The sequence below is a fragment of the Capricornis sumatraensis genome, chromosome 14 (assembly GCF_032405125.1).
Source record: "Capricornis sumatraensis isolate serow.1 chromosome 14, serow.2, whole genome shotgun sequence".
Classification (NCBI taxonomy): Eukaryota; Metazoa; Chordata; class Mammalia; order Artiodactyla; family Bovidae; genus Capricornis; species Capricornis sumatraensis.
In genome coordinates this window covers 33,928,356-34,058,266 of record NC_091082.1, presented here as the reverse complement: position 1 = coordinate 34,058,266, position 129,911 = coordinate 33,928,356, and the positions used below count along the sequence as shown (strand labels likewise).

At 43.7% G+C, this 129,911-nt stretch overlaps 1 protein-coding gene across 1 annotated transcript; it reads right to left on the bottom strand.

The window, feature by feature from the left end:
• Positions 1-65,977: 65,977 nt before the first annotated feature.
• Positions 65,978-125,187, bottom strand: DISP1 (dispatched RND transporter family member 1). The gene is made up of 7 exons (XM_068986453.1): positions 124,679-125,187; positions 88,871-88,900; positions 81,160-81,283; positions 80,203-80,330; positions 79,743-79,840; positions 77,332-77,429; positions 65,978-69,589 (listed from the first exon to the last, which is right to left on the bottom strand). The coding sequence occupies exons 1-7, from the start codon at positions 125,185-125,187 to the stop codon at positions 65,978-65,980; spliced, it is 4,599 nt and encodes a 1,532-aa protein (XP_068842554.1).
• Positions 125,188-129,911: the final 4,724 nt, after the last annotated feature.

The following is a 129,911-nucleotide window of genomic DNA, read 5'->3' as shown; positions in this document are numbered from 1 at the left end:
AATCAGAATCACTTTGCTGTATATATAAAACTTTATGAATCAACTATAGTTCAATTAAAAAACACACACAAAATCCCATAAAAGGAACCCTGGCTTTGGTTATATAGAGGTCACTAGTCAGAAAACCACAAGACAGTTTTTAGGGGATGACTAGTGAGAGAGTATAGATTGTTCTAGTAAACAGCTTGGCTGTGAAAGGCAGAAGATAGAGTATTTAGGAGGGAGATGTCCTGAAGAGAAGGTTTTTGTTCGGTTTTAAGATGAAGCACCTTCAGGGTGTAGACATGCTCATGGAAAGACGACCTAGTAGGGAGGGGAGAGCTGAGGACCCAGGAGAAATTAGAGGCCTGTGGTTTGGGGTAGGGAAGAAAATGGGCAATGACAGGGTTGGGGGAGGGTGGGAGGAGGTAGAAAATGAGAGTGGAGGAGGGGAGGAGGGCTGAGACCAGGCCAACTCATAAACCTCTATGCAAGGATCTATGGCTGTACTTATGGACAAGGCCGTAAAGATACATTTGAACTTGGAAGAAACAGAAGTCAGATACAAAAAGGATTAAAGCTCGCAATCTTCCCCAAGCTGACTCCTTCCCTGTATCAGTAAAAAGCATTTAAGCTGTTTTGCATTTAGGCTTCTAACCCATCCCTTTTAGCACACAGCACAATGTATTCACGGCTGAACTGACTCCTTGATTTATGTATCCTTGAGAAACTTTCTTCAGCTGTATTTTCAAAGACTATAAAGTGCGCCAGTGTGCGTCATTTCATCTTGTTGAAAGTTTCAGCTGGGAAAGTGAAGCCACGCAGATTTGTAATGGAAAGAAATGCTCACTTCTCACAGAAATCTGAATGTGGAGGGGGACTGATCGTGGATCTGGTCTGTGTTTTGTATATGTTTGTCAGACAGCAGCAACATTGACATCACAGCAAACACTGACAAATTCTTTCTCCCCACAGCTCCCTCCTCGTTAATTACAGTTAACTTTCATGGAAAAATTTTTCCTTGAAGTCTTCCACATTCTGAGTCAGTCTCAGAGTAAATCGTTTTGGGGGAAAAAGTGAGCTAAAATTGCTTCAGCTGTTTTTGACTGATGGGATGTTGGAAAACATACACTTTCTTCTTTAAGAGAGGGAAGAAAAAGCACTGACCTATTTTTACCCTCGCGTAACTCCCTAACAGTGGAGCAGTAAACTCCATGCTTGGCAAGGCCGGGGATGACATCTTTGAAGAGGCAAACCCAGCTGGCTCAAAGGAAAAGGGCCACAGACATCACAAAAGTTTCAAACCCTGCCTCCGAGCCTACAGAGAAAACATTTCCTATCCAGAATTTCAGCAAACCTCATTATAGGAGCCCCACTAAAAAACTTCAGGGATGTTGCCAACTGCCATTTCTTTTCATGAAAAACAAACTTGAAAAAAAAAAAAAGAAGAAGAAGAAAGAGCAGAAAGCAAAGCAACATTTATCACCCAGCATCACCCTGGGCAAGGGACACACTTCAAAGACCTGAGCTCCTGCGGACACCTCGGCTGACTCGGGAGACAATGGCAAGAGTTTTTCTGGACTGATGTGGGTATTTGAAGGTGCCAACAGTAAACCCCAGGGGATGGTAGGCTGACTATTGAGCTCATGAAACAAGCAAGGAGGCCAGCAGATGGGCCTCCCCAAAGTGTGCCTAAAAATTCAAATACAGTTGATCTCCTATTTAAAAAATGGTTTGGCTACATCCAAGGACAAACTGTGATGACAACACACCAACAAGGAAAGGTCAGACTTGACCTGGTCAGTCTATAAAGGATGGCCTAGTCCTCCCCAGTCAGGGACTGGAGAAGCTTTCTATCCCCTTCTGTGTAAGGCTGGGATGACCTAAACCCCAAGGAGACAGAGGGCCAGGAAGCACATGGAACGTGGAGTCTGGGATCGGAGGATCCAAGTTCAAAGCTCAGCTCTATGTGACTTGAACTCTCCAAGACTCAGTTTTTCTTTGCTGTTGTGAGGTCCTGCACATGTTCAATAAACAGCTGAATGTAGGCATAACGGGAACAGAGGCCCCAGCACCACACATTCTGCCAACACTATTTACTAAAAATTCCCTGCTCTTCAGGGAGCCCCAACTCCTGTGAGCCTCAGTGTTCTCATCTGTGAAATGGAAATTGCAATGATGATAATGATACCTGCTTCATCTAAAGTACACTCCCTAGGGGACTTCCCTGATGGTCTGGTGGCTAAGACTCTGCACTCCCAGCGCAGGGGACGGACTCAGGTTCTATCCCTGGCCAAGGAACTAGATCCTACATGCCGCAACTAAGAGTTCTCATGCCACAACCAAGACCCAGTGCAGACAAATTAAAAAATAAATAAAGTAAGCAAATTCATTTTACCAACAAAGGTCCATATAGTCAAAGCTATGGTTTTTCCAGTAATCATATAAGGATGTGAGAGTTGGACCATAAAGAAGGCTGAGAGCCAAAGAATGGATGCTTTTGAACTGTGGTGCTGGAGAAGACTCTTGAGAGGCCCTTGGACTGCAAGGAGATCAAACCAGTCCATCCTAAAGGAAATAAACCTGAATACTCGTTGGAAGGACTGACGCTGAAGCTCCAATACTTTGGCCACTGGATGTAAAGAGCTGACTCATTGGAAAAGACCCTGATGCTGGGAAAGATTGACGGCAGCTGAGGATATGTTGGTTGGATGGCATCCCGGACTCAGTGGACATGAACTTGATCAAACTCAGGAGATGGTAGAAACAGGGAGGCCTGGTGCGCTGCATGCATGGGGTAGAAAAGAGTCGAACATGACTCAGAGAGTGAACGATAACAAACGATGGGGATGAGCTGAGAGCTGACTCCATCTCCCGGAAGGCCCATAGCCGGGCTCCCCTATCCCATCACCCCACCCCCACCCCCGCCTCCTGGTTAGAACAGGGGTTCCTGGAGCCCTGGGGGCCTCCAAGGCCAGAGCCCTCAGCATCAGCACGGGCAGCAGTCCCTGTCACTGACTCTTGGCCCCCTGGGAGAGCCCGTACACCAGCAACCAGGGGCTCTCTGGACCTGATCTGCTGGAACAGCCTCAAAGAGCCCCCTCCCCCTCTTCCTCCCTTGTGCTGTCCTCTGGCTCTGCCCCCCTCGCGCATCCTTCCCCGCAGGACGCGACCGTGGCCCCGCTCCACCTCCGGATGTGCACTGTCCCGGGGTCTAGACAGCCCATATGTCCTCCCGCGGCCGGACTCAAAGCCTGCGTCAGCGGGCCTGGCAGCAGTGAACCTGCTGTTCCAATCCATCTCGAACACTTTGTCCCTGAAACCATTACCATTCCTTTCAGACAGAATTTATTAAGTGGAAAGAGATTCCCGGAGACTATCAGGCAAATTCCATTGCTTCGGCCCCTGCAGCAAACGGCCCCTCGAAGCCTGGTTTAGATCTGCCTGGGGTGCCAAATGCTTCCCCGACTCCTTTGCCTGAGGCTGGGCCTGAGATCAAAGGGAGCAGCAGCCACAGGCCCTCTTAAACACAGGGCCCTTCTAGTAACTTCTAAACCCTGGGGGCGAGGGGTTGGCCAACATTTGGGAGAGGGGAAAATCTGAAGAGGACCTTGTGCAGGGCTGCTCTCAGACTGAGGGGGTACAAAGTGAGCATCACTCTTCCCATCAACATTCTAGGCACCAACAAACACCAGCGTCTAAGGAGCTATAGATATGCGTGCATCCAGCACTGCGTTAATGCTAGTATAAAGGGGCATGATGTGGCTCGGCCTTCCAGAGGTCTGCGGTTCACAGAAGCGTGCTTTGAGACCTACAATGTGCAGGGCATGTATTAAGCACCCTCGGGTGGGGCTAAGGGAGAAACAGAGCTGACTCATGGTTGCAGCCAGGTTGCTGGCCATTCTGGACATGTGTACAAGAAGAACGCGGGGAGAGGGGAGTAAGGCTAACTGCCGGTGGCTGGCGGTGGTGAAAATGGTGTGGATGGTCTGCTTACTGTAATGTGGGTATTTTCGCTGGAACAAAAGCAGCTCACCTATGCAGGGAAGAGGGTTGTAAGCTGGTCCTCAGAGGATGAGTAAGGTTTAGATTTACTGGCGCTCTTCCTGGGCCCCTCAGCAGTGCTTGCCCTTGCTCTTGAGCCAACCTGGGTATCCTCACACTGCATCCCCAACACAGACCTAGCTCCAATCTAGGGATAAAGAAGGAAACCCTTGCTGAAGTTTTTCCAAAGGAGATGGAAGAGAAATTGATCTAATATCCCCAAACAACAAAACCTTCCCCCAAACCACTTCTTTCCACTCATCTCTGATCTTTGGTGGAGTTTCTGTTCCTACATGAGTTGCTTTATCCACTCCTTACATCCCCACAACTCTCCTCCTTGCTGCTCTCTGAACCATATTCCATTTCAGAATTTCCATTCAGAAATCCATTCCCTTCAGCTTTCAGATGGCCTTTAGTGGGAGGAAGAGCCCAGCAAATGCCAGATCTGCGCAATAGATTTTTATGGACTAAACGGCGTCCTCTGCCAAATTCCTAATGCCCCCGTTTCTCAGACTATGACCTCATTGGGAGAGAAGCTCTTTAGAAAGGCAGTCAAGTTAAAACAAAGTCATTAGGGTAGGCCCTCATCCAGTATCTTTATAAAAAGGGAAAATTTAGAGACGGGCAGGAATACAGGAAGAATGCCAGGTGAAGAGACACAGGGAGAACACAAACCAAGGAGAGAGGCCTGCAGCACATCCTCCCTGCCCCAGTCCTCAAAAGGAGTCAACCCTGCTGACACCTCGCTCTTGGCTTTCCAGCCTCTAGCACCAGCCATGAGATGACACATTCCTGTTGTTTAAGCCCCGCCCCCCATTTCTGTGCTGTGTTACAGCAGTCCTGGCAAGCTGACATCATCACACCCCCCATCTCCAACCCCCCCCCCACACACACAACCCCACCCCATCCCAGCCCTGGGGGCTCCTCCTGGCTGTGTTCTGCTACAGCAGAGAGGAGCATGGCAGGCATCCACCCCAGCAAGGGGACCCAGCAAAAGCCATTGCATGGGGACTGAGCATCCAGCGAGGCCAGCAGCCTGGCTCTGGGGAAGGAGCATCAGATAACAGGGTGGCCAGGCCAGGCTGAAGAAAAGGAGGCCAGGCTGTGGAATTTAGTCATGAAATTTACCACAGTATTCATTCCCTCTTGTACCACAGTGTTGGCAGGCAGCAGAGTCTGGGTTCCCCAGAGCCTCAGCTCTCTTGGACCTGAGTTTAAGTCTGGACATTTTCACAGCAGGTATGCTGTCTCCATCATCATCACTTTGCCAGCAAAGCTCTGTTTAGTCAAGGCTTTCGTCTCTCCAGTAGTCACGCACAGTTGTGAGAGCTAGACCAGAATGAGCGCTGAGGAATTGATGCTTTCAAACTGCAGTGATGGAGAAGACTCTTGAGAGTCCCTTGGACAACAAGGAGATCAAACCAGTCAATCTTAAAAGAAATCAACCCTGAATACACTCATTGGAAGGGCTGATGCTGAAGCTCCAATACTTTGGTCACCTGATGTGAAGAGCCAACTCATTGGAAAGGACCCTGATGCTGGGAAAGACTGAAGGCAGAGAGAAGAGGGTGACAGAGGATGAGATGGTCAGATGGCATCACTGATGCAATGGACATGAACTTGGGAAAGCTCCGGGAGATGGTGAGGGACCGGGAGGCCTGGCGTGCTGCAGTCCATTGGGGTTTCTTAGAGTCAGACACAACTTGGTAACTGAACAGCAATGCTGCCTCCGTGCCCCCTGGGGTCACTCTGTCCGCCTCAGGCCCGCAGCCCTAGCTCCCCTTCTGAGACTTTCAGCTCCATGCTTATCTTGGCTTTATTTGGTGGGCCCTCCTCCCTTCAGATCGTCGTGGGTCCTCAGCGGGGTCCCTTGAGCCCCTCTGCGGAGGCCTGATGTCCTCTCCACACGGCGGGTGGACCACACACTGCAGGTTGGGAGGAGCGCGGGGCTGGGGGTCAGGAGACGGCCTTTCTGAAGTTCAGCCTCCTTATCTGTAAAACGATCCTCTAAGGCTGTTGTAAAGAATTGTCACCTCTCAATAGAACAGGTACTCTGACAAAACGTGGGGCAGGGAGGCTGGGAAATGGGGTCTTCTGGTTACTCCAAGATCCCGCAGCAACGCCATCTGAGGGTTTCAGGGCTAAGTTTTTTCCTGTTTACTGATGTGACCAGAAAGCAGATCTCCAAGGTCTCCCAAGGGCCTGGGAAGTCTCCCCTGGGGTCAGGGCCAGAGAGAGGACTCCCTGATCGCCCACCGCAAATGGTCCCTCTGGCTCTTCCTCCGGTAGCCATTCTCCTCATCGCCCCCAGGTGGCGCTGCAGGACCACAGCCCTGAGCCGTCCTCAGCCCAAGCCTCCCCCAGAGTCCTTTCTTGGGAAGAAGACACCAAGAGGCTGAATCTTAAACTCAAGGCCTGGCTTTCGCTCCAAAGTCTTCTAGAGCCTTCCAAACCAGTTGACTCAAAGGCATCTAGCAAGTCCCTGCCACCTGACGTCACAAGAGGCAAAGTGCTGAGAGCCTGGCTGGGGGAATTCACACAGGCCAGCCCCAGGGTGGGCCCCCCTGTCCTGCCATCTGTCCCCCTGCCCAGGGGACCGCCTTCCCCTTAGACTCGCTCTCCTCCAGAAACCAGGGCCACACCACATCCCAGACATTCGCTTCAGGGAGAAAAACCTCTGTGAGCAATAAGCTCACAAAAACAAAGACAAACAAACTCCAAACAGTCTTCACAGAAAGAGCCTTCTGACTGGGAAAAGGGCTCACCTCCTCCACCTACATTCCTTCTGGAATTCCTCCACACTCAAGGGGGACTCACACACTTCCCCCCTCCACACACACACACATCACATACACACACCACACACACCACACACACCACACATCACATACACACACCACACCACACACATACCACACCACACACATACCACACACACGCACCACACACATTACACATGTACACACGCCACACCGTGCACACACACCACACCACACACACCACACACATTACACATCACATACACACCACACACACACACACACACCCCATACATCACACACACACACCACACATCACATATCACATACACACACCACACCACACACACACCACACCACACACACACCACACACACACACCACATCACATACACCACATTACATACACACACCACACCACACACATACCACACACACACACCACATATCACACACACACACCACATACACACACACCACACATCACATACACACACCACACACACACACCACACTCATTACACATCACATACACACACCACACCACACATCACATACACACAGTACACCATACCACACATATACATATATCTCACACTACATACATATACACACCACACCACACACACACACCACGCCACACACACACACCACACACATTACACATCATGTACACACTCCACACACACACACACCCCACACACGTCACACACACACCCCACACACATCACACACAAACACCACACATCACATACACACATCACATATCACATACACACACCACACCACACACACACCACACACACACACCACATCACATACACACACCACACACACACACCACACACATTACACATCACATACACACACCACACACACACCACACACACACACCACACACACACACCACACACACACACACACCACACACACACACACTCATTACACATCACGTACACACACCACACCACACATCACATACACACAGTACACCATACCACACATATACATATATCTCACACTACATACATATACACACCACACCACACACACACACCACGCCACACACACACACCACACACATTACACATCATGTACACACTCCACACACACACACACCCCACACACGTCACACACACACCCCACACACATCACACACAAACACCACACATCACATACACACATCACATATCACATACACACACCACACCACACACACACCACACACACACACCACACATCACATACACACACCACACACACACACCACACACATTACACATCACATACACACACCACACACACACCACACACACACACCACACACACACACACACCACACACACACACCACACACACACACACTCATTACACATCACGTACACACACCACACCACACATCACATACACACAGTACACCATACCACACATATACATATATCTCACACTACATACATATACACACCACACCACACACACACCACACACACACACCACATCACATACACACACCACACCACACACATACCACACACACACACCACATATCACACACACACACCACATACACACACACCACACATCACATACACACACCACACACACACACCACACTCATTACACATCACATACACACACCACACCACACATCACATACACACAGTACACCATACCACACATATACATATATCTCACACTACATACATATACACACCACACCACACACACACACCACGCCACACACACACACCACACACATTACACATCATGTACACACTCCACACACACACACACCCCCCACACACGTCACACACACACACACACCACACATCACATACACACATCACATATCACATACACACACCACACCACACACACCACACACACACACCACATCACATACACACACCACACATACCACACACACCACACATCACATACACACACCACACCACACACATACCACACCACACACATACCACACACACGCACCACACACATTACACATGTACACACGCCACACCGTGCACACACACCACACCACACGCACCACACACATTACACATCACATACACACCACACACACACACACACACCCCATACATCACACACACACACCACACACACACACCACATCACATACACACACCACACCACACACATACCACACACACCACACCACACACATACCACACACACACACCACATATCACACACACACACCACATACACACACACCACACACACACACCACACTCATTACACATCACATACACACACCACACCACACATCACATACACACAGTACACCATACCACACATATACATATATCTCACACTACATACATATACACACCACACCACACACACACACCACGCCACACACACACACCACACACATTACACATCATGTACACACTCCACACACACACACACACCCCACACACGTCACACACACACACACACACCACACATCACATACACACATCACATATCACATACACACACCACACCACACACACCACACACACACACCACATCACATACACACACCACGCATCACATACACACACCACACACACACACCACACACATTACACATCACATACACACACCACACACACACCACACACACACACACCACACACACACACACTCATTACACATCACGTACACACACCACACCACACATCACATACACACAGTACACCATACCACACATATACACATATCTCACACTACATGCATATACACACCACACCACACACACACACCACGCCACACACACACACCACACCACACACATCACATACACACACCACACACCACACACAGCACACATCACATACACATACCACACCACACACATACCACACACACACACCACACACATTACACATCACATACACACACCACACATATATACACACCACACACTACATACATATACACACCACACAAACACACACACACACATATAGGCAGAAGGCGCCTCATGGGGAATGGAGCTTCAAGTCCCCTTCAGCCGCATCTCAGCCTAAAGGCCAAACAAAGAGAGGTGTTTAGGCTCTGCACAAGGTCACTCCTTGAGGCTCAGGTTCTGTTCAGGCATCTTGAAATAGAAATACTCAAAGCTACTTGAACTCACCTGAGCAGCTGGTCGTTAACTTGGTGTCTGGGTAGGGAGAGTTCAGCCTGCCAGCCTGTGTTTCAACAGGCTGGGGACTATTCCCCCAAAAGAGGATTGCCGGGACTTGCAAAATGATAACTGCCACCTAGTAGGGTCTGGACGGCTAATACGAACGGTGGTTAAAAGTATAAGGAATCTTGAGAGTTGCACCTCCTTTAGTCTAGGATTTATTCTAGTCTTTCTGGCAGGGTCGACCCAGCCTCTGCTTGAATACTTCTGGGGACAGGAGGCTCCCTCCTTTATAAATCAGCCTGCTCTCTCATTGAGAGGTCACGCTTCATTCTCTGATTGATGCAAAATCTGCTCTCTGGAATTTTGACCAGCTGGTCCAAATTCCACCTCGGAAGCTCCACAGAAGGGTCTTCTCTTCCCATGAGGCGGGATGACCCAGAACTTGGTCACCGATCACTATCTGCTGAGGAGCGGGGGGAGCTGTGTGAGGAAGCAAGAGGCGACCACGGCCGCTGGATCGAGGCCACTGGCCACACTCACTCCTGGGAATCATCCAGGGCCAGCGGCTGGGGTGGAGGGTAGAGCTTTAAGGAATCTCAGATTCTGGGGGTTAAAAGGATCCAAAAACTGGCAGAGGAGAGGTTCATGGCCCTCGGGGCTGCACCCTCCCACATGGAAGGGCAGAGGCATTGAACTTCCTGAGTCCTGGTGACCCTCATGCCGAGTGTAGACAGTTTCCAAAGAGGGCTTCCGGCCTCTGCTCCCCCGCCTGTCCACACGGGCATCCACTGTCAAGAGGTGGAGGTTGCTCCCTGCCCCGACTCTGGACTGGTTCTGTGACCTGCCTTGACCAGTAGAAGGCAGTGGAAGTGACTGGCCAGTTCTAGAGCCAGCCTTCAGAAGACCTTCTGGCTTCCACCGTCTCCCCAGGGAGTCCAGTCACCCCGCTATAGAGCAGCTCAGATGGGTCCACTCCGTGATGAGACCCCCATGGGGCAGAAGCTTCCACCCCCTTCTCTCTGGCCCCTCTGCAGTCATGCCCCGTCCTAGTTCAGCCCAGCCTGCAGCCCTCCTCCTGCTAGGGCCTCTCCGTCCTCTGTGGCTGCTCCACAGCCCTTCTGCCTGCCGGTGCCCCTCAGCCTGCCAATGCCCTTCTCAGGCCTCCCACCTTCCTTCCTGGCCTCCCCACCCCGGCCTCCCGGGGCCCAGGCCCTGGTGGGGACACAGTGCTGGTGCCTGAGCAAGGAGATGTCCGGGCAAGGTCACGGCTCTGATGGAGGGAACCCCAGGTTTCTTTCCTGAAAGCCTCACAGGTATCCATCCTGTTCGCTCTCTGTCCCTCACAGCTTTACCGCAGGATTAGCATGTGGGGGGTGGCCGGAGGGCGAAGCGAGCCTGGGAGGCTTGGAGGGAGAGTCTGAATGGGCGCGTCCCATCTCCTTGGCAGAGCAGTTACAGACATTACCTCATTTCTCTAAGACCAGCTTCCGTATCTCCAGGATTCCAGGGCAAGTGGCTCTCCTTCCCTCCCTCTCTGCCCTGCTCACCCAACCCATCCTCATGCAGACCCAGGGAGGCTGGGAGCGCCTGGAAGGGAGACTGGGGTGGCCCAAGGGTGCTCCTAGGAAAGAGAAAGTTCCATCCCACAGGTCCCTGTGAGCCAGAGCCAGACCCCGACTCCTTGGGGGTACAGGCAGCCCTCTGGGCTGGGCCTGCTGCCCGGCACCTCCTTGGGCCCCGAGATTTGTCAGTTCCACTTCTCTTTGTCCCTGTGCCCTGGCCTTTGTGTCCAGCTAACCTGAGTGTCTATGGCCATCTGGGACAAGGACTCTCCTATTCATCTTAGTCTCAGAGATTCTTCTGCAGGCAATGTCTTTTATATAATAATTGCTCTGATGGATGGATGGACATGGGCCTCCTGGTGGCTCAGACAGTAAAAAACTTCCTGTAATGAAGGAGACCTAGATTTGATCCCTGGGTCAGGAAGATCCCCTGTAGAAGGAAATGGCTACCCACTCCAGTATTCTTGCCTGGAGAATTCCATGGACAGAGGAGCCTGGCGGGCTACTGTCCATGGGGTCACAAAAGAGTTGGACACGACTGAATGACTAACACTGATGGATGGAGCCCCAGGTTTTTTGGTGTGAAGATCATGGGGGAAGGACCTCAACCTTCCCTGGAACCAAGATGGTGAACCCTAAGCCAGAGGCCTCATTCACACCCAGCCCCGCTGTCCATAACTGTGACCAGCAGACACTGCATGAGGCACAAATGCCCATGAAAGGCCACAGGGTGCCAGGACACTTGTCCCCACCCACCCTCTGGTTGCGCTGTGTGCCCGGGGTCGGGCCAGCCACCCCTGCACCCTGTGGATGCAGAATGGAAGGGAGAGATTTCTGGAGCATAGCCCATCCCTTGGGCCACAACAGTGTCCGCTAATTTGGCCTACTATAGTTTTCCTTCCTTTCACAGGGGCTATTATTGGCGTTTCCCACTCATCTTCAAGACTGAAAAGGAATCTTTGGAAACCACATGAAGGGGAGGAGGGATGAGAGGAACTCCTATAGGCCAAATGCTTCTGGAAGTCACTGATCTCCAAACAGGAAGACTGGTCTTTCCTGTTTAGACATCATGTCTGGCAAGAGGAAGTCAAGACCAAAGTAACAATAATAATTACATAAACTCCTGATATGTTAACATCACTCCTATCAAAACTTTGTGGAGGGCCTGCCAAGCCCAGTGGGGCACAGCTCCACTGGGGGTTGCTGTGGTTGGATGATAAACTGTGGAGTTTGGAAGACTTGGCCAGGGAGGGGATGCCTTAGGGACATTCCTGGATGCCCAAGGGACCCTTCAGGACCAGGGAGGGGTACTGAAGGAGTGCGGACTCTGCTGTCAGCCCAGATTCAGTCCCAGCCCAGCCCAGCCCAGCCCAGCCCAGCCCACATCAGCTAGTGAACCTGGGCCACTCAGCTTTTCTGAACTCTGAGCTGGAGAAAATACCCAACTCCTCTGTGTGCATGGACCATCTTGTCCGTACCCTTGAATGCTTATGAGCCGTCTTGAGCCAACTGGAAGAAATACAAAGGCTAACAGTGCAAGTTATATTTAATCTTGAGAATGGTTGGATATAAAAGGGGCAAAGGGACTTGGTTTCCATTGGGGGAAGTCATCTCCCATGGAACCAGCTGTCCTAAGCCTGATCCAACTGTCCCTGGGAGCTGACTGGTTTCACCCAGTGAGAACCCCATCCCCTTAGTGGGTCTTAATAATCTGCACTCTGCCCAGGGCAGTGACTGTGCACACGTGTGTGCTCAATGCAGTTCAACCCCAGACATGTTTGTCGAACCCTGAGCCCACATGTCTGTGCATAAAAAGGGAACCAAGAAAAAGAACTGCAGTGGGTCCCTGGAATCCAACACTATCCCGGGGCGGGGTGGGGGGAGGGGGACAGTCTCTCAGCTCTCCCTTAGCTACAGAGAGTGCGCTTTTCAGTGGTGTTTCTTTTAATTGATATAAACTATTTCCTTTTATTTAGAAAATGACGATTTTAAAAATTTATTGAAGTATAGTGGATTTGCAAGAAAAAGCCCAGGTGGCGCGAGTGGTAAAGATCTCAGCTGCCGATGCAAGAAACAAAAGAGGTGCAGGTAGGTCCCTGGGTCAGGAAGGTCCCCTGGAGGAGGGCATGGCAACCCACTCCAGTATTCTTGCCTGGAGAATCCCCATGGACAGAGGGGCCTGGTGGGCTAGAGTCCATAGCGCTGCAAAGAGTCAGACACGACGGAAGCGACTTAGCACCAGCACCATAGTTGCTTTACAATGTTGTGTTAGTTTCTGCTGTACAGCAAAGCGAATCATTATACATATTCATACATTCACTCTTTGCAAATCAAAACTACAATGAAGTGTCACCTTCAGTCAAAATGGTTATCATTTTAAAAAATCTACAAACAATAAATGCTGGAGAAAAGGGAACTCTCCTACACTGTTGGTGGGAATGTAAACTGGTAAAGAACACTATGGAGAGTCCTTAAAAAACTAAAAATAGAGCTACCATATGATCCAGCAACCCCACTCTTGGGCATATATCTGGAGAAAACCATAATTTGAAATGATATTTATTCCCCAATGTTCATAGCAGCACTATTTACAATAGCCAGGACATGAAGCACCCTAAATGTCCATCAGCATAGGAATGGATAAAGAGGTAGTACGTATATACAAACGAGTATTACTCAGCCGTAAAAAAGAATGAAATAATGCCATTTGCAGCAACCAGGATGGACCTAGGGACTGTTATACTGAGTGAAGTCAGAGAAAGACAAATACCATGCGCTATTGCTTATATGTGGAATCTAAAAGGAACTTTTCTATAAAAACAGAAATGGGGTACAGATGTAGAAAATAAACTGATGGTTACCAAGGGTTAAAGGGGGAGAGGGATAAATTGGGAGATTAGGATTGACATATACTCATTACTATATATAAAATAGATAACTAATAAGAACCTGCTGTATACCAGAGGGAACTGTTATCAATACTCTGTAATGACCCGTATGGGGAAAGAAGCTAAAAAGATGAACAAGTCAACAGTGTTTAAACGAATAGAGTCCTAGAGGGAATCCTAGTTGAATCCCAGAAGGCACTTACTGAGTATTAAGATCGCACACGCATATTTTGTTTCTTCCGTTGCTTTGTTTCAGGTCTTCTAGGATGCTTCAGCTCCAATCAGTTTAGGGGTAGAGCTAACAAAGAAGGAAACGAAGGCATCGTAGGAAGAAGCACAAGCCTCCTGCTCACTCACTCCCATGCTTGTGCTCAGTCATGTCCGACTCTTTGCAACTGGTGGACTGTAGAGCCCATCAGCCTCCTCTGTCCATGGAACTTTCCAGGCAAGAGTACTGGAGTGGGGTTCTAGTTCCTACTCCAGGGCATCGTCCAGACCCAGGGATTGAACCCATGTCTCTTGTGTTTCCTGCATTGGCAGGATTCTTTACCACTGCACCACCTGCTCACACAAGCAATTTGCAAAATCCAAGAGCACATCTGGAGATATGGGAGATGCTGGAGAAGGCGATGGCACCCCACTCCAGTACTCTTGCCTGGAAAATCTCATGGATGGAGGAGCCTGGTAGGCTGCAGTCCATGAGGTCACTAAGAGTCGGACACGACTGAGCGACTTCACTTTCACTTTTCACTTTCATGCATTGGAGAAGGAAATGGCAACCCACTCCAGTGTTCTTGCCTGGAGAATCCCAGGGACGGGGGAGCCTGGTGGGCTGCCGTCTATGGGATCACACAGAGTCGGACACGACTGAAGCGACTTAGCAGCAGCAGCAGTCTTTATCTTGGAGAAGGAAGTGGCAACCCACTCCAGTGTTCTTGCCTGGAGAATCCTGTGGACAAAGGAGCCTGGTGGGCTGCTGTCCATGGGGTCACACAGAGTCGGACACGACTGAAGCAACTTAGCATGCATGCATGCATTGGAGAAGGAAATGGCAACCCACTCCAGTATTCTTGCCTGGAGAATCCCAGGAACGGAGGAGCCTGGTTGGCTGCCTTCTGTGGGGTTGCATAGAGTCGGACACAACTGAAGCGACTTAGCAGCAGCAGCAGTTGATTCAAGTTAATTCATCTCCCATCCGATCACATTAAGCAAATTGGTTCTGCAGGGCTGTCCTGATTTTTTAATCTGAGGCTTGTTTTTATTTAACTGTGTCTGATGTCTTCACAAGAGACCATGAAGACATCAAAAATAGCATTCCCTAAACCTAACAAATTGTGAGGGGAAAAAATATACATTAAAGGCTAATTGTTGAGCTGTAAATTTTTAACACAGCGCCAATGAACGCGGAGACTTTTAACGACAGTTGAATAAATAAGCCATGGCCTTTAGAACTGAGGCAGTAACCCAGGCACGCATCTCATGTGCGGGCTGCTGGTGGACACAGCACACCCACGCCGCACCCATGTCCTTAGATATGCTGCCCTGGGCCAAAGACATGTCACCCAGACCTTGCAGAGCCTGTGACCACGCTGTCATCTGCTGGCTTCCCAAGGCCACAAAAAAGCAAACTATGTCTTTATAAAGAAAGAAGTGACTGCCAAGACGGGATGCAGGGCACTTGAGCTCCTGCGGCTGAGGTCACACTCCAGGTGCTGTCCATCCACCAGGGTCACGGTCACCTCTGGTCATCCAGGCTCCTTTCCACCTGCCCCCACCCATCTACCCTCCCGGACCCTGCAGACCAACATCTTGGCTCCACACACCAGGGGCCCCTCTGAAGCCAGGAAGTTAGCTTTCTGTCAGCTTCTATTTTGGGAGCTTGGACTTGGCCCTGGAATTTTACAAGACTGAAAGGAATTGGCGGGGCCTCAGAACTTTCCTTTGCCCCTTCCTCCCCTCCCCACAGCACCCCCATCGTCTACGTCCCCAGGATGATGGAAAGACAGACAAACAGGCACCCGATATCCATGTGGTACAGTCCCAGGAAGATTTGGGAAAGCTAGCTCCCCACACTGGCCTGCAGTTGGGGAGCAGGGGAGCTGGGAGGGGTAGAGGCTAGAGCCTGATGAGGAGGAACTGGACTGTCATCAACCTTGCAGAAGGCACGCCATGCAGGGAAAGTCTAAAATTTTGTGATTTTCAGCAGCAAACTTGTATGGTTTAGAGGTGAGCTCCACATCCATTTCTGGGCTTGTGATACTGAACAACAAGGCTTGTGAATGAGCCCCTTAATGGTTGCCCTTGTTTGGGGGAATTATAACCCCAACCCTGACAATCTTATCCTCAACTTAAAGAGTTCCTTCTCTAATTTCCCCTCCACTATTCCAGAGACCCCCCAAAAGCTTGCCATCTGGCCAGTTTCTTCCTTGCAAAAACATCTCTCCTATACAGCCTTTATGTTCTTAAATGGAAACATAACAACCCAGGCTGCAGGTCTTGTCTCTGTTCATTTCTCCAGTGTTTGTCCCAAGAACAATGAACAGGGGCCCACCTACATGACAAGAGGACTCACCAACGTCATCCTCCCAGAGCGAGGGATAAATCAGCCCAGAGGTGTAGCCTGCTTCTTATTTTAGAGCCAAATAAAGACTATTTTGATTACTTTTATTAAAAAAAAATTTTTAGCATACTTTTTTGGCTGCACCAGGTCTTAACTGCATTTGGGATCTAGTTCCCTGACCAAGGATTGAACCGGGGTTCCCTGCATTGGGAGCCCAGAGTGTTAACCTCTGGACCACCGGGGAAGTCCTTTGATTAATTTTAGAATAACCCTTGGCCTGTGGCTTGATCTCAGAGAATCCAGCTACTTGATAGAGAAAATCTGTTAATGATCAGGAAAGATGCATCCATCCTTGAAACTGTCATTTGCCAGACAGGAAGCTCCAATGACAAACAGTTGTGGAAAGCTAGACTTCTGGTGAATGAAGTCTGGGCAGCTCAGATTGGCAAGCCAAGAAGACCTGGTTTCTGGTCTTCCAAACATCACTCAGTTTGGTTTTTGAAGATTATAACTCAGTGCAGGCAGACCAGTAACTCGTGAATGGTGGGGTCCCTGAGAGTGGACACTTTGTCCCCTGTACACTTGCACACTGCCTGCCTCTCCTTGAGTGTCTGCTGATTCAATGTTTGTCACTTGGTGCTGAGTGACAACATCGCCCTTCAGCCACACAACCTCATTTCAGACCAGTGACACTGGTGGTGTATATGGGATTGAGATAACCAGTCTTCTGTAACTTAACCATTCCTCACAATTTCACTACCTTTCTTGGGGCTACAAGTAGGGCCCTTAAAGGGACTTGCCAACCCACACATCTGGTCCCAATCTGTCCAGACTGATTTCTCATGACATCTTGAGATCTCATTCCATCAGTCACCTTACAAGTTCCCATGCTAAGAACACCCTTCTTCCTCTTTTCCCACCCAGCCTCTGCCCATCCTTTACCTACCTTCTCAGCACGATCTTTCTTAATCACCCTCAGATCACCACAATCCTTCCATTCTTAGCTGTTCAGATCTGAATTACCCTTTGGGGACTTATTCATTGATTTAACAAATATTTATTGAGCACCTACTATGTGCTAAGTGCCAGAGATGAAGGATAAATCAAATGGCCCTATCTTCTTGGGGACCTGCCAGGCTTAAAGACTACTTTGTAACTGTCAGTTAGCTTTCTAAGCAGCTTTGCTATAGAGATCAGTTCAGTCACTCAGTCGTGATTGACTCTTAACGACCCCATGGACTGCAGCATGCCAGGCTTCCCTGTCCTTCACCAACTCCCAGAGCCTACTCAAACTCATGTCAGTGATGCCATCTAACCATCTCATCCTCTGTCGTCCCCTTCTCCTCCTGCCTTCAATCTTTCCCAGCATCAGGGTCTTTTCCAATGAGTCAGTTCTTTCACATCAGGTGGTCAAAGTATTGGAGTTTCAGCTTCAGCATCAGTCCTTCCAATAAATATTCAGGACTGATTTCCTTTAGGATTGAATAGCTGGCTCTCCTTGCAGTCCAAGCAACTCTCAAAAGTCTTCTCCAACACCACAGTTCAAAAGCACTCAGCAGATCCTTGAAAGGTTAAGGATGTCATTCCGGTCTATACATCTGAGTTTGGCTAACGAGACTTTGACTCAAGAGACAGAGCCATTCTTGATGTGCTGAAGGCAAAGTTCCAGGGCGTATGAGGCTGAGAGCCAGACAGTGAGACTGCCACATTCATGAAGAGGAGGTCCCCGTAGGCCCTTCCTGAGTTCAGCCCTTCTTGTCAGTTTGTACCTCCACAAGTTGATCACAGTCATCTCACAGCTGTGTGGAAATACAGAGCACACACAATCACCATGGGGCATCCTCAATAACATGCACAGACAGACCCCAGAGCATTCACACTCGGAGGGATGGGACCTGCCTAGGTATCGTCTGGCCTCTGCCCTACAGGATCTCCTTAGGTGTTTGTTCATGAGCAAAGAGCTGATAAATGCCTGATTTAGACCTTAAAAAAAAAAAAAAAAACCCAGAAGGTTAATTAAAAGGAGAGAGCATGCTTCCAGTGACTTGAAAACTGTGAGCAGAAGACAATTAAGTTAATCAGTCTCACTGTTTTTGTACTCAAAAGTGTTTTTAATTCAATTACTTCTAATTCACTGTCTATTAACTCAATAGAAGGAGAGTTTTACAATAATTAACTCGTTCTAAAAAATAAAATTTCAGCCACAGCCTGAACACAGTTAAATCTGAGGGGGGTATACAGAGAGTTTCTCTGTTGGCAGTGCTTAAAGCTTGTGCCCTGCACTCGGTGTGCTGAAATTAGCAAAGCTAATGTGATGATAATGGTGTCACAGTTCTCCATTTGTTCCTGCAAGTCTGTTCATTAATTGACTGATGTTGATTTTAGCCAATGCTTGGATCTTAGCCAGACTTTCTAGGAGTAAATGATTTTAATCATCACTTATGGAAATTCAATTTTTTATACAAAATCTTCAATGCTTCTTTTTTTTTTATTTTAACTTTTTGGCCCCTCAGTGTGGCATGTGGGGTCTTAGTTCCCTGACTAGGGATCAAACTCATGCCCCTGCATTGTAAGCATGGAGTCTTAACCACTGGACCACCAAGGAGGTCCCTCAGTGCTTCTTAACATTAGGTATTGTCCCCTTCTGTGCCACCTTAGAACTTCATCTCTCTTGTTTAGTTCAGGTCACACTCATTCTCACATCACAGATTCCCCTTCAGAAAGAAGTAAATGATTCCAGGAGAGGGGGAAGGGGTGGATCTTGGCACCCTTCTGCCACTTATAGACACTACTTATTTTCTTTTATTTTTTAGTTGAAGCATGGTTGATTTCTGAGGAATCTGTATGCAGGTCAAGAAGCAACGATTAGAACTGTACATGGAAGGACAGACTGGCTCAAAATTGGGAAAGGGGTATGTCAAGGCTGTATATTGTCACCCTGCTTATTTAATTTATATGCAGAGTACATCATGTGAAATGTTGAGGTGGATGAAGCACAAGCTGGACTCAAGATTGCCAGGAGAAATATCAATAACTTCAGATACGCAGATGACACCACCCTTATGGCAGAAAGTGAAGACCTAAAGAGCCTCTTGATATAACTGAAGGAGGTGAGTGAAAAAGCAGGCTTAAAACTCAACATTCAGAAAACTAAGATCATTGCATCCAATCCTATCACTTCATGGCAAATATATGGGGAAACAATGGAAACAGTGAGAGACTTTATTTTGGGGGCTCCAAAATCACTGCAAATGGTGACTGCAGCCATGAAATTAAAAGACACTTGCTCCTTGGAAGAAAAGCTATGACCAGTCTAGACAGCATATTAAAAAGCAGAGACATTACTTTGCCAACAAAGGTCCGCCTAGTCAAAGCTATGGATTTTCCAGTAGTCATGTACGGATGTGACAGTTGAACCATAAAGAAGGCTCAGTACAGAAGAACTGATGCTTCTGAACTGTGAAGCTGGAGAAGACTCTTGAGAGTCCTTTGCACTGCAAGGAGATCAAGCCAGTCCTTCCTAAAAGAAATCAGTACTGAATATTCATTGGATATTGATGCTGAAGCTGAAACTCCAATACTTTGGCCACCTGATGTGAAAAACCAAGTCATTGGAAAAGACCCCGATGCTGGGAAAGATTGAAGGCAGGAGGAGAAGGGGACGACAGAGGATGAGATGGTTGGATGGCATCACTGACTTGATGGACATGAGTTTGAGCAAGCTCTGGGAGTTAGTAAAGGACAGGGAAGCCTGGCATGCTGCAGTCCATGGAGTTGCAGAGAATCAGACACGACTGAGCGACTGAACTGAACTCAACAGTTGATTTACAATGTTGTGTTATAGTAAAGTGACTCAGTTATATACGTATATATATTCTTTTAAATATTCTTTTCCATTATGGTTTATCCCAGGATATTAGAATTCACTTTACTATACAGTAGGGCCTTGTTGTTTATCCATTCTTTATATAATGGCTTGCATCTGCTAATTCCAAACTCCCAGTCTCTGCCTCCCCCAGCCCTCCTTTCCCTTGGCAACCACAAGTCTCTGTGTCAATGAATCTATTTCTGTATAGTGAAAAGTGAAAGTCACTCAGTCGTGTACAACTTTTTGTGACCCCGTGGACTATACAGTTCATGGAATTCTCCAGGCCAGAATACTGGAGTGGGTAGCCTTTCCCTTCTCCAGAGGGTCTTCCCAATGCAGGGATTGAACCCAGATCTCCCACATTGCAGGCAGATTCTTTACCAGTAGATAAGTTCATCTGTGTCCTATTTTACGTTTCACATATTAGTGGGCATACGATATTGGTCTTTCTCTGCCTGACTTACTTCACTTAGTTTGGCAGTCTCTAGGCCCATCCATGTTCCTGCAAATGACATTATTTCATTATTTTTTATGGCTGAGTAGTATTCCATTGTGTATATGTGTCACATCTTTATCCATTCATCTTTTGATGGACATCTTGGGCATGCATGCCAAGTTGCTTCAGTCATGTCTGACTCTGTGAGATCCAATGGACTATAGCCCACCAGGCTCCTCTGTCCATGAGATTCTCCAGGCAAGAATACTGGAGTGAGTTGCCATTTCCTCCTCCAGAGGATCTTCCCGACCAAGGGATTGAACCCACATCTCTTATGTCCTCTGCACTGGCAGGCAGATTCTTTACCACTAGCATCACCGAGGAAGCCCATCCTGGGCATATATCCGGACAAAACTCGAATTCAAAAAGACATATGCACCCCTATGTTCATAGCAGTACTATTCATAATAGGCAAAGCATGGAAACAACCTAAATGTCCATCAGTTGCTTGTTTTCTTAAAGACATGTCTTAGAGTGGCAGGACTGAACAACCTATTTCTGTATCACTAGGGTGAGGCTGAGAGACTCTTCCATCCAAAACCTGCCCCCAATCTCATATGCCTCCAAGGAGATGGCATGGAAACTCAAAAGATGCATTCCACTCCATGTGAGTATAGCAGTGTACCCCAGGAGTGGGCAATTCCTATCTGGATGCCCAACCCGGACAAGCAGAGCTTGCTGCCCCTGCATAAACCAAGGCTCTGGTGGGGCAGAGCTGATGGTTGGTGGTGCCTCGTGTAGCTGAAGGGTTGCAATTAGGGTAGGGGGTCAAGAACCAGCTCCACTTTCAGTTTCAGTTTCAAGAGTTCTAGCCAAGAGGTGAAGATCAGATCAGAGTGAAGGTCTAAATTCTACAAGGCAGCTCTGGAGATAAGCTGGAGGCAGCGTCAGGGGAGGCAGTGAGAGTAGGAGCGTCCCCAGGAGCTCTGGGGTATGTCACAAGGGGAGGAGTGGGAAGGGCAGGCAGCCTGGTCCTACTGCTTCATTGCCCAGGTGGGAAGTAGCCCTGGGCCTGGGCCTGGTATGACATAAGCCAGAGCCAGATTTTACAACTGCAACCATCCAGATGTGTGCCTCTGTACACAGCTGCCCCTCTCCATGGAAAGCCAGCATCGTTCTCCATTTCCCTCCTGTTCATAGTCAAATAGTAGATGCCTGTGTTTCTTCTCCAACTAGATTTTGCCTCCAACTAGCAGAGAGCATGTTTTATTCATCTCCGTATCAGCCACTCAACACTAACATTTGTCGTGCATTAATAATTACATTAATCATAAGACAAAGATGAACAAGTTCTGAGTACCAGGCACTTGGCTAGGTGCTTTACATTAAGGATTGCATTGACTGCTCAGGACCATCCTGGGCCATAGGAATCAATAGGTCCATTTCAAAGATGAGAAGACTGAGGAAGGAAGAGGTTAAGCAAGGTGACTGAGTCCTCCATCTGGTAAGTGGCAGACCCTGGCTTCAAACCAAACACAGTCCATGCTGAAAGTAGGGCTGACTCCACAAAGGAATCTTATTTCCAACTCTGGGCAAAAGGATGAGACCTGGCTGCCTGGGGAGGTGTGAGGGGGAAGCTAAAGACCTTCCCTAGGTCATACAGCACATATCTGACACAAGTTTGATTGGAGAGTCAGAGGAAGTAAGAACATAGATCATCTCCTGCTCTGAGAAACATCCAGACACAGCATTTATTAGTGAGAGGATAGGCCTCCTCCTGCCTGCAGAACCCCTGGAACTGCCTGCCATGGGTCCCCCATGATTCGGAGGCCACAAAGTTGCCCTTGACCTTCCTGGGAGAAGCCTAGTGCCTAAGAAGCAGGGGTGGAGATGCCCAGGCCACACACTTCAGTTGGCCCCAGCCTTGTGAAAAGGGGTCAACCATCTCTGCTGAGCCGCAGGCGAGCTCAAACATGAGGCTGGCCCTTTAGTTCTCAGGAACCCCTTGTGAAAATAGAAACAGACAGGCTAACAGGCAAGGTGAGCCTCCAGCTTGCTTTTTTAAAATCGGGATGCCTCTTTATTATTTATCTTTTGGCTATGCCAAAGGGCATGTGAGATCTTAGTTTTCTGACCAGGGATCAAACTCATGCCCCCTGCATTGGCAGAACAGAGTCTTAACCACCGGACTGCCAGCTTGTTTGACTCCTACACAGAAACCCAGCCAGACTCCGGCACGTGAACCAGGTCGAGGGACAGATGCCAGTACAGCCTGAGACAGGGCTCACCAGCTGCCATTCCAGTATTTCACACACACAGCACAACGGCCCTACGTGCTCAGATCACATGTAGGTTTGCATCCCTGGGTCACAGATGAGGAAAATCAGATTCAGAGGCCTTCCCAAGGTCATACAGCACATCTCTGACACAAGTCCAAGTCCACCAGTCACCCCAGCACTTTGCTGGGACAAAGCAAGGAAGGGTGTGGACTCCGCGTTAGGATTAGAAAGGTCCTCTGAGGCTGTCATCCACCCCCTCCCATGCTGGAGTCTCCCGGGCTCTGGGCCGAAAATCGCCTAGCGCCCCTTGCTCCGGGGTGCTCGGCCGGCAGCATCAGCGTCCAACAGGACAACCCACAGCAAACGGATGGCACACGTTGTCACAGGACTCATCCTCATTTACTTATTTGGAGCAGGGCCCTACTTGAGGCTCAGTTGACTGAGTCACTCAGAGCTCAGGTTGGGCTCCAAAGCTCTGGGAGAACAAGAGGACAGGGCATCCAGGATTCTGACAAATAGGCCGCAAAGACGCCCACATTAGTCTCTTGTTGAGGGCAGGCTCACTGATTTGCTCCCTAATCCAGCTTCCCCACTCCTTGGCCTCTTTGTGATGATGGGCAGTGAGGGGCAGACCTAGTTGTACTGTAGATGGGAAATATCTACCATGTGTATAACAGGAGCATATGGATACCCAGAAGACAGGAAGTGCTCTACAAAACCAATGTGAGAAAGCCAATCCAGTGGCATAAAAACAAAGGATATGAATAGGTGAGCACAGAAGAGGCAGTGCAAATGGCTGATTAATACACAGAAATAGGTACAACACAAGAGGAATTTAATCTCCCAGTTACATGCTACTATTCATCAGTTGACAAAGGTTAAAAAGTGTTGGTGACAGCAACCTAAATGTCCATCAACACAGGAATGGATAAACAAAATGTGGCACACACATGCAATGGAATATTCAGTTCAGTCACTCAGTCGTGTCCGACTCTTTGCGACCCCATGAATCACAGCACCCCAGGCCTCCCTGTCCATCACCAACTCCCGGAGTTCACTCAAACTCATGTGCATCAAGTTGGTGATGCCATCCAGCCATCTCATCCTCTGTCGTCCCCTTCTCCTCTGCCCCCAATCCCTCCCAGCATCAGGGTCTTTTCCAAAGAGTCAACTCTTCGCATGAGGTAGCCAAAGTACTGGAGTTTCAGCTTTAGCATCAGTCCTTCCAATGGACACCCAGGACTGATCTCCTTTAGGATGGACTGGTTGGATCTCCTTGCAGTCCAAGGGACTCTCAAAATTCTTCTCCAACACCACAGTTCAAAAGCACCAATTCTTCAGCGCTCAGCTTTCTTCACAGTCCAACTCTCACATCCATACATGACCACTAGAAAAACCATAGCCTTGACTAGATGGACCTTTGTTGGCAAAGTAATATCTCTGCTTTTGAATACGCTATCTAGGTTGGTCATTACTTTCCTTCCAAGGAGTGTCTTTTAATTTCATGGCATCAATCACCATCTCCAGTGATTTTGGAGCCCCCAAAAATAAAGTTTGACACTGTTTCCACTCTTTCCCGATCTATTTCCCATGAAGTGATGGGACCAGATGCCATGGTCTTAGTTTTCTGAATGTTGAGCTTTAAGCCAACTTTTTCACTCTCCTCTTTCACTTTCGTCAAGAGTTCCTCTTCACTTTCTGCCATAAGGGTGGTGTCATCTGCATATCTGAGGTTATTACTCAGACATAAAAGGAACAAAATTGTGCCATCTGCAGGATGTGGATGGACCCAGAGACTGTCATACGGATGGAAGTAAGTCAGAAAGAGAAAAACAAATATCGGAAATTAATGTATACATATGGAATCTAGAAAAATGGTACAGATGAACCTATTGCAAAGTAGAAGTAGAGACACAGATATAGAGAGCAAACGTGTGGATACCAAGTGGGGAAAGAAAGGGTGGGATGAATTGGGAGACTGAGATTGACCTATATACACCACTATGTCTAAAAGAGATAACTGATGAGAACCTACTGTAGAGTATACGGGACTCTACTCAATGCTCTGTGGTGACCTCAGTGAGAAGGAAATCCAAAAAAGTGGGGGTATAAGTATGGCTGATTCACTTTGCTGTAGAGCAAAAAATAATGCAACATTGTAAAGCAACTATACTTCAACAAGTTTTTTTTTTTATAAAAAGTGTTGGTGAGGCTGTCAGAAAACAGGCACTGTTTGTAAGAATGTGTGCTCACACAGACCTCTTGGAGAACAGTTTGACTGAATTTATTGAAATTTAAGGCATATGCTGGCTTAGACCTATGTTATCCAATATACAAAAGCCACCAGCTTTGTGTGCTTGTCTAAATTTAAGTGTTAATTAATTAACATCCATTCCCAAAGAAAGTCAGTGCCAAAGAATGTTCAAACTACCCAGCAATTACACTCATTTCACACGCTAGCAAAGTAATGCTCAAAATTCTCCAAGCTAGCCTTCAACAGTACATAAACCGAGAACTTCCAGATGTTCAAGCTGGATTTAGAAAAGGCAGAGGAACCAGAGATCAAATTGCCAACATCCGTCGGATCATAGAAAAAGCAAAGGAATTCCAGGAAAACATGTACTTTTGCTTCATTGACTACACTAAAGCCTTTGGCTGTGTGGATCACAACAAACTGTGGAAAATTCTTAAAGAGAGACCACCTTATCTGCCTCCTGAGAAATCTGTATGCAGCTCAAGAAGCAACAGTTAGAACTGGACTTGGAACAACAGACTGGTTCCAAATTGGGAAAGGAGTATGTCAAGGCTGTATATTGTCACCCTGCTTATTTAACTTATATGCAGAGTACATCATGCAAAATACCATTCTGGATGAAGCACAAGCTGGAATCAAGATTGCCAGGAGAAATATCAATAACCTCAGATATGCAGATGACACTACCCTTATAGCAGAAAGTGAAGAGGAACTAAAGAGCCTCTTGATGAAGGTGAAAGAGGAGAGTGAAAAAGCCAGCTTAAAACTCAACATTCAAAAAACTAAGATCATGGCATCCAGTCCCATCATGCTACGTTGCTTCAGTCATGTCCAATTCTTTGTGACTCTATGGACTATAGCCTGTCAGGCTATTCCGTCCATGGGGATTCTTTGGACAAGAAGACTGGAGTGGGTTGCCATGCCCTCCTCCAGGGGATCTTCCCCACCCAGGGATCAAACCCACATCTCTTAAGTCTCCTGCATTGGCAGGCAAGTTCTTTACCATTAGTGTCACCTGGGAAGCCCAACACTTCATTGCAAATAGATGGAGAAATAATGGAAACAGTGACAGACTTTATTTTCTTGGACTCCAAAAGCACTACAGATGCTGACTGAAGCCATGAAATTAAAAGACGCTTGCTCCTTGGAAGAAAAGGTGTGACAAGCCCAGAGAGCATATTAAAAAGCAGAGATATTGCTTTGCCAACAAAGTTCTGTCTAGTCAAAGCTATGGTTTTTCCAATAGTCATGTATGGATGATCATAAAGGAGACTCAGCACCAAAAAACTGATGCTTTTAAACTGTGCTATTGGAGAAGACTCTTGAGAGTCCCTTGGACTGCAAAGAGATCAAACCAGTCAATGTTAAAGGAAATCAATCCTGAATATTCATTAGACGGACTGATGCTGAAGCTGAAGCTCCAGTACTTTGGCCACCTGATGTGAAGAGTTGACTCACTGAAAAAGACCCTGATGCTGGGAGGGATTGAAGGCAATAGGATAAGGGAATGAAGAGGCTGAGATGGTTGGATGGTATCACCAACTCAATGGACATGAGTTTGAGCAAGCTCCAGGAGATGGTGAAGGACAGGGAGGCCTGGCGTGCTGCAGTCCATGCGGTCACAGAGAGGTGGACACCACTGAGTGACTGAACAGCAACAAACACAGTTACAATTTCACTTCCTCAGCTGCACTAACTACATGTCAAGTGCTCAAGAGTTAAATGTTAGCAAGTGTCTACCATCTTGGATAAGATAGAATAGAACAGTTGTATCATTGTAGAATATTCTATTAGCCAGCACTACCTTAGATGCAGAAATTTCACTTGAAGGTGTGAAATCTTCAAGAAATAATAATGCATGAACTCGCATGCAAAGTTGTTTCCTGAAACATTGTTTGCAATAAGAGGAACTAGAAAAACTGGAAACAAGGACCCCTAAAAGAAAAAGAATGGTTAAATCATGGCATATCCATACTATCCTTAGTAGTTTTCCATTTTACTAACATGAAAATACCTCTTAAGTATAGTGTTAGGTAATAGAAACCAATTACAAAATAATAGTAGTACCCCATTTGCATTAAAACTCTTATAAGCCAAAACTGCAGGGCTTCCCTGGTGGCTCATGGTGAAGAGTCTGCCTGCCAATCCTGAGAAGATCACAGAGGCCACAGAGCAGCTAAGCCCATGCACCAGGACTCCTGAGCCTGTGCTCCAGAGCCCAGGACTGAGCCACAACGACTGAGCCCATGTGCTGCAACTACGGAAGCCCAAATGCCCTGCAATCTACGCTCCCCAACAAGAGAAGCCACCACAGTGAGAAGGCCACGCACCGAAACAAGAGAAAAGCCCGCACAGCAGCAAAGACCCTGCACAGCCACAAATAAGTAAATGCATTTTAAAAATTGTATGTTTCTGTTAGGTGTGTGAGTGAATACAGAGAAAAAGATCTAACTACAGTGAGTCTCCGTGGGAAGAAGGTAGGGTTGGTAGAGGTCAAAGGAAGGGGGGTACTTTAGCTTTATCTGTCATATTTGAATGTTTTAAAACAAGAACAATATTTTTAAAATTGGCAAAGAGTATCGATGACTCCGGATTGGAGAAGTTTGGATCTGTCTTCAGCACACAGTCCGATGCTCCCTGGGCTCTGTCCTGGTCCCATGGAGTCACCCTGGGGTCTAGGCCAGGTCCCCCAAATATGAGGCACCTAAGCCTGCATGATGGTGACATCAGTGGCCTTGGCAGTCACCAGCCATCATCAGCATGACAGCGGCCATCAAAGGCCAGCTGTCCTGGGCCTCCGCCCTGGCACCAGCAGCCCGCAGCCAGGCCTGCTGGGCGATGGGGTGGCGGCAGCAGCCTGGCCAGGCCCCTCAGTTCACGCAGCTTCACGGTCGGCTGAGATGTGAAACATCACAACAGGTAGGAGGGTGGATGGCCTCAGGAGGCGAGAGCAGGGGGAGACGTCTGTTTAGACTCCTGGGAGATTCTGGGCAATTGGAGGACAATTTGGGGTGGGCATGAATGTGGAGAAATTATGCTTTGTGACTGTGAACTATTTTACTCCTAGACTGGTGTGTTAGTCTGTGTGGGCTGCCATAACCAAACACAGCGTATGGTAAACAACAGAAGTACATTCTCTCACAGTTTTGGAGGCCAGAGTTCAAAATCAAGGTGTCAGTAGGGCTGGATTCTTCTGAGACTTCCTTGGCTTGTAGACAACTGTCTTCTCTTTGTGTCTTTTTATTTTTTTTAAGGATGTGAACTCTTTTTTTTTTTTTTTTTTTAGTATTTATTTATTTGGCTGTGTTGGGTCTGAGTTGCAGTGTGCTGGCTTAATTACACGTGGGATCTCAGCTCTCTGACCGGGAATGAAACCTGTGCCCTCTGCATCTGAAGGTAAATTCTCAACCACTGGACCAACAGGGTAATCCCTTCTTGCGGCTTCACACAGTCTTCCCTCTGTACATATCTATGTCAGATATGTACCTATTTCATTATAAGGACATCGGTCATCTTGGATTAGGGTCCACCCTAATTACCGCATTTTGCTTGAATCACCTCTGTAAATGCCCTGCCTCCAAACACAGTCACATTCTGAAGAACTAGGGGCTAGGAATTCAATCATGGGTTTGGGGGAGGAGGACACAAGTCATTCCACAAAATTGGTATTGCTCAGGAAACACTAGTTGCTCATTCAGTCAATCTTTTGTTCACTCAAGAAATATTTATGGAGCATCCTGTCTGTGGCAGGCACTGTATTTGGGACTGAGGATAAAAAGATGAATGAAACACAGGCTTGGTCCTCAAGAAACTTGTAATAAGCAGACAAGCACACAACTAACTCAGTACGATACAGATCTGCCTTCCTGAGTCCAGCCACCAGCAGTCTGCTGACCTTATTTTCCAAGCCACCAACCACCGTGGAGCCTTCTAGGCTCAGCTCTGCTTCCTGGGTGGGACATCTGCCACTTGATCTCCTTTAACACAAACTCCTTGCCTGAAACAGGACCAGAAATTGCCAGCATGGAACATCATCCATGATTCATCATCCATTCATTCAAGACTCATCTATTAAGCACTTATGATAAGCCCTGGTCTATATACTCAGATTTACAATCATGCAGACACATCCCTGACCTCAAGGAGTAAGTGAGTGAAAGTCACTCAGTCATGTCCGACTCTTTGTGACCCCATGGACTATATAGTCCACGGAATTCTCCAGGCCAAAATATTGGAGTGGGTTCAGTTCAGTTCAGTTCAGTTCAGTCGCTCAGTCATGTCCAACTCTTTGCGACCCCATGAATCGCAGCACGCCAGGCCTCCCTGTCCATCACCAACTCCCGGAGTTCACTCAAACTCACGTCCATTGAGTCGGTGATGCCATCCAGCCATCTCATCCTCTGTCATCCCCTTCTCTTCCTTCCCCCAATCGCTCCCAGCATCAGAGTCTTTTCCAATGAGTCAACTCTTCGCATGAGGTGGCCGAAGTATTGGAGTTTCAGCTTTAGCATCATTCCTTCTAAAGAACACCCAGGGCTGATCTCCTTTAGAATGGACTGGTTGGATCTTCTTGCAGTCCAAGGGACTCTCAAGAGTCTTCTCCAACACCACAGTTCAAAAGCATCAATTCTTTGGCGCTCAGCTTTCTTCACAGTCCAACTCTCACATCCATATCCCTTCTCCAGGGGATCTTTCCAACCCAGGGATTGAACCCAGGTCTCCTGCACTGCAGGTGGATTCTTTACCAACTGAGCTATCAGGGAAGCCCAACCTCAAGGAGTATATAATCTAAAATAGGGCAACATACAGTGATCAATTACACAAGTAAGCATACTCACTGTGACAAAAATAAACTCTTAAAGCATAGATATTGATATAGAGTGATTAGAAGAGTTATTTTGAATAAGGTGGTGATGAGGTGGCTGTTGAGCAGACAGACCTGGGAGGGTGAGCCCTTTGGGTGAATGTCTGGGAAGAGCATTGAATCGGGCAGATAAAGCAGCAAGTGCTCAGGATGGGAGCAAGGACTATTTGGGGGAGAGCAGAGAGGCCAGCGGGCTGTCACTGAGCGGGGAGATATGATCTGGCCCAGAACAGAGGAGGAACTTTCCCGCAGGAACTGGTGGGTTCTGGGAGGAAGTTGTGCTCTCTCTGTCTGCAGTGGGAGACGATTCCAGGATTTTGAGATTGATCGCTCACACTGGCTGTGTGGAGGGAAAATGACAGCAAATGTTGGGCCGCTCCTCAAGCACCCTGGGGAGAGAAGACAGGGTCCTAGCCCTGGGGGTGGTAAGAAGCAATGAGATCAAATGTAGAGCCGAAAGATAATAAGGGGAATGACTCAGACATGCCCTCGATTTAGTCTAGAAATGGACAGAAGACGTAAAACCAGGGTCAGTCTCTCTTAGCTCAACTTGCTAGTCCAAAATCAACAGCCAGCATCATGAGTGGGGCCAGTGGTGATGCTCTAGAAAGGCACCAATGATGTGATGTCTAACTGTTATTAAATATCGTGAGCAAAGTGGTGAAATCACATGGAAACAAAGGTATGGGCACCATCACAGTATGAACGAATTTGCTCTGAGTTCAGCCAAGGACCAGTCTGAAGCCCTTTCTCGGATCTGATGGCCAAAATCACTGTGAAGGACACAGGCCAAGGACTGATGTGCCTGTCCTATGAATGGGGCCAGAGGGGCAGAGCTGTGTTTGTGTTCTTCCCGGTGCTGCTGGACAGGGTGCTGGGTTTTGAGGGTCTCTGAAATGGAGACTGTCACAGAAAACAAAACCATTTCAACTCAGAATTTCTGATCACAAAACTGAACATTTAGGCCTGAGGTCAAGCACCAGCCCAGCCCACTTCTACCCATTTATGTCTCCAGACAGCCTGGCCCAGGGGACTGGGCAGCGGTAGGCAGCGTAGATTCTGGCCCCAGTTCTGCTTTGATTTAATGCTGTGACCCAGTTTCTCCATTTATACAGTGGTAACAGTATCTTCCTTTTCCTTCCTTGCTGAGAGATGAAGGCCCTAGCTATATCCAAGACACTAATGCAGTGTTTGGCAAGACCTAACAATGCTGATTGGATTGCTCTCTCAGTGCAGGGAAGGTAGGATTGTATGGGGTCGAATGCAATTACTTTACCTTACACAACAATAGTGCTTTTATCATCAAAGCACTTTCTCCCATTATTCTGGAGAAAAAGACAAGGAAACCCACTGTCATCACCTCCATTTAACTTTATACCATAAGGCAAAAGAAAGGAAAATGAAGAAACTGTTCAGAAAAGAAGTAAAACTACCTCTGTTAGCAGCTGTGATTGTATACGTCAAAAATTTAGAACAATCCACAATTAGAATTAATTAGAACTAGATTAATTAGAATTAATAGAATTAATAAGTGGATTTAACTACATCACTGCATAGAAAGTCAATATAAAAAAATTAATCATATTTCTAAATATATGCTAGCAACAAAGAATTGGAAAAGACAATTTTTTACAGAGATACAGTTGATTTACAGTATTATATTAGTTTCAGATGTACAACGTGATTCAAAATTTTTATAGATTATACACCATTTAAAGTTATTATGAAATGTTGGTTATATTCCCTTTGTTGTGCAATATATCCTTGTAGCCTGTTTATTTCATACATAGCAGTTTGTGGCACCCCACTCCAGTACTCTTGCCTGGAAAATCCCATGGACGGAGAAGCCTGGAAGGCTGCAGTCCACGGGGTCACTGAGGGTCGGACACAACTGAGCGACTTCACTTTCACTTTTCACTTTCATGCATTGGAGAAGGAAATGGCAACCCACTCTAGTGTTCTTGCCTGGAGAATCCCAGGGATGGGAGAGCCTGGTGGGCTGCCATCTGTGGGGTCGAACAGAGTCGACATGACTGAAGTGACTTAGCAGCAGCAGCAGTTTGTAATCCTTAATCCCTTACCCCTATCTTGCTCCTCCTCCCTGATAATTACTAGTGTTTTCTCTATATCTGTTAGTCTGTTTCTGTTATGTTCATTCTTTTTTTTTCATATTCCACATATGTGATATCATGCAGTATTTCTTTTTCTTTGATTCATTTCACTTAACATAATTCCCTCCAAGTTCATCCATGTTGCTGCAAATGGCAAGATTTCATTCTTTTTTTACGACTGAGTAGTATTCCTTATACATATATACCACCTCTTTGTTACCCATTCATCTGGTGATGGACTCTGAAGTTGCTCCCGTATCTTGACTACTATAAATAATGCCGCTATGGACATGAGTTTCCCTGGTCACTCAGATGGTAAAGCGTCTGCCTGCAATGCAGGAGACCTGGGTTCAGTCTCTGGGTCAGGAAGATCCCCTGGAGAAGGGGATGGCTACCCCCTCCAGTATTCTTGCCTGGAGAATCCCAAGGAGTCTCCCTGGCAGGCTGCAGTCCATAGGGTAGCACAGAGTTGGACACAACTGAAGCAACTTAGCACACACGCACGTGTGAACATGGGGTGCTGTGTACCTTCTCAAATTAGTCTTTCTGTTTTCTTCGGATATAGACCCAGGAGTGGAGTTGTCAGATCACATGGTAGTTCTAGTTTTAGTTTTTTGAGGAACGTATATGTTTTCCACAGTGGCTGCACCATGAGCTCGAGTATAACATTCTGCAAAATAGTCTCAGAGTTGCTGACTTGAAATGACATGCTTAAAAGTATAATTAGTGGGACTTTCCTGGTAGTCCAGTGGTTAGGAATCTGCCTTGCAATGCCTTGCAATGACACAGGTTCGATCCCTGGTTGGGGAACTAAGATCCCACATGCTGTGCAGCATCTAAGCCCACACACTGCAACTACTGAGCCCACATCGCCACATTTAGAGAGTCCATGCACCTCAAAAAAGATCCTACATGATGCAGAGAAGATCCTTCATGTCGCAACTAAGGCCCAACACAGCCAAATAAATAAATAAATGTAAATATTTTTTTAAGTATAACTCAGTTCAGTTCAGTTCAGTTGCTCAGTCGTGTCCAACTGTTTGTGACCCCGTGGACTGCAGCACTCCAGGCTTCCCTGTCTATCACCAACTCTGGAGTTTACTCAAACTCATGTCCATTAAGTCGGTGATGCCATCCAACCATCTCATCCTCTGTCGTCCCCTTCTCCTCCTGCCTTCAATCTTTCCCAGCATCAGGGTCCTTTCAAATGAGTCAGTTCTTCGCATCAGGGGGTCAAAGTATTGGCGTTTAATTAGATTCCAAGAAATTGCGGAAGTCATGATTTTGTCCGTGTGTCAGTTGGACCATTCTGGGAAGCAGACTCTAAGATGGAGTTAGAAGTGCAAGAGGTTTATTGGGAGTGATGCTTGTGAAAGACAAAGGGAGGAAGGAGCAGGAGTAAGCGTCCGCATTGTGAGGGCTGTGATAGGAAGAGGCCTGGGGGAGGAAGAAGAAAGGCGTAGGAAACGCCTTCAGCTGCTGTGCGGCTCCAGGGAAATCTTGGCCAGTCCAAAGGGGAGCTCTGGCAAAAAAAAGTGTCGTTAGTAGAGTCCCAGGTTGGACACAAAGAGTCATTCCCTGGGGCCCTCATCTTTCTGTGTCATTGGCTGGGGGCTACTTGGGAAGAGTGTGGCATTAGCTCAAACATTGCCACCAGAGGCTGACAGTTGGCTGCACACCTCAGAGCTGACTGGCAAGTCCTTTCTTAGAGGGAGATCCAAGTGGCATATTTTCAAGGTTGTCACAGGAAGCCTACAAGGCCTTTAGGAAGGATGAAACTTCCTACCGCTAAATTCTAAGAAGAAGGTATGACACGAGCCTTTTATAAGGGACGGTGAAAATATAACAGATACAGGAGACGCTGGAGCAGGCCATTATTTGGTGGTTTACAATAGAATTTGTTTTCAGCTATCAAATCCATCTTGTCAACAACTGTATTACACTGGCTGAAGGATTCCCTTACTATCGGCCAGGGCAGTGGTCCCCAACCTTTTCGGCAGCAGGGACCAGTTTCATGGAAGACAACTTTTCCCTGGACGGCAGGGGTGGGGGGAGTTCAGATAGTAATAGGCCTGACCTTGAGCCGCAGAAGCTTCTTTCTTTGCTCACCCGCTGCTCACCTCCTGCTGTGCAGCCAGGTTCCTAACAGGCTGTGGACAGGTGGGCACACAACCCAGGGGTTATATCCTGGGTGTATCCTGTAAATGTGGCCCTGGACACCGACTTGGAAAATGTGACCCTTCCACTGATCCGTGAGCACCTCCAAACTCTCCTGCAAGCACAGAGAGGACTTAAATGACAAGACCCTTGGCCACATAGAGTCTGAGGCCAACATTGGCTTCCTGACATCACAGCTGGGACTTAAAGAGTCCATGGGAGCCTCGTGGGTTCTGTGACTCCTGTCTAGTCTCCACAGTCTCCATTATGTATTCACACATGACTGCTCACTGTTTCTAGCTTCTGAAAGAAAACCTCTGGAGTCCAACTCTCCCACTCCTGGGTTCCACTCTCCATCTGATGAAACCTCTTTTTCTCCAGGAACATTGTCTCTTCTCCACCTTCTCTTATGGCCCCAAACCATTTTATTGTTCAGAATAACATCCATGTTATATGTGAAATGAGTCCTGGGTATGTGAGATTATAATGCCTAACGTAACTGATAAAAAAAAAGGAGCCTATTAAAAGAAGCATAAAATAAAAAGAATGCTACAAAAACAGGGAAACAAATGAATACTTGACAAATAAATAGAGCATTTGGAATGGTAAAGTATTACGCCCTGAATGGAACTTAATTACAGAGGGAAGGGTGTGAAAGTTTTAGGAAAATTTATTCTGTTACATGTGGAAGTAATGAACCATGAGTCAAAGAACATGTGATTTCCATTTCAACACCAAATTTCCCAAGTATATCCCCCAAATAATATGGTTTGCTTATTAGATTTCAAGAATTAATCCAAGTTGGGCTTCCAAACGCACATTTTGGAAAAAATGAATAATAAGAAAAACGCAATAAAATGCAAGCGTTCCTTTGCTGGCCCAGACAACAGGAAAACATATCCACTGCTCAAAGGCACCAAGTAAACTAAAGTCCCCAAGGGTTCCACCTCCCACAAATGCTCTTCAGTGTTCTCATGTGGATGTCTTTCCCTTCAGGTCCATCCATATACACATCCACACACACTGGGATTTCCCCCTCACTCCTGGAAATCTCCAGGAGACTTCCTCTTCCATGTGGAAATATTCCCAGACTACATGATTTCTTGTCTCTGGACAGGTGGTCATCTTCTGCATAAGCAGGATGCCAGCTGACCACCCAAGAGGATGCCACCACCCCTGAAGTTTTCGTCTGGAGTCTAGAAGGGTCATTTCCCCTCAGGGGTGGGGTTGGAGGCTTAGCAGCAGGTATTGACTAGGAAAGGGCCTGAGGGAGCCTTCTTGGGAGCTGGAAATTGAATGTCTTGATCTGGGTGGTGATTATATCTGTACAATGTCACTGGGCTGTACACGTTAAGATTCATATGCTTAAGATATGTGATTATCTCAAAAAAAAATCAGAAAAGAAAAAAGAAAGAGAATGGGACGAGATAAAGGGGGGATGGCAAAGAAAGACTTGTGAAAAGTTTTTGCTGCAACAGGAAGCAAAGAAATGGGTCAGTGGCTGGAGGCAGATACTGCTGCTGCTAAGTCGCTTCAGTCGCCTCTGACTCTGTGCGACTCCATTGACGGCAGCCCACCAGGCTCTCCCATGCCTGGGATTCTCCAGGCAAGAACACTGGAGTGGGTTTCCACTTCCTTCTCCAATGCATGAAAGTGAAAAGTGAAAGTGAAGTCGCTCAGTCATGTCTGACTCTTAGCGACCCCATGGAGTGCAGCCTACCAGGCTCCTCCGTCCATGGGATTTTCCAGGCAAGAGTACTGAAGTGGGGTGCCATTGCCTTCTCCGGGAGGCAGATACAGATAGGGTTAAAGGAGAGTTGTTTAAAGTGAAAGATATTATGGCCTGTTGCGATGCAATTGTAAGGTTCCAAGAGGGAGGGGAGGTTGGTAACGAGGAACAGAGTAGGCTCAGTTGCTGAGCAGGGAATGTAGTACAGAAACGCTCCACTCCTAGGGTCTGGCCTAGGAAGTCCACCTAACCTCCACCCCTGCCAGGGTAGATCCTCAGCCCCACTAGGGTCATCCCTGTAGACTCTGCACAACGCCTCACACCCCCCTGCCCCGCCCCCACCACACACACACATTCCTGCAGCTCTGGGAGAATGCCGTGCTGTCTTCCCTTTCCAGGTCTTGAACAGCAGCCTGCTTTTCCTGGGGTGGAAGACCAGGAGCCTGACATAGTCAGTATCTACTCTCAGCAGCATCCCCCCACACCCATCATCCTAGGATACAGGCCAAGCGTGAATGACTCCTAAAAGGCCTGCTAAGGAAGCAGACTGCATTGCCCAAGGCCTCTGAGGTTGGTTGGCATGAAAACAACAGGAAACTGGCATTAAATCCTTGTTTGAGGTATGATCTTGGGCAACTCACTTCTCTCTCAGCTTCCTTCTTTGTAAAATCAGCTGGTTCCCAAGGTCCTTTCAGTTCTGACTCTCTGAGTCAGTGAGTCTAGGCATAGAAGAGTCTGGGTGCCACGGAGAAGACAGCCTGAGGCCGCTGGTACCCCGTTCCTTGCCTCTCAGGGTCTCTTTTCTTTGCGGAGTTTGCCACACGAAGGATGGTAAGCCAGTGCTTCTCAGAGGCTCGCTCAGGGCCTCCCAGGAGCAGAATCAGAACCCAAGATCTACCAAGTGTAATAACTAGTTGATAAATGAAGAGCAGGGAACTCACAAGCATTTATGAACAAGGCAGGACGCTTGGCTGAATGTTGACTAACGGGTCAGAGGCCAAAGCTGTGGCGAGAGCCAGACACGCGACAGCAGAGGCCCAGGAAGGACTGGCCCGCCCTCAGGTAAAGACGCCAACAGCCTCGGTGCCCGAGCCTGCCGGGTGGGGAAGAAATGTGAGGAGGAGCTAACTGGGGACTTTATTGGGTGTTGGGCTTGGGGACTGTTTTTGTTTGGGGTCTAGTCATAAATTAATCCTACACGTAAGTGTTCCCAGAAACAGAACCCAGAAAAAATATTTCAGTTTCAGTTGATGGAATAAATCTTTGGGTCTCCAAGGCCCAACCAAACTCTCCTCCCTCTCAGACTCCCCCTCACCCACTCACCCTCTGGTGAGATGCCTGGAGTGTGGAGGCAGGACCCTTTCTTCTTGGAGAGAGAGGAGGCTGAGGCAGGAAGATAAGAGTGATTAAGGCTGAGGGAGGCAGATAAAGCTCTGTTTAATTTGGCTCTCCTTGCTCAGCCCTGGTCCCTGCCCAGATTCTCAAAATTAGAATGGCCAGCCCGGTGGAAGGAGAAGGACAAACAACAGAAACGCATGTAAACAGATTTAAGGAAAGTCCAAGAGAGGAGATGGGCAGGGCCGGGCTGGGCTGTGTGGAGAGTCCTCCTCCCGCTGCCCTCGTCCCACAAGGCCCAGGGGACACAGAGCCCAGGAGCCTCGCTGGGGCGTCAGAGGTCCCACCTCAGGTGCCATAGTGGGGAGCTGGGCCAAGCCGCTGGAGGCAGAGGCCAAAGTTCTGCAAGTGGCGGAGGCCCCCAGCCAGGGCTTCCATCCTGTCTACTAGTGCAAACCCTCTGCGGGGATCGTGAGCCACTGCCCACGTTACAGCCGCTTTATCCTTGGGCCAAATGAAGCCCGGTGTCCCTGCCACTTCAGACAAGAAGTCTTCCTGCCCTGAAACCCGTGCTGCAGAGGACCCTCCCCAGGGCTTCCTCGAACCACAGCTGCCCACCTTGAGGCAGAGTCAGTGTGACCAGGGGGATGGCTCTGCCCAGAGCCATGCTCTGCCTTTAGAATTTAGACCCTGCTCGGCGGACCCAGGGCCCCCTCATGTCCTATCCAAATGGTCCTGAGCTGCTTCTGGGACCATCACAGGACTCTGCCTCTGGCCCAGCTCTCACAAGGGATGGCCAAAAAGCAGTCATCTGTAGGAGACAGAAACAAGGTAAGACCCTGGGCTGGAGGTGGGGGCACATGTATGCCTGAAAGGCCCCCCCAACAATGCAGGACAGAAGGAGGTTGAGAAGGGAAGGAGTGGACTTGGTGGGTTCTCCAAGCATCTCTTCCTTCCGGCACAAACACCAAAGAATTCAAAATTCATAAAACCTGGCCATCCAGTTGTTACAAAGGTATATTTATCACAGTTGGAAAATAGAACACATTATGGTTTGTTGGCTTCTTAGAACTTTAAAATATTTAGACCTATGATGTATGGGACTCTTGCCTTGAGTCCCACAAACGTAAGAGTAAATCTGCCTAAAAAGGAGTAAAAGGCTTGTCCCTAGAGTCAGTTGCACCTATCTGTGTGGTTCCTCCTCCTGCTAGTTCAAAGTGTCAGATTAAGACAAAGGAGATTCTTCAAGAATGAGTTTGTATGCCCAGAGAGACATGAATCTGATCGTGTTGTGGCATGCTTGCAACCCTCCAGTGCCCCCAGAATCCAGAAAAAATTCTTTGGAGTGGCATTCAAGCCTCTTTGTGCCTTCTGCCTCCTCAAACTCACCCCTCAGCTTCCTCTACACACCCCCTAACTCCCTCACCCTCTGCGTCCAACGCCCTCTTTCCTCCTCCTTCCACGATCCCAGAATCTCCTGCTGCTTCTTGGCCAGGCCACTTTCACTTTGCCCTTCCTGACTCAGCTGAAATGTCACCTCCTCCAGAATGCCTTCCTGGATTTGGTGCCCTCTGGTTCCTATAGCATTTCTCTCCTGGTCCGCCAGCAGCCTCTCAGTTTCTTTCTCTCCCAAGATGGGAGCACCTGGAGAAGATGTGGGGTCATTCCTGTGCACCAGGGCTGAGCACTTGTAATCCAATGCCCGCTTGAAAGTGAACGCACACATATCTGAATGAAGATCCGGGGAGCACACGCACCGAGGGGCTGGGAGTGGAGGGAGTTCAGTCCTAGACTCCACAAAGCTAGAGGAGGGTTTTATCTTACGGGGCTTGATTTTCATCTTTAAAACAACCATAATAATGTGAAAGCACCCAACATCGCAGAGTACAAGACTATTCTGCCCACCTTGATAAGCACTTAGCCATCTTCCTTTCACCCCAAACTGGAGCCCCTGGGACAGTGTGGTAAAAACCAGAAGACATCAAACCAACAAGTCGAAAGTTCCACAGAATGGTCCCAAATGACAAGGATCCCTATGTGGAAAGAATAGAATCTGACCCCCACCCCACCTCCCACCACCCACTGTGGGTGACATCCTTTATCCCACAGTATTTAAGAACCAGGAGTCCCCAGGAAACAAAAGTCACCTTACCAATGAACAGGATGCTGCCTCATCAAGAAGTGGAGGCTCTGGCATGTTCTTGGGAGTTCATCTGTGAGAACTTAGAGTCAGAAGCAGTTCCAAAATCCCCTCTTCCAGAGAGAAAGAAAGAAAGTGTTAGTTGCTCAATAGTGTCCAACTCTTTGTGACCCTATGAACTGCAGCCCACCAGGCTTCTCTGCCCATGGAATTCTCCAGGCAAGAATAACACTGGAGAGGGTTGCCATTCCCTTCTCCAAGGGATCTTCCCAACCAATGAACTCGGGTCTCCTGCATTGCAGACATATTCTTTACCATCTGAACCACCAGGGAAGAGGGGAGAAATCCCAAATATTCATGCCCAGCTGTGGGAAATGTATGAAACAGGTAGGAATGCAGAAAAATGGAAGAAAGAAATGCCAAAGATTTCCAGGAAAAGCCAGGAGTCACAGGACACCTCTGAAGTCCCAGTGGCTCAAGGGCTCCCAATGGCCTTGACAAGCCTACCTTAGACTGCACAAGGTCAAGGACAAGTCCACCCAAATTGCCTTCCACTCTTCTTCACTCATCGTCACACTTGCATTGTGGTCTGACAACTCATCCAGCCTTCTGAGTCCCCTCCTTGTTATCTCTCATAAGCATTTCCCTTAATAAAATATATGCACTGTTAATCCCATCTTGTTACATGCTTTTTGAAGAACACAGACAAACACTCTGACCTTCGGTGAGTCACTATCTCAGGACCCATAGCTCTCATTTGCTGTGTTAAGAGAAGATCTACTTGAGACTCTTGTATTGACATAAAATTAAAGCAAAGAAAACATGTCAGACATTTTATTTAGTGCACTAACTGATGAAGGAACCCATATGATGTTACTGGTTCAGTATATATGGGCAGATAAAAGATGCTGAAATGAATTTACAAATAGATCCATAGCAAGTCAATAATCAGTTGCATCCTACTGTATACAACTAATTTCCTTTGTTTTTTTTTTTTGAGGGGGGAGAGAAAAATCATTTGCATTATTAAGCTTTCTACAATTTATAGAGCTGTAACAGGTGCACTTAACAGGACACTCAGTAATCATTTGTTTACCCATTTCAGGTTTTCATATTTTTTCTTGACTGGAAAGAACAGGATTGAATGAGATGATCTCTGGAAATTTCCATAGCCCATATAACGGTGCTCACTTGTTATAACTGAAATCTGGTCCTTTTGCATACTGCTGGAGTCTCCCACCCTGGAAAAATCTTCCTCTGATCATGGCCCCCTGATTAGGAATTGGCATTCTGTGGGTTCTGGATTGAATATTAACTGGTAATTAAGAATAAAAATTGTGGTGCTGGAGAAGACTCTTGAGAGTCCTTTGGATAGCAAGGAGGTCAAACCACGCAATCTTAAAGGAAATCAGTCCTAAATATTCATTGGAAGGACTGATGCTGAAGTTGAATCTCCAATCTTTGGCCACCTGATGTGAAGAACTGACTCACTGGAAAAGATCCTGATGCTGGGAAAGATTGAGGGCAGGAGGAGAAGGAGATGACAGAGGATGAGATGGTTGGATGGTATCACTGATTCAATGGACATGAATTTGAGCAAACTGGGAGATAGTGAAGGACAGGGAAGCCTAGTGTGCTGCAGTCCATGGGGTTGCAAACAGTCAGACACAACTTTGGACAACAACAAAGATAAAAAATTACGGAGAGTTGTCATCCTTTAAAATTGAAAGGAACCTTACAGGATGTAAAACACTCAGCGTAGTTCTACGTTTCAAACAATAGAAATAGCCTCTAATTAAGTAGAGAAGGACCAGTAGCTCACAGAATTATGGAAGCCTGGAGCATATGTCTGACCAGGAAACGAAGGGAGGGGGGCATCCAGCCCAGGGCCATTGTAATCACCCCTGCAAGCTTGACTTTAACACTGCCGGCACCAGTTGCTGAGCCATTAGACCCTCCACAGCCACTGTTAAAAAGAACCCTCTGGGACTTCCCTTGTGGTCCAGTGGTTAAGAAATCCACCTGTCAATGCAGGGGACATGGGTTCAATCCTTTGTCCAGGAAGATTACACCGGCTGTGGGGCAACTAAGCGCATGCACCCCAACTACTGAGCTCGCACTCAGTAGTCCAAACCACTGAGGCCCTGCAGCTATTGAGCCCGCACACCTCGAACCTGTACTCTGCAACGAGAGACGCCACCGCAATGAGAAGCCCTTGCACCACAACTAGAGAAAGCCTGTGTGCACCAGTGAAGATCCAGTGCAGCCAAAAATAAATAAACAATTAGAAAAAGAAGAAATCTCTAATTGATCTGGAGTCTATTTACTTCTTCAAAATGCAGAAACAGCAGCAGGAGTCTATGACTGACTGCCCTAGGGAATATCTCCATGGTCAGCCCTTTCCTAATTTCTGGTGGTTGGTGAGTGATATTTGAGGTTCCTTGGGTTATAGATGCACCAACCAATCCCGCAACCTCCCACGGTGCTCCTTCTGTCTCACTCACTCCTCTGATGGCCATCTTACTGGGTCAGTAGTCACACTGGATTGGGGCTCGGCCTCCTCCAGCATGACTTCACCTCAACATAACTGAGTGAAGCGGAGTCTTTATTTCACTTTTTAACTTGAACTAGATGTGTTTTCGTATGTGTTCATTGATATGGTTCTCACAACATCAAAGAACTGGAAAAGATCTAACGATCCATTGCAGGAGACTAGTTAAAACTATAAATCGTGGTTTATCCATTGGGTAGCGTACTATCCAGTCACAGAAAAGTGAGATAGGTCTATATATGCTGATATGGAACTTGCTAAAAAGCTATGTGAGGGAAAAAAGCAAGATGCAGAAGAGCCTTATAGTTCGCTGACATTTACATTTCAGAATTATATTGCAATGTTATGTATTATATAAATGTCCCATATATGTGTATGTATATATTATATATTGCTCATGCATGAAAATTTCTAGAAAAATGCTTTTGCTACTAGTAATTAACTGGGTAATGAGGCTGAATAGTTGTGGGACATTTGAACTGACTGTTTTTTAGAAATGAGAATATGTATTTTTTGATGTAGGGATTTTTGTTCATTTCGCTTATTTGTGTCTTTAAAGATGAAAGGATGAGAGGAGAAATGTCAAAAGAGAAAGCAGATCTGTTTCACAGCCATAGCATGTGGTTGCTTCAGTCCCACATTCAAGGCCAGCGATATAGTATAGGAACAGGCACCAAGGGAACAATCATAACACATCTCAACAGAACACCTGTTACCTGTACCCCCACCTCAGCCCTGCACCACCTCAGCATCTTATGCAATGGTTTTATTCTCTAATCTTTCTCCCCACAAGATATTGAGAAGAGGAGTAAGAACCAGTACTCTCCCTCTTGGGGGGAGGGGAAGCTGAGTCCAGGACAAGCCCCGAATCCTTAGGGAGCCAACCAGGCACGGATATCACACTTCTCTGCAGCTCCACCTGGACAAATAGCTCACTTGGGGCCTTAGGAACCTCCTAGAGCAGGAGTTCTGTTGGTCATCTCATGTCCCACGACTTGGAGAGCAGAGCAAGTCTGATTTCCAGCGTAGCCCTGAGCACACTTCCACTCAAAGCTGGACATCAGAGAGTTCTCAACATACTGCACATTCTTGTGCAGATGCCAGGCATAATGCCTGCCTTCAGGATGAAATTAACCCCTGACCTCCTCAAGCTTGATCAGATGCCAGTCAAGACTCACATCAAAACCAGCAGTAATAAACCACAGCCTCTGGGCACGTGGCAGGAAGTGGACAGATGAACTGCCTCCTCCTCAAGATTTCACCGCAGGCCGTATAGTCACTCCTCCAGGTGAAGACAAAGAGTGCGAAAGGGACGCAGACCTCAGCCCGCACCTGGCTCCATTAAGAATGACCTCTTAGGAAAACTGCTGAGGAAATCTAAAGATCTCTTGTTATTTCCATTTGGAGATATTGCTGTCCAAATTTTAGTTGCATTTGGACCTTCTCAAGGTAGCAGCTCAGGGGTCATCCTCAGTGGCTTTGTGTCTGACCTCCCACATTCAGTTCATCTGCAATCTCATCAGCTCTGTGTTCAAAGGACTTCCCAAGTGTATGTGCTTCTCCGCAGCTCACTGCCACCCCCTAAGTCAAGGTTACCACTCCCTCTCTCTCTTCCCCCTTCAATCAAGTTTTCTACCAACAGCCCGAGAAGGTAAGTAAAGGTGAGTTAGAGCAGATCACACTCAGAGTGTAAGCGCTTCTAAGAGCTTCCCAACAACACTTAGAGCCACATCCCACGAGCTGCCCTTGCTGCCTCCTTCCAGCCTTGTCCCGTGTTTGCAGCAACACAGCAGACCCTTCCTGTCCCTTGAGCATGACAAGTGTGTTCCAGAGCCTGGGGTCCTCTTTCTGGTGTCTTTCTATGGCTGGATCTTTGTCCTGGTTCCTCAGTTCAGGCCACTTCCTCAAGAAAAACCCTTCTTAGTCAGGCTTCTGGTCTTTTGCTGCCCCTATCCACCCAATGCCTGGTTTTCTCTTCCTCAAAGCACCTAGCATGGTCTGCAGTTAATGCATTATTTTAAAGATAATTTTGTGTATATATTTACTTTTGGCTGTGCTGGGTCTTCACCGCTGCATGGGCTTTTCCCTAGTTGCGGCGGCAAGCGGGAGCTGCTCTCTAGTTGTGGTGCTTGGGTTTCCCGTTTCAATGGCTTCTCTTGCTGTGGAGCATGGGCTCTAGAGCACTTCGGCTTCAGTAGTTGTAGCTCCCAGAATCTAGGGCACAGGCTCAACAGCTGGGGTGCACAGGCTTGACTGCTCTGTAGCACGTGGGATCTTTCCGGATTCGGGATTGAATCCACGTCTTCTGCATTACAGGCAGATTCTTTTCCACTGAGCCACCAGGGAAGCCCCAATGCATTATTATTTTTTAAAAAATATTTTTCTATTCTATTTCTTATTTATCTGGCTGCGCTGGATCTTAGCTGCGGCACTCAGGACCCTTAGCTGTGGCACTCAGGTCTTCGTTTTGTCATGCAGCATTCACACTTGCTGGTTGTGGCATGAAGGATCTACTTTCCCGACCAGGGGTCAAACCTGGGTTCCCTGCAATGGGAGTGTGGAGTTTCAGCCGCTGACCACCAGTGAAGTCCCTGCATTATTTTATTTAACCTCTGTGTCCTGGTCCCCACAAAGGTAAGCTCTAGGACAGTGGGAACCTGCCCTTGTCAGCTTACTCAACCTTTGTGTCCTGGAAAGCCAGATAGCGCCTTGTCTCACCTTCGGGATTGGTTAAATGAACGGGTCAAAGAAGGGGAAATGGCATGAATGGAACCATCCACGTTCTCCTGCTGCTGGGTCAGGACTGGTGTCTCCCCTGAGATGGGATGACTCTTGTACAAAGCTAACATGTCAAGGCAGGAGGCTAATCGGGAGATGTGGCCCGATTACCCTCCATCCAGGCCACTTTCACCAGCGAGAGGCCTTATCTATGTCAGACGCATACATACTCTCCAAGTGGCAGAAAGAGAACGTGGAAAATCAAGCACTGGCTCTGGAAGTTTCTGCCTGATGTAACACAGGTCACCTCCACTGACAGCTCAGTGGCCAAAGTAAGTCATGTGACCAGAGCTGAGCTTCATGGGGACCAAAAGAACGAATCCTCCTCTTTGCATTTGTCTGTACTTCACTGTGTTCCCCATTTATTACCATTATAGTCTGAAAACAACACTCTATTGGATAAAGAATTGTTGGAAACCCTCCCTGACAAAGAGGGCTTTGTCCTTTCCTTTAGATTTCAAGCTTCCCTCATAGCTCAGTTGGTAAAGAATCTGCCTGCAATGCCGGAGACCCCGTTTGATTCCTGGGTCGGGAAGATCTGCTGGAGAAGGGATAGGCTACCCACTCCAGTATTCTTGGGCTTCCTTTGTGGCTCAGCTGGTAAAGAATTCCCCCGCAATTCGGGAGACCTGGGTTAGATCCCTGGGTTGGGAAGACCCCCTGGAGAAGGGAAAGGCTACCCACTCCAGTATTCTGGCCTGGAGAATTCCATGGATACAGTCCATGGTGTCGCAAAGAGTCAGACACGACTGAGCGACTTTCACTTCACTTTGGATTTCAAGCAGAAGCGGTGGGGGGAGATGCCAGATTTGGGATTTAGAAAGTTCTCCCTACTAATTGGAGAGAGTGAAGGGGAGTGGGTGGGGCTGGAGAGCAGGAGACCAATCAGGAACTGAGACAGCTATTCAGGTAAGAAGGAAGGAAAAGATCTCCCAGCATCGGTTTGGATCCATTGGGTGAATGGATATTGCCCTTCCCTGAGATGGGGACATGGGGAAGTCACCACTGTGGGCTCATGGGGCTGTCTCATCAGGACGAGTGCATAGAACCAGGGTGAACACTCCACCCAGCCCCAGAGGCCATGACACACCCCACCTGTGCTGTCACACGGAGCCAAAGGAGTGGCCGCCGGGTCACCCAAGACACAGCCAGTGGGGCCAAGGTTGGGAGGAGGTGAGTGAGGCACAAATTTAAGGAGATACTCACTCCTAGGTCTTGAGGCCCTGCGAGAGCAGGGTCCATCCTGAGCATGATGCTTCCTTAAATTTTGCACCCTTAAACCTCGCCCCCCTCGCCCTAATCTCAACCCTGACCAGAGGACAATGGACTCAGACCACTTCCCAGGGCCCTGTGAGCAACATGGTCTGGTGGGATGGCTGAACACTGACCCCGCCTTTCTGGTCCCGACCACCACCCTCTCCAGGGCCGTTTCATCTAACTCTGATGTCTTGCGGATTCCCATGTCCATATGCCTGGTCCTTACTGAGCCACCTGGACATTATCGGTCTCTACTGGACGCCACACGCCCCTCTGGGCCCCATGGACACAGCCTTGCTGCCCCTGGCCAAGGACCACAGTCCTGTGGAGGCCGCTCGTCACACAAAGGCCGTCTGTGAGCCGCACAGGAAATGCTCAGGGGCAGCCGACCAGCACTGGGCCCTGGGGGGCCCGTCCCCCACACGCAGCGGAGGCGTTTACACAGGCGGGCTGCCACCCTTTCTTGAATCTGGAAATAGGTCTGCCTGGTTACAGGAATCCCACAAACATAGCAACGCAGAGAGAGGCGAGACCGGAGAGGTAGAAGTCACCCAATTTTGTCTGAAAGCAGAAACACCCAGTTGAAAAAGCCACAGGGTGAAACAGGCAATCACCCCTTAAAAAGCTACAGAGACTATGTTTCCAGGAGAAGGAGGAGCCAGGGGAACTTTAGGAAGATTCAAGTGTAGAAGCTGAATGCCCTGAGCCAGCCTTGCACAATCCCGCTCCAGGGCCCACCAGAGGGTGTTCTTGCTCAGACAAGTAGTGAAAGGCCCAGGGCCGTCACCTCTAGTCCAGAGGGGATGAGATGGGACACACGCTCAACCCTCCTTCCCTGGCCCTGCTCTGTCCCTGGAACTGTTTCTCTGGCAGGAGGCCTGAGCAGACACAACTGTTGGCTCTCCCGTTGGGTGGCACTCATCCCTGGCTCATCCAGGGTGCAAACCCCAGAGGTCGCCCACTGGACGCCCCCTTCTCCATCCTCTCTCCAAGAAAGGAACCGCCTCAGGGCTTCAGCGGGCAGAGGCAGTGGCACTGTGTTTCACCCCCGCCCTGCCAGCCGTGGGATCTCAGCCCCCAGCCCTCCTCACCTGTGCCTTCGGATAGACAGGGACCAGGCTGGGCGAGTTGAGGGGCCTCCCTCCCCCTCCTCTGTCACTCCTCGCTTTCCCCCTGCACCCCCACCCCCATCTCTCCTTTTCCTGCCTGAACCTCCAGTTCACCTTCCTACTAGGACTCTGGGCAGGGCCAGGCAGCCAAGCAAATAGCAGGACTCCCAGTCAAATTTGAATGTCAGATAAATAATGGATTTGGGGGGCTACAAGTAGGGCCTGCATTGTATTAGTTAGGAGGCTGCCAGTGGGGAGCCCCAGGGCCCTGGCGCCTCTGCCCCTGCTGGTGAGAGGGACTGGATGATGTCTGGCTTGCTACGGCCCTTCCCCGGCAGCTCATTGTGCCCTTCCCAGAGAGGAGTAAGCAAGGAAAATGGGAGTAAGATGGGGGCGGGGGGGGGGCCAGGGAGAGGAGCCCCTAATGGCTTCAATATGGGAGCGAGCGAGTGGAAACCAGATGGGCTGTGCGCACAAATCCAGGTGCAAAGCCCAGCTCCAGCTCGCATTGTTTCTGTCCTTAAGGAAGTTGTTTAACCTCTGAGAGCCCCAGTTTCCTCATCTGGAGATGGAAATTCTATTGCCCTAGTTGAATAATTAGGAACCATGGATATAAAGTGCCAGGTAGGCAGAGACTTTGAACAAACAGTAGCTGCAGTCATGTTGGTTGTTGGCTCGTTAGTGGTTGCCTTGTGATGAACGGGGTGTCCAGGACCCAGTTTTGCCCCTTCTCTCAAGGAGTTGATGGGCATCAAGCAAGTCCTGCTCCACGAAGGCCCTTGCTGGGCAAGCAGGCCTAGAGCCTGGCCCTGGGGGCAGAGGGTGAGCAGCAGGCCTGGCTCCGGATCTGGCCGAGTGTGGGGAAGTGACCCAGAGCCACCGTGATTGCCTGGGAGACCCTGGGAGGTGCGGGTGTGGTGCTTTTGTGCCATCCTGACCTGACACCAGGTGCTGCCCTGACACCCTCATACCCCATCTCCCTGAGCCACGTGTGGTCTGGTCACTGGAGCATTCCAGAACTGCAGGAGCTCCTAGCAGGCCTGAGAAGCCAGCCTCGGGCTCAGAGATGAAGGCTGCTGGGGGCACAGCTGACCTGAGTGTGTCTCCCAGCCCAGAGGCCTCTGGGAAGGCAATTCCACAACCTGGGGCCTTAGGGAGAAGGAGGGGAAACATTCGCGGTGGCGAACGCCTCTCAATGGGGTGTTCTTTCAGGGTCCTGGTCCCACTTGGTATGGGGAGGACTCGGTCCGGAGGTGCAATGTCAGGCCAGCCTGCCCCACACCCCCCAAGCCTGGGACTTCTGAGGGGTGGAGGTGAGGTTCCAGTTGCCTTTGGGTCTGTTTGACCCAGGACTAGACATGGAATTCACAACAGTGCTGAGAAGGGGCTGCGCACCCCCTTGAGGGTCCACAGCGCTTTCATTCCTGCTTCTGTGGTACATGGCCTCTCTCCTCACCAGCCCTGCTTGTGACTCTCATTTCCTTCTCCAGGGGATCTGCCCACCCAGGAATCGAACCCCGGTCTCCTGCACTGCAGGCAGATTCTTTACCGACTGAGCTACAAGGGAAGCCACCTCTTGGCAGCAGCCACTGTCATTTCCCGATAGAGCATCCAGTCTGAACTTAGACAATTGTCTGCCCTTCACAACGCTTAGTTATTACGTTCTTTTGAAATGGGGAAGAAAATCTTCCCAACCATCTGAAGTTCCTCGGAGGAAGAGAGGACAGACCAGCGATTAGTGCCATGAACTTGAGTCCTGGAAAGTCTCTGAGGGGCCCGGGTGTGTTCAGGCCAGGACTCCACCTGGGAGAGTAGGGCGCCTGCTAGGAAACCACGGGCTGGCTGGGGCGGAGGATGACGTGGTGCAGATCTGCAAAGCGCCGGAACGCGTTTGTCTCTGGGCAACCCGCTCCTGAGCCACCAGCACAGGCAGCCCCCTCTCCCTGCACTCGCCCCCACCTGCCCCTGCCAGACCCAGGACTGAGCTTGACTTTCACTTTCCACAACAGGGTGAGAGCGTTTCTTTCCAGGAAGGAAGGGCCACTAGGATGTGAGGTTTAAAAACACAACTTTCCTCCCATCCCCAGGAAGGAAGAAAATTCCAAGGAAGTTGCAGGAAATAAGGTGACCAGACTCTGGCAGCCATTTGGATTTTCCCAACATCTGTCTATGACAGGCCTGGTCCAGGACCTGGAGTCCTGAGCATGAGGGATTCTGCAGGGAAGGGTGGAGAGAGGCAGCGCTCTGCAGGGGCCGCAACAGTAACGCGAGGCCCCACCGCCCACATCACCAACTGAGGACACGCCAGACGCTTGGTCCATAGGAGGAGGCTGACCAGTCTGAGGGGATGCTGAGCCCTTCTCTGATGCTTGTTGCCAAGGAGACAGACCATCTTGGGTATGGAAAGGGGAACTCCCTGACCCGCTCTGCCAGAGAAGTGAGCCCTGCTCCATTTAGTCCAGGGCGGCTCTCGAGTTCTTTCCTACTGGGCAGTTTCACTCCGGTGCCCATTTTCCATCCACTGCAGCCCAGAAGAAGCAGATCCTGTTCCCTGACCCCACCCCCAGCCTCCCATATCCCAAACCGACAACTGTGCCCATGACCCTGGCCTGGGGACCCAGTGCACCCCAACTTTCCTCCTGACCACCACTACCCTCGGGGGTCACTGCATTCATTGTCTTGGGGGCTTTAAAAAGCTTTCTGCAAATTGTACCCTTGCTCCTTGTTCTCTAGTTTTTCTGCTGTTGCTTGCATTCCGCTCATGAGCTGTGAAGGGTTGGAGTGTTCTGATTTCTCTTCACCCTCTTGAAGCTCAATCAATGGTATTGTTCAAACGAAGGACTGAGAGAGGGTATGAGTGAGTCAGTGAGCTTGCATGTCATTTCCTCCAGAAGGATTTTCCTCTAGACCAGTGGTTCTCATCTTAGCTGTGTATTAGAATCACCATGGGATCTTTTAAACACCCTGGTGCCAGCCGCATCCTGACCAATTCAATCAGAATCTATGGGGAGGGAGCCAGTTACGCGTATGTTTCCAAGCTCCAGGGCAGGATGAAGAACCCGTGTATCAGGCTGGTACTTCACAAACATTACAGCGTCTGTGAGAATCCCGTGGGGATCTTGTTGAATGGAAGAGTCTAAATCAGTAAGGAGAAATTAGGGCTTGAGAGTCTACACTTCAAACAGGCACCAAAGTGGCCTGCTCTGGCTGGGTCCACAGGCTCACTTTGAATAACAAGACACTAGACCAGTGGTCCCCAACCTTTTTGGCACCAGGGACTGGTTTTGAGGAAGACAATTTTTCCACGGATTGAGATGGAGGGGGGTTGATTTCTGGACGATTCAAGCGCATTACACTCATGGTGCACTTCATTTTCTATTATTACATCAGCTCCACTTCAGTTCATCAGGCGTTAGATCCCATCCCTGCACTAGATCACACTTGGAACTTTGGGGAACTGTCCTGTGTACAGCCCCAGCTGGACACTCTTTACACTCTGATTGCTCATTACCTTCTCACTAGACTGCGGGCAAGGCCACAGCCTCTCTTGCCACAGTGTCTCCCCTCCCCCACCACACTGATAGCACGGGGTAGTGTTCAATCACTGGGCGCATGCGTGCATCAAGTAATTAACTGAACCGAATGAGCTTCAAAGTGCACAGATCCACAGTCCTGCTCCTACTCCAGGCAGATCCAGGTGCTTCTTGCTTGCTGGAAGCGCCCAACATCCTCTCCATGGACAGCCCGGAGCCCACCTGGTTGCCTGAACCGCTGGCCACATGGGGCCAGAGCTTCGAGGCTACTAGACTCACAGAGCACGTCCTGTGGCCTGAAACCCGCACCAGCTGCGGCCATCCTGAGCTCCCTAAGGAAGGGTGGGCCCTGCAGAGAGGAGAGGAGCCGGAAGGAGGAAAGGGCAGGGCTGAGGGCTGGCCCCGGGGGAGATAAGCCTCTAATGGCAGCAGCATCTGATCTGCCTCTCCTTCCTGCTAATCCTAAATCACAACAGTGTGAAATCTGAGCAAGTGTGAACGCCTTGGGCTCCAGCTGTTTTTCATGTCAGGCCTCCATCCCAGCCTGTCACAGCAAGAAGCCTGAGGATGCAGCGGTGAGGTGGTGTGGGGCGGGGGCCCAGTGCCTGAAGGAGGGGAGGGGGGACACTCCAGGCTGGGGTGCACTGTGGGGACCCCACCTGGTCTCTGCTGCCTGGCTGCCCCCAAAGCTTTGGGTCAGCCCCCTGTTGCTGTCCCCTTCCTCTCTCCTCACTGACTCCTCCTGCCCCCAGGGACCCCAGTTCGGCCTTCCTTCCCTTTGTGAGTTTCATGGGGCCTCTGGGATGTAAACCAGGGACTGAGGGATGGACAGGGGCAGCTGCCTCCCTGGGCAGTGGGGACCCAGGGAGACAGCCAGCCCCAGCAACTGGGAGCTTGGAGACGGACCCCGACCAGGCCAGGCGACAGACCAGGGAATCTGGTGCAGAAGGAGGCTCAGCCTTAGGGGCCTTGATTAGGGAGCGGTGACAACCACAGTGACTTCAGGGGGTCTTCAGCACCCAGAAGGGCTGGTCCCTGAACACAACCTGAGCAACCCTCCGGGAGGAAGTGCTGGGGTCAGAACCCGGGGATGGGAGATCTGGGGGCCAATGACCTGTGGGTGGAATTCACTCCTCAAACAGGGGCTGGTGGGAATAAGGGAGCCACAGGCCAGAGCAGTGTGCTTCCTGCTGCCAGAAAAGCGAGGCCCAGCAGGACCATCCGCCCCACTGCTCTGCTGGTCTTCCAGCCCTCTCTGGGCCTAACCAGCCTCCCGACGGGCAAATGTAGGTAAGCGCTCTGCAGCTTCAGAGCTGAAAGGGTGTTGGAAGCTGCTGGCAACCGGCTTCACAGAGCTGCCTTCACAGCCCTCCTGCCCCTGCCGCGCTTGCCCATGCTGCCCAGGGAGACCAAAGCCGTGTCCTGGTGGCGATACTCCCCACAAACTGACTGAATGGGGCTTGCAGGCTGTCAGGTTTTCAGTTTGCCATCAAGACTCCAGGAACCCAGGGCAGAGAGCAGCTGGAGCTGTGGGCTCAGGGAAGAAGGCTCACTTTGGAGCAGCCCTGATAGGCCTGGGCAAAGGGCAGAGGGAGCGGATTCACACAGAAAGAGGAGAGATGGAGAGAGGCCAACGCACAGACAGGCGATCGTGTCGCTCCAGAGAAGCAGCCATGGAGCCTGGGGCTGAGCCTGGGTGCCAGGTCCTCTTGGAAGCCTGCCCTAGGTTGCCATGTGGTCCCCTAAGTCCTCTCACAAAAATCTTTCCACTGAATTTGAAAGAGATCAAACTTCTGGTCTGTGCAAGCCGGTCATTCAGGTAAGGTCAGATTGCAGAAGCAGGCCAGGCCAGGCGGTCCCACAACCCTGATCCCAGAGGCCAGGCCAGCTCCGGGGGTGTCCAGCCTTCCTCACCTGGAGGAGGCCTCTCAACTCTCTCCATGAGGGTCCTGGGAGCTGAAAGGAGCTCAAGGATCACAGGCTGACCTGATTTTGGTCCTAGATCCAGGGCGGCGTCTGGATCCCCTAAGGTCTGCTGGCTGCCTCCCTCCTCAGGAATCCCAGGCTTCCTTTGGCCCCCTGACCTCAGCACACCCACCACCCTGGGCCATCAGAGAGCTCAGAGCAGCTAGTCAGAGGTGAGGCTGCTGGCCGCCTCCCCGGCTCCTTCCCCACATCAGGGAACAATTGTGCTTGGGCCCTCGAATAGCCCAATATCCAGTTTCCAGGAAGGTGGACTCCATTATTTGAACCTGAAACACACCAGGGGTAATAAGATCACTCTGAGAAAGCTGAGAAGCCTATAATTTATTGAGAAGAGCTTGGTGGACAGAAACCACCAGCCTCCACTGTGACCCTGGGGAGGGGGCGGTACTGGGATGAAAGAGTCATCTCCTTGCTGCAAAGAGATTCCCTCTCACTCGCAAAGCAGGGATCTGGGGGGCCCTGGAGCACGGGACGGATGGTTGCCAGACTTCGCGACGGGGCCCAGACTGACACATCCCCCTGGGCAGTTGCCAAGACACAGTGGCTGTTGCTGAGGTCCTGGGCCTTCAGAGAGCTGCTGCCAGGTTCTGAGGACAGCCTGTCATCCCCCACTTCACACTCATCGAATGCCCGGGATATTTGGATGTTTCTGACTCCCTTGATCTACCATGATGGGGGGCTTCCCCGCCTCCTGGAGATAGTGCAAGGCAGGAATCTTCCCGCCCCAATCCTAACCTGCTAAACCCTTCTTATGAAAACCCCAAAAGTTTAGAATTCAAAGATGTTGAAGGGCACGTAGAGGCAGTGTTCACAGTGGGGAAAAGAGGATGCTGGCTGGTGGGTCTGTGATCAGACTCAGTGAGAGGTATGAGGGGAGATGCTGAACTTACAGGGGTGCTAGGTCACCAGAAGAGGCCAGAGGAGAGCGAGGGCTAGCTGGATGCTGATAGGACCCGCTGCTGTTGGATTCCACCGTGTGCCACTGAGCACTTGCAGATGTTTTGGACTGTACTGCGGTTGTTCAGTCGCCCAGTCGTGTCCTACTCTTTGTGACCCCATGGGCTGCAGCACATCAGGCCTCCCTGTCCCTCACCATCTCCCAGAGTTCGCCCAAGTTCATGTCCGTTGCACTGGTGATGCCATCCCGCCATCTCATGCTCTGACACCCTCTTCTCCTTCTGCCCTCAATCTGTCCCAGTGTCAGGGACTTTTCCAGTGAGTTGGCTCTTTGCATCAGGTTGCCAAAGTATTGGAGCTTCAGCTTCAGCATCAGTTTTTCCACTGGGTATTCAGGGTTGGTTTTCTTTAAGACTGACTGGTTTGATCTCCTGCTGTTAAAGTGACTTTCAGGAGTCTTCTCTAGCACCACAGTTTGAAGGCATCAATTCTTTGGCATTATGCCTTTTTATGCTCCACTCTCACAACTGTACATGACCACTGGGAAGACCACAGCCTTGACAGCCCTTTGTCGGTGGAGTGATTCTGCTTTTCAACACACTGTCTAGGTTTGTCATTGCTTTACTGCCAAGAAGCAATCATCTTCTGATTTCATGGCTACAGTCATCATCCACAGTGATTTTAGAGCCCAAGAAGAGGAAATCTATCACTGCTTCCACCTTTTCCCCTTCTATTTGCCATGAAGTGATTGGACTGCAAGGAGATCCAACCAGTCCATTCTGAAGGAGATCAGCCCTGGGATTTCTTTGGAAGGAATGATGCTAAAGCTGAAACTCCAGTACTTTGGCCACCTCATGAGAAGGGTTGACTCACTGGAAAAGACTCTGATGCTGGGAGGGATTGGGGGCAGGAGGAGAAGGGGACGACAGAGGATGAGATGGCTGGATGGCATCACTGACTCGATGGACATGAATCTGAGTGAACTCCAGGAGTTGGTGATGGACAGGGAGGCCTGGCGTGCTGCGATTCATGGGGTCGCAAAGAGTTGGACACGACTGAGCGACTGCACTGAACTGAACTGATGGGACCAGATCTTAGTTTTTTTAATACTGAGTTTTAAGCCAGCTTTTTCACTCTCCTCATTCACCGTCATCAAGAGATTCTTTAGTTCCTCTTCACTTTCTGCCATTTGAGCAGAATCTGCATATTTGAGGTTGTTGACATTTCGGATGAAGACACTACAGAGAATTAGTGTCCATGCTTACAAGTCCGTCTAGCCTCCCCGCCTCAGGCTGAGTGACCACGGTCTGGCCTCCCCACCCCAGCCCTCCACCATCAAGCCTGCATCACAGTCCTTCAGCACTCGTTCGTCTGTTCAGTTAGATTTGCAGAGAAGAATGGAAACCAAGGGAAAGGAGAAAGAAGGGGGTGACAGAGAAGGCTGAGACCTGGGGAGAAAGGCAGGAGGGGGAGGGGCAGAGTGGCTAGCGTTAGCTGGATGGCTCACGCCCCTCAGGGCCTCTCTCCCGACCTGCAGAAACCCAGCCTCTGAGAGGCCACTTCTCACTGAGCTGCTCGGGTGATGCTTGTTTTTATGCAAGTTTGAGAACCAGTGATGCCTGGGCAGGATTGTCCACTCTGGCAGCTGCTAGCCATCTGGGAGGAATTAAAATTCAACATTCAGCTCCTCAATCACCCGAGCCGTGTTTTAAGTGATCATTTGGCACCTGGGACTGGTGGTTATCGGGCCTCACTGTCCCTTTGAGAGGCTGGTTTCCAGCTCTGCTCTGTTGCCCAGTTACAGAAGAGGTGCATGTCCCCTCCTCAGGGATTCTGTGCTACGTGGTCCTTCCTGCATCCTCAGAGGGTCCCTCCTTGCAGACTTGGTGGCGATCTGTGTGTATCTCACGGGGACCAGTGACGCTGGCTGACTCCCAGCTGGTACCCAGCTCTACTCAGGCTCTAGCCCAGACCTGCATTTCCTGGTCTCCAAGTGGCCACCATGTCCCCTTAGGCTCTGTCCTCCAGGGTCTCAGCAGAAGAGGGACCAGTGTTGAGAGACCAAGTGCCTTGGGACAGGTGGTCCTCCATTCACGTCTCTGCCCTCATAGTCAAGCCATCGCTTCTGAATGATGAGAGAACAAGGCCGTGGGTGCCCTAGAGGCTGTCCATTTGGGGCCAAGGTGACACACAGCCCAGGGAGGCCAGAGGCCCTGTTCCCACTCACCACCCAGACCCAGGCAGGTGAAGCGATGGGCTTCAGGTGTCACTAGTGGGGGGTGGGGGCCGGACTTGCATCCCCACAGCCAGGACTCTTGGGCCCTTGCACTTGCCCTGCTCTGTCCCTTCACGCCTGGCCTGGGAGTGGCCTGGCCTTCAGTTCACAGGACACAGCCTGTGTCCCTGCCCTTCCTCTTGTGGGTCTGGAAAAGATGCCGAGCAAGGCCCATCTCACCGATCAATGTCAGGATATCCCTTCTTTTCAGTTAAAAAGAAATACTGTGCTCAGGAATTTCCAGGGCTGGACGGCCTTCTGTTTATTCCTCTCAACCTGCTTCAGCCACAGATAAGGAAGAGCAGCCCATTCTCCGCCCGCGCCCTGTGTGCTTCCTGCCTAACTGCAGGCAGCCACTTCCCAGTGGGCTTTTTCCCAAGGGGTGGGGTGGGTGCCACAAGACCTTCAGCATGAGAAGGCAGGGGACAGGGAGCCCAAGGGAAGCGACAGCAAGCAGGATGGTGGCAAGAAAGGGCCCAGCTGATCTGGCCCCGGGTACTCTGTAAGAATGAACACACAAGAAACTGCTTCACTTTCTGCAGAAGACAGGCCCCTTCTCCCCACCCAAGGCCCCCTCAGCTATGCACTTAATGGCAGCTCAGATGAGAAACCAACCAACCCACTGGCCACCCAGTCAGTTGACACTGTAACGGAAAACAAAGCTGACTCCATACTGGATTTATTTTTTAGCTCTAATCTGGTGCTCTGTAGCCTGTGCTTAGTCATGGTGGCTCGGCATCTTTTGTATTTATAAAAAAATGTTGCCTATAGCCTGAAATATACAGGATCACCCATTCTCAAGGCTTTGACCTTTAAAGGTGTAACATGTTTCCATTCATAAAGAGATAAAAAGTTGCAGAACAGAGAATAACAATTGTCTTGTTAGAGGTTTATAGGAACATTATGACCAGATCCACCTGAACAGCTGCAACAAAAAAAGGATTCCTGTGCTAAGAAGTTTGCAATAACCAACCACACTCTCCTCCTTTGAGTGAAAAAGAAGCCTAAATTCTAACTTTGTCAACAAAGGTCCATCTGGTCAAGGCTATGGTTTTTCCAGTGGTCATGTATGGATGTGAGAGTTGGACTCTAAAGAAAGCTGAGCACCGAAGAACTGATGCTTTTGAACTGTGGTGTTGGAGAAGACTCTTGAGAGTCCCTTGGACTGCAAGGAGATCCAACCAGTCCATCCTAAAGGAGATCAGTCCTGGGTGTTCATTGGAAGGACTGATGTTGAAGCTGAAACTCCAATACTTTGGCCACCTGATGCAAAGAGCTGACTCATTGGAAAAGACCCTGATGCTGGAAAAGATTGAGGGCAGGAGGAGAAGGGGACGACAGAGAATAAGACGGTTGGATGGCATCACCAACTCAATGGACATGGGTTTGGTGATGGACAGGGAGGCCTGGCGTGCTGTGGTTCATGGGGTCACAAAGAGTCAGACACGACTGAGCAACTGAACTAAACTGAACTGAACTGAAATTCTAACTTGAGTAAGATGGTTCTTTAGGACTGTAGTCCACCATCTTCTTGGTCTGCTGGCTTTCCAAATAAAGTAACTGTTCCTTACCCCAACAACTTGTGTCTCAACTTATTGGCTTATGGTGCAGCTCACAGTATAGGTTTGGACTAAGTAACGATACCAGGCAGACCTGGCCAGGCAATGGTCTACCTGGCTGGTGCCTCCTGGATGCAGCAGAGACAGATTCCTGGTGCTCCAATAGGGCACTGCTGTCCTCTGCCTTTTCCCGCCAGCCCAGTGTCTGCACCTTAGAGAAGCTGGTGACCCTAGTCTTTGCCTTCTGAATGTGGTGAAGAGAGAGCTCACACACTGTTGGCTCAAAAGATCTACCCCATTTCTTGTACTCCAGAGCTTCAGCTGTTCACATTCTTTTTCAGATGGGTAAACTTCATGGAGAAGTTGCTGGAGGAATTAGGCATAGCCCTGCAGCTATCTATTTGGATGGAGTTGTTCCCACTATTAGCATTTGCTGGAGAAGTGGATGTTTCAGAGGTTATGAGGGCCAAACATTATTATTAGAATGTTGAGCATACTTGTAAATAAATAAAATAATCAATGGCTTCTGGGTAGAGCTTAAAATACCAGGGTAAATCCTAAACATGATTGGAACTCGCTGACCTCTGGGATGTAAAGACAAGTGTTGGTAGAGAGGCCAGTGCCCCTTATGTTTATTTCCTTTCTTGCTCATTCTTTGTATGAAGCTGAGACTAAGATTGTAAGAAACCTCTTTCTCTCTCCTTAGAATTCACAAAGTTGCAGACAACAGAATCTACTCTAGTAGTCTACAAGTGATATTTTTACCAGGTCACTCATTTTTTGCTTGCAATCCTATGAGGTAGGTATCATCAGTTTTATAGATGGCGAAGCTGAGGCATTAGTGGTTGGCTTCACTCTTCAACCTAAGTCTTTGGATTTTAAAATCCAAATCCCTTGGGATGTTTTAAGGCCTTCACACCAGCATGACTCTAAAATGATTGAGACTACTTAAATCCTACTTTCAACATTTTTCATATCTCCCACTTAAAAAAAAGTCTTACTTGTGCAGTTGTTTGTAAATTCCTTTCTCTTGGAGGGCATCCATTTTGCTTTTTAAGGATGGTAGCTATCTTGAAAGCAGAGGTTCTTCATCATTAGAGGCTCACCACTGTGTCCCAAATACAGTGGACTTTGGGTGAAGCTTTGTTACTTCAGCACAGCAAGGTACTGAAGAGTGCCTGCTCTTAAGAGCTTATACTAGTGAGAGAGGCAGGTAACCAGTCAATGAAAACAGTAGGTGATGGATGCTGGTGGTGATCCTTGGTGTCAGAGACTCCCTACTCTAACAGCAGTGTGGAGTTTGAGCAAGTGAGGTTACCTGTAGTTCTCTTCAGAGTGGCACAAACTGCTTAAAAAGATTAATTAGGCTGATTTTCCCAAGACCCACATAATGACATCAAAACACAGAGAAAATGAAACTCAAGATGAGTTCCTCCAGCCCAGAGTGTTTTTAAAGAATCAACCCATAGATGAGAAAAATCACAGCTTTTGTTTCCAAGGCAGGATTTGTGCCTAAATTAGTTTTCTGAATCATAGTGATTTAAAGGAAGGATAGAATTTTGTCTCAAAATGGGCTTTTCTAACCTCTGCTTACTCTCTGGTAACGTGTAGATATTTACCAAAGTGCTGTATAATTTGTCATGATTGGCAGGGAAGTCATTCACTGAAGGAAATTTACTGCGCCTGCCAGTCACAGCCTAGAGTCCTTTTCAGGGTAGGGCAAAGAAATTCTAGAAGGGATCTGTGAAAGAATTATTAAAACAATCCAAGATTATTCAGCGTCTATCTCTCCCACCTGACGTATGTGACTCATAACACATACACTCTTCAGAACACCGAAGGTAAAGAGATCAGACTGTAGAAAGGAACACACATCAGTGGGCTTTAGTCTGAGTGAGGATGTTGCCAGAGATTTGCGTGCTTCTCACAGCCTTTCCTCAGATCTCTGCAGGAAAAGGAAATTTTGCCAGAGGGAGGATAAAGCTTGTGGCTTTACAGATCCCATCCTTTAAGGCTACATTGATTTAAGCACTTCCTTACTGCCAAAATGCAGAGAACTAGGTCACCCTGCAGACCAAAGAGTTTCCCAAGGTAGAACAAAGGTTCTCACGGGAGTGGGGAGCATCCAACAAAGATCACATTTAAGACATTTAAAAATAGATATTACTTAATACTCTCAACTAGTATTGAAAACATCTGGTAAAGTTTTGCCTAGAGATACTCCCACTAGACCTTTTTTTTTTTTTAAATCAATGAGATTTGTAAATGATCATGTTATATTGCAAAGGCAGTAACACTACAGTAGTTTTTTAAACTCTTAGGGGTTTGTTTTCTTAAGCAGGATGAACAGGCTCTTTGTAATCTTGTTTAGATTATTGATTTACATAGCAAATCCTTTCCCCTTTAAATAGTGGAAATCTCAAGTCCATTTCATTAATCAAAAACGTCCAACTAGTGGATAGAAGTTGAACAAGTTTCACTCTTTTTGTTACTTTGTTGCAGGTTAAAACCAGCTCGTATAAGAGAAAGTGTATCTTACTGTAAAGAGTCTATCTTCACTTTTAGGAAGGTGTAGATTACACTGCAGAGTTACACGGAAAAAATATGATTAGAAGGGTAAAGGTCACAGTATTCCAGTTGACCTGATGACATCAAGTGTAACTCCAATTTCACTGCTAGTCACAGGGTCAGGGATACCACAGAGCTGTTTATAGTAAGCACAAGATCATGAAATTATCCAGTTTTACATGTTAGGTAAGAAGAGTAGAGGGGTTGACAACCATTTCAAACCTTGGCTTAAAACCCCTAAGAAGAGGGTACGTACTCTACAGAGTTCCTATCAACAACTTAGGCCACTGACTTATCTTCTTACTCAAAATTAAAAGTATATGGTTCCTCTCCAACACTGTTGGTGGGAATGTAAATTGGTGCAGCCACTCTAGAGAACAGTAAGAGGTTCCTTAAAAAACTAAAAATAGAGCTATAGTATGATCCTGCAATCCCACTCCTGGGCATATATCTGTAGAAAAACTTGATCCAAAAGGATACACGCACCCGTGTTCATTGCAGCATGTTTACAATGGCCAATACAAGGAAGCAACCTGAATTCCCATTGACAGAGGAATGGATAAAGAAGATGTGGTCCACGTATACTTTGGAATGTTACTCAGCCTTTAAAAGAAAGAAATGCCATCTGCAGCAACATGGATGGACCTAGAGAGTGCCATACTGAGTGAAGTAAGCCAGACAGGGAAAGAGACATATTGGTATGACTTCCCTTATACGTGGAATCTAAAAAGAAATGAGACAAACGAACTTAGAAAATAGAGACTCACAGACTTAAGAGAACAGACTTACGGTTGCTGGGGGGAAGGGTGAGGAGAAGGGATAGTTAGGGAGTTTGGGATGGACATGTACACACTGCTGTATTTAAAATGGATAACCAACAAGGACCCACAGGGAACGCAGCTCAGAGTTATGTGGCAACCTGAATGGAAGAGGGGTTTGAGGGAGAATGGGTCCGGGTACACGAGTGGCTGAGTTCCTTCACTGTTCACCTGAAACAATCACAACATTTGTTAATTGGCTATACCCCAACACAAAACAACAAGTTTTAAAGAAGGTATACGGGTCCCCATTTTCCTGAAAGAAACGCTAGAGGAATATCCAGGCTTGGAGGGGCCATTTCTTGCACTATGGTTTCTGAACTCGGAACATCACTGCTTTATTTCTTGCCCCCAACTTAATACAGCACTCTCACGCCTCAAATATTAGGATGTCAGACTTATGGGCGACAAATATCCATCAGGCTTTGCTGAGTTAGGAAATCGTGTCCTAGTTGGCGCTTGTGTTGCCAAGTTCATGTTCTAACTGATGGATTAGGGGAGCTGACAGACACTGCGTTGATCTCGGTTACTTAATGAGTTGTTTTTAAGTGTGCAGGCTGTGGTTTCTATAGCTGATGAAAAGAGAAATGACACTTTTTTCCCCATGAAAAATCCAAAATGAGGGCCCTTATAACATTGTGAAGAACAAAAGGCATGGCTAGTCAGCCAGTCAGAATTCATTGCTTATCTTTTTTGGTATATATTTAATGCAAAAATAGGAAACCTCTTAGTGCACAGAATCAAACATTATTTAAAGTGGCTGTCTCACAATGAAACAGTGCAGATTAATATAACAACTGGAGATAAACAAACTAAATGCTAGCAAGCATTTTGGAAAGATTCACTAGGGTATAAAGGGTATTTGAACATGATAGTTCTTTCTGCATTAAAAAAAAAAAATCCCCTCATGAGTCAACAAATTTCTCCTTTCATGGCCACGTCTGAATCTTATGAAGAAAACCCAATGGAATCTTCAGATTTTTTTTTTTAACATAGGCTTAACTTTCTTTTCTAAAATGACTCTCCTCGTTAAAAAGATGCAGCTGTTTTCAAAGTCATTGTTTCCTCATATTTCCTTCAGAATCTGTCCTGAACTGCTGGCAGAAAGATGGTTTCCATGTGAGACAATGTGAGTGAGGAACATTTCCTAATCTCCTGTAAGACCACATTTGTAAAACTACTCTTCAAATCACCCGTTGCAAAAGTTTTAACATTGGGAATGATTAAGGCTGGGGCATAGATTATCATCATGAAATTTAATATAATAACAGCTTAGTAAAACTTCAAAGAACATTGTTTTAGGAGGATGTGCATTTTATAACAATGATACACAAATGAATATCCGCAGACAAGGCCGTGCAGTTTATTTCAAACAATATAATGCTTCTCTGTGAAAAGTTGTGTTCTTGGCCTATTCCACTTTTCCATCAAGTAGGGATTTAAAACCCTGGAGAAGGAAACAGCAACCCACTCCAGTATTTTTGCCTGGAAAATCCCATGGACAGAGGAGCCTGGCGGGCTACAGTCCTTGGGGTTCAAGAGTCGGACATGACTTGGTGGCTACACCACTACAAAAGGGATTTAAAAAGTGACCTTGCAAGGAAGAAGTCAGCGACAAACTTGGTAACTTGGAATCAGATCTCAGAGGTGTGTTCTGTTGCACAAGCGTGTAAGAACATCCTTTTCATAAGCAAATACCCTCCAAGTTAAAAACAGTTTTCACAGTAAAAGGACTCTTTTCCCCTATGTACAAATTAGCCTCCTCTGGTTTGCAGTCCCTCTAGAAGAGGACAGTTGACAAAATGTCTTTGTGAAACGGAGCTACAAATAGTGATCCTTTGCTGCCCAGAATGAGGAATTAAAAATAAAACGACTTTCTAGTCCCAGCTAACAAATTCTCTAGAAAATTCTTGCATAAAAAATAGAGTCAATTCACAGTTCAGAGTCTGTAGATGAAATCAATGTGAAAAGGTTCTGACAGTATTCAAGGTTGAGGGTGATGAAGCAGAGTGGGTGGTGTGGGAGGGAAGAGAGGCCCCTCCCGCCCCCCGAAACCAGGGCAGGTGCAGGGGCAGATCAAGAGCGGTGATGGACCGAGGCCCAAGGGAAAAGACAAAGGACTTCTCTCCTCCTCCTAAGTCCCTTTCATCCCAGTTTTTAATTTCTACATGAAATAGCGCTTAGCTCACAGGAGTCTTGCGGGTTGGACTCCTGGTAAAGAAGTTTGCTTCTCTTGTTGCCCTTTAATTCAATCTGTGTCCCTGCTCAGCATAAAAAAAGAAGTGCCTTCAGATCACTGCATTTTCAGTGGCCAACTTTATATTCACATGTTTCAGAAGGAAAACAAAGGATATAGTGCTGGGGATCGTGAGTCCTGTGTTTCAGTGTTCCCTCCTCTTCCTTGGATTTTTCTAAGGGAGCTTGAGTGCACTGAGTATGCACATATGATCCCAAATATCAGGGTCAGAAAGGAATCGGTCTGAAGGGGCAGCTTGGCAGCAGTACAGGAGAGAGATTTAATGGGCTGAGGTTCCTCAAAGCTGCAATATGAGGCAGCTGTCAGGCCTGAGCCAGAAGTTATTTCCATCTCTAAGTGAGCTACCAGAAGCACCATCCTGTCGCCCTGGGGTTGGCCCTCCTTCCTGTGCTCTACTGGAGTCTGCTTGGATCTGGTATTTGGGCAAGGAGTTCAACAACTTTACTTATCCAGAGATAGTAATTGCCCAATCACTTAAAACCTGGTCATGAGAAGAACAGTCGAGTGAACTAGGGATGTGAGTGGGAAGATAGGACTACTGTTTTCAAATCTCTTTAGGGATGCCATCTGGCAGAAAGATGAGAGCCATGTGTTTCCACTTCAGAGAACAGAATGAGAACCAAATAGCATAGAAAAACTATACAACAGATTTGGGTTCAACCAAGGTAGTCAGGTGGGGCTTCCCAGGTGGTACAAGTAATAAAGAACCTACCTGGCCAGTGCAGGAGACGTAGAGATGCAGGTTCAATCCCTGGGCTGGGAAGGTCCCCTGGAAGAAAGCACAGCAACCCACTCCAGGGTTCTTGTCTGGAGAATCCTAAGGATGGTGGAGCCCAGTGGACTACAGTTCATAGGGTCACAAAGAGTCGGACAGGACTGAAATGACTGAGCATGCAAACAAGGTAGTCAGGTAGTAAGTTTCTTGTCACCGAAGTATTCAAGCAAAAGCTGGAAAGCTGCTTTCACAGAAAGGTGGTTTGGTGGAGATGGAGTGGAGTCAATGAACTGTAAGACCCTTTCCAACCCTTGACAGCCTTTTCAGGTCCTGAATAACATGCAGATCTAAGATGGAAGACCATTCTGAGAAAATAACAGAATTTTTGGGATGAACATTGTACTTAGAATTATTTCCTCCAGTTTTCTTCAGAGGATCAAACTGGAGGCAGAATCCAGAAGGAAGAATGCAGTGGAAGGCTCCCTGCCTGGGACAGGAATGCGCACTCTGTCAGATGACAGCCTGAAAGGAGGCTCTGTCATCTGAAGAATTACCCAGAAAGCGTGCTCCGACAGCTCAAGGATTGGAGCTTGATCTAACACAAGATACAGGAGTGTCAGTTAAGACGCTACCGGCAGGTTCAGCATTTCCAGGTGTTAGTTGCACAATAAAATCATCAATGCATATCCCAAGACATCTTAGCCCAGGAGAACACAGCCCTCTGAACACATTCCCCTGGGGGTTGGGCAAGACTGAAACAAAACTGCATAGAACAAGTTCTTCTCTGACTGCTTCATCCGAACTGGGGCTCTCTAGTCAAGATGAAACTTATCATTTCAGGTGATCACCTCTCTACATCTGTGCTCTTCCTTCTGTGGCCCTAACATCATTGTCACCAGACTCAAGATGGTGCCCATGACACCTGAGTGAACAGGTGTAACCATGGAACGACTGTACATTTTGGCTAATTTGGAAAGAAAGACACCAGTTTGGATATAAATGGATCGTTGGCTTCATGGACAGTCTACCCATGCAGACAGGTGGAAGGCACTATTTAAATGCTTGGCAGTTCATTTCTGAATGAGGTCTCATCAAAATTAGCCATTTTAAAGTTGTTTAGATCCTGGATCCCAACTGAAGTAGCGTTCTTAAAAATCAGTATTTATCTTAAGTCATCAAAAGCCCGAACTACTGACAATCAAAGGCACCAGAATAAGGGTTATCAGGTAAATACAACTGCCAGGGAGAAATGAAAGTTCTAGATAATTCAGACCCTAAATCTTCGACTCACTGCTATGAGAGGGTAGAGAAATAGGCAATAACTGCTCGAGCTGAGTATAAATGTCAAAAAACAACTGTACTTTTTGAAAATATAAAACCTGAAACAGCTAACACTCATTAGATACATGCGTTTGTTGATTGTTCATATGGAACCTAACAATACTTCATGATTTTTGACAAAGTGAAACTTGTTTGTTCCTGTATTTTTGGACTCTGTTTCTAAACTTCTGGATTTTTACTTTTATTTCAAAGGAACGACTGAGGCACTGGTTTAATACTATATTTATTAAAGTGTTTTTATCAACAAACTTTCGCCAGAAAGTTCCGAGGGTGTTAATACAGCAGGCACGTTGGCTTCAATGTTTGGTATTTGACAGTCCACAGAATTGCACTTAACTCTCATAATTCTGCCACAGCTCTGTGGATTGTTTGGGCAGGACCTATAACCGGCCTCCCCTATTAAATGGTTAAATAGAAATTTGGGTTCATTCTGATTTAAATGTTCTGAGCTCATAATAACATCAGTCTGTGATGGGCTCGGCTCCACCTGCCTTTCTGCCTTGTTGGTCTGACTCACTGAAATGGAGTCCTTGTCGGCGGCCCCGCCACTGCCCTCTGTGGTCCCGAGGTCTCTGTTCTTACAGAGTCCCCTTGGGTGAGTCTCAGGACCACAGCAGGCTTTGTGTAAGGCTCCGGCACTTCTGCAGACCAACGATGATGGCTCTACCGTCTTTGGAAGATGCTCTTCGAGGCTCTGAAGACTGTGCACACTGGTCTTAGTGATTTTATCTTGGCCCTGAATGTGCTGTACTGGGTGGAGGAAGAAACTCCTGGACAGAGCATTCTGGGCTCCAGGTGGTTTTGCCCTGCACTGTAGGCCAGGACAAGGGTGGATGTGTGGGACTGGATGCACGAAGCCCTCGGGGGCTTGGTGTGCGGCCTTCAGAGGCACCAGGCCGTTCTGGACGTGCACGAAGCTGCTGGCAGTGGGAGCGCACTGGTGGCACAAAGAGTCACCCATCTGCTGGCAAGAGGGCGGGCCATATCTCAAATGTTTGTAGGCATTTGGGCAGCTGCATCTCTGATTCAGAGAGAAGAAGTGACACATGGTGTGCTGTTCAAGAGAGGCCTGCAACAAGGCAGGGCTCGTCTCATTTTTGGTGCTTTTGTTGAGTTCACTGTTGTAAGCTGTGTGGACAGGCAGCCCTAAATGCCTTGCCTGGCTGCTGAAAAATTCAGAGCAGATGTGAGTCTCTTCGTAAGTGGTCTTCTCAGAGGCTGCACAGCTGTGGGCTGCCAGAGGTTCCAATTCATAAAACTCGTGTTCCATTTCTGCTGTCTGGCCCCTGGGATCTAAATGATAAGCATTCAGGGTGTGTGTTTTGCTTGGTCGCTTGTCACCAGGACTTGCAGACAAGGCGTGGGAGAAGGCACTGCACTGGAGTTTTTTAGGTAAAGGGATCTGACCGCATGTCCCCTGCGGCCCAAGGCACCGGCACATGCATTGGAAAAAGAAGGTGGCGAAAGCCCAGCTAATACACATGATGAGCATCATGAAGGTGCCCAGCTGGGTGTAAGCCAGAACCGTAGAGGGCATCATCATGGCCCCGGCCACGAAGGTAGTCAGTGCGGCCATGGCGATGGCAGAGCCCATGCGACTCAGAGAGAAGATCACCTTCCCTTCTCGGTCAGCGTCTGGGGCCAAGCGATAAGCCACCCCATAATGGACAGCAAAGTCTACAGATAAGCCCACAGCCACCGAGATGGTGACTGACTCCAAAACGTTCAGCTCCCAGCCCAGCAGGACGAGAGAACCCACGGTGACAAATATAGTTCCGGCAATCGAAATGATGGCGTAAAGGCTGATGATGATGTTCCAAGTGGTCAGCAGCATCACGCTAAAGGCCACGGCCACGGACAGCCCCATGGCAATGAGGGTGCCATCGGAGAGGCTGTCCTGGAGGTCGTAGAACTCCAGATTGCTGACAAACCAGCCGTGGCTGAGGCCCTCAGGGGCAGAACTCAACTCATTGGAAATCCACGAGTCCACCTCTTTATAAAACTGGTGCATCTTTTCATAGGCCAGGGTGAAGAGGTAGGTACTCTGGAACTCTAACACGACTGCCCTGATGGTGTCATTGATGTCAAACCTCGGCCCCGGGGTCTTGCTGTCTAAGTGGTAGCCTGTGCTCCTCTCCAGCTCCATGATGGCTCTCTTGATGCACAGTTCGAAAATCTCCTGCTTGTAGGGGAAGCTCCAGCGGCTGCAGCACGGGTACAGGGCAGGCTCATCGCAGTCCTGGTTTTCCATCCACTGCTTAAACGTCTCGATGAAGCAGCTGGTGAAGTCCTGTTCGTCAGTCTGGTAAAAGAAGGTCTGATTTCTCAGTTTTTGACAGAAGTGCAAAATCCAGAGCTGCGAAGCCGGACTGGCGATGTTGAAGGCGCTGTCCAAGGTCAGCTTCCCTTTGCTCTTAGGGTTTAGGGGGTTGCCGTTGTCCTCTGGGGATACACCCCAGATGACCGTGATGGGCATGTGGAGCTCCTCTCCGTGGTGGACACGCTCGAACATGAACAGCTTTTTGTACTCTGCGTCGTAACGTTCGAAAGGATGGGACGACCTGAACACCTGAAACTCGGACAGCTCCAAGGAGGGCAGCTTCATCTTTGGGTTTATGCAGACGATGTAGGCCCCGCCCACCGTTAAGGCCAGGAACCAGAATAGCCAGAGGTAGCGAAACTTAATAACGATGCACGGCAAGACTTTTTCAAAAAAAATTCGAGATGCTTCTGAAATGGCAAAAAGGACTTTGTGGCACTTCTGACAGGCCACCGTCCAGCAGCTTTTGTTGTCGTAAATCTGCTGCTGGGGCTTCTTGAAACAGCTGAAGATATTAAGCAGATACCGCTCGTGCAGGACCACCACCGCTGGAAGCCACGTGACCATCAGCACGTAATTGACGAGGATGGCTGTCCCTGCATACACCCCGAAGCATCTGATGGCCGTGATGTTGCTCACGTAGTTGGCGTAAAAGGCAGCTGCCGTGGTAAAACTGGTGACGAACATGGACAGGGCGGCGTGCTGCAGCGCGATGCTCACTGTCTCTGATGTTTCCGCGTGAGGCTTGTCAAATTTGGTGTAGTTCCAGACGTCACACAGGACGAAAGCATCGTCTGCTCCAATGCCCACCAGAATAATGAGCGCGGTGAGGTTCATAAAAGGGAAGAATTCAAAGTTAAACACCACGCGGTAGAGAAAATAGGACACGATCAAAGAACTGATGATGGCAAACATCGTCATCAGGGTGATGAACATGGACCTGGTGTAGACGCACATGACTAAAAGGACGATCACCATGGCGATGGCGGGATACACCGTATCCATCAGAAGATAATCCTGAAACAAGCTGTGCTTGATTCCAAACTCAATGCCGGTGACAGTGGTGACGCCGTCGGATGCGTTCCAGTTTTCGAAGTTGTCCAGGTAGATGTTCATCATGCTCTCGCCTTTCTCGGTGGGTGAAAAGAGCATGCTGTACTTCAGAGTGGGCGTGTAATCGGCCGTCTTTGGGGCCATGAAGTCCTTGTCCACCAAGTAGTGGAGGATCTGGTACACGGCGTTGTACTTGGTGCATTTGCGAGGCACATTGGTGCACTTGAGCTGGTCCTTCCTCCGGGCTGCCATGTCCCAGCAGTCTGGCTCCAGGGTGCCGTTCTGGTAGTGTTTGGCGCAGGTCCGGAGAAGCTTCAAGGTATGAGAGACGTCGCGTTCCACGATTTTCTGGCAGGATGATCTGTTGTTCAGAATAGCGATGTAGTTCCCCAGCGTCCAGCTGGGGCAGCAGGAAGCAGCCGTGGTCCTCTGGCAGAGATCGCCAAACTGCGGGTGCGATCGGATCTGCGGAGACAGAGACAGGCGGAAGGACTGCCGTTTAAAATCGGTTCATGCAAAGGTCTGAAGGACGGTGGCCTTGAGGGGCAGGAAAGTTACCGGAGTTACAGAATCATCCTCTGGAGGTGTCAGTTTGACCACAAGGTGAGACTCCCTCCCCCACCTCATCCCACCCCCGCCCCCAGTCTGCTTTCTTCGGCTACAGAAGGCTCACTTTGTTGTTCCGTTGCTCAGTCTGACTCTTGGTGACCCCATGGACTGCAGCACATCAGGCTTTCCTGCTAGATTACTTCATTTGGAACAGTAAACTGCTATTTGGGGATGACATCCAAGTGTGAAACAATTTCAATCAATGCCAGTTTGGTTTCAAAAAGGAGATAAAATTAACACCTCTTTGGTAAACAAGCCCTTTCAAAGTCACTTTAAAAAGCAATTAAATGGATAGGCTGTGAAGCATATGTATGAACACCTACTGGATTAACTAAGAGAACAATTGCCCAATTGATATATGAAATGAATTTGTGGTTTCACCTAAAATTTTTGGTGATCAGTATGAAATATTTGGTGACAGAGGTACTGTATTTCCATCATCTTAGGTGGAAGCAAAGATGATATTCTCTAGGAAACTGTCAGTGAATCAAAAAGTGATCCTGGTAATATCAGAAGCAGATGCTAAAGATACATGAAAAACCTGGAATAAAATGGTTTCCTGATATATAAGTAGAAAGGGGAATGTTTCTAAATTAAAATATGTATGATTTTAAATGAATATATACCGGTAATAAAATACTTAAGTGGGAATTTATTTCCTCCACAGCTGTCCAAGTTTATTCAAGTTGGCTAACCACCCCTCCCTCTTTGGGGAACTTTCTGTTTGGTAAACAGAGGTCTGCTGCATATTAGTAAGTAACAACTCTGAATTTAATGTGGGCAGTATTTCATTTGGAACACTATTCCTGGAGAAGGCTTTTCTTCTTATGGTTGTTCTTCTTATAGAAAATTGAAATCTGTTCCAATGCCAAAGGTGGCATTGGTAAGGTTAGAATGAGGTCTGCACAATCCTATTGCTTTAAAAAACTATAAATTACATGAATGGCCCCTCTACCCTGAGGCTGAGGGTAAGAAATACCCCCCTGCTCTCAAGCCTGTCCACTGACTTCTCTGGAAGCACCAGGGCTAAAGATGAGCCACTCCTATCACTTTAATCATCTCTATCTACCAAAGGTTGTTCCAGGGAAGAAACTCCAAAGTTCAAGAAGGGCTTTAGTATTTTTTTTCTAATGAGATTAAAACCACCCTTTCCCTTTTTTTTAAGTGTCATATCCGACTCTTTGCAACCCCATGGACTGTAGCCTGCCAGGCTCCTGTCCTTGGGATTTTCCCGGTTAGAATACTGGAGTGGGGTGCCATTTTATCAATCATGCACTGAAATATTTTCTCAAAGTAGAGACACTGGCACAAATCATCTTTAGAACTCAGACTTATCCAAGAACCAAGTTACTTGTAACTCACTAAGCCCTGGTGATCAGCATACTTTACTGGGACTTATCCTGCAAGGGGCAAAGTGTAGATGAAAGGAGATTGGCCACATACTGGGAACTGCTGAAGTTCTCTGACCTGCACATAGAGATTTGTTCTACTATTCTACTTTTGCATCTGTTTGATAATTTCCATACTAAAAAGTTGTCTTTTTTTTTTTTTTAAAGATACTCTATTGGGAGTTTAAAAAAATGAATCAAAGGGTTGTTATACAATGTACTAAAATAATGCTGATTTTAACAAAGGCTTAATTTTCAAGCTCATTTTTAGAGAGTGATAATTACTGGACATTTCATAAAATGGGAAAATTAACATTTAATTGTTCCTAGGTAAAAACATTCTCATAAGCTCACTCAGAGGGAACTGAACCACCTAATAAATAACAGGAAATCCTGGAATAGCATCTCTCAGATAACCAGTTTTATCCCATAAAGAAATAACAGGCAAGTCTCTGGGCTCAGCCCACTGAATTGAAAGAAACGTAATGCATAGTGTCTGACAGTTTTCAGATGGAAGAAAATGAACTGTATCCATTACAAAACCCAGTATCAGCTAGAAAGAACATATTTATACTTGTCCAAATAACCAAATGCCAAACATAAAGGAAACAGGGTTGCCAGCTAAAACTAGGGGGAAAGGCACAGAATTCTGTCCTTGACTAACCTTTTCAAAGAATTGCAGAGGGTTTTTTATGTGTGTATCTGACCAGAGATTAAAAAGTTGGACATGACAAACACAGACCAAATACTACTTTAATGGCTGCTATAAAAAATAAATGCTAATGAGCCTCTGGAGGGCCAATCCTCAAATTCAAAGTGATGCTGGCTGATGTACAACCTTTGGAAAAGTTTTTGAGGACTGTTTTAGAGGGTAAAAAATAAGGACAGAGAAGATATTTATCCTGAGTTGGATGCCAGTGCCCTAAACCTAAAGTCATGGAGCTCAAGGGTCATCTAGGCTTTCAGGGAGTGATGCTGTGTGTCCCCATCCACCCATCCATCCAAAAGAAAAAATATTTATTGAGCACTTATGCAAGACAAATAAGGGAAAATTGTTCTGCCCTCAAGTTGCTCATGGTGAGGTGGGGAAATCAGACAAGAAAAGCAATGGTGACAATTCACATGAGAAGCAACATATTATGTTTAAGAGTCTATGTGAACCTGTATACAGAGTGCCAAAGTCTGTAAGTGCAATGAGAGAGAAGCATGGCTTAGTCATCTGGGATGGAGACACCCTAATACAGAGTCATATGTTACACTGTGGGGCTGAAAGGGCTTGGCAAGCAGGTGTATCTTCATGCAGAATGCAGCTGTATCTTTGCATATTTTTGCCATCATAGGAATGATTTTGAAATCTTTGAAGTTTATAAAAATAAGGATGGAGTTTCTGAGAGCCGTATCTTGCAGCTCTCATGAGGGATGCCCTTTTCATTCTAAGTATTCACAGATGCAAGTTTTAGGAAATCATTTTGCTTGTGTGGTGATAACACACCTTTGCACACTTCCCTGGACAGATGGGAGCAGGGGTGGAGTTGCCTTCAAATAGAGAAAAAGAAGAAACCAGAATAGTTTAAATGATACATTAACTTTCAAATCTAATGGCCAAGTTGGAGATATGGTAAGATGCTGAGAAAACAATAAAAACAAGAAAACGAAGCCCTTAATACCAGATTCAATCAACTGCTGGACTCTCACTCCCCACATGACTAAGTTCCTCATGTATAAAAGTTGAAGGGAGCCTAGAGATGAAAGAAAAAGCAAGGGCTCCACAGCTCTCTTTAAAACAAGCATCAGGGAACTTCCCTGGCAATCCAGTGGTTAACACTCTGAGCTTCCACTGCAGAGGGCTTGTGTTCAATCCCTGGTTGAGGAACTCAGAGGCCCCCATCACATGCTGCATAAAACATAAAACATAAAACCAAACAGCCAAAACATAAAACAAAACAAAACAAAACAAAATTTCCAAGCATCCAGAAACACATTTCTAGAGTCTTCTAAACTTCAGAGCAGGGGGGTGTATTCCAGCTGTCCACAAAAGCTACCTAAGTAAAAAGGGTTTTAGGTACCAAATTTCAAATCCCTACTACAAGCTGATTCCTCTGAGCACCAACTTCTACAGTGTACAAAGACTAAAAACAGGGTAAAGAGTTTCCAGCAGAGTCAAGATTAGACACACAAACATCTTCGTTACTAATGACTCTCTGCCAGCATGCCCTAGAGGAACGCAGAAGTGCAGGAAAAGTAATGAAGATCAGGAGAAGCAACTGAGTCCCCTTTTGAGAGAGTCTAAGAAATCAAGCATTCTGTGAGGAGACAGATGCAGCATCAGAAACAGAAGCTCTACAGTCTGGAAACCAGTACCCGTCTGAACTGTGAGTACAAGTGGCATGTAATTTAAATGGGAACTGGTGTTTGAACTCAATGTGCTATCAACACAGGCAGGCAAAAATGGAAACACCTGGTCTCATGGTGACATCACACTGATTACCAGATGCTTTCTGGAGTCAACTGACCAACGATTAAGCTCTTCTGCTCTGGATCATTTCATATGTGTCTCATTCAACTTGATTATTGTTAATAATCAAGTGCTTAGGTACAATAGCAAGGACTTGGGGAGGGGGGGAAAAGGAAGGACTGCCAAGTAGCCTCAGGACACCGTTTGCTCAAAGCACCATAACAAATAAAAATCCCTAAAGGGTCTTGACCTGGGAGACTCAAAAAGGTACAGTAATAATCTGTAATCTAAACCGTTAACCACTAGATATTATTCCCCGATGGCTCAAGTGGTAAAGAACCTGCCTTTAATGCAGGAGACACCGGAGACGTGGATTTGATCCCTGGGTCGGGAAGATCCTCTGGAGGAGGAAATGGCAGCCCACTCCAGTATTCTTCCCTGGGAAATCCCATGGACAGAGGAACCTGAACGGCTACAGTTCATGGGGTCGAAAAGTCAGACACGACTGAGTGTGCACACATCACTAAATATATTATCTCTGTGAGAAACACGTTGTTCTAGGTTCACAGCAAGAGTTTGAGGCTAGAATACAAGGGCATTTGCAATTGGCAAAAATAGCATTTAATTTAAAAAGCTCAAATTACAACCATATTCCTTGAGGTAGAATTTCAGGACCGTGGTTATGTTTATTCATTTATTGGTATGTATCTGTCAGTGGCTTGACCATTCATTCAGATGCATCTTTGGGTCTGTTCCTCACCTTTTCACAAGAGCATTACAAATCGTTATGTTCTTCCCAGGGAGTACAGGCTTGAAGTCACAGCTAAACATTCTTATTATGAGCTCATAGAGAAAAACAGACAAGCAAAGTACATCTACTTTTTTCAATAGTTTAAATTTTGCAGAGGCTTCAAGCCAAACCATTAGAAACCACGTATTGAGATTTCATTACTTTATCTCTTGTAGAAAACTTCTGCTATATCTCAAGTACCAACCTACCTGAGATATGGTTTACAAACCAAGTAAGAATCAATACTGTACCTCTCGTAAACCTGCTAAACCTGCTGTTAAGAACTTTCTTCAGAACATCATACTTCTTTTGGAAGTATGGGAACAATCCTTTCCTGTCTTAGTATGAAGGCAAGATGGGTTTCTTCTAAAAAACAAACTTGTCACTCTATTTAAGTGACTTTTGTCTCCGACCATGTCTTCTTTGCTCTGGTTGCCAGGAAGATTAAAGACAAATTTGAGCTCACCACCATGCAAATACACAGAATTGTGGGGTATGCATTACTGTATGTCCAATCTCATCCTCAGCTTTATTTTCCACCCACTATTGTCCCTTCAAGTAATTCATTCAATTATCTATCCTTTCTGCATGCCTTTTTACAAGGTTCCTATTGGTGCTGATATTTTATCATCTGAAATAGACTCATATATGTATATATAATATATTCTTTTCACTTATGAAAGCTATAATGGCACAATACTGCTTACTGGCTTTTGAGTTTATTAAAAATCTAAGATGTACTCATAGAATAAATTGCTAGCTTTTTAAAAAAGGTACTTATTCTATTCTAAGCCCTGATGATTCTTTGAGGTTCATTTGAGTGGGAAATGGTATATATAGCGAACAATGCAAAGCATAAGTGGGAGAGGGAGCAGTAATCTGCATTATGGAAGCATAAAGAATGGAGGGTAAAGGCATAGACTCTAGAATTAAACTTTGGTTGTTGTTTAGTTGCTCAGTCATGTTCGACTCTTTGAGACCCCATGGACTGTAGCTTGCCAGGCTCCTCAGTCCATGGGATTTCCCAGGCAAGAATTCTGGAGTGGGTTGCCATTTTCTCCTCCAGAGGATCTTCCTGACCCAGGGATCAAACCCACAGCACCTGTGTTGGCAGTGGAATTAAGACTTGTCTGGGTTCAAATCCTGCATCTGTCAGTTACTACCTGTGTGAACTTCCTCATTTGAAAAACAGGCAAAATAAGTGTTTCATTCCTAACACTGTTGTGAGGATTATATTAAATAATTCATTAAAGTGTTTAGAACACTTCCTGACAAATATCAATAAACTCAAAAAACATCAGCTGTTAATCAACTGAGTGAATTCAATCACTTTAGTGTCTTCAAGGGAGGTAAGGTCTTAAGATTAACTGCAAGGGTAGGAATAACAGGGTCTAAGAGGTTAATGAATTGTTTTCATCCAAGGTGTGATTATAAAGTAACCAGACTGGCTTAACTTCTCTAAGCTTAACTGCTCATCTGTTAAAAGGTATTATTCCAAGGTCACAGGTTTACTGTGAGAGATGTAAAATACTCAGCATAAAGCCTTGCACACAGCAAGTGCTCTTCAAAGTTAGAGTCAACTTTCTATATGAGAACGGTTGTAACCCATAACAAGGAGAAATATGCTCATAGTAGCTTTCAAAAATCCACTGATTGTTGTAGAACAGAACAAAATATGACAAAAATGGCTCACCGATGAAGAAACTGTAGGCTGTTTATAGATGGTTTGTGACTTTGGTCTATTTGGAGTTGCACAGAGACAAGATGGCACTCACAGAAAATCCTGATATCCTCATCAATGCAAAAGTTATTTTCAAAATATATAAACGGCCTCTCGGAATGAAGAATGAAGTCAGGAGATCTGGGACCAACTAACTAGGTGACCTGGGTAAGCCACTCAGTTCTCAGAAGGTCCTTTTATCTGCACAGGGACAGTGCTGGTCTGTGGGTGACCTCAAAGGGTCCTGTCTACCTCCTATGCATTAAAGAACTCTGTTTATAGAACAGGTGATTTCCCTGGATTGTCAGGCTGGCTCTTAGGGCATGTGATTAGATTTTCAACTGACAAGTGATTTTACATTTTATTGGGTTTCATGCTGGAGTTTCTCACTTGACAATGCTCCAAGGTCAGGTAGACCAGCTGAAGTTGATAGTGATCAAATCAAGACATTAATTGAGAATAGAAATGCTCAGAATACAAGTTTCTTTTCCGCCTTGTTACTGTGCTTGGACGAGGCCATTCGTGACCTTAGACAGCAGTTTCTACTTGGAGAAACTACGTATGAACACATGAAATTGACTGCTCTTCCAAGCCTGGTAGGTGACTTTATTTTTTCTGGTGCTCTACAGATTAGGAGTGGAAGTGTCCGTCTTCTTATATCTTTATGTCCTGTTAAAGCATTAAGGTGTTCAGAATTCAGAACAATCTGGATTGGATTACTCAGGCCATTTCCATAGATATTGTATTTATGTTCTTTGTTGTCCTCTTTCCTAGCCTGTGCCCTAAATTTTCCTTTGAGGTCACCGGCCAAAAGGATCCATTGATTGCCAGAAAGGTGAGCATTTCATTGCATAATTAAGATGCTGACAATTGCCTCAGGGGGAAAGTGGAGTGAACAATGAAACTAGGAAAGAGAAAATACAACAAAAGAAGAAAAAGGCTTAACTATTATCCCGAAAGGAAATAAGCTGTGAAATAACACAAAAGACTGTCAAGGACAAAGAACAAGAGTGGGAAAGAAAGAGATCTTTATTAAGGAAGATGGTATGTTTTAAAAGTGGGGAAACAGAAACACTTTGATCCTGGGGTCGGAAAGAATGCAAAGCCATTCTCCTGCTGTTTATTCTTCAGTAGGTAAGCCACTTAAGTGCTTTCATCTGATCAGGCACCAGGCTCAGCAGTAAAAGGAGTTTCAGAAATATAACCTTATTTGTGCTGAACAGATTTCAGTTTTACTTTACATACCCTTGAATTATCTACATTGCACATTGATTTAATTGCAGGTAAATTCCACAGTGTCTCCCCTCCAGCTGAAGTAAACACTACTCTGGAATATCGGTCACCTGGTGACAGGGGGGAAAAAAAAGAAAAAGGTTTATAAATTATTCATTTATTTCAGAGGACTCAGCATTCAGAAATAATTCAAACTGGGAAACCACATGGGCAATTCATTAGCAGTGGGGAATCCTGTCTTTCATTAAATTTCAGGAGAAAAATGTAAAAAAAAAAATTTTTTTAATATTGCTTTAGCTCAAAGCCTTTGTCAACTCACTGCATCTTAAAATTTGTAGCAGTTATGTAACATATCTAGTTCTGATCAGACTGTAATTAGGAAGAACAATCCATAAGAACTTTTGGCAGAAAATCAACTGAATGCCTCCCTCTTAATTTCACAACATATCACCACAGTGGTATATGAAATCAAAGAATGAGGCACCAAGGCATATCAAGAATGGATTATAAGGGTGTTCTCTGTGGCAGCTAACTAGAGAGCAAAGATGGCAAGCGATCAATTTTAAAGCACTAACAAAAGTCAACTAAACACAGAATGCTAGCCAGGATCACAGACATACTCCTCATTCTTGCTGAGTGCTCAGAGTTCTAGAAAAAATATTTTGAGAATCATACTGTTACAAACTATATCTCCAAACAAGGGAGGCTGTGTGATATCCTGGAAAGAACGTGGTCTTTAGAGTGAAAACTGGGTTGTAACCAGCTTCTATCATTTATTAGCTAGGTGATCTTAGTTAACTAACAGCTTCCCTGAGCCTCAGTTCCTCATCTGTAAAATAAAGACAGCAACACTTTCTCAAGTAGGTGTTGAAAATTAAATGAGAAACTGGAAAACAGGTGCTCAATAAGTACTGTTTCTGCTCCCTCAGCCATTAAAAAATTAACATAAGTGAACTGAAAACAGTAGGTTAATTTTATACGATCAAAAATGCCAAATGGTGCGAACAAAGAAAGTCAACTTGCAAATTCATGAATAAAGCTTTATTATATGAGTGAGTGAGTGAGTGAGTGAAGTCGCTCAGTCGTGTCCAACTCTTTGCGACCCCATGGACTGTAGCCTACCAAGCTTCTCTGTCCATGGGATTTTCCAGGCAATAGTACTGGAGTGGATTGCCATTTCCTTCTCCAGGGGATCTTCCCGACCCAGGGATCAAACCCGGGTCTCCTGCATTGTAGACAGACTCTTTAACGTCTGAGCCACCAGGGAAGTCCTTTATTACATGAGCATTTGTCTTGAAGACAGGCGTTTACTAAAGAAAACTTTGTGACCATTAATAAATGCTCATGTAATAATTTATTTATATTTATTTATTACAATAATATATTTATTACATGAGCATTTATTAATGGTCACAGTTTTCTTTAGTAAACGCCTGTCTTCAAGACAAAGACCCTGAAGTTTGAATAGATATAAGAAACATCTAAGACCCAATCAGGTCCCCTAGTGATCTAAGAAGATAAGAAAAAAACACATCTTAGAAGGATTTTCAGCAACAACAAAAAAAGCTGAAACCAAAGGAGCTTCAATATTAATATTTACTTAATCAGAAATTGAAGTTATCACAATTCCTCACTTGTAACCATGAGGGCTAATCAGCGATATACAAAGTTAAACATGTTTCTCTGAGGCCCTGAACTCTTCTTTCCTGGCAGCTACAGAGGAACCAGGCTGACTCTATAGACTATAGCAGATTTGGTTTAGTGAATTTGCTGCCAACATTTAGAGATCTGTGATGCCATATTGAAATCAAGATTCCTGGCCTCTGGGAATTTCTTACATTTCGGCCCTCATTTTTTCAAGGCCATATTCTGCCATATACTCTTCAATCACCATCACTTCCTGCTGTCTTAACTCAGTTCACTTATCTCATCCATATATGAGCTGGGTCGCTGAGGCATGCAAGCTTTGAACCTCTGGACTTTATTTGTTCATCTTTCTTCCACTAATGCCTAATGATAAGGCAGGCACAAGAAGGCTATTAATACAGGTGTTTTGACAGTAGATTGTTTCAGGGTTCAATCTAAAAATATGTACAAGGAGTTTTTTAAAATGACTTGCAATATTGAGCAAGGTCAGTAATTTTATTAGATTTATGTCTGTCTTAAAACTGGCTATAACTCAATGCTCTCTTATTATTTTTTTCTTTTTCCCTCGTTATTTTTTTTTAATTATAGGTAAATAAATTCAGATTAGTGGTTGACTAACCTAGAGAAGTAAAATTATAAGTTAATTAAACAAAATCTCTTGAAGCATGACAGAAACACTAAAGCTGTGTGGTCACATACACTCGGACAATATAGGTTATCAGTCACGTTCAATCCCAGGAAACTCGGAGAGGTTTGTCATTTATGATGCCACTCACTTGGAACATCACAGAAAAAGCTGTCCTTGTGGAAGTTCCAGTCAACTTCTCTCTTTTCTCTTTCATAATGATCGTCTGACCACCTATCATCCCGATGGCTGAAATGGAACACAATTTGATCTTCAGTCAAGTCCTCACCATTCCAAGGATGAGAAGCCTACTGGTAACAATACTGCCTCAAAGTCATGACCTATTTAGTGCTTGGTATGAAGTTGGATGGATGGGCATAAGCAACCATCATGAATTTTCTCACTTCTGAAAAAGGTAAAAAAAAAAACACAAAACCCAAACCCAAACCTTCACTAACAGACAACACAATCTTAAAAGACAATGACAATTTCAACACATTCAGTGGTAAAGATTTTGAGCCACACATTTTAGATGTAATTGTTTTGCTCAGGCAGTGTTTATAAGTGGAATTCATTAGCAGTGTTTTGTCTAAAAGTTAATAAACGGTTACCTTTTGGCTTGTTCATCTGCATATTTAAAGGGGTAATTTGCTAATGTTGCTTTGTATCCTGTATTTTTCACCATGTTATTCCATGTGACCAGTCTCTGGCCTATTGCAGTCCCTCTTGGTTCAAAACCCTAAGGCAAAATATTACAAATTCCCATTAGTGTACTTCATTTCAGGCTAAGTATAGTTATAACAGCTTGGGAAAGCAATGTCAAGGTGATGGATAGCTTTCAACAGAAAATAAATACGTTCTTCACAGCTACTCCAGAGGTGAACTGCATTAAAACAAGATGATTTGACATAATAATGATCACCTATTTTCTGTGACAAAACAGCCTGATTCTTTGGTATGTTACATATCTCAGGAAAGAGGATAGAAAACTTATCTGAAGTTTCTCTTCCATATGCATCCCTAGCATTTAGTAAATACTTATTTTTATGTTATAAAAAATTAAATGGTCAAATTAAATTACATTATGCATGTTTTACAAAGAGTTTATCATTATCATTATCCTCATTCATATTTTCCTCCCTATTCCATACCCGAGGGACATCTATAAGTACTTAAAAACAGACCCTGCTCTCTTAGTAACACTGAAATTCCTTTAACTTCCTCAGGAAAAAAAAGGTGACATTCTAGTTTTAAAGATTTTGTAAAAATGTTTTTATAGTCTGCAGATTCTCCAATTTACAGCTTTTTAGCTTAACCTGGAGACCAAGAAACAGCTTTCCAGATTTTTGAAGGTGAGCGAGTTCCTTGACTGCCTTTGAGAACCTGAGAATACAGACAAGTCTTCCTTCTTTCAGAAAGTGACTATTCTTACTGATGGCTTGAGAAGGTTGCAAAAGAGAGGGTACTAGATAACATAAGACAAAGTGTCCTAAAATGCTTACTCTTTTGAGATGGTCGAAGGCTAAAAAAAATAGATGAGCAGATTCTATTGGCTCAGTTTTCCTTACCAGCAGTGGATCAGAGAAATCAGGAAGCTCTGGCACTAATACTCCAACCAAGGCACAGACCACGATGAACACTGTGCACATGCCCAGGACAACCACAGGCCAGTCTGCTATCAGGGCTGCGTAACTACAAAAGCAGAGAGAGAGCACAGAGAAAGCCTCTTAGGAGCAGAGTGAAGTTTTTTCACTACCTAACGGAGCAATGAGTTAATTCTTCCTACTTCAGACCTAGTATCGGTATTTATCAATGAAAGATCTAATGAGATTATAAACTGTCGCTCCTCAGGTGCTACTCTTTGTGACTCCATGAACTGCAGTATGCTAGGCTTCCCTGTCTTTCACTGTCTCCTGGAGTTTGCTCAAATTCATGTCTGTGGAGTCGGTGATGCTATCTAACCACCTGAAAGTGAGCATAATGTCCATTTCTGACAAGTAATATTTCATTGCTATATCTGTGCCTAGGAAAAAGATCTTGAATCTACACTTTCTAAGTGGAAAGAAATGTATTTTAACAGAGGCTCCATCCTCTTTGCAGTCTCTTCCAGAACTTTTGTTTCTCCAGTTATTTCTTTCTCCCTACTTTCACTCCATCACTTCTTGAAAAAGAACCCAGCCCATAAACAGGTTCAGCTAAAGCTTTAAGAATTGTTGTTTTAGATGCTAAGTCATGTCCAACTCTTTGTGACCCTATGGACTGCAGCCTGCCAGCTGCTTCTGTCCATGGAATTCTTCAGGCAAGAATACTGGAGTGGGTTGCCGTTTCCTTCTCCAGGGGATCTTCCCGGCCCAAGGAACAAACCTGCATCTCCTGCATTGACAGACAGAGTCTTTATTGCTGAGCCACCGGGAAAGCCTATAAGTCTTAAGAATAACCAAACCAACTTGAAACCTCCCCATAAACCTATTAACCATTCTTTTAGTTAAAACAAAAAGTTGGACACAGAACAATGATGAACTTATCCACTAGACTGTGAGCTACATGAGGGCAGAGACTTTTGATTTGATTGAGTGGTTGATTTAGTACAATATTAGTGCCTCCTTCTTTTTGCTAAACATTTATATACTTTCTTTTTTGAAAATTATTTTTTATTGGAGTATAGTTGTTTTACAATATTGTGTTAGTTTCTACTGTACAGCAAAACAAATCAGCCATACATATATATATATATATCCCCTCCCTTTGGAATCCCTTTCCATTTCAGGTCACCACAGTGCATTAAGTAGAGTTCCCTGTATATTCTCATTGGTTATCTATTTTACACAAAGTATCAGTAGTATGTATATGTCAATCCCAATCTCCCAATTCCTCCCATCCTCTCTTCCCCCTTGATATCCATACAGCTGTTCTCTATGTCTGTGTCTCTATTTCTTCTGGGCAAATAGAAAAATGATATGGATGATCCTGTCTGCAAAACAGTGTCTTTTAAAAGGTGCTTGGTCACTGTCTATTGATTAGATGAACAAACACCCATGTATCTACCTTCCCTCAATTCTCTAATCACCATGGCCTGGCTGTGGTTTCTTACTATACCTCAGAAACTCCTCTCTGTTACCATATCCCACAGTCAAGTCATTTCTCCCAATACCCTTCCCATACCCTCATTCACTATCTTCCATTGAAAGACCTGTTTCTGGGCCCTTCCATAAGATCTTGGACCAGGCCTTCCTAACCTGATGCTTGCAGTTCTTGCTAACAACTTAGTGCTTAATAGAAGTTGACTAAATTGAACTCTTCTAAAATTCAAAATGTATTCTGCCAACTTCAGGTTTCTTGAATTTTTATCAGAGAAGAAAAGAAACATCTAATTTCTGGACAATTACTATTCAAGTCTCAACAGTGTTAGCTCATTGGGCTGCTGTGATGGCTATTTCTGGCTCATTTGAAATAGACTTCTTACTCAGATATTTTGAGTTTTTTCTTCAAAATCATGCTGGCAGTTTAAAGAAAGCTTGTGGCTCTACAATTCTGAAAAAAGCTACAAGATGTCTCTAAGAATAGATGGCTGATTTTTATATTCTGATCGCTCAGCTTCATAGATCTGGCTTCATGGAGATATTCACATTAAATTTTAATAAGGAAGTTAAAATATAACATAATTATGCTTTAAGGGAGCACTTGCACAGGCATTTTTCATTATTTTTCTTTTAAAAGCAACCTTAGGAGAATAAAGAATAATAGCTTGCACCCACTAAGAGTTCCAGTTGCTCTGATTCTTTACATAGATTATCATCTCACAGAATTCTCACAACAACTTTATGAGGTGAAACTGAGGCACAGTCAGGTCGAATAACTTGTTCAAAGTCACAAGCTGGCCCCGGTCATGAAACAAGTATGTCCTGGGGATGTAATGTACAGCACAGTAAATATAGTTAATAATACTATACTGTATATTTGAAAGCTGCTAGGGGAGTAGATTTTAAAAGTTCTCACTACAAGAAAGAAAAAAAATTTGTAACTGTGTGTAGTGATGAATGTTAACTAGACTTATTGTGGTGATTATTTCACAATACATATGAATATCAAATTATTATGTTATACACCTGAAACTAATATAATGCTACATATCAATTATAGCTTTAAAAAAAAGTCACAAAGCTAGGAAGCCAGGTAGTCTGGTTTAAGAGTCTGGCTTCTTAGCCACTATGATATCATCTCTTGCTTCAAACACAAGAGAAACAAAAGACATCAAGAATAAGTCAACTTGCCACAAACAGATGCTTTCCAAAACTGTCATTTAGAATTAAATTCCTAAGCCACACTCTTAATGTCTCTGTGCAAAATCATATAGACCCAAAGGACTTCAAGTTTGAACATGATTCACTAACTGTAAATTCTGTATTTAAAAACTCATTAAGGAAAAATTATGCTAGGTAAGGTGGAATAACTTAAGAATAATTCTGAATGTATTGAAAACACATAAATCACAATATGTTGATTGTCGTTGTTCAAATGTAAACACCAAGTGGTCAGAATTGTTCGTATTTCCAGAACACACCCAATGCTTATATTTTCTATACTTTATTTCCTCCTCCACCAAGTGCAAACCAAGATGAAAGTAACTGGTTTGAAGCAATAAAATCCTTTGTCAATAGCACATTTGAGACTTTCTGTTCATTGCTTCAGGTTTTAAAACAAGTCCTTTACATTTTAGACCTTTAAAATATCAGCCCTATGAAGTGAAAAGGGCTCCAGGCTTACACAATTACTCATTATACTTTATATTAAATGGATCAATTTTCTTTCAAATAAACCAGAAGTTATGCATTTTTACCTACAAACATGTTATCAATAGAAGGCCATGGGCCCCAAATTGCTTAGTTTTCATACTGTGGTTTAATTTACCTATATAATGACTTTTTGTTTGTGTTCTTGAAAAATCTGCACACATGCACAGCAATCTTAAAAACTCGTTCAATAATTGCTTTTTCTTGCTTTTGAAAACATTTGGTTTTGATTTCACAGAACTGCTCTCTACTATATCCGTGCATGGACTACACATGGAAACTTTACGGTATTAGTGATTTCAGCACATTTCTTCCAAACACATTTAACCTTACCCTATTACAAGTCCACTTCCTCACACAGCACATGTTTCACATGCTAACCTTTCCTAGAGACAACTGCTCGCACTTAAGAAATGGAATCACTATCCTGAGGACATAAAGCTCCACGCGGGGAAAGCCCTAACTCTTTTGAGTAAATATCACTCAGATAGTGGTTTCTCCTAAATATCATACAGTGACTGAGGCTATTTCTGCTTCCTGCTGTCTATGCTAAGATGTTGTGTAGCTACGGGCACCATGTGGGAAACAAAAGTTTCATGTATAATATGAAACCCAGACAATGGTTGTAATATTATGACAAAAATCTAATAAAGCAGGAAAACTGGAGAAGTAAAGGAAATTAAAAATGACCTATAAATCTTACAGCTATATTTTTCTAGCTAATTCCCTTCATGATGCATCTGAGTTCAAGGTACATATTCTAAGTTTAAATTTGAAAAAAGGACCTGCACATTCTTTTCTCTGAAAAGTCAGCTACACATGCATTGGAAGAATTTTCCAAAGGACCACTCTTTTACTATAGTATGTTCCTCTGTATACCATGTAGTAATTGTCTTTCATCTGCCTGATCTAATCTTGTACATCTTTAAACCACACTACAACATAACTGTACATGCCATCCACTTCTCTGGCTCCTGGGTGACAGCAGGCAGTCATTTCTTAGTGACTGACTGACCAGGTGATGGTTTTCCTCGAGGCCCTACTGCTGATCAGCTGCTTAGGTTAGGCCCACAGCACTACCCGTGGCACTGTTGTATTGGGTTGGCCAGAAAGTTTGTTTGGGTTTTTCTATATGATGGTACGGATAAACCTGAATGAACTTTTTGACCAACCCAATATAAAAGAGCACATCATCATCTCAACAGGTCACATATCAAACAGTACAGATATAAAGGATTCATTCTCCTTCTATAAAATGACAGATAACAGAAGGAGCAGGGACAATGGATTGCATTTGTGGGTGAACTGCAGATCTGAGTGAGTGGGCAGGCTGCCTAGCACCCTGGTTCAGGCTGTTTCTGCCCTGCTAAAGTTTTCATGAGGTATATGGACCTTGATAGCTCAAGTGGTAAAGAATCCTCCCTGCAGTGCAGGAGACTCGGATTTGATCCCTGGGTCAGAAAGTTCCCTAGAGGAGAACATGGCAACCCACTCTAGTATTCTTGCCTGGAAAATCCCGTGGACAGAGGAGCCTGGTGGGCTGTAGTCAATGGGGTCGCAAAGAGTCAGACATGACTAAGCACACACGCATACATGGGAAGTCCCTCAAACATACTCATAGATTCTCAATCATGTTATTATTGGGTTTACTCTGGAAAAAGATCAGCAATAACTGTTAAAACAAATAAATGAAGTATCTTACAGGGCGAACTTATGCTCACGTGACATTATAAGGGGGACCTGTTTTAAATGGACCATTTGTATTACAATAAGACCCTCCAGAATAAGCTTTCCTCTCTTAGTTTACAAAGATGTTTTTCTTTTGACTTTTGCTGCCTTTCTGGAAACCCTCTCCTCTTTCTCCCCTTCCTTTCCGAGTGGAGAGCCAGGCTTTAGAGAGTATGAGTACCTCGGACCTGAGGTGCTCTTTTCCTGACCAACTACCCAGTCCTTAACCCCTAATAGCCTGACTTTTGCTCTGATGAGTCTTCTGAAACTGCCAATGTCAACTGTCTTAGTTTTCATCCTTTTTTTCCTAAGCAATAGTTAACACTTTAGCTATCGCTTGCTTCCTAAAAATATCTCTTCCTCCTGAGTTTCTTCCCTTCTGTTTCCTTTAATATATTTTCCTTATCCCTCTTCTCTTTTAAGGGTAAGCGTTTCTAAATGTTATTAATCCTAACTTTTCTAGTGGCTGCTGCTGCTGCTAAGTCACTTCAGTCGTGTCCGACTCTGTGTGACCCCATAGACGGCAGCTCACCAGGCTCCCCCGTCCCTGGGATTCTCCAGGTAAGAACACTGGAGTGGGTTGCCATTTCCTTCTCCAATGCATGAAATTGAAAAGTGAAAGGGAAGTCAGTCGCTCAGTCGTGTCTGACTCTTCACGACCCCATGGACTGCAGCCCACCAGGCTCCTCCGCCCATGGGATTCTCCAGGCAAGAGTACTGGAGTGGGGTGCCATTTCTAGTGGCATCAACTATCAATTTAGTGGAATATTTGAAGCTTATGGAATTTCACAGAAGAAAACAGTACAGAACTCTTTCTTGTGAAGTAATAGACTCATTCAACAGTTAGTATCTTTCTGGGAATAAAATCATAGTAGATATGGATATTATCCTCAAGGAACTTAGAGCCTAATTCAGAAAATCAGACAGGTACACAAATACCTACAGAACTAGGTCAACAGAGGTACATTTTTACAGGGATACAGATAAAAAAATTTTGTGAATTCTATGAAGGAAAAGATTACTTCCAGCTAGGGTGGGAAGGGGAATCAGAAAAAGCTAATTTTAGGAAGAAATTGTATTTACATGTGCGTATATTGAAAAGAATAAATTAAAACTTTCAGAATACAAAACTTTTAACAGAGAAAAATACATATTATGGCAAAACCAATACAGTATTGTGGGGTGAAATGAAGTAAAATAAAAAAATAAAAAACAAGAAGAAAAAAAACTGTGGACACTCACTGCCTTTGAAAAATTTAGAATCTAAGGAAAAATAAAATCTTTAAATATAAAAAAACACAAAACATATGACTCTTTCAAAATGTAAAACTTTTTGTCATTTAAGAAGACCCTATTATTTCCAGAAAAATGGAAATTCATTTTCTTCATGTGTCATATTTGCTTGTATAACCTCTTTCCTTCATCTTTTTTCCATAATTTTTTTTGTTGCAAAATTGGGTTAAAAAAATGTAGTATATGCATACTATGGAATATCATTCAGTCTTAAAAAGGAAGGAAATTCTGACGTATGCTCATGGATGACACTTGAGGACAATATGCTAAGTGAAATCAGATAGTCACAAAAGGACAAATGCTGTGCTCTTCCACTCATATGAAATGTCAGAGTAATGGAATTCATAGAGACAGGGGAGAATGGTGGTTGCCGGGAGCTGGGGGGAGGAAGAAATGAGCAGGTACTATTTAATGGGTACAGAGGTTCAGTTTTGCAAGTTGAAAAAAGTTCTGGAGACGGATGGTGGTGATGTTTGTACAATAATGTGAATGTACTTAATGCTACAGAAGTGAACACTTTAAAATGGTTAAGATGGTAAATTTTATGCTATGTCTATTTGATTACAATTTAAAAATTAATATTTTTAAATATAAAAGGAATTTACTAATTAAAATTTATGTAGCAATCTTACTCCAACGAGAGAATAACTCCCCTGAGAAAGGCTTCAGAGCTATCAGCATCTGAGCTTCCTTAGCAAATGAATTTCAAATATCATGAAGAATTTCTTAACAACCTCATACCTGGAATCACCATGCAAAAGGACATCTGATGAGACAATGCTTTTTTTTGGAAACACTTGTCCATTTAAAACTTTGATTTTCTACTAAAAAATGAAAACTTAAAAAATTTCACATAAAAGAGTACCTCCATCTTAACATGATAACAAAATTTTTATAAAGAGACACAGATGAGCCATCTGAAATAAATTGCTGTGAGTTCAAGTCATGGCAGTTGGCTGGATGGTTTCTCTCTCATCAATAAGTAAGACATTGAGAAGCCAAGCCTTACAGGAAAGAATTCAAAATAATCATGCAAACATAAATGATCAAAGTGAAAGTGAATGTTGCTCAGTCGTGTCAGACTCTTTGCGACCCCATGGTGTATAGTCCATGGAATTCTCCAGGCCAGAATACTGGAGAGGGTGGCCTTTCCCTTCTCCAGGGGATCTTCCCAACCCAGGGACTGAACCCAGGTCTCCCGCATTGCAGACAGATTCTTTACCAGCTGAGCCACCAGGGAAGCCCATAAATGATCAAACCCAACTAGAATTTAAAGGCTAAAAGACTCCCTTGGGATTAAAACCACTTTTTGGAGTTCAGGATTCCTCAAGCAGCTAAATCAGAGGAAATATAATTTTCCTACACAAAAATACACATGAGGAATGCAAAAACAGCAGCAAAACGTAAAGAAAATACTAAGATGGGAAAAGCATATACTTATTTCATAAGATGATCCAGACTACTTTACCTTTTTGGTAACTTGAAAGGTCTGGATGGTCTGGAAAAAAGCAAAGGAAAAACAATCAGAAACAAGGCATCATAATAGAAACAAATGCTTTAAATATACATTTAACATTTCGCTTATTATCCCTCCTTATGAAAGAATCCTTGAAGAGTTGAAAAAGACATTTCTATTTGAGAGATTTTGGATTTAATAATGAATGTTGACCATCTTGTATGCCAGTAGGTGGCATATTCTCAGATGTTCATCACACCCTCCTAGGGGACTCATAGTCATACCAGACATTCTCCAAACCTATAGCTACAGATTCCCTCATCTCTCTCACAACAGGAAGCCACATACCTGTCTCCAGTCCGAGCTGCTTCTTACTTATATCTTTTTTCTTTTAATTTGGACATCAATACCTTCTTCAGCTAGAAATATCATATCGCCTCTTCAGTTACAAAATTCACTGCTCATGTTTCACCATGCTGGAAGACAATGGTTCTCCCCATGTGGGATGAAGACCCCTGGGAGTTTGTCATATCCTTCAGAGTTTTTCAGGGCCTCCCTTTTTCAACCCCATACCTCTTTAAGGCTGGGTTTCCTCCATAATATTATATACTTCAACCAAACAGCAGACTGCAGTAGACTGACTGCAGAATCAAGTATGAGAAGCCTGCTGTCTCCTATTAAACCACACATCAAAGAGACTTACAAAAATGTGAAACAGTGCTAATCGCCTCACTAAAGATTTTTTTTTTCATTTTGGAAATTATTTTTCATAACTTATGTTAACATGTAAAGGGCTTACAATCATTATTTTAAGAGTTAAATTTAAAAATTTAAATTTCTCAGTTTCAATTCCAATATGGTACCTATCAGATATAACACATGAAATATTAATACCTCTGGATCCTTAGTAATTTTGAAAGTGTAAAAAGGTTGTGAGATCAAAAGGTTTGATAACCATTACAATAATACTGAGAGGATACTTAAATATTTGCTTAGTAAATGAATAATTTCCTACCTGTGTACTCTCTCCTAATCGAAATCTGCCATCAGGCTGTCCCATACTTTGAGGAAACAAAACAAAATGAAACATCTATTTTTGGTTTTTCTACTTCAGTCTATTACTCTTCCAGTAGTTAGACCTCTGTTTTAGATTTTCTTTGAGATCTAAAGTTTCCTTTCTTATTCCTCCCTCTCTATTTATATGTCTCACTAATATATATGTATTCATTCTTTAAAAAATATTTATTTAACTCCTGGTATTGCCATGAATGAGACCAACAGGGTCCTAAACTTCAGGGAACTCACGTTCCAGAATGCACTTTGTATCAATCTGCTTACAGAAAAGATGCATATGTTCTAAATTTCATGTGTTTTGTACATGTCCTCATTGATGACTCCAAGCCCCTTAAAAATATTACACTCAAGGAGGTGAAACAACCCCAGAGATTGCAAGCACTGGAAACAGTCTTAGAGAAGACATATCCCAATTCCCTCCTAGTCCTATTTTTAGAGATGAGCCTCTGTTTGCCTCTGGTCATTCAGGGTCTTAGGAACAGAGCTGAAGAGAGAATTCATGTTTCCTGATCCCTAATTTGCTGTTCTTAGTCTTGTGTGTGTCAATCTGTAATACCAAGGGGGAAAAATGACATAGGGATAATCATAAAGTATTCATCTGTCATATATGAAAATAAGTAGTATTTCTGTGGGGAGATATGGAATTTAGAGCTTCTAGTAAGAAGAGCATAAGAGACCTTGTTGCTTCACAAATAAATATGAGGCCAATATTTGTGAATATTCTTTAGCATTACAAAACAAATAATTATTAGCATTTAATCATTACTAAATAAATCATTATTTAGCATTACTAAATAAATATTCTAAAATGTATTCTTTTTAAATATATATACAATAAAGAGAATTCCCTTTAAAAGCTAAAAACTGACATTAAAAGCACACACAGGGACCTGTCTTATTTGTGCTCACATCTCCATAATCTAGAATAATGCAGGGTCCCTTGTAGATGTCAGATCAGAGTTTTCTGAATTAATGAATTAGTTAATTAATGAATCTTTTATTAATGAAAATTAATGAATCTTTTATTACTTTTCTCAGGTTCAACAGATGTGAAATCAGTAGTCAATGGACAGCAAGAAAATGAAGACATAAATATCAACACAAGTAAATTTAGCTCTATTTTCTATTTGTTTATCTACCTGTTAAACACACACATAGACACAAATGCACCCTCTGTAACTTAAACACATTCATATCTGCGAATCCAAAGCTCCTTTACCACTTTACTATATTTGGCAAGTTTTCATTTGTGTCTCTGAATCCTATAATAGAGGCCCTTTTATTCGATGCTGCAAGAATCATTAATTTGGTGGCTAATCAAAAAGGTTAAAGTAAAAACTTCTTTAAAAGTGCCACAGACATTCCTTACATATCTAATTGTAACTTATGCTCAGTCATGTCTGACTTTTTGTGACCCCATGAACTGTAGCCCATCAGGCTTTTCTGACCATGGAATTCCCCAGGTAAGAATACTGGAGTGGGTAGCCATTTCCTTCTCCAGCGTATCTTCCCAACCCAGGGATGGAACCCAGGTCTCCTGCATTGCAGCCAGATTCTTTACTGTCTGGGCCACCAGGGAAACCCAAATGCAGACACAGATGCCAAGGGAAATCTACCAAGGGAAAACCCCCACAGTCTTCTCAAATATAATTATATATTGATGTTTTTAAAAATATGTTTTACTGAGATATAGTTCACATTCGATGTTGTTCAGTTGCTAAGTCATGCCTATGCCTTGCAACCCCATGGACTACAGCACATCAGGCTCCTCTGTCCTCTACTATCTCCTGGAATTTGCTCAAATTCATGTCTGTTGGGTCAGTGATGCCATCTAACCATCTCATCCTCTGCTGTCCTCTTCTCCTTTTGCCTTCAATCTTTCTCAGCATCAAGGTTTTTTCCAAAGAGTTGGCTTTTCCCATCAGGTTGCCAAATTATTGGAGCTTCAGCTTCCGCATCTGTCTTTCCAGTCAATATTCAGGGTTGATTTCCTGTAGGATTGACTGACTTGATCTCCTAGATGTCCAAGGGATTCTCAAGAGTATTCTCCAGCACCACAGTTCAAAAGCATCAATTCTTTGGCGCTCAGCCTTCTTTATGGTCCAACTCTTACATACATGACTACTGAAAAAAACCACAGCTTTGACTATATAGACCTTTGTAGGCAAAGTGATGTCTCTGCTTTTTAATATACTCTCTAGGTTTGTTACAGCTTTCTTTCCAAGGATAATTATTCCATTTAAAGTGTACAAGTTAATGGGTCTTAGTGCTTCCACAGAGTTGTGTGACCATCAACACAACCACACACTGCTTTTTAAAGAACATGCTATCTGAACACCAATGATGAAGCTATAAATGAGCTTTGCAAGAAGATTTATTTTTACAGAGAGGGAGACAATGACCAAAGAAGCCAGTCACTTAACTTGCACATGAAACCTTAATTTGTCACGCACTTTTCAAGTTACACATCCTCAAAACTACCTCGAATTTCCACAAGAAATTAACAGATTTTGCTGTCTTTAGACTGAAGGTGACCCCCAGAGCCATAGCTCTGGGCTGGATCATACCCAGCAGTTGCAAAAAAAAAAAAAAAGATGTTTTATTATATACATTTTGGGTTGTTACAAATATAAACATTCTTTTCCCTCCTATTCACCCCCATTAACTTTTTTTTAAACTGAGAAATTTATGGATCTACAACTAGTTTATTCCCAAAGAACAGAAACAACTATATATTCATCACATTCTTTCTGCTTAAGTAAAAACTTCATTTTATGTTAAGGTTGAGACAATAAGAAGAGATTGTTGACATCAGCTGAGAAAGAAAAATTGAGGTTACCGCAAAGATACCTTCTGGGAAAATATTAGATCCCTTTGAAGTTTTTATACTAATGGACATGACAAACAGATGTTTGAAACCCCAAAACCACAACTGCAAGTAAAACATGAAGCCTGTTTGATTTACGGTTTAAGGTGTTGCCATCTTGAATTCTGCTCTACAGTCTCTTATCAGAACATAGCTGTTTAAGGAGGCAGGCGAGAGAATCCACCATATACTTTCATGACCAAAACTGGTCTTTCTTCATTTGTACCATCTTTCTGATTTGCTACTTTTAATAGCTATCTAATAAAATCTGCAGAATTATTTTTTTCCTCCTAACCTCAGTCTTGTGTTGCTAAATAACAACTGGTAAAAACAAAAAGAGAGAAACCATGTTTTTCCAAGGTTCATTCACCTTTTAATAGCATCTGGTCAAAACCCATGCCAAAAAAACAAATAAAAAATAATAATCTTAGGTGGAAACATCTGCTTGTTCTTTGGTTAGGGTTGTAGACATTTTCTTTTCTACTGAGAAAAAGCCCCAAGGTGGATGACATTTGCAGGCTCCACAGCACAACTTCTACAGGCTGTATTGTAAATAAGCTTGGATTGTGCACAATCCCCAGATGACTAGCTAGAGTGTCATTCTCTCTCCCACTAAAGAAAATATTTCTGTATGTGACTGGGTAACAGTGACATGATTGTAGAGCTAAATTCAACTCTTCTTTCAAAAAAAGAAATAAAGCACTTGCAAACTCAGTACTCATGCTAGGTAATTAACTGCCTCTGGCACTTCACATTTGAGAACTGTAATAGCAGTTAGAACCTTGGCTCCAGCTCAGATGACCAGTGAATTGTGCTATGTGCACATATATTGGTCAAGGGACCAACTAGTGAGAGTGTAGCGTTCTCAGAAGAAGGGAGGGTGGGGGGTACAAGGAAGGGTAATCATGACAGTGGGGGTTGGGGGAAATACAGAAGCAAGGAAGATCTTTTAAAAAGGTCATTAAAAAAAGTATGGGAGGGAAAAAGTTAACAGGACACAGGAAGGAATGTAGAAAAGCTACAAATGGTCTGTTTCTTGGTTTCCCTCACCTTTCCTCTTTCTTTTGATAATTTTTGGGAAAAGAATGGCAGATTGTAGGGTGAGGGAAATGGGACTGCTAAAACATGAAAACATTCTACCCATCTAGAGAGTTCAATTGTTGAGGTAACTGCAGAATTAATGTAACAACTTAGAAAGTGACAGTATCAAGTTTCACAAATTCCAAATAGCTTTTCCTACATTCAGGAAAACCAAAGCTGTGGAAAAAAAAAAAAGAGTTCTGCGTATTTCTGAACAACTAGAATGCTGTGAAGGAAATACATTTTCCACTTCATGGTAGTAACCAAATTTAAATTTAAAAATGCTTAAAGTAGCATATTTTAGTCTCAGTAGTTCCATATTTTAGTCCCACAGGATTGTGCCGCATTGCCTTTTTGTAAAAGGGGTATTCTGCAATTAATAACTTCAGTTCAATGCTGGCATGTTATGAAGAAAGTATCTGAAAATAAAGAATCCACACTTTGATAAGCATTCTTTAAAAGATTTCCAACAAAAACAAAACCAATCTTCATCACTAAGTATTTCCATGAATCATCACTGGCACGCTTGGGGTCTAACGTGAAGATGAAACAGATACCCTGTAGACAAGCTAAGCTTGGCCTTTAATTCATCTTCATGCACCAGAGCTAAATGTTTACGGTCTGTGTCAAGTGATTTGAAAGATAACAATAACCACAACTACTTGCATAACACATGTCCTGACTGCTCAAGAGATGTTGACTCAAAAGTACTGGTCACTTTGACATCTCAAACTACTGTAACTGACCAGAATCCCACTACCATAAAAAAAAAAATAAACTAGGAGAGGGGCTTCCCTGGCAGCCCAGCGGTTAAGACTCTGCTCCCAAAAAAGGGAGTTCGAGTTTGATCCCTCCTCAGTTCAGTTCAGTTCAGTTCAGTCGCTCAGTCATGTCCGACTCTTTGCGACCCCATGAATCGCAGCACGCCAGGCCTCCCTGTCCATCACCATCTCCTGGATTAAAATTCCACATGCCTTGGGGCCAAAAAATCCAAAACATAAAACAAAAGCAATATTGTAACCAATTCAATAGAAACCTTAAAAATGGTCTACATAAAAAAATCTTTAAAAAAATAAATGAGGAGAGCAAGGGAAAAGTTGGATGTGGATTAATATTTAGAGAGCATGTAATAAATACACAAATCTTTATAAATGTTAAAAAAGAAATTGAGCAGAAATTAAATATTTGAGTATGAGACAACTGTCTTTAAGAAAACAGGTGAACTTAGTAATCAAACAGTGTGAGTTAAAATGGATAAATAACTCGGTCCTACTGGATAGCACAGGGGACTACATTCAGTGTCTTGTAATAACCTATAGTGGAAAAGAATCTGAAAAAGAATATATATGCATGTATTAAAAAATGTGAGTTAAAGTCTAAACCAATGAAACTCATTAGTTGAACTATCTTGAACAAGTCCTTTAATTTCTCAGTATTTGTGAGAAATGAATAATACAAAGAATGAACTCCGTGAGTAATAGTTTTCTGTTACTACTACTACCATTACTATTAATACCACACTACCACCACCACCATTACTAGTAGTTCATCTGGAAATGGCATTTAAGCTTCAGTAAGGAAGTAATGCAGGAGACTAATGAAGACTAAAGAAATGCACTTTTGTTCATAAGCATAGTGAACCTTTATGATTTACTTTTCAAGATTCAAACGGCACTTGCTACTAGCTGAATACAATAAAAATAAATGGTATCATACCTGCAAGCCTAATTAGAACAAGAAATTGTTAGAACTGTAGGAAACTCTAAAAGTCTTCCCTCTAATCTTTGTTTTCACGTAACAAAGGAGAAAAAGGTACAAGTTTACAGAGAAAGTCAACGAAGAGCCAGGTCTAAAATGTGAATTTTCTGCCTTGATCCTGTACTTTTGGCCACAACCTGGAAAAGAGTACACTGATGGAGGTTATGAGATATTGCATGTGAACAAAAAATGGAAAGGAGGGCAGAGCAAGATCTTATTTAAGAGCAAATGGTACGTGTTCATAAGCGTGCATTTGCAAGGGTGTTCACTGAGGTGTGGTTTACAGTAAGGAAAAAAGTGAGAGCAACCTAAAGGCCCATTTATTAACAGAAGGATGCTTAATTAATGGTAGTACATCTATACTGTGGAACACTGCACAGAACGAATTCTTAGAGGTACACTTACACAGATGTATACTGATACAGAAAGGGCGCCAAGACAAAGTGAGAAAGTTCAATATAATTTCATATGGCATTTTTGAGAAAAACTATATAAAACATGTAAATGTACATTAAAAATTCAGAAGGGAACATGGAAAATCAATAGCCTTGTTTACCATGAGAGAAGGAATCAAGAGAGAGTTTTACTTTATATTTTTGAATCCTTCATGAGACTGTATTCATATATTCGTTGTACAGTTACAAAGAAATGGAAGAGAACTTTACAGAGAGAAATTGCATACTTATTCATTTAGGTACACGTGACTGAAATATTTTATTTGAAAATTTCTCTCACTGACATAGACTTTAGGAAGAATGAAAACATCCCAGCTAACTATGTACTAGATGAAAATATCTAACACTATACACAGATCATAAATTATCAAAGAACTTAAAACAAAATACATTTAATACAAAATCTACAGTTAATTTTGTTCAATTCAAATATCAACCGCACAGTTTAAATGACACCACGTAATCTGATCTTCACTGGAATCACCTGGGTAGCTTATTTAAGAAAGAGATTTTCCAGGGTCCTCAGGGATCTGGTTCAGTAGGTCTTGGAATAGAGCCTACACAGTCAGAGCTTGAACCACTGCTTAGGACAACCTGCCAGGAAAATGTGACTTTCAGACAAGAAGCAATTAGAGAATAGGACAAGAAAATAATAAAAACTTAAAGGTATAGCACCAAATATTGAGAAGGGGAGATAATATTGGAACAGGGCACTCCACAAAGAATAGCAACTGAACTCGACATAAGTAGAATCTGAGCTAGGTCTTCAAGGATAGTTAGATTGCAGACAGATAAATAGGAGGCACAGTTTCCTTGGAAACAGTACTAAGTCCTGTGCCAGACACCTTCCCACAGCAGCGTGAGCAATGGCAATAGGACTTAATGAGGGAAGAGTGCGGAGGGCTACTGGACCAGGTTGGGAGCTAGTGTAGTGTTCTAGGTGTACAGTGTGGCGTGAAAAAGAAATGACGAAGAGTTTAATCTTCCTCTAGTGATTCAGAAAGCCTCTAAGAATCTTATACATACATATGTGAATCAAAATACAATTATCTGTTGTCATAAACATATTACTATATAATATATAATAAATTGGGATTGACATATACACACTACTATATATAAAATGGATAGCTAATAAGAATCTACTATATAACACAGGGAATTCTACTCAATGCTCTAATGACCTAAATGGGAACAGAATCTTAAAAAGAGTGGATATCATGGGCTTCCCTGGTGGCTCAGACGGTAAAGAATCTGCCTGCAATGTGGGAGACCTGTGTTCGATCTCAGCTGGGAAGATCCCCGGGAGAAGGGCATGGCAACCCACTCCAGAATTCTTGCCTGGAGAATCCCCACGGATGGGGGAGCTTGGTGGGCTACAGTGCATGGGGCTGCAAAGAGTCAGACACAACTGAGTGACTAAGTGCACACACACACACACATATTTATGTGTAACTGATTCACTTTTCTGTACAGCAGAAACCAACACAACATTGGAAATCAACTATATGTCAATAAAATTAATTAAAAATAAATAAAAATTGGAAAAATAAAACAAATGATTATATAATTATGTTATTAATTACATATTTCTTATCTATCATGTTATTAATATAAAATATATAGACAAGGTTAATATGTAATTATATAATCAATAATATTAAAAAATATACATTACATGAAAAAGACTCTGGTGAACTTTTGGATAAATTTATATATTCTATGTATAACACACTTTCATACTCTCAGTTATATAGAACCCAGTTCTCCTGCATTGCAGCTGGTGTCTTTCCCATCTGAGCCACCAGCAAAGCCCATTAATATTTATTCAATATACATAATGATGAACTTTAAGTACAATTAGAAATGCCTAAAACTTCACTTATCTTTACATAAGGAATTAAAAATTGCTGCAGTACCTACTGAAATGAAGCTAGAGATCATTTGAATTACAACACAAAGGGGTTGTCCAAAAGGTTAGTCTGGAAGTTGAGGGCATAGTTCTTTAAGTATATTTGAGAAGGTTGAAATGTATTCAACAAATACATTTCATTACTCTCATTAAGGTAAGTTACACAAACATTTCACCACTTTCAAAATTTTATGGATCTTGGCTTCCCTGGTAGCTCAGAGGGTAAAGAATTCACCTGCAATGCAGGAAACCTTTGTTTGATCCCTGAGTGGGAAGATCCCCTGGAGAAGGGAATGGCTACCCACGCCAGTATTCTGGCACGGAGAATTCCATGGACAGAGGAGCCTGACATGCTACAGTCTATGGGGTTGCAAAGAGTCAAACACAACTGAGTGGCTTTCACTTTCACTACCTGTAAAAAAGTAAAAATGTTTGGCATTTTTATTACAAAGTATACAAATAAGAGTTTGTATGTTAATTAAAACCTCAGTGAGGTCTATTTGCATTCCTGAAAATAAGTTATCTATTAATATTTTGTTAATAGGACAAGACCTTCATCAATTAGACTCGAGATCAAAAGTATAAACATAATCATAATCCACAAACTTGCCAATTATTTTCTCCAATATTGCTGGTTTTCAATTTTTAGTATAACACGTCTGCATTTTGTTCAATGTAAGAACTAAAGATCTTACCCCAAGCAAAATGTATTCAAACTCCACATTAGAAGATAATTAATCTTTCTTAAAATCATTTCCCACATATTCTGGATTATTTTGGCCCCCACAAAATTATTCAGTATCAAACAAGTTTGAGTTTGGAAGGTTAAAAGTCACACCTGCTATCAAAAACTTTGAGGGGAGGGTGGGGAAGTTAAAAAAATAATAAAAATCCACTGTATCAAAATGAATTCCAACGGTGTAACCAATACCTTGCAGCTGTTGTGATATCTTCATTTTACTGGCCAGGAGGATAGACTATTCCCTCAACTACTATAGAAATTCTTTAGTTATGCTTTTCAGAACATATAGTGAAAATGGTTTTTCTTTCTTAACTAAAATTTCTCATATTTATCCTTTAATTTAAAAAGTTATATTTATATACCTCAACAGCCTAGAAGCTTTACTAAAAGATAACAAAATAAAAGTCCAACACAGTTTTTATAAAAATAATAAAGAGTCTTGTTAGCCAAAGTCAAGGTTAAAAAAATCAACTATGTTTAAAAGAATTAGACTGAGAAGAAACGAGAATTTTTGAAGAAAAATGAAGAAAACCCCAGGATGATGGGACCATGTGTCCTCAGGCTCTGCTGAGGGCCTCTTTCTACTCTAGTGTTAGGGTGATCAGGCGCTGTATTCAGTTCATAATGGTGCAGATTCTGCCTGCAACCCCAAAACCTATCATCCAAGGACCATGAAACCAGGTTGAGGAACTTATTCTAAGAATAATGTATTAACAAGACCACAGCGAGAAGTAAGAGGACCTGTTACTAACTTGGGGGATTAATCTTGAGCTTTAACTTCTCTGGCTTCAATTTCCTCATCTTTGAAAGAGAGTTGGATTAAGTTATTTCTAAGGTCCTTTCCTGCTGTGAAATTCTATTGTACTCTCATGTGGAATTTCAGAGAATCCAAGTTATCACCTAAGTATTTCAATACTCTACCATGCCAAAAGTTGGGAGGCCAGGTTATCCTCATCAAAATTCCCATGTTGAAATACTTCATGTGAATAATCAATTAAAAAACAACACCCCTCCCCATAAGGTAGGTAAGAATGAACTTAGGTTTCAAAATGAATGCTGGCTCCTTATGTGAATAGCTCGAGAGACCGGCCTTCTAAATAGCTAGATAAACGGTTTAAGGAAAAAAGGGAGTAGGTAGGAGGATGGGGCAGGGTGCTCCGGATTAATGAACATGAAGACTGATGAACTGTGATGCCAGTAACATATTTTTGCTAGTATGTGTCAAAGGAAGAAGAAAACACTGCGGGGAATCATGCCAGGTTATTGAAGATGCTGGTGGTTAAGAAGTGGTGAGGAATCACCTAGTTCACCAGCCTAATACATTTTACCAGAAGAGCAAGCATGACAAAGTGCTCAAGTTAAAAGGGCTATTCTGAGGGGACATATCTTCTGCTTTAATGTTAGCTTTGTTTTCTGATTATAAAACTAACACACACTTTTTCAAAAAATTCTGAAAAATGCAGAAAATTATGAAGGGACAAAAATCAGCCATATTCTTACTACACCAATCTAACCTCTGTAATTCTTTTTGATCTATTTCCTTTCAGTATTTTTTCCTTTGTGCCTAAATATACACCTTAACTATGCACACAGTTAGGATCATACTAGATGCATGAAGTGTTACCACTTTTGATTATGAGTCTTTCCCACGTATCAATAATTAAAACCTTCTAAAAACAGGAAAAACATGATTTTAGTAGCTGTATAATGTTTCATTCCCCAAAGTCATTTAACATACACATATAGCTATAATCACATTAACATATTATTTTATGCATCTTTTGCTTATATTAATATATATCTTTCCTACTTATTTATAAAAGAGTATAAAAGCTCTGAAACATCAAGATTTTCCTAGTTTGTGATACGTTTTTAAACAAGATTTTTGACATGCGTTCTAAAAATTTCAATGGCTGTATTTTCCTTTGTAATTTGGGTGACTATTTTTACAATTAAAGAATTATTCTTAATCCAGATGTCAGTTTTTTCCAATTCCACTTACTGATAATCTAGGCCAGGCCTATTATTTTGTGATACTTCAACAGGGTCTCACTTCAAGGGGAAAAATAGAGTCGAAAAATTCATTTTTATAAAATATATGGCATTTGAAATTGTGAGAATAATAAGCTGATCATGGTACACCTGTTCAGCTAGGAGAATGAAATTCCCGTGGTCTGGCTGAACCATTCAAATCCATCCTAGTACACGGTTTGGCGCCATCTAGTAACAGTTGTTCTCTTGGGTTTAATTATCAGTGGGGACAAATGTGGATTTGGAGCTTGACTCATCCTTCCAGGACTATCATAGTGGTAATAGAAATTTCCCAGTTAGTTGGTACCATTTTGTTATCTAGATGTGGGGAAACTGGGCTGAGAGAGAAACACAAAAACAGATATCTTTCACTTCCTGAAAGAGGGTTGCCTATGATTAGATGATAAGAATTTGAGTCTGGCCCTGTTTGAGAAAAGGGGTTAGGTGGAAGTCAGGAGCCCACTGAGTTTCTAAGGAGTTTTACTTTATTAAAGTTTTACACATACTAGGGTCTATTTGGTCCAATTACTTCCATAGAATGACAATGTTTTAGTTACTCTGGCTTCAAGATAGCCAAAGTCCCAGGATGGAATATATTTAGGAAATCCTAATTTCCTTTGAAGAATTAATAGATTCATAGTATTATTCTTGTGTTGGTAATTTGAAAACAATTTCAGTTAGTGAAAGATTGAAAGCGATTTTTAAATGGGTCCCCAACCAAATACAGGAAACTTAACCCTCCGATGACATACACATGCTAAATGATAGTCTAGAACAAATATTCTAAAGGAAATTTCAGCTTATTTGGAAAAACTTCATAATAACACAATTGCATGAACCTCAAGGGCAGTATTATAGCAAGTTTCCCCTATGCTTTCCTTGTGCACAGGTATTTCTTGCAAAGTAAACTCACATTCAATTTTAAGTCAACTGAGCACAGTAAGTTTTCCCAGAACCTGACTTATGTCATAGGTTGAAGTATTTTGGAGGAAAAGGCTTACGTATGTAGAATCCAAGGGCTCTCTCTTGTCATAAATGTTAAAAACACCCTTTCTTTTCCTTCTTCCTGGCCCTAAATCTGTCTCTTCCACATGGAAAACAAATCTTTTTATAATCTTGGCTTACCTCTATCATGAAATGTTTGGCAGAAGGCTGGGAAAGATGCTTTATTACCTTTCCTAAGGAAGACTGTCCAAGGACAGCCCTTGATTTTCTCAGCATTATTAAATCATTCATTTTGTTATCTTTTCTCCACCCGAGAAATTCCAGTCTGCTAAGCACTTTTGAGCAGTAAAAAGTAAAAATGCAATTTCTACTTTCAAATACCAAAATAGGAAGATGGAAGGCTGACAGAAGATGCAAGTGGGGAAGCAAATAAGGCAAGGTGTAAGGTGTGTGCAAGAATGTGATCATGTCACAAAAGACTCCATTTTTCAGATTCTGAAATAAAAATGCAGCTCATAGATTCAAAATAGATAACCAACAAGGACCTAGTGTATAGCACAGGGAACTCTGCTCAATACTCTGGAATAAGCTACACAGGAAAAGAATTTTAGAAAGAAAAGATACATGTATAAGTATGATTGAATCACTTTGCTGTATACCTGAAACTAACATAACATGGTTAATACTCCAATATAAAATAAAATTTAAAAGTAAAAGTATGTAAAGTTCAAAAATGCAGCTTAACTTTACTATCTTCAAAAGAGGAAAAAACATACATATTTAAACAGCAAGGTGGCAACTCAGAGTGGAGCTTGGTTTATTAAGAAACTCTGCTGGGAGGAGGTGAGTATGGTAGCTGTTATTAAGCCTTCCTCCTAACCTCCAACCTCTCTCCCAATGCATAATCAGGAATATAAAATTTAAGAGAACGTTATCTCTGCTTCCAAGTGTATATATGGACTGACCAAGAATGTGAAAGGATATTTTAGAATTAAAGGGGAGAGATTCCTAAATCCCTTACATCATTCTTTTAAACCCTTCCTATTTTACCAACTCTTTGATAAGAGACACAAAGTTTAAGTGTTCAATATGATGGATTTTACATCCATGGAACCACCACTCAGATCAAGATATAGAACATTTCCCAGAAACCCAAAAGGCTTGCATGTGCCCCTTCCAATCAATAATCACAATCAGAAGTAGCCAACATGCAGGCTTGTATCACCACAGACAGGTTTTGCCTACAGTATCACCCTTTTCAAGATAGCCAAAGACAAAAGTTTAAGTAGAACCTTAGATAGCTAAGATTTAGGTTAGCTCAAGTTTGGGGAAACATAAAAAAGAAGTTCCAATAACATTTTAAATGGGTAACTCCTGGATGAGTCATAAGTCAACTTCTTTTGAAGTTTCAGAAATGTCTATCCCGATGACTTATAAGGTATAGAGCTTAGATTACCTATGAATGGCCTTGGATGAGCAACAGAACTTCACTGATCCACAGCAAACTAGTCCTATACCATTATCTGTCGTTATATTACTTTCGAGAAGATTATTTTTTCAAAACCCCTATTGCTCTGCTTCCTTACATTTTAGCTTCTTCCAAAGTTCAAGATCTTTCCTGAGTCAACAATATCTAGTTACAGTAAATGGCTATGCTTACTTAGGGTGCAAGTGCTTCAACTGAAGGATTATAAAGTACTCATCCTCTGACACTTTGGCAGGATATTTAAATAAAGATGGCCTACACACTACTGTGAATTATGGGAATATCCACTACGTTGAGAACTCCGACAGGAAATGGGGATCTGAAATTTTTAGCAGTTGAGAGTGGATGAAAAAAAAAAAAAAAACACCAGCAAGATATTATGGAAATGACAGTCATGTGAAAGAGTAGAAAAGGAGTCTCCATCAACAGTGAGAGAGGTCAGGATGGTCACAGCACATTGGATAAGGAGGAAAAGCATACAGTGATAGGGTGCAAAAAAGAGGACAGCTGAAGAAGGGATGGTGAATAGGAATTACATGCCATGGAAGGAAGGAGGAGAAGAAATGAATTTGTCAAAAGAGGTCACTGACCCCAGGATAGCCAGGAAAGGAGTGATGGCATAAATCAGACTGCAAGGCATTAAAAAGGAAAGAGGTGATACAAAGTAAAAGCATTAAATATACTAATATTTTAAAAAACGAATAGTCAACATTTATAGAACCTCACTATGTGCCAAACACTGTCCTGAACACTTGACATATATTGAAGTGAAAGTGGCTCAGCTGTGTCCGACTCTCTGTGGCCCCCTGGACTGTAGTGTGCCAGGTTCCTCTGTCCATGGAATTCTCCAGCCCAGAATACTGGAGTGGGTAGCTGTTCCATTCTCCAGGGGATCTTCCCAACCCAGGGACTGAATCCAGGTCTTCTGCATTACATGCAGATTCTTTACAGTCTGAGCCACCAGGGAAGCCCTGACATATATTGAAACATTTTTTAATTCTTAAAACAATCCTAGGCAGTAGATTTTATAGATGAGGAAGTGAAGCACAGAAAGGTTAAGTAAGTTGCCCAAGCTCACACAGTAAGTGTTAGAGGCAGGATTCAGACCTAGGCAATTGACTACAAGGCTCCCCCTTTTAATCTCAAAGGTGCACTCCACAGAAGTTTCCACTGTTTTCATAATATAGTGGTCAGTGATGCTGCCTACGGATCAGGGGTGGAGAGAGTCAACTATGGTTTGAGTAAACGACAGACAGAAGAGCACATGGAAAATGCTGCTGGAGAAAGTATATTTAAGAGTTAGCAGTGAGGGCCGAGTTATATCAGACTACATGAAGTCATAATAAGGGAGGTCTACAGGTCTTGTTATAGCGAGCATTGTCTGGCAGTCTGGGAGCCAGAACAAAGGCATCCAAAATCCTGAGGATGATAGCATGGAGTGTGACATTTAGACTAGAAAATATGATTTAGGTACAAAGAAAATATCATACCTAAAATGTGGAACATCTATTTGTTACTCCTAGCCTGTCCAAGTATCTGCTGTGTGTCCCCCTGTGAGTGTATGCTCAGTCCCTCAGTTGTGTCTGCCTCTTTGCGATCCCATGGACTGTAGCCCACCAGGCTTCTCTGTCCACGGAATTTTCCAGGCAAGAATACTGGAGTGGGTTGCCATTTCTTCCTCCAGGGAATATTCCTGACCCAGGGATCAAACACACATCTCCTGTATCTCCCTCACTGGCAGGCAGATTCCTTTACTACTGTGCCATCTAGGTGTCCCCCTGTGAGTGGACCTGTAACAAACAGATGGGAGAAATCAAGCGGGATTCTTCCTTGGGGTCTGCACAAGGTACTGCTGTGAATATGTCCTTTCTGTGATCTAAAAAGGACTTGGAAAGCCTGGGGCAAGTCATCTGTGCTTCTCATGACTGTGATCTATGATCTGTGCCATCTTAGCTCTGTGGTTTCAAGGATGAATCTGCACAGTGTTTACTATATAGCTCAGTTCAGTTCAGTTCAGTTCAGTCACTCAGTCATGTCTGACTCTTTGCGACCCCATGGACTGTAGCACGCCAAGCTTCCCTGTCCATCACCAACTCCTGGAGCTTGCTCAAACTCATGTCCATTGAGTCAGTGATGCCATCCAGCTATGTAGCTAGCACTCAGTAACTGTTTCTTGAAGTACTGCTAGAAAAAATCAGTAAAAACAAAAACAAAATTCTCTCTTACATTTGAGCAGCACATAGATGTGACTAAGAAGACAGGCTTCACAATCAGACAGACCAGGACTCAATTCCAGGCTCTACTGCTTATCACTAACTATTTAACTGATCTTTTAAACACTGTTAAATTTTTTCTAACCATAGTTTCTTCATCTATAAAATGGAAATGACAATAATAGCTCTGAATTCCTTGGGTCGTTTTCAGGATTAAATCAGAGAGTACATGGAAAATATAGCACCATGTCTGGTGTATAGTAAGGGTTCAGTAAAATCATTAATACTGTTACTGTAAATTTAATTGAGACTTTATGCTATTAATGCCCATTTTCTTCACCAAATACAGGTACAACACATGACCAGATCAGTTCCAATTCACAATTAAAAAAAATTCTTTACATTCAGAGACTATTATTCATTATTTTGGAATATTTTAGAATATATGTAATAATAATAAAACTTACTATTACAAATTCTTTGAAAGATTATTTTATAAAATTACACAAAAGAGACACTCACGTGATAGCAGAATAAGAAATTAAATGTAGCCTAAATTGCAGTGTTGGTGAGGAACTAAATATTCTTAATTGCTTACATGACCAGTCAGATATAGAAACAATTTACAGGTAATTATATTTCCATGCAAAGCCTACATCTGTAGGTGAGAAAAGGAGATACACCTCTCAAAATGTTCTTCGTCTCTTCCCATTTTGAAACTGTGATGAAACACGTATAATGTTCGGCTTAGGTGTACTCTATAATTTAAATCTTACAGACTATTCAGTGATGAATCGTTTTTCTTTTAAATCACAGTTTTTAAACAGAACATCTGAGATTAGTTATTTTAAATAATGAAAAATATTTAATTTCTAAACTATGAGATACTAAAATCAGACTTATACCCATGTTGAATTTCTCTCTCAAGATATATCTAGACCCCTGACTATGACCATTCCTACCTTCAATAATAAATGTCTACACTTTGAATATAAAAATGTATGTTGTTTTGATAACTGACAGGAACATGCCAGCCAAAGGCAGAAGAAATGTCCATGGATTATAGGCAATCCTACAGCTGAATTTCCTTTGCCATTTTTCACCTCCTTCTATTGCTTAAGCCATCGGCAGCTATTGTTTAGCTAAGAAAAACTTACCTCCAATTTAGCTGTTAAATAATTTTCAATTTTCTCCCTAGGGACATTAGGAATACCTCAGAGATATGATAAAAGATTGCTGTGAACAATGATAAAAATGTGCATTTCCACATATTTATAAACCCACATGCTAACTTTACTAAAGACAACTATCTGATATTTAAGGAAGTTAGTCCAATGGGAAAACTGACAGGCAAAACTGCCCACTCACTGCATCTACTAGACGTCACTTCAATTAGTGATTGAGACTGGTAGCCCACAAAGGCATTTCTGTGTGATGTTCCATAAGAAAAATATGCTTTGTACATAATGTACAATATTCCCTGTCTGTCCCACTCAGACTCAAAACCCTATAAAGCTGGAACGAATCAGACTTTCATGTAACAGCTTGAGTTCCAATTTAAGTTAAAAAGAAATTTTTCTCTTATTAGTAGAGCCTGGCCCTAATAAGCAAGAAAGAAATTATGTTATTTTTTCCCAAGTTATTGCAATAAATAAGAAAAGAACTGTGTTATACGGATCTGGGTGAGAACAGGGAGGGGGGTAATTTCCTCTTATATAATTAAATAATTATTTCTTCTTAAAAAGGTGAAGTTCTAGGCCTGGCAGATCAGTCGTCAAAGGGCAGCTATTCTGCTGTTCATTGAAAGAAGAGGGAAGCAGAGCATGGGAAATTCATTTTGAGATACATTTTGCCTTTGCCACTGTCAAATACATTTTGTCCCTGTAATACTGGAGGCCAGAATTTCACATGGTTCTGGTCCTATACAATGCACACCCCAAAAGGAATCTAAGAATGATTTTAAAAGAAATAGTTTAAAACAATGAGCATTCTGAAAAAGACAACTGGTTAATTAAAAATATTTTTTAACAGTTGAAAAGTATCTTTGCTTAAAAGAAACATTCTTCCTCAGCCCATGAAGTTAAATTTGCATAGTTTAGCTGGAGTTATAAACCGAACAGCCCCATGTGTTACATTTTAAAGTTATACTAAATTATAAAGCACTTGCCCTTAAACTCAAGACTTTCCGTGCCAGACTTGCTGTAAGCCCCGAAACAAAACATGCTAAATGAGAGTATAGTATATACTTTTCTTAATAAGATGTGAATAATAATCACTAATAGCAGATCCAAGAAAAGCTCATAAGAAAGCCAGAAAAATCTTATTAAATTTAACTAACTTAAGAGGTTGGAATGCTGGAATGAAGTTTAAAATCCTCAAGCCAAAATACTCACCAGATACTAACGCTGCTCACTCAGAATTCTGAGCTTTGGGAGATGGAGGTCACGGGTAAGGAGGTTAAAAAAAAAAATTAATACAATTTGGAGCTCAAGGTAGGGTTTAATTCTGCATTAGAGGGAGACCTTTTAACAATCAAATGATACATTTAAATAAATCTCTCCTGGGGACAGCTTTACAATGAAGTCGTTTCAGTTTCTGGTAGCCAATGACAGAGAGCTAAAAACAAAGACCCAGAATATTTAGTGTTGACCAGGACCAAAAAAATTATCCGAGTCTAGTTCCCAACTACATATTAACATAAATGGAAATGGAGATACAATCATTGATCAGATTTCTGTTTAAGCTTCTAAAGTGCAGGGGGAAAAATCTGATACAGTAATCTCATTCACTGAGATCTGTCACCTTCTTCCTGACCAGGGCTAGAAGATTCCTCCTCCCTGAGCTACCCTTCCTTCCCCCACAAAACACACTCCATCCCTTTAAAGGGACTTTCAATGTCAGGCCAAGGAGTTTGGGGAAACCATGGAAGATTTCTGAGCACAGCGGTGACATAATGAAAGCAGTGTTTCAGGGAGAGGGAGGTGGGCAGATTCAAGTGACCACAGGCACAGAAAGAGGGTCTGAAGGAATGAATGTGTTAACTGTCCATCCTTGCTTCTCAGTAGACACAAAAAATAGTGTTTAGAAACAGTAAATTCCTCACATTCCTGTAGAAAGCATCATGTTTGTATCTCAAGCTATTTGATAACCATCAGAGCCCTGTACCGTTCAAATGGGGAAAAGAAATTGATTTAACTAAACCAACAACTTAGCCAATTCACAGACTAAGGCATCAAATCTGACCCTGTGTCCTCTCTTTTTATTCTAAGTCATAAAATACATATGGACCAAAAAAAGTCCAGACTATTATTTAGGAATTTATGTTTCATCCGTCAGTTCTATAATCTGCTGATTGCTTATAAACCCACGTTTACTAGATTTGCAAATATCCTGAAGGTGGCTAGAGCTGAGCAAACAGAAAGGTTATTCTGGGCTGATGCTGACTCTCCCTGGGCACAGAGTCTCCTGGCCCCGCCCTGTCTTTCTCAAAAGGGCTCTAGAATTATTTATGAAAGAGGCTTAGGAGCCACTGTGGGAGTGAACTGGGACTCTACCTTTCCTTTCTTTTTTAAAAAATTAATTTATTTTTTATTGAAGGGATAATTGCTTTACAGAATTTTGTTGTTTTCTGTCGAACCTCAACATGAATCAGCCACAAGTGTACATATATCCCTTCCTGTCTGAACTTCCCTCCCATCTCTCTCCCCATCCCACCCCTCTAGATTGATACAGAACCCCTGTTTGAGTTTCCTTAGCCATATAGCAAATTCCTGCTGGCTATCTATTTAGGGTCTTTCCTCATAGCTCAGTCAGTAAAGAATATGCCTGCAATGCAGGAGACTCAGGTTTGATTCCTGGGTCGGGAAGATCCTCTGGAGAAGGAAATGGCTACCCACTCCAGTATTCTTGCCTGGAGAATCCCATGGACAGAGAAGCCTCGCAGGCTACAATCCACGGGATAGCAAGAGTTGGACATGACTTAGTGACTAAACCATCTATTTCATATATAGTAATGTAAGTTTCCATGTTACTCTTTCCACACGTCTCACTTTCTTCTCCCCTCTCCCCATGTCCATAAGTCTATTCTCTTTGTCTGTTTCTCCACTGTTGCCCTGTAAATAAATTCTTCAGTAGCATTTTTCTAGATTCCATATATATGCGTTATAATACGATATTTATCTCTTTCTGACTTACTTCACTCAGTATATAGGTTTTAGGTTCATCCACCTCATTAGAACTGACTCAAAGGCACTCCTTTCTATGGCTGAGTAATATTCCACCGTGTGTATGTACCACAACTTCTTTATCCATTCATCAGTCAATGGACATCTTGGTTGCTTCCATGTTCTAGCTATTGTAAATAGTGATGCAATGAACAGTGGGATACATGTGTCTTTTTCAATTTTGGTTTCCTCATGGTATATGCCTAGGAGTGGGATTGCTGGGTCATATGGTGGTTTTATTCCTAGTTTTTAAGGAATCTCCACACCATGTTCCACAGTGGCTGTATCAATTTACATTCCCACCAACAATGCAAGAGCATTCCCTTTTCTCCACACCCTCTCCAGCATTTATTGTTTGTAGACTTTTTGATGATGGCCATTCTGACTGGTGTGAGGTGATAGCTCACTGTAGTTTTGATTTGCATTTCTCTAATGATGAGCTGGTGATGGACAGGGAGGTCTGGTGTGCTGCGATTCATGGGGTCGCAAAGAGTTGGACACAACTGAGCGACTGAACTGAACTGAACTGAATGATGAGGAAGGTTGAGCATCTTTTCATGTGTTTGCTAGCCATCTGTATGTCTTCTTTGGAGAAATGTCTGTTTAGGGCTTTCTCCCACTTTTTGATTGGGTTGTTTGTTTTTCTGGTATTGAGTTGTATGAGCTACTTATATATTTTGGAAATTAATCCTTTGTTAGTTGTTTCATTTGCTACTATTTTAGCCCATTCTGAGAAATGTCTTTTCACCTTGCTTATAGTTTCCTTTGCTGAGCAAAAGCTTTTAAGTTTAATCAGGTCCCACTTGTTTACTTTTGTTTTCATTTCTGTTACTCTAGGAGGTGGGTCATAGAGGATCTTGCTTTGATTTATGTCATTGAGTGTTCTGCCTATGTTTTCCTCTAAGAGTTTTATGGTTTCTAGTCTTACATTTAAGTCTTTAATCGATTTTGAATTTATCTTTGTGTAAGATGTTAGAAAGTGTTCTAATTTCATTCTTTTACATGTAGCTGTCCAGTTTTCCCAGCACCATTTATTGAAGAGACTGTCTTTGCCCCATTGTATATTCTTGCTTCCTTTGTCAAAAATGAGGTACCCATGGGTACATGGGTTTATTTCTGGGCTTTCTATCTTGTTCCATTGGTTTATATTTCTGTTTTTGTGCCAGTACCATACTGTCTTGATGACTGTAGCTTTGTAGTATAATCTGAAGTCAGGAAGGTTGATTCCTCCAGCTCCATTCTTCTTTCTCAAGACTGCTTTGGCTATTTGGGGTCTTTTGTGTTACCATGTGAATTGTGAAATTTTTTGTTCTAGTTCTGTGAAAAATGCCATTGGTAATTTGATAGGATTGCATTAAATCTGCAGATTGCATTTGGTAGTATAGTCATTTTTATAGTATTGATTCTTTCTACCCAGGAACATGGAATATCTCTCCATCTGTTTATGTCATCTTTGATTTCTTTTATTAGTGTCTTAAATAGAGGTAGATGAAGAAGATCTATATATACTAAAGATTAATTGCAAGGGGAAAAGAACAGTAGAAAAAGCAAAGAAAGGAATAAATGCAGAAAAAATGATAATAGGTTTAAAAAAATAAAATTTAAAAAAAGAGAAAAGAAGAAAAAAAAAAAAGGAAAATTCCACAAAACTGCAAAAGCCCAATGTAGAGGCAGAGGTTTATAATAGCAATAAAAAAATGTGGCTGAGAAAAAAAAGAAATAAAAAAACAAGACTCAAGAGCTTAATTAGATTTCATAGTGCCAATAACCGACAACTACAACAGAGGGGGGAGAAAAAGGAAAAACAGAAAAAAAAATCCAAAAGAATCTATAGAACAAGTCAAAACATAAGAATAATAAATGTTTTTCTTGAGTCATTGCTGTCAAGAGCCCTTTCCCTTGCTGGGAGTTATAGGCCACCTCTCCTCACTAGGATGCCCTCCAACACTGTGCTGATCTACAGACCTGTTGTGGGGGTAGCTCAGATTCTAATCTGGTCCTGCTCCTGTGTGTTCTTGCCTCCAATGTCCACAGCTATCAGAACTAGTGTTTTTTCTTTTGTGGGAATGCTCAATGGCCTTTTATATATTCCATAGAGTCTGCCTAGTTGATTGTATGGATTTAACCTGCAGCTTGTACAGCTGGTGGGAAGGTTTTGGGTCTTCTTCCTTAGCCACGCTTCCCCTGGGTTTCAACTGTGGTTTTATTTCCACCTCTGCATGTGGGTCGTCCACTGGGGTTTGCTCCTGAGTCTGCCCTGGAGGGCTTGGGTTTGCCGCTGTGAGGGCCAGGTGTGGAGGTGGTGCAGCTGCTTAGGTCCCGGGGGTTCTGGCAGCACCAGGTACTCAGGGGGTTGGCAGCTGGGGCAGCAGGAAATATAGTGCTCTAGAAGGGTATGGCGACCAGTACTGGCCAATATGCTCCAGTATGCTTGCCTGGAGAACCCCCTTCCCTGACAGAGAAGCCAGGCAGGCCACAGTCTATAGGGTTGCAAAGAGTTGGACACGACTGAAGTGATCCTGCACGCATAGAGGCAAGATTTTTTTTGCCTGTGGCAGCTCTGCCCCAGTGAGAGTTGAGTGTGAAGGTTGTGCAGCTGCCTGGCTTGCGGGGATCCTTGCGGCGCCAAGTGTGCAGGGACATGGACTGCCTCTGCCCCAGGAGTTATGACCCTATCAGAGTCTTTTTTCTAGCCTCTTGTAGCTGGCAAACAGAAGGCGTCTTTGGCTAGTCTTTCTCGGTAGCTCTGACCATTCAGGCACTTAGGGGTCCTTAGGGGTCCTTCTCTATTGTTGGCAAGTCAGGCACATAGAGGGATCCCCCTGGCTGGCGTCCTTCTCTGTAGATCTGTGGTGCATCAGGCACTTAAAGGGGCCACCTGGGTAGGGTCCTGCTCTGTAGTTCGGTGAGTCAGGCCTTCGATGGGCCAGCCTCCCTATTGTTGAGCTTCAGATGCTGGTGTATGGGGAAAGAGAGGCTATGGTGATGGCTCTACCCCCTACACATGACTCAGCAGTATTGTCTTGCTTCCATGGCTGCCTGGCTTTCCTCCACAGGCATTTCCCACCACAATCTCCTCACTCACATCCTCTCAATCTGTCTCTCTGCAGTCAGCAGCAGCCCTCGACCTGGGATTGCTCCACAATCCCTAAACTCCGGCTCCCAGTCACTGCACCTTCCAGGGGACCTGCATCCCTGTCCTGGGTAAGTTTGGTTACGGCAAGGACTGTCTGATTCTCATTCCATTTAGGCTGCCACAGATTAGCTGTTTCACTCTCAGCCTTAAATGTTTCACCTCTGACTCAGACAATTGCCCTGATGTGGGGATAGGACCCCTGCCTCAGTTCCCCCATCCACCAAGGACAGGTCAAGTGCTACTAACCCTCCTGTTTTCCCCCCTAGTTCCTTTGTCCTACCAAGTTTTGTGTGGTTCTGTGTATTCTTTCCACTGGTCAGGCACTCCTGTCTGCTCTCAGCTGGTGCTCTGCATGCACTTCTGTGTCTGAAGGTGCATTCCTGATGCATCCGTGGAGAGAGATGTACTCCACATCCACCTACTCCTCTGCCATCTTGTTCTACCTTTCCTTTCTTTCTTCATGAATGAGGCTGTAATCTTTTTTTAAAGTTAGAAACCAATGCATTGAGGGGGGATTTAAAGGACAGGAGGTGATATCCCCACAAAGAGACTTGACAATTAATAAAATAGGGTCTTTAAGGGAACAAAATGTTTTAAACCTTTCGCCACTGTGTGGGAAATATCTTATTCCAGGAGACCAATGTGTCTGATTTTCATTATTAAAGTAAAACATCATAGAATCAAGCTCCGCATAAGAAGGACTTGCCTGGTGTTCACTTATTTATTCATTTCACTCAACAATTTCCAAGTCTTCGCTAAATGCTAGGCATCTTGGTAGCTGGTACCCAAAAGCAGTACTAAAGAAATAGTTCAACAAGCGAGCCTAAGGAAATATCAGTGCATCAAAGGTATCGGAACTATAGACATCACTACACATAAAGTACTCAGATACTTCCCAAGTCCTTTATGTTGACTCCACAACATTCAGAATCCACTGTTTCAGTGGAGCAGTCTTTGACAAACTATAGCCTATTGTTATCCAAAGGTCAAATGAAATAAGCCCAGTGGTCACAGTGTGCTGCCCACTCTGGGCTCTTCCCCAGACAGAGGACGCTGCTTGCCAGGCTGCCCTCACACTTGCTCCCACTTTCATCTCCTCCCAGCAGCCTTTCCCATATTTTGGGCAACTAGTCTCCTGTCTTATTTTTGAAAGACTTTGCATCTCCCAAGGCTGCTTCTTTAAGCTACCTTATGACTCCACCTTCCTCTTTGCGACTCACATAACCCTCTAAACTCTTATTCTGGTTTCCAGAGACTGTGGTTTTTGTTGCTGCTGTTGTTGTTTAGTCATTCAGTTGTGTCTGACTCTTAGCGACCCTATGGACTGTAGCCTGCTTGGCATGGGATTTTCCAGGCAAAAATACTGGAGTTGGTTGCCACTTCCTCCTCCAGGGGATCTTCCTGACCCAGGGATCAAACCCCACTCTCTGGGTCTCCTGCATAGCAGGCAGATTCTTTACTGCTGAACCACTGGGGGAAGCCAGTGGTTTTCTTTTGCCCCAGTCTCTCTATTATATAATAAATGGCTTGATGGCAGTGTCCAATCTGGCTTTGTGAGGTTTTTTAAAAATTTAAGCTTTATCAACTTTTCAAAACTAAAAAAAAGATGCCCTGAGAATTGGGGGCAGGAGGGAGACAGTAATAAGTCATTCAATAAATATTTGAGTTCCAAATATGTCCCAGACTAGGCTGTATTTCAAACTTTAAATGCTAAGCAGCCGACTCTCTGGTTTGTGTTTTTTAAGATACAATTTTGTAGAATAAATTTTGCTGAAAAGACCACAACATAGTATAGCAATAAAAATTTTCCTATAGATGTTAAGCTCTTTCCTTTTTAAGATGTTTTCTACACCTTTCTTTTTAAAATTTACTTATTTATTTTTGGTTGTGGTCAGTCTTCCTTGTCACATGCAGGCTTTCTCTAGTTTCAGTGAATGGAGACTGCTCTGCATTGTGGTGTGTGAGCTGCTCATTGCAGTGGCTTCTCTTGTGGTGGAGCCTGGGCTCTAGGCATGAGAACTTCAGCAGTTGCAGTGCATGGGCTCAGCAGTTGAGGATCGTGGGTTCTACAGCACTGGCTCAGAGTTGTGACACACGGACTTAACTGCTCTGTGGCACGCAGTATCTTCCCGGCCCAGGGATCAAACCAGCGTCCCCTGCATTGCAAGGTGGACTCCCACCCACTCGACCACCAGGGAAGCCCTAGAAAGTCTCTTAAATTACACCTAACAATCCACTTAAGTTTGGAAAGAAGATTTAGTAGTACAGTTGGTTCTTTCCTGCAATTAAGAGATATAACAGATTCATAACAATATCTTTTATGTTTTGCTGTTTGCTAAATATTTTACCTTTTTAAACTTTTTTTTTAAATGAAAAAGAAAAAATTGAACCACTCCTCTTTTTCTTCAGTTTCTAGAATCTGCTAAACAAGTAGGAACACTATAGAAAGGGGGCAATTGGAGAATACATTTGCTTCATTCCAAAATGTTATATTAATTAATTTTAAGAAATAAAGAGGGTATTGTTTCCTGACATTTATTATTAAAGTAAAAGATGACCAAGGCTCATATTTTGAAATGTATTACAGACTGTGCAATGCATTCCATGAGGCATAGCACACTCTAAAATCGGTTCATTTATAGTATATAGACGTCTCTAAAAGACGTCTTACTAATAAAATAGGCCTTTACTCAATTTGACTGCCAAACTGACTTACTTTGGCAAGGAAGCTTGGAACATTTTAAATTTTACAAACATTATCCTGTTTTAAAAAGTTAATTTTGACTACTTTAAGGAATGTAAAAATAAACCTTGGTTTCAGTGAAATCAAGATTAAATCCTACCAGACTTCTAAAATTAACTGTCATAATCAGATTATACAATTAGTATAAAGTATAAAGGCTCTGAGTCTTGGGGTTGGAGAGGCCCATTTATTCTCAACAACTCCCCTTTCCTCTTCCAAAAGGCAACTTAATGACCATCTTTCCTATTTGCTCTTTCCTGTAGGTTGATGGGGTAAAAAAAGATACACATTTCATAAATGAGAGTGAAAAGCAACACATCAGGTATTTATTTACATTGAGATTCAATAATAACCTGATTTCTGAAACAATATTAACAAAAATAAGTACACAAAGCAAAGAACAACGACAAAAACTTAAGGGAAGAAAATGAAAGGAACAAAAGCAGAAAGAGAAGAGAAAGGAGACTAATAATCTGGCTCTAGGCACTAGGCTTGGTTCTCGGGCTTCCCTTACGGCTCAACTTTAAAGAATCCAACTGCAGTGCAGGACACACAGGAGACGCAGGTTCCATCCCTGGGTTGGGAAGACCCCTTGGAGGAAATGGCAACCCACCCCAATATTCTTGCCTGGAGCATTCCATGGACAGAGGAGCCGGGTGGGCTACAGTCCATGGGGTCACAAAGAATCAGACATGACTGAGTGATGAAGCACACAGGCACTGTTACTCCCATTTTTATAGAGACAGAAATGAAAGCTGAGAGAGATGCAATATTTACTGAAGAGCACAAAGCTATTCAATGGTAGAGCCAGGATTCAAACATAGGGCATCTCTTCTAAAGTCTATGCTTTTCCCACCTCACGTTGTACAAGAAAGAAAGGAAGAAGGATTGAGCGAAGAAAAACGAGAGCTGTGATGTAGTAGCCATGATTGCTCCTAGAGGCTAGCTGTACTTGCTTATCTACTTTTCAGGAAAACTTTGTTTTTTGTATTTTAAATCCACGAATAGAAAGTGCAGGCAACTATAAATTCAATACACTGGCACTTTTGCCTCCAGATTGATCTGTAGTAGTTTTTATTAGACATTAACTGTGGCTTCTAGAAGATGTTGAAGGATATTGCTGACCTGCTACATTAAAAAAAATAATAATAATATGGGGCCTTAGACTTTCAGATTTTGTCATTTCCTTGTTATAAACAAAATACAAGCAACCATACTCCAATGACTTAGAATTATGTTGACCAAAAAGGGTATTCACTGTCAAATACTGCTGTTACTCTACATCATACATGCTCCACTTGTTGCCATAGAGGTTAAGAAGGGATTCCAGTTGCTTTAACAGAGTCAAGAAAGATAGTTTTCCAATAAATTTTTCTGCAATGATGGATGTGTTCTATATCTGTGCTGTCCGATATGGTGGCTACCATATGTGGCTACTGAGCACTTGCAAGGTGCCCAGTGTGACTGAAAAGCTGAATTGATGATCCTGAACAAAGACACCTGCCTTGCAGTCCTGGCCAGGTTATAATGTGTAGCAATTGTATATAAAGACAAATGACTGTTTAGCTATTAGTGGTGCTAGTGGTAAAGAACCCACCTGCCAATGCAGGAGACATAAGAGATGCGGATTTGATCCCCAGATTGGGAAGATCCCCTGGAGAAGGGCACAGCAATCCATGCCAGTATTCTTGCCTGGAGAATCCCACGGACAGAGGAACCTGGGCTACAGTCCACAGCGTCACAAAGACTCAGACACAACTGAAGCAGCGTAGCACACATGCACACAATCTCCCAATGGTAAGAGAGGAAAAGAGGGGAAAATGAATTTATAAAACAGTAGACAGTCTCGTTCTCCTTTTTTGTTAATATATAAACCCTGCTTGTGTCTCTGTAAAAGCACTGATATTTAACTTCTGTGCTCCAGAGAACAGAGCAGCTCTGCAGTCAATATTTGTTGATCAAAAAGGGCTGTCTATCTGAGGTCAACCCATGCTAAAATCTGAGCATCTTACCCTGTCCGCATTACCTCTACATTTTGGAAATTAGGACCCATGCTTGCAGTTTTTACCCCTGTCTCCAGCAATTAACACTTAGTATTTATTAAATACCTACTAAATAAGTAAGTAACTAACCTTGAAATTTCTCCACTCATTGCTCCAACATCTCAGAAAAGCCGTTTGAGTTGAGTCTGGTGATCTGGGCAAATCAGAGACTCCAGGATCTGTGTCAATGCCAAGTTCATGCTACACTGCTGATGAAGTGTTCAGAGGGGCTTTCGGTTCAAATTTCCTAGCTAACTAAAATAACATCATTGGCAGGCTTAGGGAAGGGGGAGGGTGGAGTGTTGCAGGCCAGGTGCAGCAAAGTAAGACCCTTCGGAAAATGGTGCTCAGGTCTATAATTTAACCCTGGACATTATGATACAACATACACAGAGGAACCAGATTCCAAGTGGTAGATTCTATCTCTTTTAACCAAATACAAGAATTCTCAGGTCTTACTTTTTAGGAAAAATTGTTCCCTTCAGTGATAGTAACTAATGTCCTTAGGGGAAACAAAAAGAAAACCTTGGAGAAAAGCGAATCTGAAATTGGAAAACTAATAAAGAACTCAAGGAGAAAGGAAATATAGGTTACAAAAATTATATAGTCACAATGTATGCAGAGGTAGGGACAATGTTTGTTTAACCTTTCAGGGGCTGAACTAATGGTAGGGTTCCATGGTCCCCCTCTGTGCCAAGTCTTCTTAACTCGGTATAGCCCTAATTCCTCCAGAGTGCCATGGGGAACATTCAAAGTGACCATCTGTCTATGAAATCACCCTCAGAGAAATAAAAATGCATTTGGCAGGCACCCAAAACTATCACAGGTTCCCTACCATGATAACGAGTTTATTGGTCATTGCCAAGTATCCTTTATGCAGCCCTCTGTGAACATCAGGAACATTTTTTGCAACACCAAATTAAAAGGTAAGTATAGTTTAGATTAGAAATCTTGTATGCTATTTTTGGATGCAGAACTCTGTATTAATTGTCATAATACCATTACCCTTTCACTTTAATATAGCAATAAGAAGATTCCCAAATGAATCATTCAAAACTTTGCTTCAACGAGCACACATGGAATGTGACTGGCTCCTGAGAGGTTTTTCCAGAGCTTTGAGGATAAAGAGCAGATCATTACCAGGCAGCCTTTTAGAGGACTTGACTGTACTCAGGATGTAAAATTAGGAAAAGCTGTCCCTCCTGACAGTACAAATGATCCCTTCACCCCGGCCACCCTGTTCTCCTTACTCTTCCTTACGTAGGCTTTTATTTTTGTACGCTTTCCCCTTCCAGGCTTCCCCACCACCTTCTGTGTTCTGCACTATGCAGGCAGTCCCTTTATCATTCCCGGTCACCCTTCAAGGGTCACTCAAGCTCTCTCTTGTCAGACTGTCCCTAACTTTATCAACCTACAGGGATCCTTCCCACTTCTGAACTCCTGAATGCTTTATTGTTTCTACTGCAAGCTAAACTTCTCATTATTATCAAACTTATCTTATTCTTTAATTCCCCTGGTGGGTACTGATAATCAGCTAGGTTTAGGACTTGTGGATATAGGCTCCGTCTCATGGTAGGGAGAGACTACTATCTGCCTTTTCAAAATTCTCAGTGTTCTCTGATAGAGGAATGGATAAAGAAGATGTGGTACGTATATACAATGGAATATTACTAAGCCATTAAAAATGAAATAATACCATTTGCAGCAACATGGATGGACCTAGAGATAGTCATACTGTCTGAAGTAAGTCAGAGAAGGAGAAATATCATATGACATCCCTTATATGTAGACTTTAAAAAGAAATGATACAAATGAACTTCTTTACAAAACAGAAACAGACTCACAGACTTTGAGAATGAAACTATGGTTGCCAGGAGGCAAGGATGGGGGCATAGAGAAACTGGTATAAACATGTACACACTGCTATATTTAAAATAGATAACCAACAAGGACCTACTGTATAGCACATGGAACTCTGCTCAATATTATGGATGGGAGGGGAATCTGGGGGAGAATCAATACATGTATATGTATGGCTGAGTCCCTTCGCTGTTCACCTGAAACGATCATATCATTGTTAATCGGCTATACCCCAATACAAAATAAAACAGTTTTAAAAAAATAATCCTGAGTGTTCTCAATTAGTCATATTATCAGCTGATTGATGGGCATGAGGATAGGAATCTATACATGAAAAAGCCAGAAGCTTTAAAACAAGATTAAGTTGAACTACTTAATATGTGGTGATAAATAGAATCAAAAGAGAATATACTAAATGTGACCCTTGCAATGATCTTAATCAGTCAGATGATTAACAGATAATTTTAAAAACAGCAAAAACACACACACGAGTGATTGACTATAATGAATCTCTTAGAAAGATTTATTACAGCTTAGAGAATTAAGAAACAATGAAAGATAACCTACTGTAGTACAGAAGGTGGGCAAAAGAGAAATGAGAATATGAACAACTGAAAAGAGGTGGCAAATGAGCTGGGATAAAATTATATTTTCTATTTGATTGGCTTTTTAAGACATTCTATGTGGCTTAAGTACTTTATAAACAAATAGCAACTTTAAAATACCAACCAGGTAGGTGCATTTGTAGGTGCAAAAAGGAATAGCAATTGAACATATCTGGGATCTTCCATCTATATATAATTTTACTACAAGGCTGACAACCTTTAAGATAATCTTAAAGTGATGTGAACATTCTATACTATTATCAAGTCAGAAGTACATCCCAAACATTAATTTAATATTTCATTAAGTATTTGAGAGTATCAATTTTTAAAAAAGCAACATGCAAGAAATCACAAAAAGAAAATAAAAAGATTTAGAGAATCAGCATTCCTGGTAGAGGAACAGCATCTAGAATCTTTGTTCTAATAACTATCCTAAAAGTGTTGGGTAGAGTAACTAATAAAAGGCAGCAAAGTATCACACAACATCCTCATTTTCAGCATTTCCTAGTTAGACCATCCTGTGTATTCTATCCCACACTGTCCTGCTCTTACATAGTAGCTATATCCACATCCACATTTGTTTCGGTGGATGTCTTCCTGATTTGGGAAGGACAGACACAGCACCTGGCTTAGTGCCTTGTCCATAGTACAATGCTGCAAATACATGCACGCTGGGCTGAGTCTAAATGCTCGTTTTCATCCTACGACCACCTCCAATAGTATCGTTACCCTCAGTGAAACTGTCATGTGTAACTCAGCATCCTTATTCTTTCAAGAAAGCTCAAAGGACAGTACTCTTCCATTGTTTCTACCCACTCTCAACGCCAGAAGCTTCGCTTGCTAAGCCTTCTATCCTCCCCATTTTAGTGACTGGCATCCCCATCTACCTGCTTAGTTGCTCAAACCAGAACACTGCAAGTTAGTTGTGATTCTTTCTCTTCCTCCCCCATAACCAGTGGTTCACCAAACCTACTAGATTCTACCTCATAAATCTTCCTAGTGTGAAATTATTTCTAAATCTGGGATAAAGTCATCACCTTCTCTCACGTGCAAAAAGGCTTCTAAAGGTCTTTCTCTCTACGACAGTCTACTGACCCAGTTCAATCTACTCTCCACAATGCAGGTTACAGTCTTCTCTAAAATATGAATCTGAATTATTTTCTGCTTAAAAATCTATAATGTCACACCCATTAGTATGGCTATTATAAAACAATTAAAAACAAACAGAAAAGAACAAGTGTTGGCAAGGATGTGCACAGCAGCTGTGGAAACAGTGTAGTGGATTCTCAAGAAGTTAAACATAGAATTACCACATGATCCAGTAATTAACTTCTGGGTATGTAACCAAAAGAAGTGGAAGCAGGAACTCAAACAGGTATCTGTTCACCCATGTTCAGAGCAGCACTGTTCACAATTCAAGTGTCCACTGACAGATACGTGGATGAAAATAATGTGGTATATACATACAATGGGGTATTAATCAGCCTTTCCAAAGGAGAAAATTTTGATACATGCTACGACTTGGATGAACCTTGAGGACATGATGCTAAGTGAAATCAGTCACAAAGGAACAAATACTGTATGATTGCATTCATTTGAGGTACCTAGAGTGGCCAAATTCATGGAGATAGAAAGTTGAATGGTGGTTGCCAAGGGCTGGAAGGGAAGAAGGGGAAATTACTGTTTAATGGGTATGGAGTTTCAGTTTGGGGAGATGATGGATGTTCTGGAGAAGGGAGAGTAGTGATGGTTGCTCAACAACGCGAATGTACTTAATGCTACTGAACTGTACTCACAGGAATGATTCAAATAATACATTTTATGTTCTGCATATTTTTTTCACAATAAAAAAGTCATGCACACACAAACATCCACACTGCCTCTCACTGGCTCAGGATACCGTCCAGAAATCTCAGGTGATTCACATGCCCCTCAGGATTTAGGCCCAGTGCACCCCTCCCCTTGCTAGTACACTTTCTTCTCCGGCGCCTAGTCATACTCAACCATGCTGGAGTTGGGTTCACACTACTTCGTAAGTCTTTACACAGACCATTCCCACTGTCGACCAGACCACCTCTTCTCCATTTGTAACATTTTCCTTTTTCATCCCTTCTTGGCATCTCTTATCACAATAAGAGATAAGAGCTTCCAGTAGCTGCCTGTTTGCTTTCCTGTCTCTGTCCCTACTAGCTTACAGTTTTACGAAGGGAAAAAAAAGTCTCATCTCATTTGGAATTATGTCTTTGGTGCCTGGCACACATAAATATTCAGTAAATACTACTGATTATATACATGTTAAATACATAAATGTAGCAGATAGGGAAGAATTTCTGGAAGCACATATTTTACAATAAAGTATGTAATATACACAACTGGACACACACCATTCCTTCACAGGCATCTTAAAAAAAGTCTATGTCTGTTACAAACAGTTCATCAAAAGGTTCAAATTCTTGAGATAAAATTCTTATATGAAAAAAATTTCACGTAATATTCCAGTTTCTTCTACAGTTTTGCCTGATGGGCAAATATGGTACTTCTAAAAAGTTAGTTTGTTTTTTTTTAATACCATTCTATTTAAAGTCATATGCATATAGGGCTTTCATGCCTTTAAAATTAGATCATTGAGAAATGTTAAGTCAGAATCCTGAAAGTACTGATATGTCTGTCATGTTGAAACAATTGGTTTCTTGCCCATTGTTCTACTATTTTGTGACAGTTTTTAAAGGAGGGATCAGCTTCAAAATATCATCTCACATCCTGAAACCATATAATTTATGGTTCTAAAACATCAATATTTATGACCATATAATTTTTAAATTAATCACTTATACTGTTTCATTCAAAGTGGAAAGAGTCTGAAACTAGCCATGCTGCGCAATGCTGTCAGGACCAATCTTCTAAGAAATGGCTTTGGTGAGTGCTTTCACCATAGTTCTATAAACTAAAAGAGTCTCGCATCTGATAGGAAAAAACTATTCAGCAACTGCAGAAACACGCTGCAGAGGATCCCCATGCCCTCCCTCCCATCCCTTGTCCTTCCCCAATCTTTCTCTTCCTCTCTTTTCAAAGGACTGAAACCAGATAATCTCAGCAGCATCTAAAACCTGATACAAGTGAAAAGTATTTATCACTTAATCCCTGTCTGGATGTGATTTTTTAAAAAATTGAGATATAACTGACATATAACATTAGTTTCAGGTGTACAACATAATGATTCGATATTTGTATATACAGCAAAATGATCACCACATTACGTTTGCTTACCATCTATTACCACATATTTACAAATTAATTTTCTTGTGATGAGAACTTTTAAGATCTACTGTCTTAGCAACTTTTAACTTTACAATACGGTATTATTAACTATGGTCACCACCCTGTACATTACATCCTCATGACTTATTTATTTTAGAACTGGAAGTCTGTACTCCTTTACTTACAAGTGAATTTGCTATCTGCACACAATGAATTACTGCTCAGCAATAAAAAGGGAAAGTAACACACATAGCAGTTAGGTAGTCTCAAAAATGTTGAGTCAAAATTGTCAGATAGAAAAGCGTACCTATTGTATGATTCTGTTCATATGAAGTTTTAAATCAAACAAAATAATCTATGGTAACAGAACTCAGAACAGTGCTTCTGGTGAAGAGAGAAGGAATGGCTAAGCAGTGGCATAAAGGAACTCTCTGGGGTGACAGAAATGTTTTACATCTGACCGAGGTATGCCTTATACTACTGTATACATTTGTCAAAGCTGATCAAACCATACACTTAAGATATATGCATTTCCCTGTATAAAAATCATACCCTAATTTTAAAAGAGAATGTCCTCTTCTAGCTCTTTTAACAACCAAAAAATATAATTCTTGGTCTCTGTTAAGTACTTAGGATTTTATAAAATATGTTATGATTGCTCACCTGCAGTATGTGTGACTTTAAACTTACTCATGGAAAAAAAAAGCTGGAAAGCATATATCAGAGAAGTCACGGCGGGAGATAGGAAGGAGAACTGGCAATGGCAGAGATTTTCTAGTATTTTTCAACCTACCAGATCTGAACATGCTTTATTTTACAAAACACATTTTTTTTAAAGTCCTATGCTACAGATTTATAGGTCCTACCTGCTATGAAAGAAACTGTTTCTTTTGTATCATCTCAACATATTACATAATCAGCCAAACGATTTGAATAGAAACTGTGAGTACAGCCATAATGAAGCATCTGGTTTTATACTTATTTTTCATAAATGTTGATCACTATCAATAGCAGCAAATAAAGACTCCTGTTTAGGCAGCCTCATCACAAATATATCCATCTCCCATGTTTAATAATAGAAATTACTGACAATAAATCTTTTTACTGAACTTTATACTTCAAGGCCTAGCAGGGCCACCTAACCAGCTCACCAACAGGAAAATAAGGAAGAGAGGGTTTAACTGACTAAGAAGTCACCGGATAAAACAGATAAAATAATACTTCATTTACATTTTAACAGCCTTCACACAATCCACAAAGTAAGCAGTTTCATTAATTCCCTTTTCCTGATACATTCTTCTCTCCTCCTTTTGGAGAAATCAACACAAGCAATCACATTCACATGGAATTAGTTGAATGCTAAAGCCCAGCAAACCTTGCGGACCACTCACCTGATGTTGGCTATGTGCTGCGGCACATGCTGATGCTGAAAATGGTCAGGCCACGGATGATGCAGGCAGAAGGATGGAGAGGGCTGAAGACAGCACGTTGTCTGATAAACAGGTGAATGGTTTGGACAGAGAGATGCAGAGTACTCTGAGTGTGGCTGCATGCAACACGAGGCCAAAGCAGGAGATGCTGCAGGGCCAGCCTCGGGATGGCACTCTTGGTGACTGTCATGGGGAGTCAAAGGGTGATGGTATGGGCAAGGATGGCAGCACTGGGGTAACACCGGAGGCGTTCTTTGGTTGTCTAAAGGCAGAAAGGATGACTTAACGGTGCCATTAACTTGCAGGCATCCATTTGGACTCACTTTTGTTCTGGGTGCTTCTTTGGGTGCGAGCTGCTGGGCTGCAGGGTCTCCATCACAGGGGGTGAGGGGAGTAGGCGTGGTAGCACTGGTTGCGATGCTGCCATTGCTCAGAACCATAAAATCGCTGTTTCCGTTGCTCATAGCCATGCTCCAGTTTCCTGACCCTAAGAAAGAAAACAGTATAAAATCAACCACTTACAGTCAGACAATTATGTAGAAAAGACAGGAAAAATATTTTTAAATAGCTCTTTGAAAACAAGGGTTCTTGCAGGAGTTGTGAAAGCATTAGGGGAAGCCCTACCACTTGTGCAACAGAACTAGCTGGTAAGTTAGCCCTCCTCTTCTCTCCTCCCAGCCACACCAGGCAGAACCCTCTCCTGTCCCATTGACCACTTCCTCCCTGTGTGCTTAGTTGCACAGTCATGTCTGACTCTTTGCAACCCCATGGACTATAGCCCACCAGGCTCCTCGGTCCATGGGGATTCTCCAGGCTAGAATACTGGAGTGGGCTGCCATGCCTTCCTCCCTGCCCCACCTCTTATTTTCAGTATCTATCCATCTTCTCTCCTCATCCTAGATGTGAAAATCATCAGTTAAGAATCAGAACATTTGGGGATTTCTCTGGTGGTCCAGTGGTTGAGAATCCACCTTACAATGCAGGGGATGTGGGTTCGATCACTGGTTGGGGAATTCCACATGCTGCAGGGCAACTAAATCCATGCGCCTCAACTACTGAGCATGCTCTGGAGCCTGCGAGCCACAACTAAGACAATATGTAATCAAATAAATTAAAAAAAAAAGAATATTTTTAGGATGGGGGTGGGGAGGTGGTAGAATAGAGAGGGGATACCAATATCATTCTTTAGCTTTTCAATAATATCATGCTTGAGGTGTTCTGATACAGAAACAACAGGCAAAATGAAGGGTGAGGGTGATTATTTGTGAGGGGAATTAGTTGTGTGGGTTAAGATAATGTGAATAATCTTAAGAATGTCTTACATCTTTTAAAAATGTCAAGGAAATATGATATTCCGTCTATGTCACTTAGGTCTTAGAATAAAAATAAGCAAAAGAAAATAGAAGCTAATCAGCTAAGCTAAGAATTGTGGCCACCAAGATATCAGATGCAAAAGTTTTATCCCCTAAACCAACAAATATAATGCTAAAAAAATAATAAACATAAGTTGTCGTGATCTTATTAACTTGTTTTCTATGTTATGTCCTATAGGATAGTATTGCTTGCACATAAGAAAAATAGTACTATGGCTGGGATTTGCTTCAAGTGAGATTTTTAAATTAATTTTTTCCCCTCTATCAAAGGGTCCAGGCCTTAAATATAGAGGAAAAATTAATCTTCAAATTACCAGTAATATTTTTTTCTGCCTGGTCAGCAAACGAAAGCAAAAACAACCTTCTTTCTTACTTTACCACCTTCTGACCAACACACATACAAAAGCTAGAAATGCAGTAAGAAAAATGGATCATCAAATGCTATTGGTTCATCAATGCTATTTGACCTACACATGATGCCAAGAATAAAAAAGAAAACCATTGTTTGGCTCACTAACCCTCTGGCATAGCATTCTTCAGAGTAGACAAAACAACTTCAGGAGAAATCTCTCTCCAGTCCCTCCCCACCTCTGGCAGACACACAGGTACCAGAAGAAATCATCACCCATGAGGACGATTCCTATGCATATTTTCACCCAGATTATAAACTACTCAACAGGGACCTTTCTGAGCAGAGAATGCCAGAACAACGCATGTTTCAATCTGAATACTAATACCCAGAAGATACTCTTTGTTGTTGTGGTTGTTCAGTTGCTAAGTCATGTCCAACTTTGTGACCCCATGAACTGCAGCACACCAGGCTTCTGTGTCCTTCACTATTTCCCTGAGTTTCCTCAAACTCATGTCCATTGAGTCAGTGATATCATCCAACCATCTCATCCTCTGTTGCCCCCTTCCCCTCTTGCCCTCAATTTTTCCCAGCATCAGGGCTTTTTCCAATGAGTCAGCTCTTTGCATTAGATAGCCAAAAGTATTGCAGCTTCAGCTTCAGCATCAGTTCTTCCAATGAATATTCAGGGTTGATTGCCTTTAGGATTGATTGGTTTGATCTCCTTGCTGTCCAAGGGACCTTCAAGAGTCTTCTCCAGCACCACAGTTCGAAAGCATCAATTCTTTGGTGCTCAGCCTTCTTTATGGTCCAACTCTCAATCCATACATGACCACTGGAAAAACCATAGCTTTGACTAAACAGACCTTTGTTGGCAAAGTGACGTCTCTGCTTTTTAAAACACTGTCTAAGTTTGCGCAGCTATTCTTCCAAGGAACATCATTGTTCAGTTCAGTTCAGTTCAGCTGCTCAGTCGTGTCTGACTCTTTGCGACCCCATGATTTTAGTGGAAAAGATAAAACATTTATAAATATCAAACGTATATATAAATCAAGTAGATGCTACTTCTCTCAGCAGCCTTACCGTCACTTTTGAAAAGTGGTCTGCTAGTCCCAAGTTCCTATTATAATGACCACTGAGAAAGATTTTGAATTGTAGTAAAATGCCCTGTCCTTCAGTTAAATCACTCCGGGTATAAATACCCACTAAAAAACATTCAAATGATATCCCCAACACAGAGCATTTGTAGTTAAAGGTATTCTCCAACTAGTGGGAAGACACAGTGTAGATAAACTGGTTAAGAGCCCTAAACTGATCCTGGAGACACAGACTAATTTTCTATCACTTTCTTAATCTGCCATCTCAGCAAGATCTGCTCCCTTAAGTTTCCATTTACTGAAAGATATATCCTTTCTTCTGTTGTTAACAAAACAAAAAGCTGTGTGCAAATGTTCTGAAAATGATAAAACATACTAATCAGGGGCCATCTAAAAAGGCATTGGACTTCATGAAAAGTTAACTGAAATTTAAGATGTTTATATTCACGGTTAAGTGAAAGACCACCTAGAAAATGTAAGAAGTAATCACTTGATGAGATAAAAATGTAGTCATTTCTCAGCATCAGAAACTCTCGTTGTACAAATGCTCTAGAGAAATCACGGAAGGCACATGCTTTCTCTTGCCTTTACCCGTGACTCATGTTCCCAAGACTCCTCTACGGACCTCAGCCAAGCTACTGGCGCTGATGAGATCTGCTGAGAAAATCAGGACCTCCTCTTGGCCCTTTTATCAAGACAGACAGAATAGGAATACGCTTTTTTGGGTCTGTTGGTTTGGGTTCTGACCATACTAGGTGGGTTAATATCATTTCAGAGAGTCTATTTTGGTTTAATTCAATCACTCCTACTGCCGCTAATCATAGGTATCAGGTGAGTTAGGCTAGGGAGAAGTATCTAACAAAAATCCTCAAGGTTCAGGTGAAACTGACTTTCAGACAGAGTGACCTCAACCCTGAATGCTCGTGAAAGTACCCTGAGGCCCCCTCTAGATGATCCAAAATGTCTCTGTTTCCCTGTCTTCTCATTGACTCTATTTCTCATCAGGAAAAATAATTTCTCTTTTTCTGTGTAACAAGAATGACAGCTACCATTCTCTCTTATTTTTATTGCCAAAGCATCATTTTGTAGTTACATAAGAGTTATATAGATTTTTGCAGGTCAGCCAAGGGACCTAATCACGATTTATAACATTTTTTCCCCCCGGTGTGGTAAATTGCAGTTCAAGTGCCAAATAACTTACTTACAAATGAACTTTTGGAACATAACTTGTTTGGTAACTTGGAGGCTTCTTGTAATGAAGTAGGTATGAGTGGATAGTAAAGAATAATTGAACTGTGACTTTGGTTTGTATTTGAAGTAACTCACATGAGCTTTCTAAGATTCAGTTTCTTTAAGCATAAACTGGGAACAATCAAATTGACATATAAATAAGCTGCAGATTATAAGTTAAAAATGATGAAAAAGCAAAAGCTGGCACAAATTGTTCTCAGAAATGTTTACAGATTAAGTTCAATTAATGTATCTGTGTAAGAATTCAGGTGACCAGGACAATGGCAAAATTTCCATCTAAAGTCAAGAGTTGACTTTAAGGCCACAAAGAGAAAGACTTTGTTTCTTTAGAACTTTCACTGAAGTTTTTTCACCGAAACAAGTGAAAAAAAAATTGATCTCAGTCAGAAAGAACAGTGAAAGTGATGAGCTAGAGGAAGATTCAACATTATAAAAAGGAACTATTGTGACAAATATAATGCTATGTGATTACAAATGCAGTGACAGTTATTATTTACAGTGGAAGTTTAAAATAAGTCTTGGATCAAATATAATGAATGGTTTTGCCATACATTGACATGAATCCACCAATACAGTATTATAAACTAAAATAAAGTAAAAATAAAAAGTTAAAAAAAAAAACAAATATAATTAATGACTTTAGAAGAGCTATGTTGAAATCACCTGTTTTCCCCAGGGCCATAACACACAGGGATTGCCAAAAGAAAGCTATTCTTGAGGCTCTGGCTTGAGATGTGGTGAGGCCCAATAGCCAGTATTTTAGTGTATTTCCTGTTGTTCATGAGAATAACAGGCCAATATCAATATATCCAAAGCCACTAATCTCACACCTCCTATTTCAACCTTTCTACTAGCATTTTTATATTCTGAGTGCTTTATCGGTTCTGAGGCTTATAAGGCCTTGGGCCAAGGACCATCTTTGGATTATATTTTAAAATTTAAGATTTTTTTTTCTTTGGGCCTCAGTTCTTCACAAGTGTAAATCAGGGTACAAATCAATGTCCACCTCATATGATTACTCTGAGAATGTAAAAATATATTTTAAACCATAAAGGGTTATGTATTTACAATGAAAGAATTATTATTATTGCTTAAGTGAGGAGAATATTTAAAAAATATGAAAT

What these genes read in the sequence shown, in the direction of transcription:
- DISP1 (XM_068986453.1), bottom strand. Translation starts at nt 125,187, where the DNA reads ATGGCTATGAGCAACGGAAACAGCGATTTTATGGTTCTGAGCAATGGC. An exon ending in CTTTTTCTGTGATGTTCCAA is followed by an intron (nt 77,430 to 79,742) that starts GTGAGTGGCATC and finishes CCCTGTCACCAG; the next exon opens with GTGACCGATATTCCAGAGTA. An exon ending in GCAATGTAGATAATTCAAGG is followed by an intron (nt 69,590 to 77,331) that starts GTATGTAAAGTA and finishes CTGTCTCCGCAG; the next exon opens with ATCCGATCGCACCCGCAGTT.